Genomic DNA, 120,030 nt, shown 5'->3' with positions numbered 1-120,030 from the left:
TGTAGACCCTAAATTGCTCAGATGACCGTCTCTCACGAGAAAGCGAATTGTTGTACGACTCTATATGTGGCCCTGTGGTCGACGAGCGACCAGTCCAGGGTGAGCCGCGCCTCTCATTCAGTGACAGCTGCGATAGGTTTCGGCAAACCCGACTGCAGGATGAGAATGATGAATGAGTAGATAAAGAATGAATGGATCGGAGCTGTCATCCACCACACAGCCGGGATACCGTACATCATCAAAAAATTTATCTACATGAATGCATTGTCAGCTTTTTGATACATACCAAATGCAAAGCCACATTCAGAGAAAACCTAACGACTGCTTCGCCGACACCCGGCTAAGGACGGGTGCTTTAGGAAAATCTAGACGGCGATTGCAAAGTTTTCAATCGCGCACCCGATTATGGAACGCCTGTTTGGCAGGCGAGGGTTCCAGCCGGGTCCTCGTGTGAAGGGACATTTTCGTCATCAGAAGTTCTGTTCTTCCTGGAATGGACTGAGCTCTGGAGAACCTGATGTATGGATTTTAGGGGGGCTTTGGGGTTCGACTTTGGCCGCAGTTGACTTGAGCAGTGCGAAGAATTGAAAACCATTTCCATGTCTGTGTGTCTCACATCGGACTGTTGATTTTTATTGCTGTGTCTGGCTTTTTCTGGTATTCTGAGAGGTTAAGGAAACGTTGCAGATGCATCTCGTATATCTCATATATCAAATCGGAAACAGAGACGAGCATGTTATAGCTGCTCTCTGTACCATGACTATCTGATAAAGATATAGGATACATGATAAAAATTATGGGGTGTCCTACCCCAGTGTTTTTCTTTTGCCATTCAGCCTATTTACAAGACTCTCATTGAGTTTATTTGTTCATTTTAAACACAGTTCACCGAGCTTTTTGCAGGCACAGACTCTGTTGCATTTTAACTCTTAAAGAGAAATAAACCAATAGATAAATAAATCAGTCCAAATTTGCTTGCTTATCAGAGAAAAGTAAAGCCAGGCTAAGGGACAGCTCTTTTTCCAACAACGGGAAAAAATTTAGGGAAAAATTATTAAAATTTCAGTATCAAAATCCAAAACAGATTTAGGGGGGCGGGGCACTGTACAGGTACAGGAAAACCCCAAAGAGAAAGGTGGAGAGAGAAGTGAGGGATCTTTCTTTTCTTTTTTCAGGCCATCATGGAAGTCCTGATCCAAAAGTAAAGAGCTTTAAAAAAAGAAAAACTGCCCAAACAGACGGAAACTCCTGTGCCCAGTAATTCATTTAACCGATCATCAGTAGCCGTCTTCTCTGTTCAGCGGGGGTGGAAATAATTTGATTGGAAATGGCTTGTATATTTTATTACAAAAAATCAAATCGACACCGATTACAACAACTATTTACAGAATTTGACCTCAAATATAAGGAAGGAGAGGATTTCATTTAGTCAGTGAATGAATCATGTTAGAGCAGGGTGTAAATTTGATAGAATATGTCATGTGATTTCCCCCTGCAGATATTTCTGAAATTACTTGTTTATATAAAAGTGCTCGGACTGAACGAAAATAGCTGGTTTCAAATTATGATCGCCGGTTTAAATGGATGAAACCGGGGCCCTTTTCCGTGATTTGCGCAACATCTGGAAAGCATCCTACTTCTAACATAGACCTACAACTTGGCAGGTTGACGTATCCATCTAAAATTGTCACTGAAAGTTGATATCAGCTCATATGAATCATCCTCTGTGCTCTTTTAATGTTGGATAATGAGTGCAAAAAAAAAAAAAAAAAATAGCACGAGTGTGCAATATGACTTACTGGTTTTATTGGGGTTATATCACCAGAGCGTTAAATGTTTCTACTCAGCGTGAGTCCAGATGTGCTGCAGCGGCTCAAACACGTCAAAGTTCGGTTTCCTATCTTCATGCCTAAAGAGGAGCCAAGTCTGTTGAGTGTCATCAGGCCAGAGAGAAGAAACGGACATGACATCTTCGGTGAGGTCATGCCTCAACTCTTGGATCATCAACGTACCTCCACTCTGACAGGCTTTTTTGCTCTCACCGTGACCGAAAGCCATGTTCTCCGCCGAGCTGATATTATTTTGGTTTGATTTTCGTCTCTTCCTATTTGCATGCCATAGTGTCCCTTGGCACTGTTGCTCCCAATGGTCCGCTGCACGCCCTGCACCGCAGCTCTGCCGTCATTGGCTTGTGTTGTGTTTGTAGGGGTGAATGGGAAATCCGTTGTAAGGCAGTATGTAATTGGAGATCATTTGCTAATTTTCTTTGACAAAATAAGATAAAATTGTCATCTTACCAGTTTAGTTTTCAGCTAAAAATAAAAAAAAGTACTCAAAAAGTCTCCATTTTCAATTTAAATTCTTCTTGGAGACTTGATGTTCATCATCAAGCTTAAAACCAATCGGGGCCAGATTATTTTGGCTGGCTGGCCACGTTTGTATTTAATGTTTATGCACAGGCTAATGTAAATTGAACAAAAACAAAAATTGCAATTCAAATATTTGAAATTTTTGGCATTTTATTTCAACTTTAAAATCAATTAATAATCGTATAAATGTACCAACATTATTTTGAATGTAATCATCCATACATAATCAAACAAAAGGAAAAAAAAAAGGAGTTTCTAAATTCAATATTGATTGAAAATACTTGTTAAATTACACAAAGAAAATTGTTCAGCGGGCCAAACAGTTCAAAATGCCATGTCTGATCTAAGATCACATCCTCTGTCTGATAAACTCATGCAAAGTTTGACATATTTAAATGGATTAGTCGGGTGATTGAATCAAGGGTTACAATATTTATTTAGTGATAAAGGCCATCAGTGTTGTGTTTTACGTCCTGGAACTCTGGACCTTCCCTTTGGTCTTGGCAACAATAACCTGGATTGTGCATCATTTAAATACCAATCCAGAAATTGATTAAATGTTTGTTTTGCAGATATATGTATAAATAAATGAAAACACATGAAAAAATAATAAACGTCAGAAAGTGTTGGGTCAATGTTTTTTTTTTCAGGGATTTCATCCAGGAGAAGAGAAAATCTGTCCCATGTGTAATATTTAATTTCCCTTATTTCTTTAACCAGTCATCATTTGAAATGTCTTTGTTTATTTTGAGGGAGAAACTCTGCCATTAGGTTCAGTCGACACAAATAGTATATATTTAGTATAGGAAGAGGGCTTTTTGGTTAAAAGGGCACAACAATTACTCGGATTTAGAATAATGTTACATTTGGATTAATCATGTATTGCTAAGGTCTTCTTGCTGCTTCAATATCCTAAAAGCAACTCGACTCTTTGTTTATTACACTTTTTGCATTTAAACCTGCTAGTGTATCTGTAACCCCACTTTTTGAACTAAAAAAAAGGTGTTTATTTGTCTTTCATGATGGTACTTTTTTTCCTTTTTTTTTATAATGGTAACCAACCAAGATATTATTAAGGCACTCAAGAATTTGAAAATAGATGAAATATAAAGTACCAAGAAGAGACGCTATCCTCTTTTCTGATGCTACAGGGCCCAGTGTTGGCAGTTTGATGAGCGCTCCAAACAAGTCTAGGAATTACAAGGAAAGTCACATAACCAAACCAAACCAAACAAAAAAAAAACAAAAAAAAACGAAACAAAGCAAAACAAAAGATGGATCAATAAGAAGATAACGGGTTCAATTACTCTGTCCCCTTTAGATAAGATTTTTCCTCAAGCCCACAGTTCATGGTCCTGTTTACTCAGCAAACGGTAGATAATGCTCAGATGATTCCCAGACTTCCGTGTTTATATGGCTGACTGTGTGTGTGTGAGGGTGTGTGTGTGTGTGTGTTTGTGTGTGGCAGAAGTAACACAGTCTGTGCGAGCTCTCTAAATTCCATATCGCAGGCAAGAACAGCGTAACGGAATGTATGAGTGCCACAAAAATTAAAATATATATTTCTATATGTGGTGGGTGTCAGTGTGTGGCGCTCGGCGACACAGATGAGGGTCCCTGTTCTCCCACTCGAACTCTACAAGAGCTCTTTGTGCCAGCCAGAGATCACATGTCACAATATTTGAACAGCTGCAGATGATACTTGTATGTTTGCTCTTTTACCAGCAGAGAAGACAAAGATCTGGCTTGATACAATGAGAATGTGAGAATCCGGAGCAGCCAGGAGAGGTGAGCTCATGAGCGAGAGAGAGATCTCGATTTTGGGTTGGAAGTTTCTCGAGACGTTATTTCATAGTTGCAAACGCTTTGCACTGTGCCTTTATAAATGCGTGTACTCACGTGCGACTGTTACACTCTGTCTCTTCAATGACGGTCAACATGTTGCTATTAGACACTGTGGAAGGATTGTTATAGGAACCTTGTTAGGAGATGCATTGGCAGACCCATATATTTTGTCATATATTTGCCTAAACCTGTCAATATGAGAGCTGCTAATGAAAAGCAGCATTAGCATTTCATCATCTTATTTTGTTCAATGCAACTTGTACCCAAATTTTGTATAATCTTTGCATGTGATCATGCTAGAAGTCCAGTAAAATGTCATGATGTATTGTAGCGGTCATTGGGTGAAAGGCGGGGGTCACTCTGGACTGGTCACCAGCCCGCCGTATCGTCACATATACAGGACTGTCTCAGAAAATTAGAATATTGTAATAAAGTTCTTTATCTTCTGTAATGCGATTACAAAGACAAACATGTCATACATTCTGGATTCATTACAAATCAACTGAAATATTGCACGCCTTTGATTATTTTAACATTGCTGATTATGGCTTACATCTTAAGACAACTCAAAAATCCTATCTCAAAATATAAGAATATCATGAAAAAGTAATTTTTGTTTTTTTAATTGCATTACAAGAAGATAAAGAACTTTATCACAATATCTAATTTTCTGAGACAGTCCTGTACGGACTGACAACTATTCACTCACTGCATGTTTTTTGCCTGTGCATAGAAACCGGTTCAGGAGGCACCAACCACCGCACCACCATGCCGCCTGCTAATTCACATATTCGGAAAAAAAAAAATGGATTTTTTTTTAACCCCAAGGCAATTCAGATTGAGCTTCTGCGCCTCCACTTAGCAGACGTGCCTCACCAATAACTCACTAAAATCACCAATAACTAGCAAGCTGCTGACATCGGACATCATCAAGCGACGCGGATGCTGAGCTATTAATTGAATATGAAGATGTTTGTGTGTGTTTTGATAAGCTGCTTTCCATGGTACATTCCATTATTAATAATCACTTTGAAACCAGGGCCTTGGGTCTTATAAGGTTACAAAACAAATTTGGATCTGTTTTTCACAGTCGGGTTCGTGGTAAGAGTGATGACATAGCGCCACAGTTCAGAAACCACGTGATCTTGCCCAAATTTTATGGGGACGCTCACTGAAGGCCTCTTGCTGTACATGTGGAGATTTAGCTGGTAGATTGGTAGTTAGCTGTGCACTTGAGCTGTGACCCCACTCTGTTTACTTACCGCTTATTACAGCTAGCGCCCGCTTGCAGGGACAGGATAGCCGGCGGCTGGCAACGCGTGAGGATCAGGCGCTTCCACTCGACGAGAAAACAACGACGAGGAAAAAAAGGGGGGAAACGGAGGGAGATAGAGAGGGCACCTTGGCAGGGCGGAATAGAAAACAATTAAAATTCTCGTCTGGTCACAGTTCGCAGGCACACGGTTTTGGTCAGATCGGAGGGAAATAACTCACCCCTCTCTTTCTGCCGGTGTTTGCACAGATGGCAGTTGGCGTCTTCAAATATTCTTCATTCACAGCGATGGCTCATCGGCTGACCGCGGCATGGATTTGCGGCTTTGGTTTTCATCAAGCTGTCATGTGATTTTAAAACTCTGGCGCCGCACGCAGCGACGCGGCGACGGTTCCCGGGAGAGCCGAAGCAGAACAGCGCTGTTTATTCAATGCGTCAAATTGTCGGAGAGTAAAACGCAAACCTCCGACTGCCAGAGGTGTGAAACCAATAAATCAAAGTAAATGTTTTGCCTTCAGCAGCAGCAGTATGGCACCAATGGCTAAGCTCAAACTTCACACAGTTTTTTAGTGATTCAGAAAACCAAAATGTTTCTCTCATGATGTTCCATGAGCAACTTTCAATTATAATGCCTTTTTTTTTTTTTGTCTTTTATTCATCATCAATTCAATAATTGACTTCATTTGGGTAGAGCTGCTGGGTAATCCTAGTAAGATTAGTTCATATTACGGTAACTTCATTTCAAGGGGAAGCTGAAAAATAAAGCTGTTACACAGACAGAAAATGTTATTAAGTTTTAGCTTTGGCTTCATCCAATGACTGCTTTTTACCTGATATATTTTGTTGAATGCAATTTTTCCACCCCATTGAACAAGAAAATGGCCAAATGGCTCTTGGGCCTGGAATATATACATTAAAAAAAATGACCCTGATACTGAAGATGTTCCCATTTTAGTCGGTCAGACTTTTGTTATAACATAATAGATCCTTAACTCAAAGAGAGTTGTCCTTTCAGCGGCGGACATTATTTACTTTGTATTATTGGATAGTCAGTAGAGCTCTGGGACCTCACATTGTCAAGTCAAGTTAACACCGATTTTATTTATACAGCGTTGAATCACAACAGAAATGTCTCATGACACGACATGTAGAGCGAGTCTGGGCAACATTTTAAGCCATGGCTGGCAGCCTTTACCGCTCAAAGAGCCATTTGGACCTGTTTCCCCACAGTAGAGAAAACCACACAACCCATTTGAATTTTAAAATGAATTAACATGGCATATAATGTTATTTTTTTTGCCTGTATGCCATGTATAAACAAAATAGGTGTTGCATTTTTTTGAATCCATGAACAACTGCAGAGAAAATAAAATTACATTTCCGCGCGCTACAAAACGTTTTTAACTCCGAAAAAAAGACGCTTTATTGAAGGTTACTTTTAAGCAAAATAATCAACGTCTACTTGAGTCCTTCATGTTTTTAGGACAAAAAAAAAAAAGCCAAACTTAAATTATCCAGTGGCAGCAAACCAACAATGCCGTCCTCTCTCTGTGTGCTGTCATCCTTTTACTGCCGCGTGCAGACGCTTATTGAGAGCGACAAAAATATTTCAATACGTTTTCTTGAGATGGTCCAAGATTGCCACTATCTTCAAATTGAAAATTACAATTAAAAAATGATTGCGCTAAAATGAAATACATTTTAATGAAATACTAGTTATTTTCAAAAGCAACAGGGAGCTGTATCAGAGTATTCAGAGCCGTGGGTTGCCGAACCACCCTTTAACCCGATTTATAGAAACCCTACATTTCCCCATAACTGCCTTTTAAAAAGAAGAAACCTTGGACGAATCCGACCTCGACGCGGACGGCCTTCTGCCTCAATCAGTTGGAGTAAGAGGAAGCCGACGGCAGCATAACTTTGAGCCAGGCTAGCGCTATTTATAAGCTTTCACAAAGAGACAAGATTTATTGTTGCTTAAAAAGTTGTGTTGAAGTAGCGGTTTATGCTGACAGATACACCTGTAGTCACCGTTTAAACGTGTGACTGCCGTCAGTCCACCATAGAAATGGACAGCGGTCTAAATTTAACCCATCAACGCCCACAGTCAAGTATACAATTGTATGCCAGGAGCGTATGGGTTGGACCGGCTCGAGCCTCTTAACTTCCAGGAAAGGTTGGATTCACAACCCGGCCCTGCAAACAAGTTCAAGGAAACCAGAAGGAGTGCGACAAGATGGTCCAGCGCGGCCGCACCCTGACCACTGCCTCTGTTTCCGTCCTAATATAGCCGCGGTCCAAATCCTTCTAAAACACACAAAGATAATCTTAGCCCGGCTCAGTCTGCCCGCAGACACTGCCGAGACCTCCAGAGGTCTCGCCACATGGCCCGGTCTGTCTCGGTGCGTCCTCGGCACACCGGATGTGTTTTCATTCGCCTACCATTTTGGATGATTCACTGTGATGCAAAAAAAAAAAAAACACGCTTTTTTTATTCCAGTATTCCTACCTCCACCGAAAGGCTCTGAGGCCGGTAATCTGAGCTGATTTTTACAGTGTTTGCACGGGTTTAGTGCTCAGCGTTCTGGAGGAAATTAAATGTTCAAGTTGCAGCGTTCGCTGGTGTCGTGTTACCCAAAATACTCCTCTGACTTGGAGAAGCACCTTTTTCAATATCACTTGTTTGGACTGAGAGGTTATCGTATGACGTTCCTCTGTGGGTTATAGTTGTTCACTTCCTGTTTGCCCTCATACGCCTGGACGCCTGATCAATGTGATTTTATTTTGCATGAAAGTCACTAATCTTCCTAGAACTTGATCATATTGTACTCTCACAATTTATTTTGTTATTTTGATGTATTTTTATTTTGCAAAAATTTTATTCGTGCACATGTTTCCGTGTAAACCTATACATATTATTTTCTAATTTTCAATTTTTACAATTTCAACACATGCTTTCACTATTTTTGCTTTTTTTGACATTTATGACAGCAGTAATAATTGTATAAAACCACAAGCAAGAAAGTATGCATTTCCCATTTTGAAATGGAAGTTATCATCATTAGATTTTATTGAACATATGTTTATGTATGTTTTGTATGTTTTATTGAACATACAAATGAATGCTGGATTGCTTTTTTTTTACCATTTTTAAAGTTTTTAAGTTCTCCTGAAGGCGGCATGGTGGTGCAGTGGTTAGCGCTTCAGCCTCACAGCACAAAGGACTGTGGTTTGATTCCGCCAAGGGGACCTTTCGGTGTCGAGTTTGCATGCTCTGCCCGTGTTTGCGTGGGTTTTTCTTCTGATTTCCTCCCACAATTGGAAGGTTAATTGGGAAAATTTGACCGAGTGAATGGTTGTCTGTGCGTATACGTGGCCCAGCGATTACTGGTGACCATTCCGGGGTGTATCCTGCCTCTTGCCCAATGACAACCAGGATAAGCAGCAGAAGATGGTTGGATGGAAGTTATTCGGTATACTGTCCATCGTCTCGTGGCTGTCCCTTCTCAATCATAACTTTTTGGACCGCTCTTTGATAACCTTATTAATGCATTGTATGTATTTATTTATCTATTTCCTCAATCCCTTCTGTAAACTGCCACCTTACCATTTTTGAGGGGTTTGCCTGTCCCAGTGATCCTGGGAACTGTACTGTCGGGGGCTTTAAGCCCCTGGAAGGGTCACCCAAGACAAACAAGTCCCAGGTGAGGGACCAGACAAAGTGTGGCTCAGAAGACCCGCATGAAAAAGACAGACATTTGACCTTGTTTTCCCTTGCCCCAAGCCCGGGATCGGGGCTCGATGGCGAGCACCTAGTGGACGGGTCTGCACCCATGGGGCTTGGCCGGGACAGCCCAAAGGATCGACACAGGTCCCTCTTCCCCTGGGCTCACGACCCACAGGAAGCGCCAAAGGGGTCGGTTGGATGTAGTGTGAGCCAGGCGGTGGCCAGAACGCGGGACCTTGGTGGTCCGATCCTCGGTTGCAGAAGCTGGCTCTTGAGACATGGAATGTCACTTCTCTGGAAGGAAAGGAGCCCAAGCTGGTGTATGAGACTGCGAGATGGGGGGGGGGGGGACCAAGGGGGCCTGGAACCAGGTCTCTTAAGAGGAGCTGGACTCTGTTATTCTGGAGTTTCCCCCTGGTGCACTGGGCAGGTGTGGACATATTGATTGCCTCTCGTCTCTGCGCCTGCACGTTGAGTTTCAACCCGGTGGACTGGGTAGCCTCCTTCCACCTTCAGGTGGGGGGATGGGTTCCGACCGTTGTTTGTGGCTACGCACCCGGCAACAATTCAGTTTACCCATCCTTTTCGGGGTCCTTAGAGGGGTGGCTAGAGTGCGCTCCTACTGACTCCCTCGTTCTACTGGGACTCTCCCTTAGAGATAGGGAGGAGCTCGGAGTAGAGCCGCCGCTCATCAGCATAGAGAGGCGTCAGATGAGGTGGCTCGGGAATCTGGTCTGGATGCTTCCTGGACGCCTGGGGGAGGTATTACAGGCATGTCCATCTGGAAGGAGACCACAGGGAAGATCCACTGGAGAGACTATGTCTCCAGGCTGGCTTGGGAACGCCTTGGGATCCCCCCAGAGGAGCTGGACCATGTGTAGTGTAGAGGAAGGCCTGGTCCTCACTGCTCCGGCTGCTGGCCCCTCTACCCGACTCCGGATAAAAGGGGGGAGATGGATGGATATTTACTCAATGTTTTACGTGAGAGTCCGGCGAGCTTAAAATCCTTTATCATAGGACTGGGCCTGATAGAACATGAAGTGATGTCTGGTAAAATACACATTCCTGTTCTTATCGCAAGTGCTTTTGACACATGTTGGCTAAAAAAATAAATCTTGGGTTTTATTTTGTAGAATATATAACCTTGAGAACTCGCAAGCGCCGTACGCTTTGCCAGAGTCCTCTCACCCTCTGTCTCTGTAATTGGGCACCCATTGGTGCGTGCAGCCTATTGATGGTGGTCCATGAACATGATGGCATGGCCTTTAAGTACCATTTCTCTCATAATCTCCCGGAGCTGTTCATGCACGTAGATGAATATGAGTACACCCGAAAGGCCGATTCACTGACATTACACACTCTGCGCGTGTTTCACATGATTCTGGTTGCGTTTTGCAGTCAAGCCACAAACACATTGGTAACAAGACTATAACACTGAAGAAAGTATGACAGAAAAAGTACAGCATCCAGGTAAACAGTATGTAAACCTTGACAATTATATACCAACGATTTCCATTTTTATAAGTACCAACTTCGTGTTAGTAATGCCCGTAGGTGTAAGAGACCAGATGTTTATGGAGACAGCATTACATGTTTTATTTATAAAACTGCCAGCTGTTTGCATCCTTGTTGTGGCACGGTACCTTCCTGACTGAGTCAGAGCGCCTCTTAATCTGGCAAAGACAAGGAAATACCATTGAGGGGCTACTTAGTGAAATAGTTTCTTTTTATAAGCTCAAAATGTAGCCATGAGTAGCTGATGCTGATGATATCTGGCATTATTTAAACATTTGAGTCACAAGAATCTGTTTTTTTTTTTGTTTTACCTATATTTGCGTGATTTAGCCGTATTGTAAATTTTGTGGGCCAAAAAAGGCAGGAGTCCATGCGCACCTGGGTGAGCGGAAACATGAAATCTACGTTGTGTTTTACTGTGAAAAATAAAAACCCGGGTCATGTCCACCTGGATGGTAGCCAACTTTACTCAAGTAGTTTTAATAATTACATGTGCAAACAAGATTTTTTGACCAGGGTGTTAGTGATGTTGACATGACATGAGCTCAAAAATGAAAACAAGCAAAAAATACCTCACCGAATTAATGTTATTTCAAGGAGAGCCAAACCAATAATCCCAAAGTGTTGCGCAACAGTCAGGAAAACTAGTTTGGACCATAATGACTCACATCATTGCCTGGAGCTGACAGATTGCTTCTTTATATCCAACCTAATGTACAAAACCAAAGCTCTCCCTCTGAAATGTTGTACTTGCCAACCTCAAAAGCCACTTTCACCAGGTTTCCTGTTGACTGGCAACTTTCTCCCTCACCTTTCAAGTCTGGGAAACACTTGCCAGTTGTATGACAACAGTTTCATCATGCAATCACGGCGTCTCACTTCGCTGTGTTTACACTGTTGAAACTGCACATGAAGATAAGTGTGCAGTATTAATTTAATCTCATGAGTCAAGCAATAACTTCGATGGCAGTTTTTTTATCAGCGGAAGCATGAACAGTGTGCTTCCGTACTGTATGATCTAATGTTCACTTGATTTACTGTTTTGAATGTTTACATGTTGAAGGATTCTTTGGAATGGAACTGTATCTAGGGGCTAAATGACAGATTCTGTTTGGTTTATGCACAACAAAAAATAGGCCCCTTCTGCGGGGTTGAAATGTGGCAGGTCATCTTGTCATCTTGTGCTAGCATATATTTTGTAACAATATGTTTAAGCGCGAGGAAGTATATTTTTGGCTGCTAACGCCAGCGTAGCGGACGACAGGGAAAAGAACAACTCATCTCAGATCAGCCATAAATTCTTTTTGCAGTCAGTCAGCAATCAGCCAGTCATCTAGATGAACTCCACCTTAAAAAGTGTCCATTGTGTCTGTGTGTGCTTTCAGGGTGAATGAGGATCCCTCCCATTTGTAAACCGGTGGGTGTGTGACATCACCCTACACCCCCCCCATATCCCTCCCTCCCTACTTTAATGTGCCTGGCCAATCGGCACACGCAGAGATCCAGTCACGTGGTGATTCCCCCCTTGGTAACCATGACGACGAGCTCTAGTTCAGGCAGCATCTTGCTGTGGTGAGAGGAGGAAGGCGGAAGGAGGGAGGAGAGACAGAGAGTCGAGAGGAAAGGGAGTGAGGAAAAGAGAAAGAGGACAAATCCGGGCTGGCGCAGTTTCCTGGATCCTCAGCGCCTGTCTGTCTTCCCTCAGCACAGTGAGTACCTATTTTTACCCTTTCATCAGATGTAATTGCAAGGGAGATGAATGAAATCGGGCTGCATTCCATCGCCATCTCTACTGGATAATGTGATCTGAAAGATGCCGGTTATTTAAGATTTCCGGGATGACATCATGTGAAATCCCTTTGTTATGTCAGGACAATCCTTTGTCAGCATACTTCATCTCACAAAAGATGCCGTGTTAAAAGCGATTGACAAATATGGAGCAAAGAATAATGGGCATAATAGAAAGCGAGGTGCTTAATGCAGGAACGGAAGGTGATTCTCTTGTTGTTCTCTTGCCGACGAGCAGATTCCGGTCCCGATTCCTAATCCACTGTCAATCATGTTGTTTCTGTAGCTCCAGCTCCACGTCCCTCAGTCACATTTTCACACAGTCTAACTGACACCGAAATCCTGCTTCCCCTTGTGGTTTGTTTAATTAGCGGATGCGTCCGACTCCAACTGGGTCAGCATTCGGAGACCTCAAAATGTTCTTGCAGCGATTCCTTTCCCGAATGTACCGGTAAATCCTCCGGCGCTCAAAATGTTTTGAATTAGTGCTGGTGTCAACCTCACATAGCATGACAACAACATTAGATATGATGTAATACTTTTACTTACATAAGAAAAGACCCATTTTTCAAGGCCACACATGCTTTTGGGTGCAGAAATATTATGTTCCCCTGTGTAATTATGCGCCTACTGAGGTATGCAGCCACAGTTTAGATGATTTTATTTTGTTGTAGACAATGTTCCTTCTAAGTATGTCAAAGAGAATCCTTTGGTTTAATGAGGCACTCACTAATGAGGATTCGATTGTCTACCAAAGACGGCTGACAAGCAGCCATGTATTTAGATGCAGAAAAGCACTGCAATATCAATGCATATTCAATCAATGACAATTTGCTCCTTGACATTATATTTTGTCCTATTCATAAATGTTCCTCTCTCTCCTCCGCAGAACAAAACAGAGGAAAAAAAAACGTTCTTACTGATGTCTCCTTACAGAGCTTGTGAAAGAACATCAGGCAGGGTTGAATGACAACTTAAGTGAGGTGGAGAGGGTGTTTTCTGTAATATTACAACAAGCTGTATGTGCTTGTAAGTCATGGAAATCAGCCGTAGGCAAGTGTCCAACTTGCTTGACGCTTCAGAGTTAGATGGTGGCTTTGTAACCTGCACAGAGTTGACAATGACAGATTGGTAGTTCCTTCTTACTCACAAGGGCTCAGCTCACCAGTGTGCTCATGAAGTATACAGGACTGTCTCAGAAAATTAGAATATTGTGATAAAGTTCTTTATCTTCTGTAATGCAATTACAGAAACAAAAATGTCATACATTTTGGATTCATTACAAATCAACTGAAATATTGCGAGCCTTTTATTATTTTAATATTGCTGGTTATGGCTTACATCTTAAGACAACTCAAAAATCCTATCTCAAAATATTAGAATATCATGAAAAGGTAATTTTTTGTTTTTTTAATTGCATTCCAGAAGATTAAGAAATTTATCACAATATTCTAATTTTCTTAGACATGCCTGTATTCATGAAGGTTGTTATTCTGGAGAAGTCTGATGAAGTAGCTGCATTGCTTTTGGTAGCTGGCATTGTTTCCCCTGGCGTTGATATTGTGGTGGATGAGCATGTAATTGACCTTTTCCTCCCAGCAGCCATCACATTTAAGATAATCATTACAGTTATTGCTTTTTGGATTGCCGCTTCATTGATGCATACGATATGTTTTTGTCATAATAGGTCCAATGATTGCTCAGTGATCAAAACAGAAGAAAGCAGTGTATCACTGACACATATTTCTGTTTGTGGGAAGCATATGCTTCCCCTGTGAGGATTTGGATTGCATTTGAAATGTAGAAACTTTTTTCCCCCCAATTTGTCATCTCATTGTTTCACATAAAGGGATATTTCAATACTGCAAATTTACCTTATAATACAGGCACATGGGTGTTGGATTGTGGAATTGTTTGTCTTTAAAAATCCATATGTTAGGAGACTGACCCCGGGGATTGTGTAATTTACATCATCCTTTATTTCATGCAGCCAATGAAAAGAATGATGCATGGGTTTTTTCGGTCTTCCCATGGTCTTCCTACTGAAACCGGCCAAACACTGTCCTCATTGTATTATTCTCATAACTCAACTAAACAAATCAGCAACTCTGCAGAATCAGGAGCACCATTCAGCGCTCGCACTAGTTTGTGACTCTCCTGTTGTCCCCGTTTTATTGTAAAACATAAAAGTTGAACAATTATAAAGCTTCCTTTTTTCACTCTCAAAAGTAAATTGACCAAATCAAATAAAAAGATAGATAAATAAAAATAGGTCAGGCTGAATATAATCCTTTTTACACCCTTCATTCATGTGTGAAGTAAATACAAAATAAACAGGAAAGAAAGATCAAATGTATCCATCCATTCCGTGCAATTTATCATAATGTTTTCCTTTCATTTTTACATTTAACTCAGGAAGCGTATAGGCTGCACATTTTATGAGACAATTAAAAAGAAAACAAAAAGAGCGTTGCTTTCTCATTTTCACGTCCTGCCATGCAAAAAAAGGTCAAGCGCCGCAGGAGAGTGACGTCAACGGCCGACCTCTGTGAATCGGACGGCCGTGACAGAGCTGAGCAGATTATAGAGAGCTTGGTCGAATACTCTTTCATCGATGCTTGGAAGGGGACGCCTGACCGTCAGCATCCCTTTCGATATGATGGAAATGTACCGTGATAACGGTGTCTGGTAGGGCAGAGTATTCAACCCAGCTCTCCACAATCAGCTCAAGTCTGTCATGGCCATCTGATTCACAAATTGTCTGCAATACTATCTTATCCGTAACTGTGAGATTTGCGTGGCCATGTTAGGGAGTGCCATGCTAACAAGTATCAGTGATCAGCAGCTGAGTGTGTGTTGCATTCTAGTAGCCAAACAAGCCGCGAAGAAGGTTGCCCACTGACATCACTCTCCTGCGCCGCTTGGCATTGCAAATCCAAATTGAGTTTTGCAAGCTGGGACAGGAAATTAAAAATCAGTTTTGAATACTAATAACTCATTTTAATCACAAGTCAGATTATGCTGCCACATTCTGAAACTGAAAAGGCACTTTAATTTGAATTATGATACCGATATACTTCTATTGTTGATTGTTAAAATAAAATGAAACAGTTAAGGTAAATTACAACAAATGGACAGATACATTTAATCTCTATGACATGAATTTTCAGAGATGCTCCCAGATGATTTTGCTCATGTGTTTTCTTAAAGCAGCACTAAATAAATACCTTACTTCATCATACACAAGGTGCCTATAAGCGATTGGTGGTAAAAATAAAAATAAAATTAATAATTAAAAAGGTGGTATTTGTCGGGAAACGTTTTGAATTGATTGCGAGTGTGTCTTGTAATATGAAAATACAGTCCAAAGAAGGACACTTATTTGTGCAGCTTCAAGTATGATTACCTAGTGATTGATTCATCGTTTGCTTTACAATGAACAGTGGAGAAATAGCCACTAAAAATATTGGAAATTCGTTTACCCGGTTTAGCGTTAAGGAAATTAAGTCATTTAATCAGAAATATCTTGGCTCATTTCTTCTGAGTGGATTATTGCTAAAAAGATCATGCTTATCTCGGACTGTCCTTATAATGCAAGAGAACTTCCAGGGACGGAAGGTTGTTGTCAGTCCGCCACCTTGTGAAAGCGCTACTGCGGCTGCGTCACTTTGCAACAGACCAATCGGATTAAAGCGGGTTAAAACAAGCAGGTTCGACGCAAAGAATAACTGGAGGGGTGTTCGGCTGTACCATATAAAAAAGCTATCTTAATTATTATCAAAGTTACGGATCTTAGGGTGGGTAAATATCACAAAAAATGTACCGATTTAGTGTTGACGCAAACACCAGCGAAGTGGCTCAGCATACAGCAGGTTGGTAACGTGTTGCCATTTTTTTGGTCGCGATCTTCTCCCCTCCCTGTGTGCTGCTAATGGTTTCAACCGATCCCCGAGTCCGTTTCAAGTTGCTCCGGCCCTCCCCGCCTGTCTCTCGCGGCCCCGGCGGGCTTGTCCGAGCTCGGTAGCAGAAAGCTCCCCTCGCCTCTTGGAAACCTGGATACACAACCGGACACGGATCCGTTCCTGTCATAAATGAGTGGATTAAAAAAACTCGGGAGCTCCCGAGGTAAGTGGGTTATCCCGTTTCGGATCGTATGACAAAAAGAGGAGCGTTTTTTTTTGTCTTTTTTCCCCCAACCATTCCCTCTTAGTGCGTTGTGCACCTCTGCACGTTTGGGAACGGTCCCGCTCCGTGACAGTGAGATCGACCGTGTCGTACCGGTGCATCGGCGGTGATCGGCCCGGAATGTGCCCGATGCCGTTCATCTCCCGGTTTCACTCTGCCTGGGAACCGGACGATCTCAGGGAAAAGGGAACCAGCCGGTTGCGATGTTACCTGGCTTATGTGAATGGAGTTACAGGTCTGAAGACTTTTTAGGTCTATATTCCTAAATGATCAATTGCACTATGTTGGCGTGTTTACTAGTTAATAGTTGAAATAATGCATTAATAACCTGTAGAAAGTCTGAAGGTACGTCAGGAGTGTGTGTGTGCGGGGCGCTTTGCCCGCCAGTTGTCTGTTCCTGCGTAACACGTAAGTGTTACTTAAGCAGTGTGTAACAGGAGTGAATGGAGACCCTTCAGTTTAATGTGCCTCTGCCAAAAAATCAGTTTTAATATTTATATAGTATAAAAATTCAAGGCGAGCAGGATGACACTTTGATTCCCCTCATGGGTTTAACTAACAAACTTCAGTTATTTATTTACAACCAACCGAAGACCGGTAATGGTTTCAGATGACTAGTCTGGTTGTAGAACAAGGCAACAACAGGTCAACTCTAGTAAAATTGGGACGGAGGGTCCTGAGGTGAAGTATTTCCAGAGGGGCGATGGAGTTTTTCTTCATCGATCAGTGACATTGACCTTTTCATGTTCCTTTTGTGGTCGTTATTGATCTGGCTCTCCTTTGTGTGTCAGATTCTGGAGATTCTATGATGTCACAGGGTGTTGCTGGGATCACAGATGGTTGGTTACTGGGATGCGCCGCTCCTGTTAGTCCTTGTTGGAAATCAGGATGCAGGGCGGTGAAGGAGGATGTTTGCTCGGTGTCCGACAGGACCTAGAACCCGACACACATACGCACTTTATTTCAGGCAAGAATTCACGTACGAGTCATCTTCGAAGTCTCGTAAAAGAAGGCCCGTGCTTGTCGATATCGATGCAGCTGCACTGGTACTAAATTTGGGATTCACTTCTGTCTTATCGAATTTCCTCCTTCCCATTCCTAAGTACTTCATGACTTTATGGTGCATTCTTTCATTGTTTTAAGATCATGACATACTGTGCCGAGCTTCATTTTTAAGTAGCGTGGTTACAATTCAAATGTTTTTCATCTATTTTTTTTGTGCGGCAGATGGTGTTCTTACCAAAAGATGTTAAAACTAGTGATTAAACCCTCTCATAGTAATAGGCATTCGATAATACTCACCTTACATACATCTTTGTAGGGAGTTGCACTACTTTTTTTTTCCAGGACAGAGACTTCCACTGTTTGCTTTTTAAAATATATTATTTTACGAATAATGACTAATAGTCAGAGGACCGGTGCCAACTTTTGCATCTGCTCATCAAAATAACAGATACAGCAAAGGGAAAAAGGTGAGGCTGAGTTGCTTTGACCTCTCACGAGCTCTCAGGGGGTGAAAGTGACGTCCAACCAAGCTTCACATCCCCCCCTCCTCCTGCGATCATACAAAGTTCAGTGGATTTGGCAGCGTCAATTTTAATGGTGGCGTGGAGTCGGAGGAAGTCCTCCGCAGGCGGCGCCTCGTGTGTCATGACAGCCAGAATGTATCCCAAAACATCAGGCCTGGCCTTGAAGTCTGTTGCCGTGGCTGACTCATCAGAAGTCAAGCTGATGTCACTGCAATTCCAGCGCTCCTGGTAGAGCCAGCAAGTCCACCGCAGCACCTTAAAAGGACTGATGTCTGTAACTCGAGGCTGGCGACACATAAAGTGTTATGAGATGTTCTGCAGCAGTCTTTTTTTACATTTTTTTTTTTTATTAAGTTAACTGTTACCACTCCTACCTTTTCAACTTTGCCCTAAATGCAGTAATGATTCTAATCATATTCCTGGGAGTTGACTTCGACTTACAAAGCATGACCATAAAATCTGATAGAAACCATGGCGCTTTTTGATTATCATTAGCATTGAGTTGATAATGTATCGCCTTGTATTTTGCATTATTTTTCTCTATCTTAAAAATTGATAGACAACAAAATGATCAGTTTCTTTGATTTTGCTATTAATAGGTATATGCTTAAGTAAAACAATAACATTTGTTATATTCGATAAAGTAATGACAAAATTACACACAAATTCCAAATACTCAGTTACCTAAAAAAATACAAGGTCAGAGTGCAGTGGTCTCATAAATTTTTGCCAGAGCTGTATATAAATCACCTTGCAAATGACATTTTACTCACTGGTCAGGTGCAAATTTTATGACAGGTTTATATAAGAATAAGAATAAAAGAATAAGAACAATTTTATTTATCCCAAAGGAAATTTAAAAAAAAAGAAAAAAAAAAGATGAGATGATATGAAGTGATTGTCAGGCTGTTTGCTTTCTCAGTTGCATCTCGCAGCAGTAAAAGCAAACAAGCAAACAAAGCTGAGAATTTTATCATTGTTGAGACAAAGATGTTGACAGAAGCTGAAATAGGTAAAAAAAATTGCAACATATAGCAATAATGTACTATTACTTTATCATTGAGGACTTGAGGAAATACCTCTCCCTTGGTTCATTTTAAGAATTAAATGTAAAATGAAAGCTACTAATCTACATGATTAAGATGCTGGTCAAGGTATAATCCGCAACATTTCTTTCTTTGTGTTTTTTTAAACGGATCATGCTACAAATATTACCGTGGCTAAAGATTTCAAACATAGCTTGCAGACCAGATATGGAGACCTAATCGCAGCGCGGCCCCTTTGACGTGTTTGGACTTAAAAGCATGTGTTGGGTCTGATGAAAGACTTTTCTCCTTTACTTTTTGTTACCTTGCAAGTAGGTCAGTGTGACAAATACATTCTTGAGTTCAGGCCAATGGGATTGTTTACGATTTTGCCAGCCGACTTCTGACCCTTGACTATCGCTGGACAATCTTGCTTTTCCTTCTGTGCATTTGACGAAAGACATGGTTTATTCAGAGCCAAATATGCACAATCAACAACACACATGTACTCAGCACTCCTCACATTTATTGTTTTGTGTTCTGCCATATTAGAATGGCATTCAGACAGAAGCACTTTTGGAACAAGGGATATAGGAAAACATCGTAGTTGCCGCACAGTGACTCATGCATCGGACTCTTTGTCGGGAATTAACACTTAAGATGCAGTATGAACATTACTGTTGGCAAGAGGTCTTTGTAATGGAACTGTACGTTCACATTTTAATCATTCCATTACATGCTTTCCTCTAGAACGTGAATAATTGTAAATGGCCCGAAAGGAAAGTGAAAACACGTACCGAGGCAGTCAGTGGCTGAAAAACAATTTAGTCCTTTCAACAAAAAGCAATTTCCCCCATTGGAATCAATAAAGAATTCTGATTCTGATTGTCACTGTTAGCAGCCTCAAAAAACTAATCGGCACCAAAGTTGATATGTTTGGGCAGTATAGATAAAAGTGTATGAGGAAATATAACTATTTCTCTTTTGCTTTGGAGCTGCCCAGCAACCTGGGTAGAAAATGAAAAGCAGATTATGTCCCTTAAGAAGTCTGTGATAGGAGACACTAACCATTTAACTTGAATATAACACGTTTACTTTTCTTTGTCTTCTTTGTCTAAGCTTGTGCTCACCACTCTGTGCCTTGTGCGATTGTGAAAAGTGACATCATCTCCCACCAGCTGAAGTGAAAACTATGGAAACTAAGTAGATTTGCATCAATAGAATAAACACGCTATATTTCCTTGCTGAAAGAAAAAACGGGCACAGTACAAGTACTTGTAGGTGTTAACCTCCCACGGAAGTTGGAATAGTCTGGGAGGTTCAGTTAGTGCTGTAAATCACAGCGGTATACACTGAAACCTACTGTTAGGTTGCTTTGTGTCCATTTAGGTTGCCCCGGCCAGGCTTCAAGGAACGTCCAACAGCCGCTTTGCATATATCTGGTAAAGCGCCCCTAAAGTCAGACCCTATGACCCCTGCAAAGCACCATTCCCTCACACATCATATTGCACAATCCCTCCCCGGTTATGTCTATAGACACCTCGGGCAGTGTTACCCGCTAACCATGGAAAGACATGAATTCCTGTCTTGTGTCTCGGATGGAAGAGGAAAAAAAATGTTATCTTGAATGGAAACATTGGCAAGACTTGAACTGCTTTGTATTTTTTTCCTCGGGGCACGGTTTCCAGCTTGAGAGGGGGTTGCCCTTCCTGCTTGTCCAAAGCAAGTGGACATGCTCTAACGTCCAAAAATGTCTAACCACCGATGCTGTGACAGGTGGACAGTCCTGTAATTTGACTACTAGATATGATGTTGTTGTGCTGTGAAACTTGAAATTTTGACAAAAGAGAGACAAGAGAGATAGAGATGTGGTCATTCTCCATGTGTAAAACATTGTCTCAATCATGTTTGTATCATTTGCACAGCGAGATGTGGCTCGCTAAATGTTTTATTAAGGTCCTCCGCTGCTGTGCAACATCGATTTAATCGCAATGGTGGAAAAACTGGCGATGTAACAATGTAATTATCATCAGAGTACCGTGTCGCTGTTTGAAAGAACCTCGTGGAAGCACTTGATTCACGAATGGACTGAACTTATTGCACATTCGTTACATGGTCATGCACATTTAATACTGTATATGAAAGAATCTGAACTGAGTCTTACAAGCTGGACCTTGTATTATTTTCTATTTCAACATTTAAAAAGATCTATTCCCAAGCACATTTATTGGGCAAAGATTCATGACTTGCTATTGGAAATAATTTAATGCATTTTATGATCTGCCTAGAGCCCCCCCACCCTCTCCTACCTTTTCCCCCGCGTTCCTCGATGTTCACCCGACCAAACACTCAACTTAAAAACAAGTATTTCCTTCGGATTGATATTGCATTCTTTCTCTTGTAAGTCCATGTGTGTATCATCCTCTTTATGTGTTTGTATGTGTCCGCTTCACTTCTGGCCACATCAGCAGGCTGCTCAATGTGGTTCATGCTGGAGAGACAGTCATCCCCTGGTCTTGCACCTAAACATGAAGTGTCTGAGCAGAGATAAGATGATTTAGCAATGTGAGGCCCTGTCTTACACTGCTGTCTCTCCGTTGTGAAAATCTGTGCACGCTATATTTCCTCGTTTTGACCATTTCACCGTGGACCATGTTTGCATCAAATCTTCCAAAACCGATCTGAAAACACAGTTTTGGCGGGAGCTATCTGCTCACAGGAAAATCTTTTATTCCCAAAGAGTGGCTATAAATTATCAGCACGATGACTAAAGTGTCGCTGTCATATTCATGCCATATTTATGTAGAGTATCTGCCCCCCAAAGGCATCACATAAGGTATCTGAATTTGCTCTCTATTTTCATTTTTTTCCCTTGTGAGTGGCTTAAAGGTTTTGGAGCTCCGCTGCGGGGCTCAAAGCTCCGATGTCCCCGGGACTGGATAGAAAAGTTAGTTGGTGATGGCTGCTGCAGAGCCAAGTACCAGCAGCTCTATCTGTCGATCCTGTCATGGCATCAGTCCTTGCACAGTCCCACCACTTGTTTACCATTTGATCTGCGGGCAGCCGCGCCTACGCACACAGATTAGAGAATGCAAGTGTGGATGTGACAGGATTATGTCTGGTGCTGTGCTGTGCTGTGCTGTGGCACGGTCTTCTATTTCCCATCCAGGCTTTTCAGCAGGGCAAATTCTTTTGTCTCCTCTCTTTTTCTTTTTTTTTAAATTATCTCGACTTTTAAATAAAATTTTGCTCTGCCAGACACGGGTCGTTGATAAATCTGGGAGGATTTAAACTCAGCAAGTTACAGATCTGCATGGTAGATGTCTCTCAGCATGTTGGAGTTTTGACTCTTTTGAACACTGGGAAAAACTCTCACAACTGTGATTTACTTTGTTTATCTATTTATTTTTCATCATCCATTGGTCCAAATAGCATTTTTCCTAATTCAGGTATTCATGGAGTCATTTTAAACACCATCTCGCAATCCACCGTAACATTCTCACGACCCACCCATTGCTGTGCTGTCAAACTATTTTCATCCCCCGAAGTATCGTGAATATGTAGGTCAGGATAGTAATGGAATTTGATAATGGCCGTTTCAGGCCCCGGGAGGATTTTAAAGAGAGGTTTTGAAAAGTCTGAAATTTCATGCAAAGTTCTTACCACGTGACCATATCACAGATTTTTTTCTTTTTACTGTGTATTGTATTCAGAATGTTTATATTCTGTATCATCATTTTACACAGCTGCCATTCTACTTCTTTCTGCTTAGTTTTGTGGTTTGGCTAGGTTTTAAAATTTAAGGTCTCATGAGAAACAATGGCAAAGAAGTTTTATTTTTTTTTCCTCATGGTCTATCTTGATTGCAGGATTTGAATTTTATTTTTCACTATATATAATGTCCCTGGTTCTTATTTTGCGGTCCATCAGTCACATCCAAGACCCGAAATGACTTGGTTATTGACCTTGACTGGTGCATCCACTCATTCGAATAGGTACCTGAATCCCATCAATGGATATATGCTCAATAATGTAATGTATTTTATGTAAATCTAGCTGAAGAGGGACAACCTCTCCAACTTTCTGGCTTTCACCTTTTCCCTAGCGTGCCTCCATTCCTCATTGGTCGCGATTAAGCCTCGAGGTCTTCGTTGTCTGTTTGCACACAGTCTCACATTACATTTCCCAGTTTGCTGGGAGGGATGGCGTGTCGAGGTAACCAAATACACGCCGCTATCCTGCTGGACTTTGTAGTGCGAACTTTGCAAATGAATCACGACTGTCTAAATCCACGACTTTTGTTTTGGATTATTGCTGCTGATAGCATGAAATCGAGAAGCAATGGCGCTTCACAGGGTTTTCCCTCTTCCACCTGTGGTTTAGCTGCCGCGTCAGCTGCGCAGTTGCGGCGTCTGAGCTACTTTGTTATGAAAGGTATGAGGATTGTAGACATAGGCTTCAAGTTGGAATTTGAGTGGGTTCTGAAATCAAATAGCTGTGTTAAGTGCTGGCAGGGAGTCCAAATTGAGTGTCTTTTACACTCCGTAAGCAGTCCAGGCACAGGCTCAGAGTCAGACTCCCTGAAGCTGCTACCAACAGTATTTTATAAGAAATCCCCTTTGTTGTCAGTAAATATATCCTCAAATCCACTCAGAGCACCTTGAAAAAACTCTGTTTGAAACCAGTTCACATGGTTGATTTGCTCTAATATGGGCCAGCATTTTCAGGTATTTTCCATCTGTTTCAGCCAAAGACGCTTTATTTTTAGACATTGACTTTGTTGGGCAAAATACCCCTGTGAGTGCTCTGGTTGTTAGAACATTGAAAATCCAAGTATTTATTGAGGGGGAAAAGAGCGTCATATTCCCAAGTGGTGGAATATGCTTTATTTCCATTGTGATTTGCTGGGTTGTGAGACAGGAGTTTCGAGCTGCGCATATTTATTTATGTATCTGTTTATTTATTGCAATGTCAAGGACCTGCTGTAGTAATATCGTGAATGAACTATTTAAAGTGGGCTGTTAAGAGGGCTGGAGGTGTGAGAGGCTGGCATTTTATCAGACAACTGGTGGCCTGCTTGTTTGTATGTTAAGAGTTCTAGAGGTGTGCGTGTGCGTGTGCGTGTGCGTGTGCGTGTGCGTGCGCGTGTGTGTGTGTTTTGCTGGGTCATAAACTGACTAACCTGCAGCATCCGCACATCACCTAACCCAGATTATGCAGGTACGGGGAAAAACTGTGGACTAGTCAGTATGATGGTGACAGAACGAATATCTATTATATAGTCAATGTTTATTTCCCCTACGTTGGTGCTTGTGTTTTTCTTTTTTGTGGAGGCATAAATTAAACCTTTCCTATTATATATTTTGATAGAATCGATGAATCTTAGTTCCACTGGATTTACATCAAGGATTTGCAAACCTATATTTTGCGCACTCGACTGGAACATTATCACTATCAGGGGATTCTATATTAAAGTTTAAAAACATAATGATTGGAAATTGTTTGATAACGACATGTTTAAAACAAAAGAGGAGACTTTTGAGACACCCAGTGCCATTTATAGGTAACAGTCATAGGGATTATTACTTGCGTATGTTTTATTCAATTTCCCGAGGTCACTGACCACCACGGACATGATGAAACTGGCCAAGGACCGGATCTTGTTTTACTACGTGCAGAAGAGGCAGTCTTGTTTGGGACTCCTTAGTGTTTATGCAACTGAAAGATCAAAAATCCTGCAATGACTGCTTCAGAAGCACAAATGTGCCTGCTGCAGTGATGTGTCGAGCAGCAGAAGGGGTTCGAGAGGCAGATGGTTTGATTTCCCCCTCTGGCTGCCGGAAGCAAATTGTTTAAATTAACAACTCGTTGTTTGCCTATTTAGCGAAGGAAGTGTTTGTTGACAAGCTGTGATTATGCCTTGACTTATTATCTGTTATTACACTCACTTTCAATAAGTAGATTTATTTGGGGCTTTGATCTGTCATCTAAGGTAAATGCTCCTTTTAAATCTTCACAGCATGATATTCGTGTTAACGTTATGTGTGATCCAAAGTTCTGCATTGGTATTTGATAAATCCTATTAATGCAGCAATTTTCTTTTGTTACACAAAACACATAAAACCACACACATGTGTTTGCATATACAGCATATGTGTGTACACATATATGATAAATGTATTCATTTTTACAAATGTATACATACGTTTTATACTGTTTGTTTACATAACCCGAAACAGAATATAAAATGAAAACCATTCATGATTTTACTTGTAACTATCGCATCTTAATTATATACATTTGTTTGGATAATTGGCTGATGGTCAAACAGATTTTAATAACACCTTTATTTTGATTTTTGAAACAGATCAATGTGGAAACGTTTGATTACAGACCCCCACTCTATTTTGCACTTGACTTGAACCATGCAGAACCGTCATAGAAGACGAGATTCAATATTAGACAACATCTTAGCACCTGTTGCGCCCTGGCCCTCTCCTTGTCCCTCAGAATAATCCACAGATTGAAGGGCTTCCACTTGAAGGACAGAAGCTTTAACATCAGACTGTATGCAGCGACCTTGCCCTAAAGTTTTGAGTGCTTAAGGCCACAACTTATATTCCGACAGTCCAACCAGTCCAACAGCATCAGACGTCACTTTGTCTCCACAGAGACGCTGCAACAGCTGCGGCCTCTGTCTCATGATGATCTTTTTGGCATTTATCTAATTGCTGTTCTTTTCTTAAAAAAGCGTTGCTGTCAAATGGTGGAGTTGTTTATTAGTGTGATCTATTTAAAGCAGATGAGAAGATTCTGAGTAAACTGCACACCTGCTGCCGCCCCCCCCTTGTAATAAACAAAATATCTTCAGGGATGAGACCAAGTGGGCTGTTGATTCAGTTATTAAAGTCAGATGACAAAGACAAAATGGCCTTTTCCTCTGTCCCAACAGAAGAAGTCAGCTAGAAAATACAAGACTGTCAAACCCAATTGCAATAATGGGAACCAATGAGATATTGTGTTTTTCAGGGAATGTATTCAGGTGCTCGCACATAAGTGTAAGATATGCAGCCCATAAGGAGAATGATGTTCCTGCATCCTGGCTCCTCTTCTAATTTGATATGAAGAGGAGGAGGAGGAGATGAGTCAGGATATTAATCATCTGTACTCCAGGGCGTCTTGTGAAGCTGGCGACCAAACCAGGACTTATCGCTATTTGAGTCGCCACATACACACATGCACACACACAAAACAAACACAGTAATATTCATTTCCTGTGCTGATATAATACATGTTGTAGGAGGGACACTTATCGCGTAGTGTAAAAGTTCTTCCTATTTGAAATCGGGGTGGAATTGTGTGTGGGTGTGTGTGTGTGTGTGTGTGTGTGTGTGGGTGCGCATATGTGCATGTGTTCACAGTTCATTTATTTCTGCTCCTACTAACAATCTTTGCATTAAAGTGTGGTCATTAGTGTGCAGCCTAGTGGTGCAGTCCATGTGTTTATTTTTAGATCATGTAATACAACCAGTAAAAAGCAAAGGCTCAAGTGAGTGTGTGCGCGCTTGTGTGTGCATACATACATGCGTGTGTAGTGCTACAGAAGAAGCTGTCTGGAGGGCCCTCTGAATTCTGTCAATGTGTGAAATGCTTCTACTCTCCCAGATGTCAAGAGATTTTGCAGACTGAGCCACAGCTGCACTTGTTAATTCTTCTTACCAATCCACTTCTATTCTATTCTATTCTATATATATATATATATATATATATATATATATATATATGTGTGTGTGTGTGTGTGTGTGTGTACTGTAATAAAATTAGTTTTTTCAGAGGGATTTTTGTATTGAAGAAGTAAAATAGAAATCTGGGCGAATGCGTTTCATTCACCATTGTGTGAAAACCGTGTCATTTGACATGACACGGTGTGTCATTTCATATATGGTGTTTCACATCTGGCGGAAAGTTCGCCGTGTAAACAGAAGGCTGCCCATGACGAAAGATTTTCTAAGTTACCTGGTAGTTAGCAGTGCCATCAATGATTCAGATGGTTATTGATTTGAAAAAAAAGTTTTTAATGGAAGGATTGATATCTTGGAGTAGAAGGCTTTCTAAGTGGCTAATAGCAGACTGTGTAAACACGAATGAGTATTTATCGTAGCTAAGAATGATCCTCATCTCTTTGACCATCATTTCAAATGAAAAACCTCACCCCAGTCTCTCGGTCCAACAATGTGGAAATTGACATTAGGGTTAGGGTTTGAGCTTTTTTATTTCTAAAAGTGCAGCCCCCTAAATATTCTCGACCGCTTCTCTTTCACCTGTTAAATCAATAGCTTGTTAAATCAATGGATGCATTTTGGAGAATTTCAACAGACAACATTCTGTCTAAAGTCTTATTCATCAAACAAGTGTCTCCTTAGTGAATGTCCTTGTTTATTATTTATTTTTTATTATATTTATATTTAAATATGCCATCTAGTCGCTTGAAACTCCTTCAGTTATGGCAGCTTTCTTGAATGGCTGATGTTGCCTCAGGTCTTCCTACAGGCCTTTTTCGTTTTCAAGTCGCTATTTGTGAGTTTTAAACCCGCCTCAAATCTGCTGATTGACATCAAACTAAAAGCTGTAGTGCCTTCTCGGGCGCCAAGTGTGGAGAACAGCAAGCCTTATATGCTGGAATTTCCTTAAAGACTGTCGGTGACGTGATGTGCGTTGGCAGAGACAATCTGACAGTTTTTGTTCTACGCATAGTTGCCACGCTGCATTTTCTTACGGTCAGACAGCGCTGGCTACGAGCAGCCAGTTGTCTGAACAGTCGTGCTGAAGGACCTTTCGGATGTGTTTGCACTCGTCCCTCAACCCCTGATCCTGACTGAGGCAGAGCCAAACCCCGAGCCCGGTGGTAAAGAGTTGGCAGGGTGTGAACTGCGGTCGCAGCTAACCCCTGTGCTCTGGTGGAGCCATGGTATGTATTCTCACACTCAGATAGCGGATAGCAAAGCTGTGGCAGGGTGGCTACAGAACCTACTTGCATTCTTTGTGTTTTGGAATTCATAAAACCAAAAAATTTGAACATAATTGTTCAGAAATGTCCTGCTGTATCTGTCACTGCCAGAAAACCAATTTCTAACTACTGTCCTTTTGGATATCCTAGCTGTGCCCTTGAGACTCCGTTAATTTCCACTAATTTTGCCAATAAAAGGATTGAATATCCTGAACAAATACATTTTTCCAAACAGTTGTTGATGTTGATTACTCCAGACTTTTATGGAGGGAAGCCTCAGTAACACAATTCTGTTAGTTGAACATTGTTACTTCATAGCGTGTTGCACTCACACGGATACATATCAGAAATGGAATTTTTACTTCTTTTTTTGGTTTGTTTTGCTTTGCAAGCAGATTTTAGTCTTCTACATGTGTTCACGTATGTGTACTAGCGGTGGAAGCTGACGGTTGTCTCTGATGACAGTGAAACACCGAGTCAGACAAAGGGGCTTTAAAAAATATTCCTGTCCAGTTGTGACAGCTGAGCTGCAGATGTCAGAGAGCATGAATAACGGTTGTCTCCCGGGGTGAAAGAGCAGAACACGGATACAGTGCCTCGTGTTTTTGTGGATGAGCAAGAAGCTAACATTGACCCTCTGGAAACTTTGACAACTCTGTGAACAGTCTTTGTGTGATATCCAGCTCCTTTGACATCCATTGTTGAATCATTTTCTTGAACAGCTTGGATGGTGTTTTGGAATGGACTGATTCCTGTTTCTTGTGTGAGGAGCACCGGGTCCTCCTGGAGTACCAAAGTGCCTCATTAACACACACACACAGACACACAGACACACACACTTCATAACAGTATCACTTTCAACTTGGGTTTTACTTATTTTATTGCCTGTTTATATGTTGTATAATTATTTTATTGCCTATTTGTATATTGTATATATATTTTATATGTATTTAATTTCCTATTTGTATATTTTATATATATTTTCTATTTGTACAGTTTTATATTTGTATTGTCTTCCCAGGACTACAGATGGAAATTAGCTATGAGCTACAATCTGGTACAAACATCTCTGCCTCTGTGCTTAATGTAATTGTACACTGTCCTAATAAACTTTTCAAACTAAACTACACACACACACACACACAAGCAGGAGAGGCAAAGTTTTAGGTGTGTTTGCATGCATTCCTTGTCACACATGAGGTTGTTTGCGGCCACAGGTGGTTGTTTGAGGTCACGTGGGGATAAAAGATTAAATGAGATATCTGTAGTGACCCTAACCTTTACTTTTAGTGTGTGTCTGCCAGCTGTTGTCATTTTGCTCAGGCGTTTTAGGTAGATGCCAAAACAAGCAACCACACAGGGCAGTGTCCCTTTTAGCTCTTTGCCTGCATTGTGTATGTTTTTACATGTGTTTTTACTATATCAAATGCATGGAATTCTCTTTTGAGTTGCAGAACTTCAAACTAAATTTAAGGGACCCATCCTTCTACAGCTTTACTATGTTGATTGATCCTTCCTTGTTTTCACAGGGTTTTTGGTCAGCTGTGTTTGAGCAAAACTCTTTTTACTGTTGCCAGTCTCGTGCCCAAAATGATGCTAAAAGATGGCTACAATCCACCTTGATACCTGATGTTAATTTCAACCTAAAAATATGTTTGACTTGGTCTTGGGAAGCCATTAAGATTTAGTTCCAAAGAAGATAAGAATGCGGTTTAAAATCTAAAAAAGGTGTCAGATTGTGAGATGTGAACAGTATCATCCCCCGCTGTATTTTCCATTATTCTGCCATATTATATCTATTGGTTTTCTTTCTCAATAAATTACCTTTGACTATTTTCCAACAAATATTGATAGTGGACCATTTAATCAAGCATTAAAACATTTAAAATTGTATTTGTGACCTTTTCCCATGTATATCAGCCAACATGCAACCCCATAAGAATATATAAAAACAAAAAAGATGTCTGCCCAGTATTTTGCATTTTGGCCCTATTGAACAATATATAGGTTAGATATTGCCTCCATAGAGGAAAAGAGGGTGAACATTTGAGGAGACAGTCTTGTTTCTGCTGCCCTCGTGTGGCTAATTGATCAATATGTTGGCTCCTCCCTACATCCAATACGATGGCATTTCTAATCATATGACAATTGGAGCTGTACAGTCTGATAAGTTTGCTCTTGTGCTCAAATGCAGCATATGCTTATGTTTTATTCAGTGTGTGGGATATTGATCCTTTGCATTGTTTTTTTTCTCACTTATAGAATGAGGATGCCTGAGGTTGGGACTTAGAGGCCACCGCCACTCAGAGAGGGAACCAGGACCGTGAGCCAGTGCTGGGGCCGGACCCAGAGACCCCGTTCTGGGGGCTGGGGGGCCCTTGGCTCACAACAAGTCTTGGACCATGGGGGACGGAGGGGTCGGTGCAACCGGGGGTAATCGGGTGAACCAATCCCACGTCCTGTTCGACAACTTTGTCCAGGGGAGCACGTGCAAAGGCACGCTCAAGGCCTTCCAGGAGCTATGTGATCACCTGGATGTCAAGCCAAATGACTACAGAGTTTTCTACCAAAAACTCAAGTCCAAACTCAACTACTGGAAGGCTAAAGCACTTTGGGCCAAGTTAGACAAGAGGGCCAGCCATAAAGAGTATAAGAAGGGCCGTGCCTGTGCCAACTCAAAGGTAAGCTTGCTCAGTGGAATGGGCTGAAGGTGCCCTCTGCTTCAGTATCATCAAAGCTAATTCTTAGGCAGGGTTGTGCTGGATATGCGTGAATATGCATATATCCTGCGTGAATATGTGCTGAATATGAGGTGAATATGTGCCGAATTGAGGTATTTTAAAAGATCTGGCTCCTTTAACGAAGTCAAACACCAAGAAAAGTAAACCGTCTGAATTGGATATTGTGTTTCTTACAAATTACATGGCCTGGTTACTATTGGGATAAAAAAAAAAAAAAAAAAAAAAAAACGATGAAAAAACGATGATGTCTTATCATAGCAAAAGTTTGTTCATCTATTCTGTTAGATTATTATAAAGTTACCTTCTGGCAAGTTTACAATTGTTTGCTCATTAGATTATGATTGGATGATGACGTTTCTCTGAAATTTAGATTTCTCTCACTTTACACATATTTATGTAAACTGAGTATATGCTCTCCTTATCAAGTAGTGCAAATCTTCTTTGTTCCACGTAAGTTAGGTAATGTTGTCTAATGTAGTGTATCTTTTGGTGGCTTAATTCATAAAATAGTTTGGGAATTCTTCCTCAAAGTCCTCTTAGTTTAACTTTAGTTATCCTTGCTTGAATTAATTTGTTTGATATATTATGTTGCCATATAGAAATTTGCCTCGTAGCTTTCCTTACTGCTTTTTGATTTCTATAGCTTTGTGTCAGGATAAGCATGCTGGGCCCATGTTTTAGGTTAGCTGAGGTAAGAGGAGAAGTGGGCGTTGCCCAGGAGAACAGGGCGAGCATCGCAGGCATGGCTTGGGTAAATAGGCAAGAGTCAAATTGTGGTTTTCCTGTATAAGGAATCATGAGGCCCTGAACACTCGGAAGCAGGGAGTTTTGCATACACCAGATTTGTGATGAGAGAGACGGGAAATGTGTGTGCAACAGCACACCTCTGAGAATGATCCATAACCTGCAGGCGCGGGAAAGCAGGAAAGTGAGAAACAAGACCAAGAACGAAGTCTTTGCCTTTTTAAATTTCACAATGCGACTGGAAGAATTTGTTATGTTAACATTGAGGGATATTGCAACGGCAGTGTGATGATGTAATCTATGACACTTCAAATTTACTGAGAAAACCGTCACGGTTGTTGAGAACTGTGAAGAAATATGCTTCGAGATATCCGTAAATCTTGTTCCGTGAGCATCTCTGTGTACCCCTCTGTGGCCAGTGTCTGATCATCGGCGCGGGTCCGTGTGGCTTGCGTACGGCCATTGAACTTGCCTTCTTGGGGGCCAAAGTCGTGCTGTTGGAGAAGAGGGATGCCTTTTCCAGGAACAATGTGCTGCACCTCTGGCCATTCACCATCCAGGACCTCAGGGGCCTCGGGGCCAAGAAGTTCTATGGAAAATTCTGTGCTGGTGCTATTGATCATATCAGTGGGTGGACATAATAACTCTTCAATTATGTAAGAATTGATGTCTTGTATAACATTCATAATGTAGTTTGCTAACTTTTTTTTACTGGCCTCCACTACATAGGTATTCGTCAACTTCAGCTCATGCTGCTCAAAGTGGCTCTCCTGCTGGGCATTGAAATCCACGTCAACGTGGAGTTCAAGGGTCTCATTGAGCCTCCAGAAGACCAGGAGACTGAAAGTGAGTGGAACTGCGGCAGAGGCCGACACCGTCTCTGGGTCTGAGCTGCCTCTGTTGACACAGTTCTGTCTGGTTACTCAATCTGTGTTTTGTAGGGATCGGCTGGAGAGCTGAGGTCCACCCAAAGACACACCCTGCCAACGAGCTGGAGTTTGATGTCATCATTGGAGCAGATGGAAGGAGGAACACGCTGCCAGGCAAGGCTGGGGATATAAACATTAGTAATGCAGTTCCTCCTTGGCTAACAATGCATGCAGGATTGGTGCAGTTTGTTGTCCGTGGATCCGGGCATTCGGTCGGAACAGTTATGACTTCACTTGTTTGCTGCGGTGGTCGGGTGCATGACCTCACTCCGTTCTTGGAGAATGGAGTGCTTGTACACAGCTAAGTGTGTTTGTGTCTGGTACCTAAATTCAAAGATTATCTCCAAGGCAGTACAGGCAGAGCACGACAGAATTATTTGAATTGATTGCCTGTTTTCTCGAGACGCAGCCAGACCGGCTGTGGAGACCCCAGCAGAGTACGCTGACCCCTCTTTGTACCTCTGACTGCTGAATATCATGAAGGAGTCAGCAGGCTCCATCTGGGATGCAGAGGGAATGCAGTTTGAAAAGCTCTTTATGTTTTGAGGAGCTGTCAGCTGTTGTAAAAAAAAATATCTAGAGGGTGGCTACAAAAAAGTGTATTAAGGAACATGAAAACAGGTGAAAATATCATGGATTAACAGTGTCATGCTATCTATCTGAATCTTGACCCCGTTTTCCCTTGCTTGCCCTCCTCATCCTCTCCAGGGTTCCGACGAAAGGAGTTTCGTGGCAAGCTAGCAATCGCCATCACGGCGAACTTCATCAACAGGAACACAACGGCAGAGGCAAAAGTCGAAGAAATCAGCGGGGTGGCCTTTATCTTCAACCAGAAGTTCTTTCAAGACCTCAGAGAAGCAACAGGTCTGTTAAATGTTAAAAGAAAAAGTATCATCTTTTCTCGAGCTCGCTGTAGAGTGGAACACTCAGGGACAAAACCGGTGCAGGTCATCGCAAGAAGTCAAACTTGCGCCTTTACCCTGGTTCTCTTAATTTGTTGTCCAATTACAATGCACAACATTTAGTTTGACGCTAACCTCATCTAAGTTGCTGAAAACGTGACGCCCGATGACGTGGAGTCTCACAACTGTCGCTCTTGTCCTCTAATGACGACATAAACCCAACTGCGTCAGCGAGGAAGTATGGATTGTAACAATACATGTCTGTTTTGGTCTTCCTAGGTATTGACCTGGAAAACATTGTCTACTACAAGGACGACACGCACTACTTTGTGATGACTGCCAAAAAGCAGAGCCTGCTGGAGAAAGGAGTCATTCTGCATGTGAGCGATCAAAGCCGTGAACGCCCGTTACGAGCCAGAATTTTTGAATCTCTTTCGGCCTCACAGAAATAAAGGCGACATGCATGAACAGACTGACAACACTGAAACTCTTTGTATCACTGATTCTTTCTTTTGATTTCTTTATTCCCTTTCTTTGTACACACTATCAGACTAATGGTCTAACCAAGCCAACACACTGTCTGCTTAGTTTTCTGATTTTGCGTCGCAGCTATTATGCATTCATTTCCCTATCTTGTTTTTGGCAAAAAGTTGGGGGTGGCGGCTTTGGAACTGAAAATTCCTGGTTCGATTCCCGTCTCCTCAACGTGTTGTTGAGCAAGGCACTAAATCTCTTACTGCTCCCTTGGTGCTGGTGGATGGCACCCTTCTGCTCATGGTTCTTCTATGAAGGGTCCATTGCAGAGAACGAATTCCCCATGGGCATTAATAAATGATTTATTCTTTTTATTTTGCTGGAGGCGTGTCATTGTTTTTTAACTGGGTTTTTGACTACAAACTGCTTTAAAGCATCTCCAATAAGTCTTGGATGAATTTAGCCGTTTGGCATCACTGCAAAGGCGTATCCCTGGTTTTGTGATCCACAGCAGTTTCGGTAGATCCTTTCAAAACAGGGAGCACGTTTTTCAATACAACCAACCCTAATGCATGCTCACACTCAAAACCCACATAGTGCTGTGTGTGACGGAGAGAGAACCCTGGAACCATTCCTACATATGCATGCATTGTGTCAGCAAATACTTCAGTAACATAGACTTTGAATCCTACAATTTACCTTGGTTAAAAATAACTTCTGTATAACCATCAGCCCAACAAACCCAAGGCATGATTCAAAATTTAAGTAAAGAATGTCTGAATGAGTGAAAAGCATTGTTTTCTTCTGTGACCATAATTGCACACCTCTTAATCTCCCTACTTATTGCTTTCTTCATGTTAATCCATGCCGCTATCAGATATAGACTGCCTGCCACATCGGAGTCATCGCCAGGATTTTTTAACCAGCCTCTTTCTCCGTGCTCCGGCTGTGTTTGTCGTTTTAAAGATTTTAGTCTGTGAAACCCCGGTATTGTTTGTTCATGCAACTCTGCTCTGAAGAAATGGGTGGCAGGAGGCTTGGGCCAAAACAGAAAACAAGATATCCTACACGACTCTTGTTCCTTTCCCTTCTCAGACACTACGAGACCGGCATTAGGCAACCCTAGGAGTCGAGAGTTGGAGGAATGCGCTTCCCACCACCCTTTATGAAAACATGTCACTTTGAAAGCATGCAGTGATTTGATGCTACACGTCGGAAAGTCTTGCGGACAGCACGCTTTATTATACTGCAAGCACTTTGGGCCCCTGTTGTCCAAGGAGCAGTTTTAAATGGCTCGTCAAATCGAGTCACTGCCTCCAAATACAATTGGTATGATCAAATCTGATAAGCCCCTTTATTGCATTTGCTTAGTTGCTACTCTACTAAAGTAATATGATCAGTGAGTACATTTCTTGAAAAATGATATCTTACTCCAATATTTCCCATCCAGTGTTTCATTCTTCTCTTTCATGTGCCGTTGAGTCACACGATATGGGTCATTTCATCTCGTGCCAAGGTGAAAGACAATTTTAATTGCGATGGCATGGAAAAACAGGTTTAACATTTAACTACGCTGGCACGGTGGCACAGTGGTTAGTGCTTCCGCCTCACAGGGAGATGGTCCCTGGTTTGATCGGCCTTTCTATGTGGAGTTTGTATATTTCGCCCATGTTTGGGTGGGTTTCCTGGTTTCCTTCTAAAAAAAACATGCGGTCAGGTTCATTGGAGACCCTTATTTGCCCAGACATGTGAATAAGAGTGAAGTGTTGAATGTGGCCCTGTGATTGAGAGGTGACCAGTCAGGGTGAACCCACCTCTTGCCTAATGACAGATGGGATAGGCTGGAATTTTCCCGTGATCCTGACCGCCGGATGCATAGCATAATAAATTAAATTTAACTGTTAAATTCCTGCATGTAATTGAGGGCTCTCTGTAGTTAGGATTTTGGGATTTTAAAACCTATAGAAAGTTGTGGTAAATCTCAAATTACGTCAGATAATCTATTTGAATTTTTCTTTAAATGTCGTCTGTTATATTTGTGCAATTTGAGATAGGAAGGTCTATGCTGTCATTCATAGCATGGAAAGATTAGTGTAGCTGCCGTAGCAATAATGCTATAACATAGTTCGTATAGTAAATGCCTGCTATCTCACAGTAAAGCCTTATAAGATTGCTATTAGTATGTATTAATACATGGCAATAGAAACAAAAAGTTATGGTTCAGTTATAACATTTTCATATGCCATTAAAAGAAACATGCTTAAAATTGATAGGCTGGTGAAAATCCTTCTCGTAATTTTCCTAACTGCATTACACACTTGCTTATTGAGTTTTACTAATTCACTCGACATGCTTTCATTTGTTGCTTTCTCCAGATCAATGCTTTATTAATAATTAACTAACTAATGTACTTAGCTATGTTTTACACCCACAAGAATTTGAGAAACCGATGCTTTCTAGGGTCAAAAAAAGCTTTTCTGACGTAGTTGCTGTGTTAGTTGGTGACACTGATTTTTTTACAAAGTTTTATTGGGAACATATTGCCCATTAATTTGCATTTATTACACTGACTTCAATAGAAAAGCTTATCCCAGCTCTTTGGGAGATTGAATAGAGCTGACTGAAACGCAGATGAATATCATTTTGATACAATGCATCTTAGCAGCATCTCCACCCTCAACTATGTGGCACCTTCCAAAAAGCACTTACGCTCCCGGCACTATGTGGGATAATGGATTTTTAAAGTTTGATGAATGTCACGCTAAAACTTGTCAAAGTCGTAAGCTCTACGTTTGATGGGCTGTTACTGTTTGTCATACTTCTAATCCTCCATGTCCTTTGTAGGACTATGCCGACACAGAGCTGCTGTTGTCCAGGGCTAACGTGGACCAGGTGGCCCTCTTGTCTTACGCCCGCGAGGCCGCGGATTTCTCCACCAACCATCAGCTTCCCACGCTCGACTTTGCCATCAACCACTACGGGCAGCCCGACGTTGCCATGTTTGACTTCACCTGCATGTATGCATCAGAGAACGCCGCAATGGTGCGTCAGCGCAACGGCCACAAGCTGCTGGTGGCGCTGGTGGGGGACAGCTTGTTGGAGGTGAGAGAAACAACCCAAAGATCATACATGTGCGGGTGACTCAAAATGTCAAAAATACGAGGGTCCCCTTCAAATTTTTGTTTTTCCCCTTGGTTCTGCCCCCTTCCGTATTTGGTTGTCCAATACGTTGCTATCTCCAGCCTTTCTGGCCCATGGGCACGGGAATCGCCCGAGGTTTCTTGGCAGCCATGGACTCCGGCTGGATGGTGAAGAGCTGGTCTCAAGGAAAAACATCCCTCGAGGTGCTGGCTGAGAGGTGAGCAAGTGGAAACAGTGACAAACGCAAACCCGGTGCCGTCTTCCTCCGTTATTCCACACACTTTCCAACACATTGCGTATGTCCTCATAACACATGCTCTACTGTATGCTAAGACTTTTATTCTGAATTGCATAGGGAGAGTATATATCGCCTATTGCCGCAAACAACCCCTGAGAATGTAAGCAAGAATTTCACTCAGTACAGTGTGGACCCCACCACACGCTACCCCAACATTAGCCTTAACTTCCTCAAACCCAGTCAGGTGAGTCTTTTTTTGTCAGCTGTAATTTGAATGGAATCGCTTTTTCAAAATCTATTTTTTTTCCGTTTACATATCCATTTGTCAACGATTATTGTACAGTAATAACATCAATATTACAGGTGCGGCACCTCGTTGACACGGGTGAGACCAGGGAAATGCGAATGGAAATTGAGAATGTGATCAACTCATCTACACCCAAGCTGGCCAGGAACGGTATGCATTTTTCACAGGCTTCTGTGACCGTAAACACCTTCGAGCCACCAGGGCTGGGTAAACCAACACTGCCATATTCATTGGCACCTCGCTCAATGTTGCTATGTCACATTTTCAACATACTTGTGCAGAATGGCGTGTGAAGTATTCCACACAAATGCATAAACAATTCACCAGAATGCGGTTAAGTTCTGCATTTGGTTAAAGGTTTCTGAAAGGCATTTGTCTTTCTTTTACAAATTTTTATTTACAAATTGCGCAAAGTAATGTAAAAAACTGAAAGTAGGAAACATCACTGTTTTAACAGACAGTGATTTGTATTTGAATATAGACACTGTGTTTCACAATTTTTGATAATAAAACATCCAAGTTACAAATATGTATATATGAAAATGTACATCATTTAAGAGCATATTTCTAAACCCTTATTTTGAATTGGTGTCAGGATTTATCTGCAGTCTCTATTACTGAACTATAACAATCTACTATTTACACTTTAGACATGCATACTTGACAAGCGGTTACAAGGTAAAACCAAGTCCTTATGTGTGATTCGGCCTGTCAGGGAGCTCTTAAGCATTTGATGAGGGATATTATTTTTCAGTTCACTAACAGAAGTATTTTTTTAAAACCTGACCTGTGGGGGTTTGACTGTTTTCTTGTGAATTCTGCATCTTCTCCTCACTTCTGTTTTGCATCCCTTGCTTCCGTGCGTAGGTTAAACTTTTAAACCATGTGGTTTAAAAAGTTTTTGCTGGGTTAAAGTGGGATTAACACAGATCACACGGATTATAATTCGGCCTTTTCTTAGCAGTCCATGACATTTCCCAGAGAGAACGTTATCTTCCGTGTTAAACGGTGACTGTATTCACACCACCCTGCATCGTTCAGCCTTTAATTCTCTCCTCCCTCCATTCCAGAATCAATAGCCCGATCCAGCAAACTTCTCAACTGGTGCCAGAGGCAGACAGAAGGATACAGGAATGTTAACGTGAGAGATCTCACAATGTCTTGGAAGAGCGGCCTGGCCCTTTGTGCTCTTATTCATAGATACAGGCCGGATCTCATGTGAGTAACCGGCACATCCATGACACACAAAGCAGTAAGAGCAAATGAAAACTGTGAGTTCAAGGCAGTTTCTGCTCAATTTGAATTTTTGTCACACCCTGTTTAGCTGCGGTCTTAAGCCCAGCACCTGTTTATAATAAGTACAATTCTTGCCAGAGGGAGAATATATTTTTTTTGCCAAGTGTGATTAAGAACCACAAAGAGAAAACTTCAACAGCTATTTGATTAAAAAACACTCGAACATATTTTTCAGCCTACTTTTAAATGCGTATATCTTCTCATCCTTTAGCCACACTATCGGGTTCCATCAGTGGTCTATTAGTTACAGTGATAGCACCTGAGCTACCTCCGCTGATTTATCTTGCTCCGAACGAAATAACACTCTATTAAAAAAATGCCACTGCCAAGGGATTTTTTTTTAACCATGACAACACTGGAATTTAAATGCTGATGGAGTTTTGCCTTTTAGTTTTTTTTTTTTTTAATTAGTGTCAAACTAGTGTCACTTGTGATAAGCTTTTGTTATGCCGTTGCTGGTGTAAGTCCATTTTGGCTTTCCAGCTGCACTGATTGGCACAAAATTGTATGATCAAGCAACAAATGACATATTTAATTGGAATGACACCATTTTAAGCATAAGTTTTACTCATTTCTTTCCCTGAGAAGAGAATGTACCACATATGGATTTTTTTCATTTTAAGATAAGACAAACTTTATTGATCCACATAAAGGAAATTCCTTTGTCACATCAGCGTAGCAGTTATAATGTCAAAAGAAGTAAATAAATATGAATATAAATATGAGTATAAATAGAAAGGCAGAAGACAGGCGATAACAAGACAAAAAAACAAAATAAAACAACAAAAAAATACACAAATAAATAGACAACAAATCAGTAGACAACAACAACATCAGGGATGACAATAATGACCGATAAAGATTAAACTCTTTACGCACATCATTTGTCTTCTAGTGTCCCTTATGTTTAATGCCCACTCACACACCTACACAGCTACACACTGCCACCCACATGCCAAATCCCACACTCTCCACCTGAATTGGCTAATGGACTGTTCAATCTCTTGAGGGATCGTGGCGATTGTAATTGCAGCTTATTGGTGTCTTGGCCGTGACCTTTACCAAGGGGTGTAACAGTTGTTTTTGTTGCTTGAGTGTTGGGGGTGGGTACGCGGCGAAAGCATGGGAAAACACTGTCCTCTTGTTCACATGCACTAAATGGATTGTTTAAAAGGATGCAATAGAGGGTCTGTTCTGCGCCTGATGTGATGTTCTCATGCTAATGCTTTTAAAAGGACTGACAAGAAACCCTAATGGTATTTTCAGCTTATAGTTTAATGACATTTACTGTAAAGCCTTCAACCATCGGAAGGTGAAACAAATGGCTGTTATTTTGATATCAGTGAGGTCTTAACCTTACTTCTTTGACACAAAAACCTGTGATGATAACATGTGCCTGAAAATATAGTTGCCATAGTTGTCTCTGTGTTTCTTCTAAATTATTTTAGTATTAAGATACAAAACGTAAGCTTTAAAAATCATACATAGTTACCTAGATATAGATGAATAAATATATATACTTATAGAATTCAAATAAATGATGGTGTGTGTGTGTTTGTTGTTTGAACTGGAATGTGTATATGTATTGTATGTATTATATTATATTTATATTCCTCATGATCAGTACAGCTCATGTATTTATTCGTATGTTGCTTGGGGGTGTCTTTATGTGTAGTGTAGTTATTTGAATATTGAATATTGACCTTATTACACTGTGTGTGTGTACTACCATTATAGACTATCTTTGGTAGCAGAAACCGCTGTTGCTTCTGAGTACTTTCTTGAGAACGTTTATCTAATTATAATGTCCATGTTGATTACCTAGAATCTGCATCAACCACAAAAAATATACTTGTTTGGGACCCCTGGGTAATCAAAATATTTTGCTTTGCAAGTTATATTTGACTTCAGGGATGCTCACTATTCTGGCGGGGAAGCTTTTATATCCTTAAATGTACTCTTAAAAATACTTCTCAGCATATTTTCAAGGCATCCAAACAAACATGGTCATGAACATCAGCAGGAGCAGACGATAACTTTTTCCCCTCCCGCCCCCCGCCGCCCTCAGTGACTTTGACTCTTTGGACGAGAGAGACCAGGAGAAGAACAACCAGCTAGGCTTCGACGTGGCAGAGAGGGAATTTGGCATTTCACCCTGCATGACTGGCAAGGAGATGTCCTCTGTGGTGGAGCCAGACAAGCTTTCTATGGTCATGTACCTCAGCCAGTTCTATGAGATGTTTAAAGACACAGTGCCACCTGGAGGTGAGAAATGGACACGTTGTTCATTTCATAATAAACTGAGATGTGCGATTTTAACCAGATGTTTCATCAATAACATTGTTGTAATCAATTATGAGCACACACTAATTCGCAGGTTTTCATTTTATGAATTTTTGTGCAGATAATCACAACTTAAGCCCCGAAGAGAAGGCGGTGCTTATAGCCAGCACCAAATCTCCCATCTCTTTCCTCAGCAAGCTCGGTCAAAGCATTGCGATCTCTAGGAAACGTAATCCCAAGGTCAGATTCTCAGTGAAAGTTCAAATACAGCACATGTCATTCTTGTCGGTAACTCATGACATTTCATCAGCAGGACAAAAAGGAGAAGGATGTGGATGGTTTGGGGAAGAGACGGAAAACAAGCCAGTCTGAAGAGGTGAGTACTCGTGACCGCGTGACGTTCAGGCAGAACCACCAATTGATACCAAGTGATCTCTCGAGCTGCAAGTGATTGATTTTATTTGTTTTTAATTACTTCAGGAGGAGTTGTCCAAGGCTAGCCGTGATGACCGGCCCTCTGTCGCAGCTATCTTGTCAGAGAGAAAGATGGATTCTGCCGCAGCGGGGAACAACAACAAAGTCAAGGTCATGGCCACCCAGCTGCTCGCTAAGTTTGAGGAGAATGCTCCGGCACAACCCACGGGACTCAAAAGACAGGTATGAAGGACGAAGAGGCTTAGAATTTTGGGGCATGATGTTGTTTCATTGAGAAACAATATAAAGAATTATTAGCTGAACTCTTAGCCTCGGGTTCTGTTGTCTCATGATGAGATACAGCCATTGCAGTCAAGAGGCGAGTATGATTCTGATAACACTACATCATTCACAAAGGCGACTTCAGCCCCCAGATGTCAGTTGGGCTGAGCGTTGTTTTTTTGTTGATGACAAAGCAGCAGGATGGCAGTGGTCTAAAAAAGCGGACCGTATCATTAATGGAGAGAAAGGAAACGCGAATACGTCTCGACTCCTCTCTTTCTCAAGCTGCCTCTTAAGTGTTTTTTTTTTCCTCAAAATCCCATCCAAAAGCCCAGCTAAACAGTACCCAACGTTCTTGCTCGGCTAGCCACAAACACACAAACACAGCATTTCAGTGCGGCCCTGCAGCACAAAATGGTAAGCTAGCGGCTTCAGCCATCCCCTTGGGGAAACTACGTCTATTGCTCACATTTGCACCGTGGAGACAAAGCCCAGTTTTTCTCTCTGTTGCTTTCACTAAGCAACAAGGATGCGCGTGGCAGCAAATGCTCGTCTGCTCGCTGCAAAGAGAACTCGTGAGTTGTCCCCATTATCTAGTGATTTATCTGAAAATGGATTCACGGTCCAGTTTAAGCTGCTAAACTCTCCCCAACCTCCGGTGTAGGTATGTTTTAAGCAGAGAAAAATCATTTCAAACTATCTCTTGCAGTGACTATCCACAAGTAGACAGACTGTTGTGAAAATACGCAAATGGCTCGGTAACGTAATTTATGGAAATTTATGATGATTCCATTCATACTTGAACATACAAAGAAGGATGCATACAGTGCAACAGCCCTTCCTTCCCTGGCAAATGGGCCTTTTTTACCTCACATGTTTTGAAAACAGGATGCTGAAACGATAGAATTTTTTCTCCTTTTCCAACTTAACTTGATTTCAAGCAATTGGTTTAACAACAGGTCTCGTAGATATTCTTTTGTAAGGGGCGGCATGGCGCTGGAGCGATTGTACATGGAACCCAAAATTTCTGGTTCGGTTCCCTGCTTGTGTGTTGAGCAAGACGCTGAACCCCTCACCAATCCCCTGGCGCCGCTAGATGGCAGCCAACTGCTCACGGTTCATCCATGATGAGTGAAATCTGGAGGAGGAATTTCCAGCAAGGGATTAGTAAAGTATAATAAAAAGAAATCCTCCAACAAACTGCCTATTTTGCTCTGCTAGCCGCTAATTACAAATTCACCGTATCGCACAATCCAGATAAACCCAAGTTAGCCTGAAAATAAACATTTGTAAATACAGCAACTTGGTAAGAATGATCCTAAATTGTTGGCAGAATATGCAGAATGTGATTTTTTTTTTTTTTTCTCATCTTATGGAGTGTGAACCGTAAACATATCAAGTGTCGAAAAAACAAAAAAACAAACATCTGTTTTCCTTTACAATATGCTCACACTGCATATGAAGAGATAATTTGCCGTTGTAGAAGAGGAGCACTTGTAGCATCTTTTTGTAGCATTAGATGTTACACTTTTAGGGGTTGGAATCTAATGTAAATTATAAGGTCCCATATTGGTGTTTAATGAATAGTTAATTTTGTCTCTTGTAATTACGATCAGGAAGTAATTCATTATGATGATTATAATGAGTATTACAATTATGAGAATAATACAGTCCTTTTACACTTTCCATAAAAAGAGTTGCATAGCAGACTTGCTGTTTGCACTGGAAAACGTTTTTTCTTTTGTTGCTTCTTTACTGATTTCCATTCCACACGACATTTGTTTCGGAACATTAAAGCGCTATCTAGAAATGTGCTTGATCCTCTAAAGAAGGTAATTTTGCCAGTAGTAGCAGAAATTCTTATCAACTGCTGTCAACTCCAGCCCATTCACACATTTCATTTTTTTTCTGCTTTTCTCTCTATATATCTTTCTCTCTCTGAACATCTCCACCTCTACTCATGGACGGTTTCATGACGCATTGCATGGTTGTTTGCATTGTCACTGGCTGGTGTCTGTCGACTTTGCCCGACTGCAAAAAGGGGGACTCTCTTCCCAATCTGGACTGTCTCTTGCACCCTACTTCTCCCCAAATCCTTGTGAAGGATCCAGTGTGTCTGGCACCTGTCCCCGCTTGGAGGAAGGTAAAGTGTGGACCCGCGTCCACCTGAAGCTCCCGTAGAGACTCACCCCTAGACTGACCTACTAACCGTGTCTCTGGTGTATCTGATTGGGGAAAAACTGCATAGTGTTAACTTGGTGCTTGTGTGAGCCATGTCTTCTGAATGCAGATTGCTGCGTTATTTAAGTGTGTGAGTGTGTGTGTGTTTGTGTGTGTGAGACAAGAGAGGGCGGTGCCGTCATGGTCGTCTCCTTGCTTTTCCTGTCCCTGTCCAGAGGCGCACTCAGCAGCAGGAGCAGCTGAGCATTCGCTATAAAGAAAAGCTCAAGTGTCAGACGCTGCCCAGTCGGGGGGAGCAGGTACGACTAGCTGAGATTCACCTGCTAGTTTAGCTCTTCTCCTCCCCTAAACATTGGAAGAAAATAGCCTTGCCAAACCAGACAACCTGCATTATAGTCAATAGATCCTTGGTAGTGTTGCTAATGGATCGTGTTCATCGTTGTGAAATTGCCCTTTACTTACTCATCTGACAAAAAAAGTCACCCAAATCCAAAAGGACCATTGAAAAAGCTGACCATTTATTTTGACAGAGTCGTCACAAAAAGCTAAAGCAGATGCCCTAATTGCAAAGTAGTTTTTATATTTAAAAAATGTGACACATGCAATTTTTTTTTATTTGTGTGTCATGATTTTATCTGAAATGCGCTTGCTTTGTTTTTAGTTTTTTTGTCTTTTTTTTTGAGCTCTCTTAAGCTCGGACAAAGCATTTTTGTATGAAACTTAAAGCCCTTTTTATTTTCTTGAAAATTTATCCCATGTCCAGATATTGATGGAGTTGAATATTGTGTCTGCTTTTTTGCCACAAAGGCAATCTGGCAAAGTGTTTCACAAAAGACAGGGAAGAAAAGTATAGTTAACTTCCGGAAACAGTTTTTCGTCCTTTGGAAGTTCAGAAACTTGTTCTTTTTTTGTCTTTTGACCTGATTGGGTTTCACACTGAGTCACTGATTTAAGGTGACTCAGCCTCGCTGTGACCTTGTGTGCAGGATAAGCGGTTTAGACAATGAACTTAATGAAGACTTAGTGGGTGGTTTGTGTGTCTGTAAGTGTTCACTAGTGCGATCTGCCGCCTCCTCTCCGTGCTTGCAGTGAAAGTGAACCTAATGAAGCAGCGCAACAACACACTAATCCAATTAATCGGCTAAATGATGTTTGTTAGGATCCCGCTTTTTAGTGTGCTACCGAAGCATCGAGTAGTCGAATCTCATTCACCCCTAGCAACGGGGCAACATTTTCATCATCATTACCGTCCACTCCTGCTGAATTTGCTCTCCGTATCCCTCATTCCTAAGGCCAGAAGTGGCGCCGACCAACTGTCCAACTCAGGCTCTCGGAGCTGCCCAAAGAAAACCATTCTGCTCCTTTCCTCCTCCTCCTCTACTTCTTCGCTCTCCCTTCACACAGAGGTGACGCCAAAATCTGCCGTATTTGTCTGTGTGTGTCTGTCCACCTCTGCCTCTGTTAGTAAACCCATCAAGTGTCTAGCCAACCCCCGCTTTTACATCAAATCTGATTATATACGCTGCCACTCAGATAACCCCTTGAGTGTGTTCATCCATAAACTTCCCGGACTGGTTTACGAACGTGTTTACTTCCCTGCGACGGTGACACATTCTCACAGGGGCTGCATGATTTCATCCAGGGTGCGACGGCGGGGGATGTGGAAGTTTCAAAATAAACTTGCACTCAGGGGGATTTGGTGTTATTATCTAGTGTCATGAGGTAATGCAGACCACATCCTGCTACTCCTTTTCTTCTTATTACAGATGCGCAACATGTAAGCCTGTTTTTTTTTTTTCCTTACAATCAGTCGCAAGAGGAAACAGTCCTAACGGTCTCTCAAATACGGGTCAGGAGGTGCATCTGCATGGATTCGCGTTTAGTTTGTTGCCGCTTCTTCACATTTTTTCGAATGAGATACCGGTTAGAAGTCGACAAGTGTGAGCTCTATGCGGAATAAACAGCTTAACATAAAACAGCTCAAAACACGTGTAACCCCTCAGCTGAGTTGTGATAGTCTCACTTGGAGCTTTTTTGGCAGGAGCGGGAGCCGTCACACCTTAAGGACCCGGGCCCCGTTCACATACCCGGTATACAGGAGAGGGCTGCCCGCCTTGTCTCCGAGTTTCAGTGCAAACCTGATAAAGCACTAAAGGTGAAAACTTTGCATGGTGTGGTTTTGAAAAAACAAACAAACAAAAAACAACAAAAAAAACATTGAATAAGCATACTCAGGTTCAAAAGATTTTTTTTTTCTTTTCCCCTGTATATGTTAGACATGCACTTTTTCACAAGTCTAATTTCCTTGTCCAACTGTTTCTCTTATCCCCATGGAGCCAAAGAAAAAGCCATCCCATTTCTTTTTAGAGCAGTGGTATTTATCCCGAGGCATCGCTCGGAGTCCCGGCTCACCACACTCCTCTCCTGAGTCATGCCCAAAGGTCAGGTTTGGGTGCTAAGACGATTCACTATCTTTTGAATCCAAAGCTGACAATCACTGGAACTTAAACTTTACTTTCTTTTTATAGGATACACCAAACATAGACTATCTGACACTCGAGTTCACTCGGTTCCTGTTCATCTCAAGCGTAGCCTGTTGTTAGCGTTGCTATTTCTGTTCGATAAAGCTTTCTCGCTGTAGGGCATCGCTTTCTTTGTTTATTCAGTCAGACTTATATTACTACAAAAATTAGAGGCTGTCAGATGAAACGATGACAACCATCCGTGGCCTTTCACCGCTGTATCGCGCTTTTAGCAGAGGAGTTTGTAATCCACAGAAAAGGCAGAGAAAAATCTCCTTTCGACACCCCTTTGGTGAGCGAATCATCTGTTTCTCTGCAGACGCCAGCAAAGCCTTTGCTTTTGGAGGACGACATGCCCCTTTATGTGCTTAGTATTCAGGAAAGGGCTGAGCGACTTGCCTCTCAATTTGAGGGCAAGCCAGTTGGACCACAGGTGAAATATTTGTTAGCCGACTACTGATGCATGCCCAATGCCAAAGGCAGTTTGGGGTGATTTGCCTGTTGTTCTGTGTTACTTTTTGGAAAGCCAGAGCCTCAAGTCATTCGTGTTTCCCTAAAAGTCCAGTTTTCGTTAGACAGGTTGCTGTAATTACAACTGTACTGTATACATAAATGCACAAGTGCTCTGTCTATAGCAGATTTGCTTTGTGATTTTAAAGGCCGGATATCATATTGGTTACCATTCATGTTTTGGCATCTTAATAGGAAAGCAGTGATAGCTTGCCCACATAATTAGCAGCACTTAGATATACAGGTTCACATTACAAATTTGAGATTGGCGTTTAATAGCTGCTTAACACAGCTTTGCTAAGGGGCAGATAGACGGGAGGATCCCAGTAATTTTGAGCATCACTAGATTATATTGCTGCTTTAATTCACGGTTAAAGCGAAACAAGTGTCTGTATAAACTACACCTGTTTTAGATGTTAAAATGCTGCTGATGCTCCTCGTGTTGCATGAAAGCTGTTCGGCAAAATAGCAAGATTTTTGTGCCTGATCGGAGTAATTTCACTAGTAAGGGAAAAAATATTCAATAATGTTGCATTTATAGTTAGTAATATTCTATCTTCAAACTATGAATACAGGTGTACTTGTTGACTAATGAATAATGTCGTTTATATTATCTGCTAATGCAGGCTAATTTAATGGCCAATTCGAGGAAAGGTTGCATTCTGTCACTTGTAAAAAAACAAACAAGAGACAAACAAAGAAAGATGGCTACTTTGTTTTTTTAAAGGACAAACTATTTAGAATTTTGAATATCCATGTAGTTCGCGTTTGTGCAAAACATATTAACACGCTGCTGAAGCACACTCCGGAGTAACTGACCAACAGGCTTTTCTCCCAAACAATTTTTTTTAATTTCAATTTATTTCATTTCAGAGAACATTCTGAATTTCCCATTGTCACCCCTTTTTGTGAACATTTAACTCTGTGCTCTCTTCCCCACTTTCTGGAGACTAAGAAGACTAAGACTAAGGAAAAACCTTCACAGTTTTTCATGCATCAGTGGGACCTGGCCCACTCCCAGTCCCCCCCTGCCTCTCCCCTTTCCTCCTCTTCCACCTTGAGACAGGTAGCGTTTGTCATGCCTTGAGACAATGGATTGCGGAGATGCTAACACACAATACCAGCATTATTCTTCAGTGTGACGCATTGTCTTACTCCGTTGCCGATGTTGTTTAACATGACTTATGATCACAAGAGCGCAGCTCCAAAAAGCCGGCCCGCTTGTTGTGAAATATGGCAAAACTAATTTGAAATGTCATTCTGGTTTACCGTGTTAGTTCTGATAAATCGAGTACATCGGTGTATAATTAATCATAGTACAGTTGGACATAATGTGTGTAATTAATCAACAGACCTGTGGTAAAATAATCCCGAATTCACAGAGGAAAGCTTTTGTGTTTGATGCCTGCCACGCCGAGCTGCCAGATCAACCTCACTGTGTTTCAGCAATGAAATCCGCCGAGAGATAAATCTGGAAAACTCCTATGTTCCCTTTTTCACGTTTTGGTGTTAAAGGTTGAGTTGACCGTTGGCCAACTGGGTTGCGATCCTGTGGTTAAAAGCCCCAAAACACCTCTCCCAACCTTTCTTTTAAATCCAAACCATTTTGGCACCTCTTAACATACCTAAAAAGGTGTACTGTGAGGTTGTTTTTCTGCGATTCCATCGCTGCACATGTGAATAACATACTGTATATATACATGATTATTTTCTCTCATGCGTCAACTCCCTTCAGCTTTCTATTCTTTCCACGTCAAGAGTTATTTTTAAAAGTGAGATTGGCCAGCCAAGCCATTGTTCCATCCATTTTCATCCATTCGGGGAACTGACTGTCTTAATTGGTTTCTGGTACCATTTAGTATGTAATTTTCTTTTTGTGGAGTTCGAATAGCGGGAAATCCAATTTTCAGAAGTTGTATTTGTACTTAATGATTTTCTCTGACCTTTTTAGTTCCTTTTCTATGCCACTAGTTTGCTGAGTCCTGTGTATGCAAGCGTCATCATTTCTGAACTTCCCCTGTTTTAAGCACTTGTTTGTAATGCCCAAACTGATCTCTTTCCACGCCCCCCCCCTTCTTCATTTTCATGGTATTTTTCTTTGCCTTAAATCATTTTTCATGCCGTTCCATCTTCCTTCCTTTTCTCTCTGATGCTCTTGATAGCACTATGTAAGGATGTACACAGGGGGTGTAAGCTCATTGGCTGAACAGATAGCCAATCAGCTTCACCCGCAGGAAGAGCCCAAGCCTCAACCTGAAAAAAAGGATTTGGTAAGCACGTCGCTCAGGAGGTTGAAGGCACGTAGTTCTGCAAGCCAGTATTTCAGAGTGATGTGTTAGTAGAGCTGTGTGTTATTGTAGTTTGAGTCTGCCACATTGCAACTTTGGTCTATTAACCTTGTAGACATAGAGTGTATCTCTGATGAACTTTGGACAAACATAAACACTGTTCATCTGTGTTACAAGGGATAACACGGAACCCTGCTACCTCTGGTAACAACTGTGATGGCTTTAGGCCAAAAGTGACTTTATCTCTTCTTGTGAATTAGATGTTCACTAAAACCTTCACTAAAAAAATGTTTAATCCCCTCCATGTGTTTTCATCTGTGCTGTAAAGGTTTATTTGAACTTTTTTTTTTTTTTTTGTTTTGTTTTTTTTTGTTTTTGCAGGGCTCTCTCAGAAAAGAGTTCCCCGCCAATATCGGTGGCAGCGACGTCTGCTTCTTCTGTCGAAAGCGTGTGTACGTGATGGAGAGGCTGAGTGCGGAGGGCAAGTTCTTCCATCGCAGCTGTTTTAAGTGTGATTACTGCGGCACCACTCTCCGCCTCTCCTCCTATGCCTTTGACGTAGAGGATGGTAAGATCAAAATTAATGTCATGCTTTGCATCTACAATTTTTTTTATTCAGATTAAAGTAAATATTAAGCTTGCTGTTATAAAGTGATTTATGTGTCCAAATTGTAATTTTTTATTTATTTCTTATTTTGCAACATTTTACTGATTACTTTTTATCTATTGTTCTGCTTCACTTAAGCTTTTTTTTCTTAATCGCAGTTTAATGCTTATATCCTCTGTTGTTTATCTTTTATGGTTTTCAAAACACACACATTTTATTGTTGCTTTTCAGTTAAGGCCTCTAACTTCACCATCGGCATCTAGGGCTTTATCAATGACTTGTAAAACACTCCAAGTTACTTTTAATGTGTTTTATAGTCTCCTTAAAAGTGAAGCTGTGGTTGAAATCAGGCCAATATTCAAGAAATCTTGTTGCGGAAAGTAACTGTGCTCCTCAAACTTGCACCCTATGATCCGCAAATAATGACTCACACAGTACACTGGATTACAAACAGGAAACATACAAAAAAAAAATCCTACAAATCATCAAAAGTCAACTTGATTGTGACAAAATGCTGCAGTTTACTGAAACATTTACAGTTCAGTGCCAGTCTGGGGAAACGTTAATGTAAACTTTAACCGAATTGACAGGTTGACCTATAGAACTACAAGGTAGAACTACAATAATTCCAGGTGATTTCAGTTTATAATTCAGCTTGAAAGATGTGTTATGGTGAAGGTTTTGTGGGCGTTAACAACAGAATGTGTGTTACGTGTGTCTCTTCAAGGAGGCTCCGTTATGCTCAAGGATTGATTAAGTGGAAAGTACCCTTAAAAAGAGCTTATTCTATTATTAGTATGATTATCGTTTATAAAACATCTTCTTGTCATCAACTGTGGTACTTGAACCCCGCTGAGAGTCCTGACCGAGTGACAAAAAAAAAAAAGGAGGACAAACGCAGGGTCTGCTTCTGCAGAATGCAGATAATACCTTTGGAGATGAGATTCCCGAAAGCGTGCTGGAAAAGGTTGTCATGTCATTTCTTTATCTTGCAGGGAAATTCTACTGCAAGCCACACTACTGCTATCGTCTGTCTGGCTACGCTCAGCGGAAGAGGCCCGCGCCTGCACCCTCCACGGCTCCGATCACAGCTAAGGTACCTATTTGTGATACCCTGCTAGAAATGCACTTACTGGCATCTTCTGAAGAATTGAATTGTTTGCCGGTAAAAGAGGCAGCATGTGCTTAATGAAACCGCATATTAAGCAGAAGCCCTTTGATCGTGCAGTTTTTCCTTTGGTACACAGCTCCCATACGGCAATTTGGCGATGTTGACATCGGCTCTTTTTCATTTGTCGCAGGAGAACCTGGCACCACAAACTCCAGTGGTAACAGTGGATGCCCCTGGAAAGGCTACAGCAGTGGCATCCCCCTCGGCCGACCACCCTCTCTCAGGTACCCTGCTTTCCTCTATTGCTAGAGTGGCTATGCCCCGCCGTCTGGCCATGGGTTTGGGAGGCTCGCTGCGCACCCTCCAACGCTCGCTCTCCTGGACCTGCCACCAGGTGGCACACAACCCTCTAGACTCTCCCTTCCTGTGCACCTACTGCATCTACCTCCTCTGCTGTTTAACCATCAATATCCTGCTCAACTACCTCTAGCATGACTCCCCCGTCCCTCTTTTCCTTCCTTTCTTTTCCTTTTACCAACTGATATCAGTAGGTTTGTATAGACACTCCTATAAATCTTGTGATTCTGAGTGAACAATTTCTTCAGAATACATCATTTTTTCCACCTGATTTTTTTTTTGGACTTTTGATTGGCAAATCGAGCTAAGCAGCACCCCGGTGGTGTCATTTTAGAATCGAGAGAAGCATTTTGAATCTTCCTTTCTTTCTGGCTTGGAATTTAAATAGAGTGAAGCTGTATCACTTCCGCTCACCTCTCCAGGCAGCAGTTAGCAGTACAAACCATTTTGCATAAGTCAATAACCGCTTCCATTTGTGGTTACATTTTTGAAATTCTGCCGTGTCTTTTTTTTTTTTTTTTTTTTTTTTTCCATTTTGAGCAAGTCAAAGTTCACATTTGGCACTATGTTCTGCATCAAAGTAGTAACTGGAAGTTAATTTTGGTCTGCCTGTGTTTGAATGAAAAGCCAAGCTGAATTCTCCTGTGATTGTAACCCCTCGTGGCCTGTGAATGTTCTCCTTCAGCTCTACTTCCTGCCGTGTGGTGTTTCTTTTAGCGCCTGCTTTGTGATGCGATTCTCACCACCTGTAAGATGTTTTGCACCTACGCTGTCACTTTTTACTGAGACTGCGATGACACGCCTGTACCAGCACTTCTGTGAGCTTTACCTTTCCCCCCTCCTACCAGAGCAGCTTAAAACTAGCTCCCCTATTCAGATAGATAGCTCCTTGTATTCAGTTGTCTTGGCCGACCCGGTCTCCCAAATCATCCCAGTCAAACTTTTTTGACGCAAGTCATTATTTGCTCGATATACTGTATGTTGTGACAGATAGTTGATCGAAATAATCTAGTAACGTTCAGAGAAACATGGTCAGTGACCTTAAGGTAAAATAGGCCTGCTACTTTTGTGGCATGTATGGTAGCATCAGAATGTTTCAATACAAATACTGTAGAATAACATCAAATATAATTTGCTGTAGGTCTATAATTGTATCCAAAATCTCCAAGTAATTTCAACAGAATAATGCAATCAAATTGTAGATGCCGGACAGTATAAGACATGCCTTTTCTGTTCCATTGTGAGCATGATAATTACTTTGTGCTCCTTAAACGAAATGTTGTTATTGATTGTTATTTATTGAAATGTTGTCATGATTTAATGAGTTAAGAAATTATTTGATTGAATTTGCATTAGATTGTTAGCCACTTTTAAAATAGAGATCGTATCTTCTGAAAGGACAAACCAGTTATTTATATTTAAACACGGTTGATTGGTTCATATCGATCAGCCAAAAAAATAAGTATCACGTATCATATTTGACATATTGATTGTAACACATAGAGATAGATCATTTTTCCCCTTAAATTAAACCCCTTTTAGTGTTGCTTTAGTAGTTTGTAAGATAGCATATGTCCTTCATATAGGTTAAAAAAAATAAAAAAAATAATAGTTTTAAGATTTGCTACTCAGGATGGGAAAAAGGCAAGGCGCTAACCTTGTTCTTAGAATTGGATTAGTAGCAACGCCTATTTTAAAGTGTTGAACCTTTTTGTCTTTGTTGATATCATGTGTTGTAGAACATCTATCATCGATGATCTAATGCAATAAATTCAGTTACAGATCTGAAATCAGTGTGTTCTTGTCACTTTGTCCTAATGGGAATAATTTAAGTTTTAGATCATAAGTTAAAAAGTTATACTACAACACACAGGTGTTAGGGACTCACGAAATAACTTATCATCTGTATTGATAATCACTTCTGAGCATAATAGATATGTTTCTGTACACAGAGAAATAAACCTGTTAGTAAGGGGTCTTTTTCTCAGCTCTGAGTTATGGTTTTGGCGCAGTAGTGGGTCGTAATCTCTCTTCCATTGCACAGTAGTGTCGTTGTTGTTCTTTCTCCCACTCTCAATAGTCTGCTCCCCCTCTCTGTCTTCGTCTGTCCAAGACACCCGCATACTCTGGATTCATTCGGGGTCTCCGACCTTATGCTCTGTGTCAACCGCAGTTCCAGAGGTCAACGGGCTGCAGGAGCCGAGCATTGCGAAGAGACTACGTGGAACTCCGGAGCGAATCGAGCTGGAGAACTACCGGTTGTCCCTGCAGAGGGAAGAGGAGCTGGAGGAGGTGCCGGAGGAGACGCTGGCAGAGCATAACCTCAGCAGCGTACTGGATAAAGCCACAGACGCTGACCTCGGCTCCAGGTAATGGCAGAGCCCTCATACGAATACTATTACATGATAACAAAATTGCTCTTTTTCACTTATCGTGACTTCCTGGGTGACTGGGAACATGGGTCGTATAATCGAAATGTGTCTTTATTAATTTTCAAGGCCATTATTTCATTCATTGGGTCCTCTTTGAAAACATAGAATGGCAAAAGATGAAATGAATATTTCCTCCAAAAAATTCAATGTTTCACCAAAGAATTAATGTCTCTCCAACACATTCATATCATTCTTTAACGCTGAAAAATAAAATGTGATTAAATTGGCACGTTTTTAGTTTTTCACAAATAATGCATGGAATCGTGTATTATTAAATGACACAGAAAGTCATTTGCAATTAAGTGATGGATATTGAATACGCATTCTGTTATTTTTATAAAGCCGAGGTTCAAATGTAATTATTTGGCAATTATTCTCAAATATTCCAGTTCTAGATAAGAATTGGCTAAGGTTGTGAGTCAGAGTGTGGTGGGGGCATAATGATGTGCAAGCCACACATAACGGTTGTCTCGTGCATGATAGTTAATTTCTGGAGAATATGGACAAAAAGCAAGCTGTGCAGAATTTCATACCTGGGGAAGGGCCAAAGTGTGTCAGTCGCCACTGCCATTGATTACATGCGTTACTACATGCACATAAATCGTCAGGGTCCCATTTTGCAGATTCTCCGCAGTGAAGAAGGCGAGCATAAACAGTATTAAATTACTTTTCCTTGGCAGGATATCAAGCAGTGAAGTCATACTCTCAGAAAATAAACCAAAATACATCAGGGTTCTCTCTCCATTTAAATGAACTCTGTGTGTGTGTTCGGATTAATGATAAAAAGTGCGAGGTCTGGAAATATTATGCTCTGCATGCACAGAGCGTCCTCTGTGTGCTTTTCAGTAAAATTAGTTTTCACTTTTAAACTCACACAATTTATTGTATTTTTTTTTCATTCGACTGATGTTGCTAAAGATGAGTTTGTTAAATGGTTTAATGTTACTGAGCCGCTGATCCCGCTGCTCTGGGACTCCCTCTGTCCAACAGTAGCTCAGAATCAGACATGGAAGAGGAGGATGAGCAGGAAGATCAGGATCAGGAGGAAGTGGAGCTGCAGCCTCCCAGCCCGTGTGACCTCGGCGGCGTTCCCTGGAAGGAGGCCGTGGAGCTCCACGCCGGGCTACGGGGCAAGCAGAGCGACGATGGAGACGACGACGCTCCGGATGATGTGGACAGCAGGGACGGGAACTTGGAAGAAGAGGACGAGGAAGAGGAGGAGGATGAAGAAGATGAGGAGTCGAGCGACGGTAGAATTGTTTTTTTTTCCTCACAGTTTGTTCCAACGCTGGTATTTTATGTCGCAGACTATTGAAACGGTCTAGAAGTCCACTTCGATTTGGTTACATTGTGGTCCCAAGTGTAATGTCTCTGTCCCAGAATTGTTTGTCCTTGTCATCTATGTCTTTCCTCCTTTGTCGCCATTCCCATTCACCACCTCATCTTGGCAATGTGTATGTACCTGTGTGGATTTTTTGTTTGTGGTTGGGCCCCTATCTCCCCCTGCTGGCAGAGGGGGATTACTGCCCCTGGGACAGGGAGCTCCAGTCAGGCCTTTGGCTGGAGAAGTACCTTACAGATGAAGAGGATGTGGGTACATTTAAAGGTAGCAGCTGGCGTGCCTGTGGATATGCTTGCTGTGACTTTGACCATGAAGTGTTATCCTGGATGGTTTGGGCTGCTGTTTCAAAGATTTTCGTCAATGAGAGTGTGGCTTTTCCCCTCTTATGTGGCCTTGTTATTGTTTTGCATTTTTCTATCTTGTAAAAGTTCCTCTAAGAGTCTGCCTGAATTTCAGTTTAACCCGCTGATGTGTTTTGAAAGTGGCTTCGGAATACTAATCTAACTGACGGCGGGGATTTTCTACTATATCATTTTTAATCTCGTCACGATAATGATTAAAATGTTTCTTGTTTTTTTTTTTTGTAGATTTAAATATTGCATGTAGCCCCTCACCCGTCCTCTTTGCCATCTCTGTTGTTTCCTCGGTTTTCTAACTTTCTCTCTGCCTTCTCTCCACCTCTGTCATCTTACGTCCCCTCTTATCCTTCATGTTTTTTTTTTTCCCCCCCTGTGTTCCATGAACACTTTGCCCCACATCTTCTGTTTTGGTTTCAAATCACACTGCGACATATGCCGAATCCCTCATGTAGCGAGGAACCTAAAGATTCAACAAGCCCTGCAACCGCAGGACCCTCTGGCGAGTCCAGGTCCGGCGAGAATGCGGAAGGACTCTGACACCGCTAAAGGTGGTATGCTGTGTTTGGCCTCTCAAGTGTCCCAACCCTTTGAGCTCTCACAGCCCCCCTCCACAGGTAACTCAACCGAAGGAGACGAAACCAAGAAAGGCCTCGGAGTGTTACGTTTTTAGCGTGGCTGCCGATTTTCTGTTGGTGTGAGTTTGTGTCTGCGCTGGGAGGAGCCCCATCCCCTCACTAATCCACTCGCTCCCGCACATCTCTGGTTTGATCGTTTTTCTTGCGGCACTTTATTTTCTTTAATGTCTCATTTTTTTGGATGTTCAATGTTTTAATTTGTCATTGATTTGCAGCCGCCGTTGTCCTCTGGAGTTTACAAAAAGTTCTTTAACCACATCCCAGTGCAGAGATAACCCTTGTCAATTCTTTTTGATTTGGTTTTGCTTTGTTCTTTTGTGTTCTGCTGTATTCTTTCCCATGTGTCTAATTACCTTACTGTTATTTCCTTACCATCCATCCCTCATTGTTTTGTATCTCCTGGGTTTGAATGTAGCCCCCGCCCACACATCCGCCCGACACGAAGCCGTGCGAGTCTGGTTGGAGTCAATGTCTGGAGGTAGCACAGACTTAAAAGGGATCGCCGCATCCCGTCTTAGACCCGTACACCTGTCTTTTGGGTATTTTCCTATCTTTACTCAGGAGCGCTATGTTTCAATTTAAGGGCTTAACTTATTTATTTTGCTTTCAAATGGTGTGATGGCACACTTCAATCCCCCCTAGACCTCACACACCAACAGCCTCCGCTTGAACTGGGATAATTATTGCTCGCTTTTGTAAAGTAATGCCAGATATAATACCATAGCTTATGACTGACATCGAGGACGATGTTCTCAGCATAGCAAAATAAAACGGCTTTCAGGACACACGGATTGGCCTCCTGTTGATGTCCTCCATGATTTATTTCAGTTAAAAATCCCACTGCTGTTTGACAAGAATGTGCTTCTTTCCGAAAGCCGGGAAGAAAACAATGAAGTATATACGAGACGTTTTTATTGTCAGTGCACGTAATTACGGCATGATCTAAATTGTAAAGCAATTCCACACCGGTGAGACACCGATCATTCTGTTAGTCGATGCAATGGCTGGAATTCTGCTGACGGGTAATTTTTGACAGGGTTTTTATGTGGCCTGAAACTCTTTAAGTGCAACAACAAACCGGAGTGGGAACAGAAATAGAAAAGCGGAATTCTAAGCTTAAGCGGGAGGTATTTGAGTGTCAGGGCGGTTTTTCAAGAGCGAAGATCACACTGCATGAAAGTAAAATGAGTAAATCGAGCTGTCGGATTGATGGTCACACTCTTGAGTAAATATAGTTGAAAAGAAAAAGCCCTACATCTGCTTATCTATCGATATGTCTGTGTATCGGCTTGCCTTTCCCAGAGCATGCGCACTCACAAGCATGCAAGCACGCCATAAGGCCGCGACCACAATCTCCGCTCTCACGGTTCTTTGCAGCGAGTTGTATTTTCACCTTTCACGTTCCAATCCCTCGCACGTATCCTTTAGGCTTCCACAAGGGTATTGCAAACGGGGCATCAAAGATTATTAGTCATGTTTTTTTAGTATTATAAAATGCATTTTCATCTTTGCGGATTGAAAGGAGAATGAGCCACTCCAGTTCGAAAACACCAACAACGTCATTGTCTCTCATCCTGATTGGTAATGTGGCACAGCAGCTGCTGTAGCTAAGGATTGCCGGCCCATTAAGTGAATTCAGACACAGTTCCAGCTGGTGATTTGAAATTAACTTTAATTGCACGAGTTATCTGCAACATACAAGTGTTATATTTACTCGGAAAATTTGTCTCCGCCATAACACTTTTTATACATGAGGAATTGTTCTTAGGCTTCTTACTCATCCAGTTAATGTGGGTGTGCTCTTGCTTCGTGATATGTATATAATTTATATATGTGTGTATGTGTGTGGTGTACACACACACACACACACACACATATATATAAATATATATCTATGTAAATATATATATATATCTACGTATGTGTATATTTATAAATATATATGTGTGTGTTTGTGTGCGCGTGCGTGTGTGTGTGCGTGTGTGTATGTGTGTGTGTGTGCGTGTGTGGGCATGTGTCTATTCCGTCACGCCCCTATGTTCCATCCTCTGTTCACACTGATAGCCTCACTGTATAGGATTTATTTGAATGCTTCAACTAACTTTTTGTCTTGCTGGAGGAAAACTTTTACTCGTTACGAGTTGAAAGAAAGGGAGAGGATTTTGCTTTCGGAGGCTTTTTCCTGCCTTTTCTCAACCTCGACTCGGATTCCGCCTTTAAATTGGTGTTTAAATCCAGCAGCTATTACTGCTGTTCAGTTATTCTCAAGGTCTGTTTTCACATTGTCTTATTTAATGTCGTACGCTTGTCATACCAGAGCCCTGCGAGGAAGATGACCTGGAGGCCGAAGCAGACAGTCCAGATATGGAGCCTGGTACAGAGATGGATCAGGGTAACATGCATCATGAACAACGCTTTCACACACCCATAATATATTATTGTTACTTTATGAATAGTCATAGTATCATTTCTAAAAATTGTAGATGACATCCCCTCGGATGCAGAAGCCGAGGCCCGTTTGCATCCGTCGGTCCACAGCGAGCCACTTCCCGAAGACAAGAAAATACCTGAAAGTCAGGGAATTCCTTCAAGCACTGGTATATGTCATGCGAGCACTCGTTCAAATCTGCTTTGAATATACATATGTATCTGCCTGTACCCACATGCATAATACAATACACTCATTCAGAAATCTCGAGCTTTGGCCTTGTGTGGAAAGAGGAAGATGTCATCCTTTCTCCTCTCATCCCACCTCAAGAAGCAGATACACAGGTGAGATAAGGCTTTGCCGATTATGCCAGAGGTTTGAAATGCTTTATATCGGATAAATCCTGATCTTTCCCGTTAACACCAGCCTCCTCAGATGCTGCCCGCCGATCCCATGGAGTCTCCAGCGACTCACTTTGTCCCAGAACCTCCTGCTCCTGCAGAAACTCCTTTGGAGCGGTCACCTCTATCCCCAATTGCCGACCTTCCTCTTTGCCCTTCACCCCCACCCGTGCACGAGCCTTCTCCCGTTCCTTCTCCAACTCCTGAGGCCAGTCCTCTGTCAGTGCCCGCCTCACCGCCGTCCCTGACACCTGCCAAATCGCCCACCAGCCTTCCGGCCAATTCACCCGTCACATCTCCCGCAAAGTTACCGGCGGGTTCACCGATCCGCTCTCAGCCCACTCCGCTACCGGAGACCACCATACCCAAATCTCCACTCCACCCCCAGCGCTCCATTTGCCCTCTGACAGGCAACCCCCTCTCTCCGATATGTGCCCAGCCATTGCCCTGCCACGAACCCTCATCTCCCCTCAGCTCGGACTCCCCCGTAAGGACTCAACCCGTTCCAGCTGTCACTTCCACACCCATGGCCAAATCGGACAGCGACACACCTGAGGCCTCAAAAACGGACGACTCCTCAACGGAAGAAACTCCGTCGAAGAAGACCGATATTATCGAGGAATTCTGGTTGAAAAGCGCAGAGATCAGAAAGAGCCTCGGACTTTCTCCTTTGGATCGCAGTAGTAAAATCTTAGAGAAAAGCGTCATCAAAGAACCGACGCAAGACTCCAGCCCTCCCGCGACACAGACGCAGAGTTGGTCACAGGAACAAAAGCCTGCCTTTACCGGCCGCGCTGTGATTCGCAGGCTCAACATCACTCTGGAGGGTCAAGTCATCACGCCCGTCGTTCCCTCTGAGCCCAAGAGCAACGGTTCTGACAAGAAAGACCTCAGCAGCAGCTCAGGCTTGGGTTTGAACGGGAGTCTGGTCACAAGTCAAACAGCAAACAGCGACGGCTATAACACATCTGAGTCCGCCATGCTCACTCCGCCCTCCAGTCCTCCACCGCCTGTGCCTGCGAATCAATCTCCAGCAGTTCTCAGGCAGCAGAGACACCAGGCGCCGTGGAGCAACGGGTCGGAAAACCCCCCGCGTGAGCGTGCCAAAGAACGAGGGACAGCCGTGGCTCCGGTTCCTGCGCCGAGAACCCAGCTCAGCCCCGCGTCCGGGCCCAAGCCCGCACCCAGGAAAGTCTCGCCGGATCCGGAAACGCCTCCCGCGGTCGTCATGAGGGAAAAGAAGAAGCCGCGAGCAGAGGAGACGAGGAAGTCGTTCGTGGAAACGGTGGAGGAGATTCCGTTTGCCGACGACGTGGAGGAGTCGTACGATGAGCGGACACCAGAAACGAGTATGAACAAGTTCTACACTCCGCCGACCAGTAAGCCCAGAAGAGAGAGACCTCCCTTTCATCTGGCGTTGGCAATGGAAAACGGCAAACCCAACATCCCGATCAACCCAGGTGCTAAGACCCAGAGGGCAACGCGTTTTTCTCCGGAAGCCAAAGAAATCGCAGAGGAGCGAATGAGAGCCAGGGAAAAGTCTGTTAAGAGCCAGGTTCTGAAGGAAGCCATGGCCAAGCAGTTGAATAAAATGAAAGAATCGGAGCCTGAAAAAGGTGCCTCTCCCAAAGTGGCGTGGAGTGCAACGCCGGTTGCCGACGAAAAGGCAAAAAAACCTGCGCCGTCTCCCAAAACATCAGCCGTAAAGGCCCTGGAGTCCAAAAAAGCAGAGACCCTACCTGAGCGCTTCTTCAGCAGCAACAAGAGCCTCGACAGCTCGGTCGCATCGTCCGACAGCTCCTCCACGGGCAAGAGCAAGAAGAGAAGTTCGCTCTTCTCGCCTCGCAAAAACAAAAAAGAGAAAAAGGCCAAGAACGACAGCGGCAGGCTCTCCGGCACGGAAGAGACACTGCCCAAACACAAGTCCTTGTGGAAAGCTGTCTTCTCGGGCTACAAGAAGGACAAAAAGAAGAAAGACGACAAATCTTGTCCCAGCACGCCATCGTCCAGCTCCACTACTCAGGACTCCGGGAAAAAGAGGACGTCGCCTCTCGGAAAAGCGTCAGGTGGGAGATGTCGGTCTCTGGACTCCAGTGTCTTTTGAATGCCACGTCGCGTTTCATCGTATTTTAATATGACTTTTTTCTCATTTGAAGTTTCAGACTTTAAGACGCGCCGGAACTTGAGCTTCTCCGAGGATTCAGACCTGTCGTGTGATGACGTTTTGGAGAGATCGTCCCAGAAGTCAAAAGCAGACGTGAGTAACGATAGAGCCGAGAAGAGATGACACACGGTTAAGCAAAAAAAAAAAAAAATCATTTATATTGTGATTTGATTTCCCTTTTTTTAAAGGACTCCTCTCAGAATAGAGCATTTGAAATCAAAATCAGAATTTTAATGAGGAATGAATCACAGTTGACAAACCTCACTTTCTATATTTTTGGAAAGGGTTTGTCTCTGACCACGGAATCAAAATGAGTTTTGCTTATGGTTCAGGTTTTAAGTTTGGCATTGGAAAGGTTTGCATCGATGTCATAATGAAACAAGATACATTTCCATCTTTATTCCATAAAATAGTCAAAAGCAAGGGCTTTAGCTCTTGATGCTACTCGGACGTGTTTGCAGATGACACACACCCCCTAAAACGTTTTTCTTCTAAATAATTCCTTCCACCACTAGCAGCACACGGACATATTTGACCTAGTGTCGGGCATGCAGAAGGAGGCAATAAAGGAGGAGAAATTGGAAAAGGAGAGGAGGAGGGTGAAAGGGAGGCAGAAAGAAAGCGAACGTGAAAAAGAGGTTGAACGAGAGAAGGAGAAAGCCAATGAGGAGGTATTTTGCTGTGAGGGGGCGAATAATATTGAATTTCAAATAAACATAATTTTGATATTTCATTCACAATCATTAAAAACCTACATCTGACTCAGGCTTATGGGGATTTCCCCTGTATTGCTTTTTTTAAAGCAAAACGCACACATCTTGCAGCCACTACAGATGACCCATCTGATGTAATTCGACATATAAACGACTGAATGTGTGAATCCACATATCCAAAAATATGGAAACATTAATGTTGTGTGCTAAAAGCTTCGCTTATATTAGGACTCCAGATATTCCACACACAAACCCATATTTCATTAACATGAGTTCTCCTACTGAATCCATTTGCAATCATTATGTTTACGGAGAGAAATTCAAGCTTATTTCCTCCCCCTGCCTACTTTGTGTGTTTCCCGTGATTCAGATAGATATCAGTCTCGGGCCGGAGGCATGTCTTCGTTTAATCACGGCACACTCATTACCGAAAAGCTCTTGACACTACCCAATTTTATTCTGTGATTTGAAAGAAAATACTGTAAAATACCCAAGAAAATTGGGTAATATGTGGGTGAAAATAAGTAAGTGACATTTAATGAAATGTATCAATAAATCACCTGAAAGTTAGTTGAATATGACAAAGATCTGGGCATATGTTGGATATTAGCAAAAAGAAACCCCAAATTGTATGATTTTATTATTATTTTCGTTTGCAAACCTGCAGGGAAAGGCTGACTTACTTCAAACATCCAAAGATCCTTTTTGAGAAAAGTAGCTGTTGATAATAATAATAATAATTTTGCCAAAAACTTTCACTGTAAAACAATGGGTGCCCTGATTTCTTAGAATTATTCCGCTACCGTCATGGTGTGTCATGCCTCCCGGGCCTGTAGTTTGTTTAAATTTTATTTCATTTATTAATATTGTATAAGAGACCGTCTTAGCAGGATAGACTCGTGATGTCGCAGTTTTTAGATACGTGAGTGTGTCAGATGCAGTCCTGGTGGTTGTACAGTAGATACTAGTAAGTTCTGAAGAAACCTCAACCTGAACCTTTATGGTAAGTCAGGAATCTTATATCTTTTTTTTTACAGATTGCCCGATTGGATTTAGTCCAATATTTGACTCATGGGCCCTGATTAATAAAGATTTAATAATGCTGTCGCATTTTGTTTTTTTGGGTTATTAACATTGCCTGTTGTGGTGGTACTTAAAAAGTATGTTTTTTTTTTTTTTTTGGATGTTTTAGATGATTATGTTGTCCATTTTAACATAGCCATTAACCCATTTTGTCATAACATCTGTATCATGTTTGTTTCTTCATTATTTTTTTTTGTCTTCCCCCAAGTCTGTTTATGTCCCTCACGCACTGGCGTTCAAGAGATCGTACGCCACAAAGGTAGTATTTCATACATTCCCATCCGCAACACCATTATTCCTCCTATCCCTGCGCGCATGTGTCAGTTGACCCATAACACCGTCTGAGCACGCTAATGCATGAGCCAGTTGGGACGCAGCCGAGCTGCTCGCTGCTGGATTTCCACTCTGCACCAAAAAAAAGAGAAAGAAAAACCAAATGCTCTCACTTTTCAAGTCACACCGTTCCTGTCGCTGCATCATCCTGATGTCTGCAGCTGCTGCTGTCTGACCAGTGCTGATATTAACCTGCTTAACTTGGACTGTCATGCTGTTTCTGTCAGTTTTCCTTCCTGCGTCCTCACTAGTCGGACTTTGCAAACAAAAGATGCTGTTTTTTTTCCCCCACACGATATCTGACTTTTCGTCACCGTAAATGACATTGTGAAGCCGAGAGGAACGATAGCTGAGTGAGAATCCCAGCGTGTAGAACAGGAAGAGTATATAGTTGTTTATATGTCCTCCCTCAGTACTCAGAAGACCAGTTTAGTCTCATTTTTATATCCTTTTGTTTCATTTTTGAAGGGCCTTAGTTCAATGAAGCACATTAGAATTTTCAGGAAGTGAAATTCAAATTTTGTTCCTCTCTTTTTGTGCTATTCCAGAAAACCTACACGGAAGAAGAGCTGAATGCTAAGTTGACGCGAAAGGTCCAGAAAGCAGCGCGGCGGCAGGCTAAACAGGAGGAGCTCAAGAGACTGCACAGAGCCCAGGTAAGTCAACAGCGGCGACCACTTCTTGCCACCGATACGCGCCTCTCGAACTCGGTCGTGAATCTGCTGTACATCATTTGGATTCTGTGGATGAGATCGGTGCTGATCGCAAGGGAAAGAATGGGAACAAGACTCTCTGCAACCCCAAGGGGGTTACAATCCGTACAAATCCACGAGAAGCATATCCCGGCACAGCAGGAGCCTCGGCGAAACCAAAGACGCAATAATTGCGCTGGAATGTTTGGCGTTTCCTTCTCACTGATGTTGGCCCAAGATTCTCGTTCTCTGCACGAGCGCTATTCATGGCACGCGGCAAAGAGCCCGCCGGTGTATGATGAGAGGGGCCCGCGGCGGCGAGGGAGAACCGGCTGACTCGAAGGTCGTGTTTTCCCCATGGAGGCTGGATCAGCCCAGTTACCGTCTGTGAATCCGATATCGAACCGATTTGAACAGGTGGGCGGGGGAGCGGGTGAAACAAATAACACGCAACTCTGCGTGACCTTGCTTCTGAAAATGTAGACAAAAGCAAGCTCCGATTTGGAAATTAGAACATTGATAAAGGGCTGAGATGAGACGCGCAGTAAGAAAAGCAGCTCAAGTTGCGGCTTGCTTCATCCCTACAGGTGCTACTCGTGACGAGACACCCCTTTCCTTCATGTGAGCCCTTTATAGCAAATTAAAGTTAACTATTACTAATATTTATGACACGGATGGAAGGTCCACGCTGTGATTTCACAGCATCCATTAGTGAGTATATTTTTTTAGCTTCCTCTTGCTAATTGCCTCATTTTAATGTGGAAAAAACACTATTTGTTCATGACCACAATAAGATAATGTGGAAAAAATGTCATATTAGTATTCCTTATAAGGAACTTGGTATGTTCAGAAGATTCAGCAGTATACAAACTTACATTAACACCTATGATGGGACGTCTGAAACATTGGCTGTTTGTTAACATGACCGACATAAATTGGTGAAATTGAGATTACTCATCTGCGCCTTGCAGATTTATTTGCGCTACGTTTTCATCTCTGGGTTTTCAACTTCGGCTTGTGATTGACAGTGTTGCCATAAAACCTTTTAAACACTCAGAAAGGGGCGTTAACATGTGAATAGCGTGTATCAATATGTGCTTGAAATATACAAACAAGCCTTTCTTCGTTGCTTGATTGATTGATTGATTTTTGTATTCATTAGTTCTTTTACTCTGATACTCAACGTAAGAGCGTGCTCACGTCGAAAACTCGATGTCTGATCCTGTCTTTTGTTGATCCAGCGAGATTTATGGTTGAACTGGCCCTCAGTTGGGCCTCCAGTCAGTTGAATCAGAACTGAGCAGGAGATGAAACCCACGCCTTCCAGAGCGACGGCTACCTGAAATATTATCCTGCCTTCCTGCATCCATTTCCAAAAAAAAAAAACAACCAAAAAAAACCAACCAAATATGTCTGCATATGCTTCTTTCTAACTCTGCACTGTATCTCTTCATTTGTTTTATTTATCCGTGGGTTGCTTTTAAAGACACTCCTCCATGAAACTTTCTTGGTTTATTTATTATTTATATTATTCTATTATATTATTTATTTTATTATTATTTATTCTTATTTTGGTTTATTTTTAAACGTTTTCTCACTACAGTAAATATTTTGCTGATTTTTTTTTTTTCTACACACACACACACACACACACACACACACAGACTTGCTTTTCCCATCCATCACCAGCAATAATCAGTGACAATACGGTGTTGACAGCGGAACTTTATTTAGTTGAAGCCGTGAAATTATTTTTAATATCCTTCAGATCGCAGTCGTCAATACGGTTGTAATAAGCAACACCTCGTATGGTGCTTTTATTTTTAGCCAGGATACGTCTCTCGCGTGAATGAAGGATGACGAGTAACCCCTGCACCTTCTCCCCCCCAAGACATTCTCAGACAAATCATTTGTAATTAGCAGGAGATTAATTTTTTTTTTTTTTCTTGTGGCCATCTGAGATAATCCACGCTAATTCATCTGCACGTGTGTGCATTTCAACAATTATGTGACACTTAAGCCCCTTCCCTTGTCCTTTCAGATTATCCAGAGACAGCTGGAGCAGGTGGAGGAGAAACAGAGGCAGCTGGAAGAGAGAGGCGTGGCGGTGGAGAAAGCGCTACGGGGAGAAGCAGGTACACAATTTCTTCTTACCGATCAGGCTCTCCTGTGCGGCCCAAAGAGTTTCAATATTACCAATTCACAGTTAATGAATTTCAAACTGTAATTTCCCGACACCAACGCGGCTCTTATTATTTTAGAGGCCATTTATTCCACGGGCATGCATCTAACATCTGACAAATTCCTCACATCACACACATTCAGGCTGTTCCGGGTCTTTAAATAATGTTATTGACAATTAGGATTCTATAATGTCTTAATTGCTTTACAATTGCTTTAGATAACTTTGAAATTACTGCCTGCATTTACTGCTCTTGCTGTACCGCTGGAGCATAAATCAGCGCGCGTAGACGTCTTTGTTTCCCCAAGTAATAAACCTAAATTATTCTAGACAAGGGACTGTCACAGAGACTGTTCCTCCCAGATTAAGAATACATTATTTGCTAGCGAGTGGCACACTTTTTGCTATTTGTCACTGTCTTATAAGTGGGTGAAGCCCGAACCATGTTGAGTGGCACAAAATGTTCTTTCAGTGCCGCATGTTTTTCTTATTTATATATTTGTTTGTAAGAGGACTCATATTTGTCACTCTGGTCTTCCTTAAAATCCTCGACATACATGTTACACCCCGAGTAATTGTGCCCGTTAGCTACCAAAACTGTTTTCTACATACATACGTTCATTAGGGGCGAGCACATCTTTTTGTGATTTTCTTAACTTTGCAATTTTCCCACCGATCAAAGCACTTATAATTTCAGTTGCGAATCCAATGTCTGAGTATGTCTTAACATGTTTACTACTCTACTCTCTTAAAGGATTGTATAAAGGTACATATACATTACCCAAACAGCACAAAAGAAGATCAGGTATTAGATTTGCTGTAGTTTTTTTTTTTTTTTAATCTGACATGTGACAGTTTTATGTCAAATTCATCTGTGGTGACACACTGTACCAGTTCTCCACCTCTAAACATGTTGTCCGTCCATAACGTCCGCCCTCGTCGGTACGCTGCATGCAATCAGGAGAATGTGTGTCCTGACATAGATTTGTGTGTGTGTGCTCATTCTGGAGTGTGTGCCCACCGCCTCTTGGCGACGCAAGTTTCTGTACTCGAGACTCAAATCGAGTTAGATTATAGAAGCGTAATCCCTATGTAACAACACAAATTGGCGATTGGTTTGCAGGCCGACAGATCATTTTATTACAATAAAAGTGTTTACAGCCCATATTTGCTGTGGCTGAGTGCCTTGATACAGACGTTTGCTCATTATTGCAATGTTGGAAACTAGTAACAGCAAATCCAGAGCTGCATCGACACTATCTGTTGTGCTCAAAGACTTGCTCAAGACCCAGCTGCTCTTTCATTCAGAAATAACCAAGAATGACAAGGCTATCTTCTGGAAATTACACTTTTATTCCGGTCGGGACAGAATATTCAAATTCTTCTCAATTTCGTCATACCGCGCAGCGTGCAAAAATGGCTTTATTTATCATTTTTTGAGAGACAGATTAAGCAGACTGAGCCAGTTAATGGCAATGCAGCAAATCTATGTAGCCGCCTGTCAAACTTTTGGGAAATGCGACCACACAGTCTGTGTTTGTATCATGCACTATCCTAAACCACTGATCGACATTGTCTAGAATGTCGCTGCGGTGTGTATGTCCGTGCAAGAACGAGCATGATATGTTGGGTGTGTGTGTGTGTGTGCGCGTGCGCACGCGCCCACTTTGGGGCTGTGTGAATTAACTCCTATCTCTAATATATCCCTGTCATTGTAGACTATTGGGGAGATTCTAATTACAGTGAAATCCTGGACTTGCATCTGGGCGGTATGTATTTCAAATCTGTCGCTTTTAAACTAACCTCAAGGCTAACCATCCCCCCCCACCCTCACCCACCCCCTCCTTTTTATTTAGCCATTTTTGAGCTTTCTACCCCTCATCTAGACCTTGACTGGCTGGCTGTCTGATGAGTTGTCTGATACTTTTTCGATTCTCCCGCCCTGCTCCCCCACCCTCCCCGCCCTCCTCGCTGGGTTCTGAGTTCAGACACTCCACATCAAACGCACATCAGATTCTTGGCCACATGCTGTCCTGTTAAGACTGCCTCAGATCTCTGTAAAGTCATTAATATTGAATGAACGAATTCATGATTGAGATTTATTTGTCATTCCTCAGCACGCCATTTAGACTGCGTCAGAGACAGACCAACATACGGCAATGATAGAACCCAAAAATAAGATAGAAACGATCGCACTGACGTCTAACCAGCATGATTGACAGGACATACTTGAGCATTTTAATAACATTGCCAGCAAGGGTCCCCTCCTTGCGCAAGAGTTAAAGAGATACTACGCCTTTATCAACAGTGCCGGCATGATGACCAAGATAGACATTTTTTTTTGAAAAGCACATAGAATCATGATTTTTTTTTTTTCTCACCACTTCCATTAAAAAAAGCGTAAACTAAAAATACACTGATGTACTTAAAGCTTGAAAAAAAAAATCTTAAATAATACATGGCAGTATGATGTAACTTGGAGTTTTAAACACAGGCTGAATATAAAAACTCCTCTATAAGGCTGTTAACAGAAGGCGGAACAAAAGAAAGTTGAAGTATTTCGTTTGCTGCGGTTTGAAAAATAAAATACAGCACAGTGTTGTACAAATGTGAAACCACAACAGGAAACAATGTGGCCAATTGCCAGCATTGTCCTTTGACGCAAGACGCTACAGAAACAGAAGCGTTCCAGCTGAGCGACTGTCATGCTGGCACGTTTTCAGCGCGGCTAATGCAGCGCCACATGCAAATGTCACAGCCGTCTCGATATTACTGACAGCACCCCGGCTTTTTAGTAGTAGACTCTTAGCTGCCCCTCACAGCTTTTCTGCTGCCACATTGCTGTCCTATCAACCCTTCCAGCTTCCCTGACTTTCTCATACCCGCTCAGTTGCGTAACTCCCTCGTCAAAGTGTGGATTCCAGAGTGAACTAATTCAGTGTTGCAACCGTCGACCTTTAGCTGCTTTGTCTTAAGATGTGGCTGATCAATGGTTAACAGTGTCTCACCGGGTGTTTCCGTGGTGTATGTCTCCTACACACAAAGTCCAAGGCTCTTGCTTGAATATGAGGAAAATGCAAATGTTTGCGGTTTGTCACTCATGTCAGGACTTTCTCCATTAGAGATCTTTGTGCATTTTGACATATTAAAGCAGCAGCCTTGCTTCCCTGTGGTTTTGTCCTCGTGGTTGTTACTCATCAGACAGATGACACCTTGAGATTTGTTGTGACCATTTGAATGTACAAAAAGACATTTTTCGCAGTGTAATTTGTATCACTGCATGGGAAACTGGTCATCAACCGACAGCCGCTTCAGATAATGAAATTCGAGGTCAAGAGTGTATTGTGAAAACGGTTAATTAATTTTACCTCTTGAATCTTGGATGCAAGTGTGTCTGCTGTGCTCGGGTTGTGTCGTGGAAAATGTATGCTTGAGGATTTGCAACTATTTAACCTTCTTTGTTAACTCACCATTCATGTTTGTGCTAATTATGTGATGCGTTGTGCGTATTGGGAGGATAGATAGGGAACCGGAAAGCTAATGTATTTCTTTATACACTACCGGGGTTCCATTTTTAGACGTATTGTTTCCATCATTGCAGTTATTTCAGCTGTTTTTTTCAGTGTTAAATTTGTCAAATGAAGATTTATTTGACTTAAGTCAGCGGTCCCAAACTTTTTTGTGCCACGGACTGGTGTCATCGAAGACAATATTTTCACGGACCGGCCTTCATTTGCTCCAACCCACTTTTGCGCAATTATCGTTTATGTCGTCTAATAATAAATCACCCGCAGTGGTCTTATGTCAAATGCAAGCCTCAACTGACTATAAACATATAAATAAACCTTTTGTTCATAAATTAATAATCAATGACATCTCCATAAACAAAATTATTTATTTTAGAACAAGAATCCTTATCCTTTCTAATAAGAAATAATTAGAATAAAAAACCCGATTCAAGTGACTGTGCAGATGAAGTTTATTTTGAAATGTAATGTCTCACAATCACTGCATTCAACATAGGAGAAATACTGATCATTTCTACATAAAACGGTGAACAAGTCAATTTAACAATAATAATGAGAATTAGCGGGAGCCCTTAGTTTTTTTCTCTGCAATGAGCCGGTCCCATCTAGGGAGTAATGGGAGACAATGACACCCGAAGTGTGTTCCGTACCTCCAGTCTACTCCGTGGTTTTGTTTTGCTTGCGGTCACTGCAGAAAATCCCGCTTCACAAAGATGGGAGGTTGGAAATGGAAGCAGGGTTTTCGGTGGTTTTTTTGGCCATCTTAGGATATTCTGCCTTGATTTTAATCTAGAACACTGGCACGGTCTGAAACATACTTTTAAGGCCATAAATATTTGCAACGTCCAGCGGTTGATCTTCTACTAGCACGGACAAGCTCGATTCACGGCTGGTAGCCTATCACGTGACCGAGACCTGTCAAGAGGCACAGGCGCATGCATTCGTCAGTGCATCATTCCGCACAGAAGTCACTTTTCAAAATAAAACATCTCTAGACTGATAATCAATTAAAAAATAAAAAAAAATAATAAAAATTCAAACGTTCTGTGGCCTAATGGCCCGCGGCCCAGCACATGGATGGGGACCGCTGACTTAAGTGACTTGTTTCAAATGTGAATTGACTGTTAAATCAAAATTAATGACCTCGTGTTGAGTGCAACCCCTGAATAAAGGGAAAGCCACATCATGTCAGGGTAAACGTCATCCCCTTTCGGACTTTCAGGGCAAAGCCCAAGTCACCTCAGCTTTGGCCAGATGGGCTGACCGTAGGAAGCCGGACCCGACGTCAAATGGTCTTTGAGAGATGTTCGCTCTGATGGGGCCTGTGTTTGAAACCGTCGTAAAATATCATTCATATCACCCAGCGATGTTTAAACAAAGACATGAAAAGTATTGATTACAGTTGATACCCTTTTGTTCATTTATTGTTTCAGATCTTAATATGCTATATTGTATAGATCTGCCCTTCATAATCAGATCGATTGAACTCATTAAATTCCATAAACAAACCGTGACTCTGCAAACAGACATTCCCTTCAGATTTATCCAATTAATTCACATTATTAATTCAGGGAATAAACCATGGCGACAATGAGATATGTGGCATCAGCTGGTAACAATTAGCTCCAGAGTAAATTTCGAGAGAAAAAACACCAAGGGGAAGACCTGTAAAGGAAATGTAGCTTCGTACCTTTTTTTGTTCTGGAGTGTTTACTAACGTGCAGTTCGTTCGATATGAATGTTGATACGATTCTTTATAACTACTGATCCTTGTCTCATCATCACTAGCTGGTCATTGTGTCTTTTTGGTCTTTCTTTGACGAAATTGTTTATGTTGCAATTGGCTCTGCAGATGAAAAAAATCCTAGGCTGCAATCAGAGTTTTTTTTTTTTTTTTTGTGCTCGCTGACCCTACAAACACTTCGGCAAGCAATGCTGCCCATTGGGATTCAGCCTAATTCGTCATCCTCATCCCCACAGTTGCTTACGCAGGAGCACAAGCTCGTCTGAAAACAAGCCAAGAAAGTCATCAGATTCTAAAACAAAGCCCTTCTCAACTGAAAAAGTTATTTTCACATTTCAGTTAAAGCTCAACACCTAAATATTTAATCAGTATCATCATGAAGCAGCACTGCCTGTTTAACAAGTGGTATCAGCAGAGGCTGCTCCAACTCTGCTGCTCTATACAACGTTGCTTTAATAATTATGGTAAAGCGAAGGAAGTGCGATGACAGTTTCATATTCAACATTTAATTAGGACCGGGAAGCCAGTCAGAACAGATATTCTCTATTTTCCCTCTGTGATACCCCCTTGAAGGAGTTTACTGATGTCTCTCTCAATCACTTTCTCCCTGGAGCCCGAAGCCTCTTCGTTCGGCGATACTTGAAGTCATCGCACACAATGAATATAAAAATTATATTGATAGCGGTCTATATCTGGGTTGTATTCCAACGCCTCAAAACGCATGCAGGAATATTTAGGAGCGCTTCCTCCCCAAAAGTATAGTGAAATGCCTAAAAAGCACTTAATATTACATTTATGCCTTCCACCTTGTGTGAGAAAAACAGATGGAAGAATATGCAAATCTCACGTGTCCTAACATATGTGAGACTCGTGCTTTTCCTATTGTACTTAAAGACCCACTGCAACACTTAAATAGTGCTATTCCTCATATCATAGATATATTCTGTTTCTGCATTCACAATGTGAATTTGCGCTGGGTGAGTTCAAATTGAGGGATTTAAGACAAGATAAGATAGTACTTTATTGATCCCCATAGACAAATTCATTCGTCTCAGCAGCGCAACACTAACAATATCAATAAATATTAATATAAATATAAAACAAGTGACAACAACAACAGCAAGGATAAAAATACATAAGAGGATGAAGAAAAAAAAAAGCAACATGGGATAAATGAGAATGGAGTGACAACACCAAGGATAAAAAAAATAAAATACAAAAGAAAACGGAAGTACGACGTGTGTGTGAATGAGTGAGCCCAGATGCACCTCCGGCCGGTCAGAGTCGTATGTCCAGACTGCTGTTAACAGTCCGATGGCCGTGGGCTCAGAGGAGCATCTGAAGCGTTCAGTTTTGTTCTGCATCGGGTTCGATGAGCCGTTGGCTGGATGAGCGGCCCATCGGCCACAGCTCGTCGTGCGGGAGGGAGTTAAGGACAGCTTCCAGTTTGTCCTTCCCCCTCCCCACCGCCACCGATTCAAGATTGTCCAAGTTCGGTTGAGTTTATTGACCCCACCGGTCCCTATCTGCACGCTATAGCAAAGAAGAGCGATTAGCACTGAATCTTTGTGTTTGGGGTTTCATTGAATACGGCTCCTCCTCCTTTTAGGAAAATATCTGTCTTGTGTGCGCATGTCAAAATAAAAAACACCTCATTAACACATCACAAGTTGCCACACTTCAAAACTCATCGAGCGGGTCTAAACCTGAGCCACGGGGCTATCGGTATTCCATTCCAGGCTGAAACATATTTTAAAGAAATATCAATTATTGTTTGTACTGGAGACAGATCTCCTGATGATCGACAATAGCTTTAATAGAGGGACTAAACCGTTTTGTTGATTGTAATAAACATCATTCTATCCCATCTCATATTCGACTTAATTAAGGGAGCTGTACTTTAAGCTTCACAGATGCAAGATCAAACAGGATTGTTTTTTCCCCATTCTCTCTGTTTTCTCATTGTTTCCTATTTTACTCATTTTTTTTCATCCCTCACACCTCAGTGCTGATCTTTCCCACCTCCTCTCCCTAGGTGAATAGTCTTCTTCCTCTCACAAAGCTCCTGCCCTCCTTTGATTTTCTCCTCAATGTTCTTTCTTCCTCATCACACTCCCCCCTTCTCCCTCCTTCCCCAATGCCTCCCACACACTGTCTTCTGCTGTCTCCGCTCTTCTTTCTCCTGCGTTATTGCCTCCCATCTGTTCTCTGTTTCCCACCACTGAATTCATCTGCCTTCACTCCCTCGCACTCTTTCCCTCTGTCTTGTGGAAGTTGAGCCCTTTGTGGGGATGCAACGTCGAAGACCTCTCCCCTTCTGCCTCTGCTGTTCCCCTGAAGGTAAAGTAACTTCGCCGCCTCCACTGACGGTTGTGGCGGGCTACCATGGCAACCGCAAGGATCTTCAATACCAGGCTTCCTCGTTGCAGCCGTCCCCGTCTCCCTGTCCTCCTCGTCCTTTACCCATCCTCATCCTGTTTTTTTTTTTCTTTCTTCTTTTTATTTTATTTATTTATATATATATATTTTTTTTTTAGCTGAGTAGATTTCCCAAAATATCCCCCCCAAAAAAATGAACAATTAAAAACACGCAATGTGGAACAGGTTTGCCATTTCTTTACATTAACAATCCTCAAAAAATACGATTTTACATCATTAAAATAAGTAAAATAACTTTGGTTGCCTCAGTCTGCAGTATCGCCTTACATCGATCAAGTTCGAAGTCGAACATCCAGCATCATATTACTAAACCTCCAGTTCCAATGGGACTCTACTTGAAGCCTGTACTTTAAGTTGTACTTCACTGTAACATCCCCCCAAAAATGGAGGTGGATTAGTCACATCTGCACACATTGGAAGGGGAAACTACTCTGCTGCAGCGTGTCTTAAACCGGTGGCATGTGTTCCGTTTTCTGTTGATCTAAAATGCACTGCAAAGGTGCATAGTTAACAATGCAGTACCCTCATTTTTCTGTTGCTTTTAAGAATTATGCCTCCCATACTCGTTGGTAAAACTGCCATGTAATCATAAAACCATAATAAAGCCAAGCAATAAGCTCCCGAGACATGGCTAGCTCGCGGGCGAGTTTGTAGTTCAAGGAGTGAGAATCTTGCATGGTGTGATGATTAGTCATGAATATTGAAGACCCGTACAAAACAAGCCTTAAAAAATGAATGGATCATCTGGTTTGTTCCTGTATCTAACACCTGTCAGTGGAAAATTTTGCCTGTGCCTTGAGCCATCTGAAGAAAAACACTCTTTAGTTCCTGTTTGATTCCTATTTATCGTTCCTTTTTTTTTTTTTTTTTTTTGCTGTGTACTGGTGCCTCTGCTGTCCTTTTTTTTTGCGTTTGGAGCCCTTGGCTGAGGGCTGGTGGTGGTGGAACAGGCTGAAATGCCACAAAAAAAAAAAAGAAACACCCACTGCATGGTGGGCTTGGAAGCTCTCTCGTGCTTTCGCCCCTCCGGCTCTTCTCTGCTGATGCCTCTCTGTCCCCCGTCTTAACTGGCATGGCTGGCCCTCTGAGACCACAGCCGTGGGATTTATATGTCAACAATGTTTTTCCCCGTTTTATATTGCGAGAGCCTGCTCTTCTCCCGCTATGAATGTCACGCTGCATCGAGGTTTGCCTTTAAGTCTTTCATTCAAAGTTTTGGCTCCACCTGCTGTAGTCAGATAAAGAAAAGAATGCATTGCCCCGGCAGACCCTTTTTAAACTTGCCAAATAGACTCTGACAGAGAAAAGTCTCCCCTCTGTCTGCTTGTTCTCGTTCTTTAAGTGGGCCAGCTTTTAAGTGCGTGTCATTACCGCTGAAATACCGCATTCTCCGAAAAGGCAGAATTAATAGAGACTCAGCTGTCGGTCTGAACAACGGTGCTTCCAAATAGCGTTCGACCTTGTAATGTCACACGTGAAAGCAGCAACATCTTTCAGTTTTCCTCCTTGTCTTGAACTCCCATCCGTGCTAAAATGATAAATTCTGGGGGTGGATCCTCGGGGGTTTCGAGCGACTGCATCCTTCTATACGCTTGAAGTTTCTCAAGCGAATAGGAGGATGCAGTCGCTCCAAAGAGCAGCTGTGCCGGTCACAAATGACCAAAGTGGGTGAGGCAAACATTTGTCTTTGTATAAACAGGTGCTGTCGATTTGTAAGTTTTCGTGCGCGCGCAAACTTACAAATTAAGTTGAAACTTCCACCCCATCTTCTGTACACCACAAGAAGTATGGACCGACTGGGTCCATCCTTCCACCTCACCATCCCTCAGCAAGGACATCCTTGCTTGGCTGTCATTGCGTTGCCCGTGTCAGTCATCATCTGTGTGAGACCTTTTTCGGCAGCCTCGCCGTTCGGCCATTCACTCGGCGTGTGCTTCTTCCCCAACTTCCAGGAATGGGGAAAAAAGACGACCCCAAACTCATGCAAGAGTGGTTCAAGCTGGTGCAAGAGAAAAACGCCCTGGTCCGCTACGAGTCAGAGCTCATGATATTGTAAGTGAATCCGTCAATTCAGGCTTAAACGACCATTACATCCAATCCGGCTGTTGCTATGGCGATAATAACAAATATACATATGTTTTAAATGGCTTTGTGTCATTCTTTTTCACTATGTTTTTAGTTTTGATGTCATGGCTATCATAACTCATGTGAAGCATTTAAAGACCAATTGACCGCACAGACATATTGACTGATAGCATTACAATATTTTTATGTCAGTTTTTCCACAATATCAATTGTCAAGAGGAAATAAGAAACCAAACAGGCTCATGAGATTGACCGCTAATTCAGCTGCTTTATGGCCTCGGCCATTAAGAATGTCCAGATGCATTTTTAAAAACATTTAGAATTGTAGATTGCCAGATGATGTAGGATTAGAGCAATGTCGATCAAGTACAGTATTATGCCTTTTTGTACAAAGCAACCTCATAAAAACCCTTCTCATTTTAGCTTCATATAATTCAGCTTTTGAACTTGGGAGAAATCCACATACATTCTCATTGTAAAAAAACTGCTGTCTTCGCTAATAATTGAATAAAGGGAGTGCTGTAAGATGATTGCCATCATAATCAACCATTTAATTTTATATTGTATATACGTTTTGTAACCTTCCAAAGGTGCATCGCCAGTCTTTAAAGCCTCTCATATAGATCACCTAAGTCTTACTTTGCTCGATTTCTAATTTTCCTGGATATAAGCTCGTGAAATGCAATCTTTGAACGTTTTAATCCTTATTTTATCATTGGCTCTGACCGCCTTTGTCTAAACCTATGCCTGCTTTGACTTGAAGCGCCAGGGAGCTTGAGCTGGAGGACCGACAGAGCCGATTGCAACAAGAACTCCGGGAGCGAATGGCTGTGGAAGGTGAACGCATGAATCACAAAAAAAAAAATCCAACTCCCATTTGCCGCAGCTTTAAACAAGCTGTGACTGTGAAGGTTTTTTTTTTTAAGTTTTATCTTATTTTTTTGCTTCCCCCTATTTCAGACCACCTGAAGACTGAGAAGGAGCTTGCGCAGGAGAAGCAGATCCTGAACGAGATGCTGGAGGTGGTGGAGCAGCGCGACGCCCTGGTAGCCCTCCTGGAGGAGCAGAGGCTCAGGGAGAAGGAGGAAGACAAGGACCTTGAGGCTGTCATGCTCTCAAAAGGATTCAACCTCAACTGGGCCTGACAAGAGTGAAATATTTGCTTAAAAAGTCCCGGTTCGAATTATGCTCCAACCTCACACAGCCGACTCTGAGCAGAGTATTGTGCTGAACACTGACGAGTGCAGTCCATTTCAAACTGTCACACCTGCAGCAGTGAATGTGTAAAGAGTACCCCCCATGCACTCACACACACACACACACACACAAGAGCACACACCCACACATGCAGGCACGCACACACACACGCACGCACCATGGCTGCCACTGACAATATCGTCGAGCGTGCGGCGTTTATATATCCTCTGCCCGAAGGCAGTCCGAGTTAATCACTTTGCAGTTTTGCTCGCGCTCTCTCTTCAGGAGAGTTGCCAGCCTTCACGACTTTATCAACACAGCCTTGAAGTGGCTCCTCTCTGGCTCGAGAGGACCTGCGGGAGAATGTCTGAAGACTTGTTGCGTTTTGGATTCTCCAAAGGGAATATGATGCCGTTTGGTCCTGCTGATGTAAAGGCATTGTGAAGAATTGTGTTTCATGTATAGTTGTTAGAACAAGTCATATTTAAGATCCGCTTTAGAGGTGCGAATGTGCTGAAGGGATCCCTCCAGCCTAAGTTTCTCCTCTTCACTCTCACAGAAAGAGAAATATCCTCTTTTCAAGCTGCCTTTCTATTTACTGACAAACACTTTTTTTCATCATCATGAATGGCTAAGATATCATGGCAGATGTTTTTCCACTCCCCTTTTAGTCATCACTAAACAATCCATTAATATGGCTTTGTGTGACTTTTTTTTTAATGTATTTATTATCTTTATTTGTTTTTAACAGCAATATTTTTTTTGTATTCAGGAGGGAGTGCCCGGAATCACTTAACCTTGTTCATGTGCACTACTCATGCGCACCCGTAAGCCATTGCATGTCGGCAATAAACGCTGCAGGCACATAAAACAACAGTGTTATATTGTCCCTGGTCAGAGGAAGATCTAATACACTAGTGCCAGTTTATTCGGTATACAATAAATCAGCCCTCAAAGAATCATGAGGACCAGTACGTTTGAGAGAGATATTTATTTTAATGGTCCTTATGGAGGCTGTAATTTATGCAGCTGTTGAACCAAGAGGTGCTATTTATAGGTGGCCAAAATATTAGGAAGATTTCTCAGTAAAGCCCAGCCCCAGTTTGGCTGTACTATAAAAGATCGGCATCAGAAATATATTCTGCTCAATGTTACGCGAGCATGAGCGTAACAATAGTTTTATCTGTCAGGACATTTGGATTTGAGAGCATGTGAACCTATGACGTTACAACAAAGAGGGGGGGCTCTTCTTGAGATGACATTCGCTGTACAGTTTCACAGACTGCTGTTTACAAACTCATGCCGATGTTCAGTATTGGATTTTTCATATTTCTTATAAAAAAAAAATGCAGTGTTGTAATCCTGCAGGTAAGAGGATTAATGTCAGAAGGAGCTCAGGTTCAGATAATTTTCCCACCCCAGTATCTGATCTCACCGCTAATAAGACATCTGTTTAGTTCCCATCATTTCTGTGCCGCAGATCTGTCAGTTGGTGGATAACGCTTTAGTATCTATTTGACAATTTCTACATAATTTATGAACACTTCAGTTTATGGCAGAGTGACTACTTTTACACTTAAACACGGGGCCTTCTTTTCATTTTTATTCTCCCTCAAACAGGAACGCTAGTTTATATAATGTGGTAACTGTAAAAATCAAAGCGGTCAGTTTTACAGCACAGAAACGGTAGAGGCTATATTTATGACTTGCTACGAGCTGTGAATTAAGTTACACAATTCTAATGGTTGTTGTTTTAGATGGTGTGTGGGTGTGTGTGTGTGTGTGTGTGTGTGTGTGTGTGTGTGTGTGTGCGTGATGAAATTTGACATGATTGTATTGATATTTATTAATGTGTGAAAACTGTATTATATGTAAAAAAGTTGAATCCTAATTTTTAAACTGTTGTGTTGACACATGACTGGTTCTATAAAAGCTTCATGTAGCTAAAAATGCATAGGGGTGTTGGCTGTGCTGGAAAAAAGCAATAAAACATCGCAGTTGGTCTTTAAAAGGTCTACGACATCTATGTTATGCTGTATGGGGTATATATCTGCATTTTATTGTTCATTTCATTCTTTCTTTTTCCGTTAAAGATTGCAAAATCTAACTGGGATTGAAGGGATCATTTCGATAGGTAGAACATTTGCACGCTTATATTTCGATTTTTGTTTTTCATTTACTGGGCCAGGGTTGTTATGAGTGAAATTATTAGAAGACCAGGGACACGTGGATGCTGGAAAAGTCCTCCAAGAAAATGCAGAGTAAATTTAGAAAAGAGCGTGATGTACAATCCAGAAAGATGCAGTGGTGACTATCATATCTGCCAATAACATACTATCCCATATTTTTGCAAGATGTTCACATGCCATAAATAGCCCCCAAAATGTATGATGATTCCATCATTGTGACAACCGGTGGTTCTCACTCCACAGGTACGGTCGCGCTGAGCCATTTTCAGCCAGGAGCTGCTTGTTACGATGATGAATGTGAGCGGTTTGTCATCACAGTGAGAATTGACTGGCTGCTTTCCTGACAGCTTGAGCATTTCTCATTTTAGGAGACATTGTGATAGACTGATTAGAGCTCCACATTTACAATTTCAATCAGAGAAATTGAAGCATGGTTGCAAGAAGCAGATTCAAGCGTATCTCCTGACAGTGCCATCATTGTTTTTGAGGATATTCAGGGTTAATTGGTGTTCTGGGTTAGAAGTTCAAGAGAGATCCTGAAGGTCAACACTGGTCTTCACGTTCCGGTCATTTTTTAATTGGCAAATCGTTGAAGAAAGGTTTGTGGACCTGCAGCCCAGGGCAAAGCCTGAAACTGAACATTTAATTAAAAAAGAAGTTTGTTGCAGTTTTTTGTTTACATTTAGCACTTCATCTATTGGACTTCTTATTTTGGTGGTGGCTTTTAGTGAGAATGGTTACTGGTGGTTCAGAAAGCCGGCCTCATTAATCTTGTATAAATTCTCAGGTGTTAAACCCCATTTACTCTGAATAGACATGTTTTTAATATGCACTTCATCCAATTTATTACATTAGTCTGTGTGCAGCAATTGCCCGCTCCAAATTTTAGTCCTCTGCAAATTTTTAACATTTTCTATCTAGGGATACATCAAAAATGCATAATCTTCCACGAATTAGAAGCAGTGGCAACTGGAATGTCTTGTGGTTTTAGAATCAGCAGCTACGTAATTTACTTAAGATTGTTTATTCCGAGGTTGTGAGCTGGAGGGATACCTCCATCACATTTTTCTCAGCCCCGACAGCTGGTCGGGAGGAAAGAGGTCGTGGCCGATGCAACCCGCTCTTTTGTCTATCACCTTCGAAAAACAACTGAACCATCAGAATGTAACATAGGAAATAGGTCAGCTGTTTGTGCACAAACCGCTTTTTTTAACCATTAACCAGTAAGGTGAGATTCCTCAGGTAATTCGAAACAGGAGAACCACTTTGCACTTTTTAGACCTGCAGGCTACAAGGACTTTTTTCAGTGAAATTGACATGCTCTTCCAAAACCACAGCCCACCAAACCCACACTTTAGAAACTGTCTTTCCTGATACAAAACTTGACTAATTGTTGCAGGGCGGGGTTGCAGACAAAATCACGGATTTTAGCTCGCAGTTCTTGTTTGCGATTGTTCTGATGAAATACATCGACAAAGACGATGTGATGCTCCGTTTCTTTCCTCCATGCACTTATTTTGAAGGAAGTCGATAAAAATATGACTTCCTCTATTTAAAAAAATAAAAGCTGGACGGGTTTACTGCAGGGTCAAGCTGAAGGGGCGGAAACTTTACGACGGACCATGAACGCTGCAAGTTTCAGGGACTGTCAGGTAAGTTTAGAGAGAAAAAAAACAAAACAAAACAGCAAAATGTTTACGAAAAAAAAATCATTTATTCGACAGACGTTCGCCTCGACCAAAAAGTCGCTTGGGATAGTGCCAATGGTATTTACATAACAGACACAGCGTGGTCTAGACAGAGATTGAGAAAAAAAAAGTAGTAGTGAAATATTTTCTTGTCATTTTTAAGGTAGGTTTCTTTATCTCCTCCTCCCCCTCGCTATATTAAGATTTTTAGTATTGGTGGTCACATTTTAGCGTTTGAGCAGCTAGCTGTCCAAAGTTAGCATCCTGCGGTCCTTGACTTCCATGGCGCGCGACCGTGTTAATTGAAAAACGTCCAAGAAAACATGAATTTTCCGCAGCTCATGTTTCTGTCCCTTGCAGGCATGGAGGGCAGAGGGTCTTCCTATGTACACCAGCAGCAACGAGGCTTGCAAACTGTTTGACGCCATTCTGACTCAGGTAGAACACCGAACGCCGTTACGCCGCTTTTTATCGCGACTCTGGTTGACTGGAACCGGGTCTCAGGCGAAGCAGAACTTTGGAGCTGCATTCTCCGGAGCGGCCAGCAGGGGGCGTCCCGAGCGCCGCACACCGGCTTGTTTGTTCCTCGGTCTCTTTCCTTGGGACGTGGTGTTTATTTTGTTCCAAGAGAAAATTGCACAATTGATTTCAGATATGGAGAACACACATCGATTGTTTTCTTTACCACTTAGTGTTGCAATGGCAGTTATGCAAATGTGATCGCTGTTGTTTGTATATAATCAGTAACATTTGTATTTGGAAAGCATTGAGAATTATCAGGCGAGCGACTCTTGTTATTTTGAGATAACGATATAAATCATAAGTAACTCAAACAAGGCAAATGAAATTACGCGCTCAGTTTGGACAAACAAGCAATAAAAATGTTTCAACGTTTGACTTCCTTTGGGCTTCAGTATCAAATGGATAATGGTGAATGGTGTGCTGAAGAACATGTTTTCTTTTCGTGCAGCTGTTTGTCACCACAGTAATGTGTTTTATTAAGACAGAAGTGTTGAAATGCATATGCAGAGCATTCAGACTCCACTATCTACCTCATTTTAGTTTGCTTAATTCTCTACCAAATGTCAAAATGGCAATTACCCAAATGCCAGACTGTACAAGTAGGTTTGCCTATGCGATTATCTCTTTTTTCTTGGTTGCAAAGAATTTGGATTAGTTAAAAAAATGGTATTAAAAATGCACATTGTACAAAGTCATCAAGATATGCCATGATCAAGGTCTCGTCAAGTTTAAGGAATAGTCGTGGCCGTTTGAATGGTGCTGAACTTTGCTAGGGATATGCCTCTCCTGTTCAAAGTAGGTGCCAAACTATATTTAAATGATAAACCATTGCTCCAAAGCTTTATTTCCTAATATATGAGCCAAAAATAAGACCTTTTTTGAATTATTTATATTTATATCACATGACCTGTGCTTTGTTACTTGTGTGTATTGAAGCACCCTGCGGCTTACCAATACACAGGCTATTTCATTATGAATCCCGTTTTATTTCTAGGAGTGCTTAGATTTTATTGTTGCATGCCTATGAAAAAATGAGAGTATCATAGGACTTATCACAGACACCAATTTTTTTATTTTTTATTTTGCATATTCACTTGCACAGTAATAGTCTGTAACTTTTTCACATCTAATTTCATTTTGTTGAACAAACAAGGCTTGAAGTGTTGTTTGCAATGAATTTCATAATAACCCACACTGTGCTGCTGCTACTGTCTCACCTACATTAATGCTATCTCCAGACAACCAGACGAGCTGTCACATCTGTCAATGTTCTACACACAGCCCTATGCTTTCTATCTACAAAAGACTTTTAGACTTGTAAATTACATTTTAGTTTTAATGCATCTTTTAAAATAAGGTTGCATCAAAAAAAAAAAAGAGGTCACTTGGGCTTGGTTGAAGTTAACTCTAGCCTGATGGGCCACCAGGAATGCAATGGCAAGGACTCCTTGGATCATAATTCTTCAACACTATGAAAAATTTCTGTCATGTCAAATTCCATGGGTGCTGTCAGGCGTATATATCCATTTTTTTGCCCTCATAGTTTTCCATTCCCTGATGGAAACTGTATTAGGATGAGCAAAGATGGGAGGGAAAAAAACTCCCTCTTGGGAAATGGTAGTGCAAAGTGCATAGTGCAAAGACAATCTGTCGGCATTTATACCAGGCTATCTAATGTGGTAAAGGTCAGTTATAGGTGTGGCCTACCTAAAAGAGCAGTGTTCTCAGACTAAACTGTGAGCAGTACCTCTCAAACATGTCTTTTGTGGATGAACTGATAAGACTGAAATCAGTCCAGAATCAAACATGGTAGGAAAAAATAGATAAAGTATTCATTACAGTAATACCACACAATTTCGTCTGAATTATTTCTATTTCTATATTCTTATTAGTATTTCTAATGAACAGACAGAATTAGATGAATGTGGTAATGGAATTGGATATGGAAGGCTTTCCAGGTGAAGTGGTCTTTTGACACTAATACTTGCAAATCACAGTTCAAATCCATTACAAAAAAGGCTCCTAATATTTTTTATGGCACCCACTGTGATCACTATGAATATGTGGATGAATATTCAATCAAAGTGTTCTTATTTTAAAAGCGCATGAGATTGACTCACTATGTGCAGCTGTATAGAACTGTGCACTATTATTAGGGGTGGTCACGCTTGCTCTTTACTTTTGTTATAGATTTTCTTGCTGCTTATTTGTTCATCTTTTTATTTTTATTTTGCAGCTATCTTGAAACCCAGTGACATATATCAATTGTCATCATTTATCTCAGTAGGGAAAAGCAGCATGCGTGTCCTGACCTCTCTTTCCCGCTTCTCTCAGTCACTCAGCCACTTGAAAGTGATTGTTTTGTCTTAACTGTTGGCGCTGTTAGCATGGTTTGCTTGCAAAGCTGGTCGGAGCTCAGGAATAACATGCCTTGATGTTTGAGGCAGTGAGGCAAGCAAAGTAAAAACAGGATGCCTGTCTGCATTTGATGGCAGTCAGGATAATCATAAATGATATAGGGTCTTCTTAATATTGACACCCTCTCCAGTTTAGGAAGCGACTGGAATCTGTAGTGAGTGACACAGTTAAGAACTATTTTTTATTTCTCTAAGTGCTGTCAGAAGAGCTGGAGCTTATTAGAAGACAAGTTAATTAATAGAATATTTGATGTGACAGGTAGTATTATGCTGTCACCCATATATTACGATGTGCCTGTGGCAAGTGCTGAATGCGAATGGCTTGTGTGATGCATCAGACTTCCATGGAAACCTTTTAAAATCATGTGTGTGTATTTATGTATATACACATGTGTGTATATACTGTATGTTGTATGTATGTATGTATATGTGTGTGCTCTAAAAAATAAAGGTAACACTTAAACAACAAAATGTTACTCCAAGTCAATCTCAGATCTGTAACATCAAACTGTCCACTTAGGAAACAACACTGATTAATTTTGACTCGTTTTAAGGACATTACATCAAAGTTGGATCTGCCTGTAGTGTATTTTTCCACTTTCATTTTGAATGCGAATCCAAATCCAGGCCTTCATTGGTTCATAAATTTAATTTCCATTGATCCCTTTTGTGTGATTTTGTTGTTAGCACATTCAACTATGTAAAGAACAAAGTATTTAATACAAATATTTCATTCCTTCTGATCTAGGATCTGTTATTGTAGTGTTCCCTTTATTTTTTTGGGCAGTGTATATATATATATATTTACACACACACACACTCATATATGTATATATACAAATATATGTGTGTATGTATATATATATATATGAGAATGTTCTGGACAAATAAATCAGCGATCAATGATATTGATGCTGAAAGGCGGTAAATCAAATCCGAATGTAGTTGTGCCCATGTTTCGTGGAAGGGTTGAAGCTGATGGTAGATGACCAGTCGCACATATGAAGAGATCAATGGATAGTAAGTGCAGACTGATCATGAAAATTAAAAAAAAAAAAACATCTGTCATTAAAGTGTGAGTCAGTGGGGTCTATTTGAAATGAACTGCTGTGCTATATATCATCTATGATACTAGATATGGTGCTGAATCGCATTTCTTGGATCATCTCAGCAATATGTCAAACGAGGCCTCGATCAATATTTCAGTCAGCTGATTTCATAGGCTGAAAACACTCCTGTCAGTGATACCTCCATGTCTTTGTACAGACTGCAGATTAATATAATGGTATGTTATACAGTCTTTCTAAACTACAGCATTGTATTTAGATTCACATGTTAAAAAATATGTTGCAATGTCTGTTAGGGTTCTTATTCTGTGTTATTCAAATTCTAAAACATCAGGTACTTTTGATACAGTCTTTCATTCTTAACTTGTCTATTTACTAAAATTCAATTTCTTTCAGCAATCCACAGCTATTTATATTTTAAAGTATTATTACACAAACACACTCACACACACACACAAACATAGTACATTCCTATATTTTCCACATTCAGTTATATATTGTCCTCTACATTTAACCAGCTTCCAGGCCAGGAGGAGCCTAGGAATCGTACCTGGGACTTTTGGTTTTAAGATGACCACCGTTTTTTTTTGTCACATTTTAATCCATTTGGATTTTTTTTTTACGACGACCCCACAATGTGACATCTGCAGTCTTATTGCAAGATGCATCTTGTTTTTTGATTAGCCCTTGAGTGGAAACATTTAAATGCAGCTTAAATATTAACCTTTAGATTGATATCAGAAGATGTATTTAATGGTGAAGTTTTGTATTGATTAGGCTTCAGGACAAACTGATAAACATTGTACTTTTTCGATTTCAAAAATAAAAACTAATTCTTGAATCAGTGTCAATATTATCCTTTACCCTCTGTATAAATGCATATAGACCCACTTAACTATCAGTGCTCAGTCACCAACGGAAAATAAAAGAATCCAGGAACATGTGAGGGGGAAGGAGGGCACAGTCAACATCTATGGAACTTCCTTCGAATTGTAATAGGAGTTTCCAAGACAGCTCATTAGTCTGTTCGAAGTTATTTCACATCTTTCGACCATGATCTTAATGTGCTTCAGCCAGTCAGCTCTTGAAGTATTTGTGTTACTGAACCGAAAGGTAATTCAAAAACCTGACAAGCCTTGTCCTCAGAACACATGCCCACAAAGATGCAAACACAACAACAAATACAAATACTTCCTTTTTATTTCATCAGTTAATTGTGTGTCTTTTAAGTTTTTTTCCTCTATTAAGAAGGAAATAAAATTATTTATTTCCCGACTCAAAATGACTTTCTTAACATACTGATAATGAGTTAATTAGCTTTGCTTAATTATTTTCATGTGCAATCATTTCATTTTGACAATATGGCAAATTAAGAAGTTTCGCAATTGCACTGCATTCTACTGTAGCTTTGATTGACTGTGTTGAATGGAAAACATTTTGTGTATCGCATCCACGCTTTATTTGCTTTACTCCAGTTTTCATTTATTCAGAGTTTATTCCCCATCTCTCTAACAATCTTTCACATTCACACTGGACCTCTCTAAATGTCATCTTATTTGTCGATAGGTCAACAGCGGTCAACAAGGTGAACGTCTGCTGAAATCAATATGCCTGTACCACTTGGCTTACATATTGTTTAATCCATAAAAGCTGGTTCACAATTGATAGTTTCCTTTGAGTTTGTTGAGGGAAGCAAGATTTTTTTTTTTTTCTCTAAACCAAGGCTTCTTCTTTTTTACTCCCCCTTGCCTACAGTCACATGTCTGTAGTCACCTGTTCATTTCACTGATTACCTCTCCTCTGGACTTGTCTCTTTTTTTTGTCATCCTAGTATGTGATGTGGCGCAATGATGAAACCCTTGGAGGTATAGAAGGATGCTTTTCTGCCATCAAGAGTGCTGACCCTAACTTTGGTAAATACGAAGTGCTATTTTTATATTTATATTTTACTTTTCTTTCCAAAATAAGGCTTCAACAAATTGCTGCGAAGAATAAAGTACAAAAGGAGACAAGAAATTTACCTTTAAAAGTCAGCCGTAAAATTTTGTCTGGGATGAAGGGAAGAGAGCTAAAATTACACGCATCAAAAATAGCGTGTTTGAAAATGACTAATTCCATCTGTACAAAATAAACAACCAATAGGTCAGTTCTTTCAAGGCCTTTCATGCAGCGCTGGAAGCAGAGGGACCTTTAAAGCATCACTGTCGCTTCTCATATTTGGGTCATTAAACATTTTGAAATAAGGGTCACAGAATCTGTGTAATGTCTTCACATAAATACAGGACGCACAAGCCATAAAAAGCAACAAACCTGCTCAGCCAAACAATATTAGGAAACTTCCAAACAGACAATATTGCTGTGGCCTCTGCATTTTTCAAATACATGATTAGACAATGGAAATGTTGCAGACACTTTGGTTATTTAGAAAAGAATAAATCGATATTTGGATTCAACATCACATAATTTGTGAGCGCCTGGCACAATTTATTCTCTGGTTAGAACAGAGCAACGTTTAATTTGCTGCCGGAGAGACTTTCTCAGACTTCGTTTCAAGACGAGAAAATATTGACTTGTTGGAGGGGTTGACTACATAAGAGAATTCTTAGAGGAGTCTGTTTCAACAAGTCATCCATTTTTGGGAGTCTCACTTGTTATCAAGTCAAGGCGTTCTAGTTTCCTCGCATAGCTTTTAAAAAATGCCAATATTCAGTGTTTAACTTTTGTTCTGGTCGGACGGGGCATCCCAGATATGTATAGTTTATTATATATGAACATTGAATTCAAAATGATTATTTGTATTCAACACCACAGCTGATACCAAACCCCTCAAAATTCAAACAATGATATATTTCCATCTATGTTATTTAGTTTTACCCAAATGAAATTAACTTCTTTCTGCAGGTCTTTACAACAACTTAGTTACTTTGTGAGAATCGGTTAGTCACGAGTTCAAACAAAACTTATAAAATAGAAAAAAGTTGTCTCATGAACGCTGTTGAACAAGATTAAATTGACCTTGTCTTGGAACTCACACTACTCTAAATATGGATTCAACATTAATTTACTATCAAAGCATCCCAGGTTTTCCCTTTACAGGGAGTTCACACAAAAGTAAGATATTTATTTGCGTCTGAAATATTTTATGTTCGGGACTCGAATTTATAATGGCACTTTGGTTCGCTTGCATGCATAAATACCTTGCAAATGCATCTGGGTTCGATTTCCCACTATGTCATGATCACGTTTGAGCAACAGCATTGACCATCGTTGGCTCTGTCCACATGTATGGCCTGAAAAGCTTGAAGTCAAGAAGAAAAAGAAAAAAGAAAAGACAATTGTTTTTTGTTTTTTTTCCCCCCTTTGCAGTTATGGGCCATGTGATCAGTACTGGGCTGGAGCTTGTGGGAACAGGGAGCTCCACCCGTCTGGATGAACGTCTGGCCAGCGCTGTCAAGAAAACAGTGGAGCTGGCCAACGGCCAAGACATCAGCCCCCGAGAGAAGCTCCATGTCCAGGCCATGGAGCTCTTTGCTTGTGGGTAAGATTCAGAGGGAAAAATGGAAAGATTCTGGATGGGTGACAGAAATGGATGCCGCAGAGGATTTTTGATAGAATAAATTGGCTCCCTTCTGGCTCAAAATACGGTTACAATGTTCTACCTCATTGATGTTCTGCCTCTGTTTATGTGGTCACAGAGAGGCAGTGATGAACATCGAGATTACCCTGCTCTGCTCCCCAGTATAACTGTCCCCTGGAAAAATGATTGTTCTATTCCCTGATACAGTTTCACATGACATTTCTTCAATGTCATTTTTGAATATTCTTTGTTCATTATTTATCTATTAACTGAAACGTAGGGACTCAAACAAAGCCTCAAAGAGGTGAAATTCTGTTTTAATTGCAAAATACATAATCAGACTGATAATGAAATGCCGTCCTTTTCAGACGGCACAGCAATGCAGAAAAAACGAATCGCAAAATTATTAACCTAAAATAATAATTTACAGTATCACAAAAAAAAAGTGTCTGCGCAAAGCACATTTAATTTAAGATATCAATGATTGTTATTTGTTAAGTATATTTGCTCTTTTGATTCATATTAAGTGGTTTTTGAGCACATTATAGCCTCTAGTAGTAATCTGTTTGATTGTTATCATAAATTTTGATATGAGGCCTACAGCGCTGTCAACATTAGATCCCACTGAAAAATAGATGTTTTGTTTTTCACCCTGCAAGCAGAAAGAGCCTGCTTGTGACTTCAAGAATGCATGTCCTCCTGAAGTCCTCTTTGTCTGCCATCATAAGCTCTGTTGTTTCTTTTTTTTTTTTTGTCTGTTCTTCTATCCTCCTGGCATTTCAGAGTAGACTTTTTTTTTGAGGTCACGTAGTTGTCTTATTCCCACACAAAGTGTACTATGAATTCTGGCTGCGCACTTGTACCAGTCTGCTGCTGTCCTGACTCATGTTTCTTCCAGTAATTTCCCCAAAGCTTGTGATGTCTGGGAGCAAATTATGGTCCACCATCCCACCGACTTGCTCGCCCTCAAGTTTGCTCACGATGCCTACTTCTACCTGGGTGCCCAAGTACAAATGAGAGATTCAGTGGCTCGTGTGCTGCCTTACTGGAAACCACATATGCCTTTGTCCAGGTGGGGAGGATTGTGTGCATTCATGTAGTTTAATAGTCAACGAGTCCAGATATTGTGGGTTTTGAATAGGAGAATGGATTTCACTAAGAAAGTAAACAGAAATGTTCCAGAAATAGTTAAGTTGCAGACTGTGATTGAAGCACACTGTTCCTCAGAGGGTAGCCTTTCCTTTCACCCCGCAATCAATGCAAGTCTTTTCATGATGCCAAGCAGTGAGAGTTAGTGTTCTGTGCCATATCTTTCCTTTTCCCGCACACAGATGAATCAGGCAAAACAGAATCCATTGTTTTATACCTTCAAGCTACTTTTGTATTAGACACAGATCCATACATTATACTCAAATCAGTACTGGTGTGGAAATTGAAGCTCATGTACCAACACAGGAAAAATGCAATATCAGTCATGATCAGATGCTAACTTTAATTGATTAAGGTAACTTAGAATCAGTTTTTACTCCTTTAGACATGCTAACATACTTGGATTTGCTTTTCATGATCCAACTAAATGTATAACTGTACTCGCTTTATTCAGTAGTGAGGGTTTTATTTATATATATGTGTGTGTGTGTGTGTGTGTGCGCGTGTGTGTGTGTGTGTGCGTGCGTGCGTGCATGTGTGTGCGTGCCATCAGCTATCTGAAAGGACTCTACTCCTTTGGTCTGATGGAGACACGATTCTACGACCAGGCTGAGAAAGTTGCCATGGAGGTGAGGCTCTCCTCTCTGATAAACTTTTTATAGAGTGCTACTAATTATTGCAGCTTTGGAGAACTCTGTCACTGCCCAGCAGTTTCGGTCATTTTAATTTGATAAGGGATTTTATTGTTAAAGACCCATTAAGCAGCTCATCCACGCTCATGCCGCCTGAGCCTTCTCGCTGAACATGTATTGAGTAAAGAGTCTTTGAGACAGGAATCTCTTTAAAACAGTGGTGGAGCAGTGGAGAGAACAATAAACGACTATGGCGGTCTTGCCAGAAGCAATTTGAGACCTGTAGAGCAAGAACCCTCAGGGCTACTGCAATTCATCTGTTTTCTAATGGTGGTACCCAGGGGTGAAACAATGCACTGTAGCCACACCATATTGCTATTTAACCAGCCATTGAGACCCCAGAACCCAAGCGGCGGCAGTGGGCCTCCTTGTTTTCTTGACTGTCCTGTCATGAACCCTGAGGGAAATTGTTCTATTTGAGGGGTAAAATTTACATAAATGGCACAGTGGTTAGCGCTCTGGCCTGATACCTCGTCCAGCATCCGCCGGCGACCCTGTTAGCTGGACACGATGGATGGATGGATATTGTTGACTCTTGCCGATTGATGTGCTCATATTATTATCACATAATCTGATGTAATGTTTTCAGAATTCAGGGGAAGAAAAAGAAAATGAAAAAAATGAATTCTAGTATTTACATTCATAAGGGGGAATTATTAAAAACATTCATACTTAATTATATATATTTACAAAGTGTATAAGCTAGAAGGCTCTTTGAGTTTTTGAGTGCATCTTGTAACTTTCCTAATGGTGTGTTTAATGGTAGTTAATTGTGACTTTGCTGCTGCTAATGTCAGTGTTCACTTTTAGTGTGCCATTGTGTGGGTAGCTCCTTCATCATTTTTATTTTATTTTATTTTGCTGCTAGTTGTCTTCTTTTTCCCGCACATCTTTTGTTTGGTTCCTCCTGGGATGTATTGTTTCACAAATCTAAAGAAATAAGTATGTTTAGTATATTTGCTTTGTAATATATAAAGAAAGCTTGTTTCATTTTCTGACAAACAAAAAAAAAGGTACCGGTCGGTTTTATTGCCTTTTCTTTGACTGTTAATCTTAAAGATGGAAGACAATAGCTGCAATTTGATGAAGTTGCTGAAGAGTTATTTTTCATGCAGGTGCAATACTGTATTTTCGAAATAATATTGCTTGTTCCCGGAAACCTCCCCATGCTGTGCAGGGCCTTGCTCTGACTCCAGATGATGCGTGGTCTGTCCACTCCATTGCCCATGTTTACGAGATGAAAGCAGAAATGGACAAAGGCCTGAAGTTCATGCAGGCCAAAGAGAAGGACTGGAAGGTATAATCACTGTTATTCCAATGAACCCGAATAAACTTTCCCAGTTCGCTATCTTTGACAAAGTTCCCCTGAATGATAACAAAACTTCAACAGCAGTAGAAGAAATATTTCAAATAGATCTCATTTCAGATATCTGACATGCTGGCCAGTCATAACTATTGGCACTGGGCACTATACTTCATTGAGAAGGTAAAGATCCTAATGACTTTTCCCAGTCATGCATAGAGGTGGCAGCTGAAATATCTGTAGAAATTATATTTATGACATCTTTCCCCGAGGCTAATTCAACGACGAGATTTGATGATATTGCACAATTAATTTTTTTTTTGTTTGCGTGTGTAAAACGCAGTCTATTGACCCATCTTATCATTCACATTTCCGCACATGTTCCCTCCTCCTACTCCTCCCATTCATTCACAGGGGCAATACGAAGCTGCTCTGGATATATACGACTCCGAGGTTAGTCGGTTGTTTACGTTTGGTCACAGAATGTGTCTGTAAGCTGAGTGCATGTCCAAATACTCAGGGTGATGCCGACTAAAAGGCATGTGTTGAGCATGTTGTGTGTCAAGAGGGCAAATGTAAGCAAATGGATGTCAGAATCAATAAGAGGCGCATGCAAGCCCCAGAAAGCTACCAAAGCTGATGATTCTTTCATTCAGATGCTCTAAAAATAGAGGAGATGAAAATAAAAAATCCATAATGCCCTGTGCAGTACAACAGCCTTTCATAATGTTACTTAACCTTTAAGAAATACCAAAATTCTTACATCACTTTGGATGAAATTCATCAATGTTTAATGATCTGCGTCAGGGGATTCCAGCAGGACATTATGTGCCTGGTGTTCTCTTCCTCTGCAGTATGTCAATTTGCGAGGGCAGTAACATTCATGAATAGAATATCAAAGGCGCATCCTGTCTCTCAAAGGTATTCAGACGCTGTAAAGCCTCGGGATCCATGTTGGACACAGTGGATTCCAGTTCAATGCTCTTCCGATTGGAAATGGAGGGTAAGACACAGGCTGATGTGCAAATCAAAATGAAAGCTTTGTTATAGTACGTCAATGTTTCCATTAAGATTTTTCCTTTCAGGTGTCTGATCAATTCGTTACATGTACATTTCAACACACCAGTGTTGTCAGCCATTGACATTTGGCTGAATCTAGGTCAAGACACTGAGATCAAAATGTTTGATGACAAGCATTGAGAATTACTGAGAACAACCAACATTTGTATTGTTTTGTGTGGCTACCGAAATTCAAGGTCTCCCAAGTCCACAAACAATGGCCTATTCAATTTCAACATTCACATTTTGTGGGTTTCAGTTTTAACACTGGACTTAAACTTCTTTATATTTGTTATGATGTTAAGGCAAATGTCTTCTTTATCATGGTCTATATATAGGTTATGGTTATATAGGTTTTATATATATAAATATGTATATATTACATTGTTTTCCACTGGCAAACAATTAATAAAAAAAACAACATTTTTATGGTGAAAACGTCTGATTTTGAAGTATTTTGCACTTATGTATGTTAAAAAGCATGCTGATACTCAAGAACGACCAGGAGACACTTGTACCAACACGTAGGTGTCCTCTGTTATTAAATCATATTTGAATATTTGCCAAGTATTTTGGTTTTAGAGAACGAGAATGATAATGATGTGTTCTCATCCTTTTTGTCCGATGATCTTTGATGTCACTCATCAGTTTGATTAGAGTTCAAGAGCTGACCTGTATCATTTCATTTTTCAGAACATAAAAATAGGACTTTGCGGAAGACGATGCGGAAGTCCAGTTTAATATCATTTAATCAGACTGTAAATGAGGAGACCTAATCTCAGCTATTATACCTTATTAATCTCAGACAGATGGTCAACTTTAAAATGATCTCGCTACACAAAATGCGTTGGTCATGAGCTGTGCGTTTGTTTGCATGCATGTAGGCGTGTCAGTAAAGGACCGCTGGCGGGAGTTGCTCCAAGTGACACAGCCGCACACCGACGATCACGTGACCCTGTTTAATGATCTCCACTTCCTCATGGTTTCACTCGGAGCCAAAGAGACCAACACCTCTCGTCGTCTGCTGGAGGGCCTAAAGGAATTGGCTAAGTAATTTACGCACCATTTCTCCTCGTCACTGGGTACCTCAGCAGCATCAGCCTTACATAAGAGCCACTCAGGCCTTACATAAAGTGAGACAGAAACAAGGCTGAGTGTGGGATTGAGATGAGTAGCTGATGCAGTCAAGGAAGTCTAAGCTGCAGTCCATCTGAGAGCAGGGTCCTCCCTCGTCAGCAGATGTTGGACCAGCAGATGCAGCCTCCGCTGAGCTTTGTGGTTATAAATGTGTTCTGGCATCCTGACCACAGGCTGTCTGTATTTCCCAATTTTCCTGCACAAAAGCTGCAGCCATTTAAATCCGCATCTTTAAATTGTCATGTTTTTCGTTATTATGCAAGTCACATGAACTTGGGAACGATGCCCCTTTTGGGGGCTGGAGGGGACAGCACCCCCTCAAAAGACTGAAGAGGAAATTATGAGATACCCCGACGTGTCTGCTCTGCTCTCAGCTTTGCATGTATTTTGTGCTTTCATTTACACATGTCATCTTGCTCTATGAATTGGTAGGATCACAGATTTGCATAATCCATACTGCAGTAATGTCAAATACTGTGACTCTAAATATTAACCAGTTCAAGATATGCTTAGGAACCTTTGGTTTCAAACTGAGGTAAAATCTGCTCAGAGAAGCCCCTCACCCTCGACTCAGCTAAAGGGCTGTCTGAGAAGTTACCCGGCAACATCAGGGTTTATTAATCTAATTCACCTGGTCCTTAAAGGGTATTTGTGTAACATTTTCTTGCATATTTCAGTCACAGTGGTGCAGTGGTAGGTGCCAAATCAAGAAGGTCCCTGGTTTGATTCTGGGTGCTTTCCTGTGTGGAGTATTTTCCATGTGTTTCTGTGGGTTTCCTCTGGGTTGACAGCTTTCCTCCCACAGTCCTAAAACATGTAGTGGGTCAATTTGAGATCCGAGGTTGCCAAGACGTGTGAATGAAAGAGTGAATGCTTGTTTGTCTATATATGGCCCTGTGATTGACTTACGGCCCAGGGCAGTCCCTGCCACTCGCCCAGTTATAGCCAGGATAGGCTCCAGCCCCCAGCCCCTCTATTAGTGGTATAGATAATGAATGAATGAAGGAAAAATGATAATAAATCTTTGTTTGGATACTCAATGCCTTTTTTTGTCAGTGAAAACATTCGCAGCAATTCTGTTTGCACAAACTCCATAAAATAGAAATAGTATATGTTCATATGATTTTAAACAAGAACTCTTTGTTTTTCTGGAAATGGTATACATCAAATTGTTTTTTTAAAATGCCCTTAGAAGGAGCAGTGGGTAAGTGTTTCAGGAAGGGGTCTCTTTTCTAGATCATAAATTTTAACAGTGAATTATAAACTTTTGTGACTGTCACAGGTAACCTTGTCATGTGACCCTCTTTGTTGCTGCCTCATGACTCCGCGCACTGGATCTTTCCTATTTGTTACAATAGTATAAACTCGGGAATTTCAATTCCTCTTTCATTACTGTGTTCAAACAACAGCAAGCCGACTGTGCTAGGATCATTTAAGTCTTTCCTGTTCTCAATAGTAGCTGCTCCTAGCTAATGATTCTTTCTGTGTCAATAAACAGGAGTTTTTGTTTTTGTTTTTCTGAAGAAGTGGCTCGTTTGCAAATAAAACCTCTGTTTATCGGTTATATCTGGTTAATTATTCACTGAGATTTTGAAGTAATGCCTCATGATTTTTTTTAGGGATTTTTTTTATTGGATGTTTTGATTATTTTCTTGTTCCAAAATATTTTGTTGCTCACAAGTGAATCGTGAATATCAAAACAATCAGAAGAATTAGCTGACAAAAATTAGGAATATGATTTTTTCATTCAAAAAATGCCTCTTCCTTTTTAATATTATTTTGCCACTAAATATGTTTTCAATATAAGAGATCCTTCTCTTGATCCGTGATTTAAATTTATTTAGTGCGAAATCACATCACTGGTCATTGCACAGCACTTTTTATATGAGGAAGGTCTCTGTTAGCAGTGATACAAGTAGGGACTGTGCATTCAGTCATGACGAAGGCCTTTCAAAGGAGAAATTACCTCATAATGGGACGAATCTTCAAGCTGAAACCGGTCCGGGGGTAGCCAGTCTCTCATAATGCAAAGTTGAAAAATACCCACATACATCCATTGGCGGATAGTAGCATGATCTTTTAAAGGTGTTTGTCCTCCCTAGAGTACCAGAAGACAATCAGCAGCATCAGCTGGCCAGGACGGTGGGTGTGCCCATGTGTCAAGCCCTGATGGATTTTGATGCCGGAAACTACCATCAAACAGTGGATTTACTTTACCCTTTGCGTTACCGCTTGATGAACATAGGAGGCAGCGACGCACAGGTAATTGCCAAAGAAATATCTGGTTCGTATCCGTATTGAAACTACATGAGACTTAAGGCGTATTCAACCTTAAGGCAACACTGTCCTATAATATTGTTCTGGGTGTTCTTCAAAATGACAGATTTTCCCCGTTGTCATGAAAATAGGCCAGGGGTGAGGAATGTCCTACATCATAGCTGCAGTCTTTCAGTGTATGAACATATTGTAAGAGTATGAAACTCTGGCTTCCATCAAATGAATAATGAATCTAGCTGATGGATGATGTTGGACATACAGTATGTATTTTCTTTGCACTTAAGATCCTCTCTAAGGAGCATCAAGCATAGATATGATACAACACTTAAGGGTAGACAGTCTTTGTACGGTACTATGTTGAAATCTTCTTGTGTTTACTAATGTCTTTGTCCACTGTTCATTCGCAGAGGGACGTTTTCAATCAACTCCTAATTCATGCGGCTTTGAAATCCGAGAAGAAATACCACCAGAAACTAGGAAGGTAAAGCGCAATACGTACTTTAGGCCAAATGTAGGGGGCTTTTGTCTTTTTCTGCCTCAGCGTTGTGTGTCTGTGCCGTCCAAGTTTTTCTGTGAGAGGCTTCTGAGAGAATATAAAAGAAAAAGCGGATGTTTGAACCACTCGATTACATCACGAGCCTGTGTAGACGCCGCTGATGTTGCCACTCATTGGAGTTTACTTTTACTGCTGTCTTTCCGCGTGCGTACATAGCGCAGGCTGTGTGCTGCCATTATGTAACTCACATTGCCTGTGTGTACAGCATGTTGCACTTTCATTATTGATCAGGTGAGCCTCTAAGCTTGTAGTCCCACTGAATCTGTGTTGGTCTCTTTGTACTGAATTCTCCCAGATGTCTTCTTGTGGAGCGCGAAGCTGCAAGGCCAAACTCCCTGCTGACTGATCGTCTGATGCAGAGGGCCATGGCTCTCCATGTCTAGAGCTACTGCAAGGTGTGCAAAGTATTCCTCCCCACACAACAGCATCAAAAAGCTGCGGTGACCTGACATGTCATAGCCTGGTTTCAGGGGGACCCCTTAAACCAAGCAGTGCAGGAGCTCAGTAGCTCTCAAAAGCTGAGACTTTCTGACAGCGTTCCTTTCAAAGTCGAGCTCGATGCCTTTTAAGATTGCTTTTCAATTGGAGATATTTGCAGTTAAGTGTAGTCGTTCAAAGATTCTTTTTTTTTTTTTCATTTTTACACAACTTTAACATCAATATTTTCAAATGTGATCTCATAATTATCCTGTAAGCAGTGAATAGGTCTTCAAATGACAGAATGTCAATGTATTAAGTTTTATGTTTTGTGCTAATTTCCAGCTCTACATTAATAATCAGGGATTCCCTTTCTGTACGGTTGCTATGACAGGGTAATAGCAGCACATTATCGGGGCTAAAAAGGCAAATTATGACACTAAACTCATTGTCATGACTCATGTTATATCTGTCCAAGAATAAAGTCCCAATATTACCAGAAAAAAGTCCCAGTCATCTTTTTTGACAAAAAATAAACTACAAAATTTGCAGTTATACAAAGGTACATTTGTTATTATCCCATTGTTTGTGCACAACAAGAAAAACGATATTTCTCAAGTTAAGCTTTCATTTCACCTCTTGCTACATCAATTATCCTGTAAAATCATATTTCACTATTTTTTTTTCTTGAAGTATTTTAATTAGATTTCTCAAGAAGTTGAGGACTTCCATTTGGAACATTGGTTATTTATTTATTTGTTCATGTGTTTGTTTGTTTAAAACTAATCTGGGCTTCATGTTCCAGAAGAAAATATCAACATTTATCCATTAGCAGACCTGAAATAATCTTGTTTCTGAAACTGACATTTTATAGCTTGCGGAATTGCCCCCTCAGTTACATCCCTCCATCTCTACAGCCCAAAAAGCCATTTGCTGGATCAGCCAACTTTGAAAAGCCTGATTCATAGGCGCACTGTGGCACGAATAGATGATTGGATAAAGACATCCATCGCTAGCTGGCTTCAGTTTGGCATAACGGTGAAAAAGAAAAAAAAAAACAGAAAAGAAAAACAGTTACTGTTCTGAAGTTGCAGCTGTTCATTCACAACATCAGTCACCAGTCAATATGTTATATATCATACATCATTTAAAACTTTATCTACATTCATTATGAAAATCTCACATTGTCAGTTCACATATGAATTAGCAGTAAAGCGCACTAAGTCCCCAGTAAAGGAAATTAGCAAATGTCTACGTCACGTCGACGTTTTAATACTTTAAAAAGGTGAATCCTTTGGTCAGTGTCACTACAAAACCCTGTTCCAATGCAGTACAAGTACTCTCTGAATTTGATGAGTTATACAAATTATTTACAGAATCAAGCTTGTACATAAGTGTCATCACATTAAGACAACAATATTAATAGTGCTGTAATACAACAGAATGAATCACTCTGTGCATGAGTCTTGAGGAGTTAATTCGAGGCCTGTGAGTGAGCTCCTTCCGCGCTTCTTCTCAGCATCTGTGCTCACAGAACCGAAGCAATCTCGTCCTGGATCTGAGAAATTAGGATCTGGGACAGCACAATGCCTGCGATCTGGGGGACAGCGGCAGCCACTTTAGATTACAGAACAGACCCCGAGTAAATGAACAGACTGCCGAACATCCCAAGGTCCCCTTGGAAGGCTGTCGCAATGCTCACTTGGCACACGGATGAAATGTGTCAAAATTAAACAAGACTGTTTAGATGGCGGGTTAATTATAGTTGCCCGACTTTACAGTATTATCACTACGTTTATTTTCATTACATCCCAAGACCTGATTTCTCACCTCACACGTTGTGTAGCCGCATTCGAAGAAAAAAATAAACGTCTCAAGAGTCTCGATTGAAAAAACTGATATAAATCCAATAAAATATTTTTGGCAGAATAGATGAGACAAAAAAGAAAAAAAAATAACATCAAAGCGCTAAGAATGCTAATGCAATTATTTTTGACAGGACTCCTGGGTGCTTCACATGCTTCCCTCTCAACCGGCGGGGACCCAATCAGCCAGATGTGCGCGCGTTTGTGCGTGCGTGCCCACGTGCCTTTAAAAGACAGACTGGAACGGCATGCTGTTTTAGTGACAATGCAATGTGACAAAATTTTGTTAAATAAGTGTACTAATTATATTGTGACCGCTCCTGATTAGTGATAATTTGATTTCATGGCCAGTCTTAAACATTGACTTTACCCATTAATGATCCATTATGTGTCAGGGTTGCAGTGCTTTGTGAAGCCGCCTTCGGTCCACAGGAAATAGTCAGTATCCTGTGTTCGTAAGGGATACGTGATCCTTCGCAATCAAATGTAGACTTTCAACTGGATGGCACATAACCCTGCATTTTCAATTTATCACTGTGTCATAAATATGTAATGCCGCTGTTAATTTTTTATTATCCCCGTGTGCCTAGTTATTGCTGTCCAGGTATAATCGTACAATATAAATACGTTCTATTCAGTGACCTCACATTAACCTCACTCCCTCTTGGCTAAGTTTATCTAAATAAGATTTTGATGAAATTGTTTTTTTTTTTTCTTGTCCACAAAGATTGGGTCATTCTATAGGAAACAGAGCATGGTTGTGCAGGGTTGCTCGGTGATGCTCTCCTATTGATGTGTGTGTGTGTGTGTGTGTGTGTGTGTGTGTGTGTGTGTGTGTGTGTGAACTATAAATGGGAGAGAGCCCTGATTGATGAAGTGTTTCTCTGACTATTTCTCAGTCCAATGCACTACATGAACCCTCCTCTCAGGGAGCAGGGCCTATCAATATGTTGATTGCCACACACTCCAGTTGGTGGGGTTCTAGTTGATACCTCAGTTGAACTGTGTGTGTTTGTTTATTTAACAAAGTCCTTGTGGGCACCAGTTGTGGTCAAGGATTGTGCTGGTGTTACTGTGTGTGCTGTTACCTGAGGCAAGGCCAGGCCCAGGGCAAGAGCTCCTACTAGCAACAGATGAGACTCAATCCACATCACTGCTCGATCTGCACAGCCCACTGGGTAGATTGACTTATCCGCCTCCTGGTAGTTGAGGGTTTGAACCCCAAAACCACACATAGTGTTGATGACAGCCTGTGTGGCCGGGGTAACAAAAAAAAACAAAAAAAACAACCATAACTCTTTTTAGGATTTCCTAGTTTTATAAGTCTTCGTCTTTTTCTAACCCCATCGACCTCAAGTCGTGAAAATGCCACCAAGATGATGCCGTTGGATTCCTGCACCAACGAAGTTATTAACCACAGTGACAGCTGAGTGAGGGATTCCTAAAAGGCAGCCGACTAAAAGGGCTTTGGAAAGGAAAGAGGACAGGAAATGACAGGAGGACAACATTTAAATCCCGTGCAGGTAAATCCATTAGACATGACATGGAAGTCCATGAGATTGCCGGCGTGCCCACGCGCTGGCAGACTATCAACAGCAGGTTGCAGTACTGCATCAACTCCTATAATGTTTATTTAATTGATTTTTTTTTTTTCAACCATGTAAAATGAGGTTGTCATGATCCCTTTTCCATGCGGGGTGGCATAAAATCAATAATCTTGCGACGGTTTTACGGCCACGCTTTCTCGTTCTCCAGACAAAATAGAACTCTCAGCTATCACACCGGTGAAGCGGTGTGACTGTGTGCGTTTGAAAGATAGTCCGACAAAAACGGTGTTTTTTGTGAAGGCAAAGGTTAATTCTTAGAATATGCAAGATCAGAGTGTCCTTATCCACACGCCGTCACACTGGCGTGGCAGTTTGTCATATCGCCGCCAGCTGCAGATGATATCCGACAACCATACGTCGGAAACATTGACAGGCGTATTCTGTTTCAACTTCCATGTTATGTATCTGTTGATCTGCTGATAATTAGAACATCAATCAGTCTGATATCGTAGCGTGTTCAGAAAATTACTCAGATACCGAAAAATTCCCTTGTTACAATTAAATGTCCTAATTGCAATTGGCTCCCTTGATAAATCAAGTAAATTAGATCTTCAAAATTGAATTCCCAGATTGTTCATACACAACTGACATAACTTTGTTTTTAATGTGTCCCCTGCTGCTGTTTCCTTTCCATCTCGAAGGAAATTTGGACCGAATTTTGTTACATCATCACAAAAAAGTGGGACTGGAATCAGTAATACGTAGGCTCTTTCGGTTTATCTATCTGGACGGGACAAAATAGGAGGAAAACATTGTTCAAAAGCTGACTTGGCATTCCGTGAATTCCTGGTCAAACTTTTCACTTAAGATCGCAGCAAAACAGACACGAAATGTTTTTTAGTCCTGGTATAATAGCTAACTAAAATAGAAATACAATGGACCATAAATTCTGTCAATTTTGTGTTGAAACAGGTCACTCCCACTTGGCAATTATCCATTTCCATTTTTTTGTGTTATATCTCTACTAATGCAATACTGCAATTAATATAGATTAATATCTCGCTTGGACATCTTTTTTGTTAGGTAGACGAAACCCCGACCTCTGTATCGGTTGAAACATTTTGATGTTTTATGTTATAGACGTCGGTTTAACATGCCCCTCTGCCCTTTCTACGCCTGAATAGTGAAAACCTACAGTTGACCTTTTCGCCAATTTTTGCTGCTACTGCATTTAACAAGGGTTCGAGTTTGTGTAGGCGGAGCACGAGCTGCAGTGAGGATCTGTCATCACAAGCTGAACACGGAGGGAAAAAAAACAAAAGTTATCATTTGGCAGCTGTCAGAATGAGAGCTTTTAGACGTGAATGTGTGTGGAAAAACGGGCCTGAATGTAGACCTGCATTTTTCCTTCAGTCATGAAAACTCCTGGCTGCTGATTTTGTAGGTCAGATGTTTAGGTGGCTGTGGGAAGAGCAGCAGGAGAAAAGGATTTAAGAAATGTTAAGCCAATTACTGTCTATTAAAGATAATGGTTGACTCTACTTATTTCCTTTGTGGCAAATTAATCCTAAACCTTTTTCAGACACCTTTGTTTCTGCAGACGTGACTGAGAGGGATGGAGACCAGAAATAAAACTTTGGATTTATAGTGTTCCGAACAAAACATGGTTATTCTAGTTACTGATTTCGTTAGTGGAATTAAAGTGTAACATGACCCTGTCGATATTTTAGAATTTGTTTTTCGGAATCTAATGGTCTTTGTTTTTCGGGGTATATGCTGAAGATGCCGTCTTTGCCCTGTCTTGATATTTCATGCACAAATGCTATTTTTTTTTTTTATTTCTCTGCAGTTTCCACAATAAACTCATCACGGCACACACAACTTTTTGTCCTTTCGGTGGCGAGAACCCTGCTTTGAGCCAATCCGCTCTGAGGAACATATAACGTTAGGAAGACTGCTAGGCAAACACTGCCCGCTGTCCAGTCTGACTTACACCGGAGTTTGCTGTCGACATATGGCCCATTATGGTAAAGCCTGGATAATTTCATGTTTACAGAGCATGTGTGTTTGTGTGTGTGTGTGTGTGTGTGTGTGTGTGTGTGTATGGGGGGGGGGGGTTAGTGTTGCATTTTTTGCCAAATGCTGTCATATTCATACAAAGACGATCCGATGCAAATTTGCATGCTGAGAAGTGGATTGGCACCAAATGTGTGTTGCACTTTAATGGTGCGTGAAGCCCAAATAGCTGATTCTTTCCATTCATCCATACCAAGTTGACAAATAACAACTCCATTTGTTTCACACACTTCTTACTATCATTTACAGTAGTTGAGATTACCACCGCTAAAGCGTTACGTCTTTTTTTTGTTGCCGGAGAAACATCGATAAGGATTGTCTCGGATCACGGGCCTGCAAAATTCCCCCTCCTGTTCCAGCTGCCGTAACGTAATTGGACGAACTACATCGAGCATCAGTGGCCTCCGCTTTATCGCAGCTTTTCAGATTTTCTGCACACCCGTTGCAGCTTATGCTCACAGCAAGACTTCTGATGTATGAAAAGACCACCCCTCCTTGCAGATTCACTATCCTGCACTCATGGGGTCGTATGGAGTCTTGGGTCGGGCGGCAGAAAGCTGGGTACAAAGTTGGACATGGGTAGAACATGCAAAATGGTCTTGAATCAAGAACCCTATAGCTTTGAGGTGAGAAGAACAACCAATGCGCCCTCCCATGGCCTTCCTAGATACTGTGTATCTTATGGTCATTCTTAGGTATTCATTTCTGTAACTTCTTGGCTAGTCTAATCATATTGTTATGTAAAATATTATGTGGCTAAGACACACATGTCATTGAAATGATCACAATTTTTGATTTTGGGACACAGTTGACTATTCACTGAAGCGATACATTATGTTGGAAGTTAAAAGTTAAAGCTTGCCACCTATTGGAAAATAGGTGCCTCGATCAGTCATAAAATGACTGGGAAGTGCCTGTTAAAAGGTACCACCACGGACCCCCAGGGAATAATGGGCGATTCTGACATCTGCATCTGAATTGTCCCCAACATCTCATGACTTTTTCCACTGGATGGCACTTGTCAGCTGTCTTGACAATCCACAAAGTGGTTTGGGGTGTCATGTTTCAATGTGACTTTCTGCACTCGCCGAGAACGACAAATAAATGCTTTTGAACAGAGCACGTTGGAGATGAACTAATTACTTCATACTGGATTACTACGGAAACCCTCTGGGGCTAAATAATGTTGCTAACTGACAGTAAGCCTATTGCGATCCCTCTTCGAAGCGGAATATTTTTTTTGCCTTTTTGTCTGTGAGGTGCATGCAATTATTTGCTTGTTCACTGTGTGATAGGAATTCTTAAAAAAAAAAAAAAAAAAAAAAAGGAAAAATTACAACTCACCTCCCCAGGAACCGGAGTGCAACAGGAGTAAGGCACGGCACATCTCTCTGAGCTGGGGTTGTCATCCGTACAATTAAAATACAGATTCCAAGACCAGTCTGTGTAGTTGTTCCATCCGCAGCACTTGAACTGTTTGAGAGAGAGGTTTATATTTAGCAACACGGTCTTGCTCTGTACACAATATCCTGCCAGTCTTGGCCGTCTCGTGGGAAAACCCATGTTTTCCGAGTGTGCCAATGTGTGCAGATGGAGGGCAAATTTCACACGAGGAGATCCCCGGGAAAAGAGGAAGTAGGTAGAACCTATCCTGTCATGTGGAATTAACTCTAAAAAGATAACATGAGACTTACAGCTCTGTGGTCACTCATTGCGGTTTCCTGGTTAGGAAGTCAGACGTCAACAAAGCTCTTGTGATGAATCTTAAGCTTCGCGTGACGGTGATAAAAACCACACAAAATTACAGCCACTTATACTTATGGGGACGGGCCGGGTCACCTCTTTCTGGATGTAATCCATTAGATTCTGCAGATCCAGGTCATCCCTGTAGTGCACGATGGCTTTCTTCACAAATTTTCCCACCGCATCGCGTGTCTTAACGGGAGAAAGACGCAAGAGTTTAAAACTCTAAAGTGATGAATTCATGAGTTAATTAAAAATAAACCTACCCACCACACTCACAAGACCCTTATCAAATTTTGCATGCGTTCACTCCGGCTCAAGAATGAATTGATTTGATTATGGCAGTGGAAGGTCATGGCCATATGACAGGATGTCTGAGGAAAAATTCTTCACAATCCAGGAGAATTTCTTAACACTTAGATGCTTCTCTTTTTAATTTGAAAAGATGTTGTTCTTATAAATCCCATTATTTTGGCCTAATATTTTGTTTTTTGCATTCCTTTTAGCTCACATCTGGATGACATCGCAAGTTGAATTTTAGAAAAGAGAAAATCTGCAGTGTGAAAAATTGTTATTTGAGAACAACAGGCAGTACCACTTTGCAAAGTTAATTATAAACAGTTTTTAAGAAGTCTACACAGTGGATATGGACTTGGAATAGCGCGATGTCTGCAACATGCAGATACAGTCATCCTGACACTTTAAGATTATTGCTGAAATATTATAGCGTGTTAAATTCTCTGTTGAGTATTGTCATTTCTTTCAAACAATATCATTTTCTGCTTAAAATCATTCCCAGGAACAAAAAGCCATAAAGCATTGTGTTTCATCGAAATTGATGATGACTGATTTTTTTGTTATTTTCTGAAAAAAAAAATCACATTTAGAGTTATTTGGTCTCACTATGAGTTGTGAGTCAATACTTGCAATTAGACTCCTAACATAAGGAAAGATTCGCCCTGAAGCCTCATGCTGCAGCTAAATCAACAACAGCGGCCTCCTGGCATTGCCACTGAGTAATTTTGTTCAAACCAGTATAAATAAAAAATTCCGACCATGGTTTATAATTGTTTAACTAAAGCATTCCTGCCAGTATGGGCTACTTGGGGATTAAAGTTTTAGCTTTCGGAAGCACACATGAACACCTGGCATTCAATTATAACATAAGAGGGCGTTATATTGGAGCAGCATGCCAATTCAGCCATCAGATTTTTAAAACAGAAACTCCCACCCGGACTCCGGTTTTATTTGATTGACCGTAAAACACTAGTGCTGCATTAAATAGCCGCCGTAAAGCACCTCGGACACAAGGGCACCGCTGAATTCCTGCAAACAGGCTCAGCAAAGCGTAATTCAACTTGGTGTACACAGGTTGTCAAAACCTGGCAAGGTAATCCTCAATATTTGGAAATGTAATTTTATGCGAATATAAGTCACTTTTCAGATCAATGCACCTGATTCAGGTTGCTTTCACATCAGTAAGCTGCCGCTGACACTTGCTTGAATGCCATCATTTCATATTTTTTATACAATAAAATCACTGTACTACTCCACTTGACTTTATTGGGCATGATATATTATTTTCCAGGGGACTTACATTGTAAATATTAAGCTCACGAGTATTAAAACAGTATTTAATGAACATCTCCCATCTTTTTTTTTGCCACTCGAGATACGGCGTAATATATGCTAATAGGAAAACCGTATGCTAATAATCCGCTGAACTTTTGAAATTTCATTTAACATGAAATTAACTTCTGTGTGCAGCTTGCTGAAGGCTCTCAGGATGTTTGTATTACAGCGTGCGTCAGAGCAGGTTGTTTTGATAAGTACTGTAAAGCCTATCAAGTATTCTCATCCTGTAGTACTTATTAAATTGTCTTCTGATTTTAGCAACAATCCCATCCTCCTGTTTTTTATCTTTCCACACATGCTCGTGGGCCACAGAGCCCGCCAACATGACTCCCCATGTCATTAGTGGCAAAGTTTCCTTCAAGGGAGCCGTTGAAATGGAACATTTGGTTCCACTTTGAAGTGCCGGAGCATTTGAATCATTTAGCGGGGAAGGATGCTGGGAGGGTTGTTAAACTGCTCTGTTTAGCAGCAGGCAGTCCGAACGCTGACAGACAACACGAGGGAGAAGCGAGGTATCGCCGGGCCTCGCTGCCCCGTACTCGCGATCGTCGGCAGCCGTCGGCCGTTATTTATTTAAGACGTTTATTTTTTTTCTCTGTGATTGTACATCTCTCGAGCGGTATTTCACAAATATTTTAATGAAAGGCTGCGCGAACCCATCGGGGTTTTCGGTCTTGCAGGGCGTGGTCGCTCGTTGGCGGAACCCAACTGGTCTCTCATCCGGGAGGTGTCTTCAGTTCTTAAAAGATCGCAGCAAGTTTCTGGTGCACAACTACTTGGGGTTGGGTGTTGGTTAACATTACAATCTCTTTCAACCTCATAGCTGCAAAACAACTCATTTATCAACGCGTCCTTCTTAACGTGGCCCAATGCCTCTTCCCTCCCAAACCCCGGCGGTTATGTACAGGAAACTTCCCACGGTCTGTTAGAACCGAGGAAAGCTCTCAGAGATGTGGGACGTCTCCAAGAAAAAGAATGTATATTTGCCACACCAGGTTTTGACAATGATTGAGAGAGCCTTATTAACTTTTGCGGTAGGTGAAAATTACATAGCAGATAACGTGCTAGTTATTTAACTTGGGTTCGCCTCCAGTTCTGTGTGAAACCCTCTGGTGATACAGATATACCCAAAATGCAGTTTGTGCAAATCCACTTAGGAATTTCCGAAGTGATGAAAGGTATTTTGTTTATAATCGAAAACCTTCAAACTGTGTCGTGCCAATTTTCAACTGTCTCATTATGGGCTGGCTCGCTAATTATCTCTATTGGTGTGCGGGGTTTCATCCGGGGAGGAACAGGAAAAACGGACCCATTAAAACAATCGCGGACACGGTGAAGCTACTGTGGCAAGATGAATTTGATGCTTATTCTGGGTGGTTACAGTCTTGTTCTATAAATCTTGGAAACCTAGCAAGTGTAGCAGGTGCGCGAGCTGCCGGTTTCTCCGAAGGCAATTTGTACTCTGCAGCGACATCCGGCATCTCGAGTTCCGCCGAACGTGAAGCTGATGCTGCACTTAAAGCAAACCACACGTCCTCCACTTCCCTTAACAAAAAGCTCCCTTCTGGAGCCTCCCTTTGAACGCTCTTTGACACACGCAGGAACAAGCGGTACCACCGCTTCCCCCCCCCGGAGAACACGGACCCAGATTAGCCGAGTAAAACTTTGCCGCACAGCGGTGGATTATCTATTATTTAAAATGATTTGCTGGGAGAAAAGTCCACTCAATTCTTTTTTCCTGCGCTTTTGTCGGGGCGATGGTTTTAATTATGTCTCCTAATTTTTCTTCACTTTCTTCTGCCAGGTGGTGCCTTTCAGACCGCTCGGGAGGAGACAGGTATATTAAATAGACTAATTTTCTCAAGCTGGATTACTGCTGTTGCGAGAAAAAGGACGCTGTGATGTATGTTGTGCATAGCCTGGTTAAAGCACGTTGTAACCACACACACACACACACACACACACACACACCCATATACCACCTATTATCTCATTATGTCAACCCGCATCCTTGCGACTCTGCAGAAAACGATTTTTATTTACTCCAGATGGACATTGGAATCAAGAGACAGTTATTAAAGACGACATCGACAATAATTAATAATATCCTGCCGCAGAATCAGAGGCACAAGATGGCTTAGCAGCTGATTAACTGTCGGGATCATGTGATCCATCAGGATTTACGACGGCGGGAGATTTGTTGATGTGGTGTGTAACTCACAAAAAGGTCAATATTAGCTTTCCGAGTGGGATCTGAGCATTATTGCTCGCTCTTTAATACCCTCGGTGAATGTTGAAAAAAATAAATGAGTGAATTGTATAACTACATTCACAAAGCACCCTTAATGCGATAGGCCTGTGTGTGTGTCCGGGGAAAATAATGAAGGATGGATTTCTCATGTTGAATTGAAGAAAAGGAATCAAACTGTGTTTTCTTCAGGGTGTGTGCAGAGGAGGGAAGCATAGGATAGAATAGTTTGTGGCTTTCTGTGCTGTTTACATTATTCCCTCTTCACTCAAAACAGAAAGGAAATAGTTGATCGGCTCTTTGAGGAAAAAAAACCCTTCTCTGTTTCAGGTCAAAGGCCGTGGGTCAGCGACTCACCCGCCTCAGGTGCATGAGACTCCTTTTATTAGCGTTTTTGCCCCAAACCCCTCTATGATTCATGAGTTAGCAAATACCCTGCTATGCGCCTTGGAACATCAGTACACCAACCACGGTGATCCTGGAAGATCTTTCCAGTATTTAGCATCCGGACTTTGTCAGATAGCGTCCGGATTCCCAACAAACAATGAAAATAGGCAGCATTAATATCCTATTATCACCACAAACAATGCCTACATATCTGCAAGAGCATCTCTCTGCTGCAAACCTGCTACATCAGTCTACATCAGCCACTACGGGACTATTTTGTCTTGGTTGGAACAGTGCATTTTTCAAAGGCTGACAGACGACAGGAAATGTGTGAAAGTGAAAGAGAAAATGTGAATGTCTTTTTAAATATGAACAATGGCTTGTTGGGTTTGGGAATCTATCCTAGTGGAACCTTTCTCAGCACTTCATAGATCTTAGCGTGCACGGTGTTTGATGTCTTTCAGGGCCGAACATCTCATCATCATTGCAAAAGCCTGGATAGCAGGCTCTGTTAAGTACAGCGGGGAACAGCTCGCTCCAGCCCACCATAGTTAATGGCAATTAGGAGAAACCATAGCAACGGGAAGAAGTTACTATTGCGGCAGAGGGCTAACACCATTCATTCTGAAAGTACCGCATCCCTTGTCATTAGTCACTTTTCCAGTGTTTAGTGAAACAGTCAACTTTCATTTGTCTCACACTTGGTTTTGAAGTTAGCTGTTTTCATGGATTATAAAATAATCATATTCATTGTTCCCAGAAATGAGAACTCTGGAACCATGTCTGCGGGATAAACACAAACATTTGGAAACACGTTGCGACGTTCTCGGGAATTTGAGACGTTACATCACTCTAGTGAAACCGGGCTTGGTTGGTTTCCATTTGTTGCTTTTATTTTAATTTCCCCTGCACAGCATAGCAGAACTAATACGCAATAAATGTTCATTAAAGGCTTAAAGCCCACCAGATCCAGAATAGGTGAGCAGAATCCGGCTCGAAATGTTTAAGTTTCAAAAAGAAACCACGCAGACGAATTGTCACGAGTGAGCGTCTTTACTTTTTATTCTATGCTAAAAAAAAGTTTTGCTTTTCGTCGCCGAGATATGAAAGATGCATTTGAGTAACCCAGATACCGAAGTTGCCGTTAAGGGCCTTTTAATCGCGCTTGGATTCGATCATATTGAGAGTATTGTTTTTAAAGCTTTCTGACGGCGGCCGTGATTCACTCACTCATCCCGCTGCCGTCTTTGGACGTTTCAAAGTTGTAAAAGAGCTACCTTTAACTCCGGGAAACGAACAAATATGGTCAGGAGCCCCTCCCCCCATCCCGAGGCAGTGCTGATTATAATGCCATGAGATTACAATATGAAGGGACGGGGCAGAGACTGGGAAACGCGTTGCTCGAGTCAAGGACGTCTCAAGGTTGCAGCCCACACACGCTGCCTCCGGTCATCCCGTAATATGACGCCTGCAGTGGAATCTTGATATACGAGGAGCGGCTCTCAGGGTCACGTGGTGGAGCTCGACTGCAGGACAAATTACAGCCTTGCAGTTATGGAATAAATGAATTACAACAACTCTCAATTACAACGTAGGAACACTTGAAATAAGAGGTATTAAAGCAGCTGTACTACTACACTGTAACAGGTCGAGTATTTTTAGATGTGAGAATTTTTTGGGGCGTCTAAGAATTAGAAAAAGGAGTGGGAAGAAAGACTTAAAGAGCCGAAAGACAAGCAACTCTGAGCATGTGTGCAAGTTATTGTTGTTATTATTTCATCTCTGCAGTTGTAGATGAGCCTTCAGGCTGGACGGACGGGTGCAGGTGGTGCTGACACCCTGGGAATTTTTGATCCGCTGCCAGACTCCGTGTGCACTTCGCTCGACTGATGGGATCGACATTTTAAACACCCCATCGACGTGAGACCCCCGTTCTTGCTCCCCTAGCTCATCGTTATTGTCGGTTTTCTTATAAGATGGCGAGAATATTCCCGTCACGTTGGATTTTGAAGGCAGGGGTTACCGGTCCCTGCCGGCCTTGGCGGGGTCGGGGGTGGGTTGGGGGTTTCTTCCCAACGGTCAGCTGTCTTTCCAGGGTTGTCAGCTAATCTGTTCTTAGCAGTTACTGGATGCATCCAGTAGCTGGACGGCGTCTCATTGTCCCGAACGGCAGTAACGACCTGCTGAGTTGAGGTAATCCCCCATTGTTAGCAGACCGTCGGCGGAAGTTGTATACAAAAAAAATAATAATTGGAAAATCAAAAGATCATGCAGGTTTAAAAGCTAAATTTTTTCGCGATCAAAACTAATATTTTGGGCTACTACTGTTGCCTAATTGGTCAGCTGGGCTGTGTTCAATACATGATGGGATAATTCCCGTGTGAGTTTGCTGACTCATCAAAATAAGTCCCAAAATGGATTCCTTATTTAACCGCGTCCTCGTCAGGTCTGGTTTCATCGCCGACGGTCACTCGTCTTTTTAACGTTTCCTATTTTAAAGATCTGTTGCATAAAACTGTGGGTACCCAATGCAGTGCGCGGTCGTGGCAGAATAGAAGCAGATACCTGGTCAGAGTAGAAGAAGCCCAGAATTGCTATGGCCAGCTGGGTGAGGAAGACCAATGTAAGGCTGAAGGAAAACTATAGACAGAAAATAGAAATCGTGAAAAATAGTGCACCTCGACACCAGAATTGGCGGTCATTAGAGCTTCACAGGACCAATGCGCCGGGAAATATTTGACTTGGCTGTTACTGTTTTGAGGAGGCGTATGTTCTCTCTGAGGGCTCCGATGCAACCACAGAAAGTGATGAAGAACATGACCACCCCCACAACAATTAGGATGACAGCTGGGTCGATCAGGAACGTGTCTCGCACTGTGTCTGGCACAAAGACAAACAGGACAGCCCTTGTTCAGAGAGCGGCCGGCGTTATTTGTACCTGTACCTCCTTGTTTTGACAGATTTCTTCCACTTTCTTATTCTCTCTTTAACTTTAAATTCTCTCCCACAAGCACTTTTTCATAGTCCTCCCCTCCTACAGCGTCTGCATCCATTCCCTTAAATAATCCCTTATCTGTTGGGGGTTATAAAGGACTTAGTAGTGTAATCAGTGGGATGAGCCCAGGTTAATCCTTTCGCTGCCCATCCACCGAATATTGGGAATTTAATGTGAAAATAATGACACTAGATAAAAGACGGATTACCCCCCCCCACACTCAAAAAAAATGGAATGACCCAAATAATTTGTAACACGTGAGTTAATGTATCTCAACAGGTGTGCGGCACAAAAAAAAAAGGTTGTAATTTTCCCCCAATGGATATGAAGCAGTTCTATTATAATCATCTCCACAGCATGCACAATGTAGGTTTCTTATCCTTGAAAATTTGCTAATATGGAATTTCTTGCGTTGAAATGTTGAGCGGTGTGATTTTGCATGTACCTGTAGCTTTCTGGACTTTGGCGTACACCCCAATTGCAACGATCAACAGGGAGAAGACCTGCGGAAAAGGGATTAGATGAGAGATTTCAAATGCTGGTTTCAAATTTTGATGTCTGTTGTTTTGCTTGAAGAGGACATTTAGACAACATGGTTATTGAAAAAGAAATATGACGCTTGGGTCCATGCCAGGAGGAAAATAAATGGATTGATCAACCTCTTTGTGAGAAATGAGACAGTGACCTTTTATTTAATCAATGCAATGAATGCAGAAATAGCGGAACAATTAAAGATATTTCTCTTTTCTACTGCTCATGACAGTACTGTCATGACTGTACCCTTCCCTCTTGGAACAGCTCCCGATACTCTGGAACTTTCCCCCTCCCCTCCAACGTCAGGTGCGGGCATCGACGCCATCGATGGCACCTGATAGGAGGAAGGCAGCCTTTGGAAAGAACTAGCAGGGGGGCTGAAGACTCAAGGCAGGGGTTTGGGAACTCTGTGGTCGTCTGGTCCGACAGTTTGATTATGGTACCGGTTCTTGAATTTGGGCCCCAAGTAGGCCATCATGGGCGGAAATGACGCCCCAAGGGCAACATCTGATTGTTTCCCGGACCAGGCGCACCTCGACTCCATTGACTGACTTGGCAAAGATTAGACCCCAAATGCGCGTCTCAGCCCCAGCCGTGGCTAAATGCGCTTTAATAAAAGGTACAACAAAAAATAACAAACAATTATAAAAGTAAAATTCCAATAAACTAACAAACCTGACCAGGACAAGAACCTAAGAACAAGGGAGTGAGAAAACACCAGGGAACAAACAATAAATCAGCACGAACCACCCGTATCTTCTTCTTCTTCTTCTTCTTCTTTCAGCTTTTCCCTTCAGGGGTCGCCAAAGTGAATCAACCTTCTCCGTCTAACCCTATTCTCTGTATCCTCCTCTCTCACACCAACTACCTTCATATCCTCTCTCACAACGTCCATAAATCTTCTCTTTGGTCTTCCTCGAGACCTCTTGCCTGGCAGCTCCAATTCCAGCATCCGTCTACCAATATATTCACTATCTCTTCTCTGTACATGACCGAACCATCTCAGTCTGGCTTCTCCGACCTTCTCTCCAAAACATCTAACATGTGCTGTTCCTCTGATAGACTCATTCCTGATCCTCTCCATCCTGGTCACTCCCAAAGAGAACCTCAACATCTTCATCTCTGCAACCTCTAGTGCTGCCTCCTGTCTTTTTGTCATTGTAACTGAAGTCAAACATGTATGATTTGTCTAAATGGGCAATAGGTGAACACAATCAACTTGACCAACTTTCGTGACTAAAGATATGCGATGGATGTATGACTGTATCTATTTTGCCGGCTACCATTCCAGGGTGAATCCCGCCTCATGCACAATGTCGCTGGGATAAACTCCGGCCCCTGCCACAATCCTGGCTGCAGGATGAGTGGTATAGATAATGAATGAATGAAGGAATATGTCCTTTATCTTCTTGGCTCTGCCTGTGTTGACACAAAAATGCCGGTTCCCGCACGAAGAAGTATGGATGACGCCAAACACGATTCCTTGAAAGCCTTTCCCTTAGCCCAAAAAATATGTCCCACTCAGAAAATATGCTTTTGTTGGAGTACTCCTTCCAACCAGTGGATTCAAACAGGGAATCCTCACCCTTTCATGTTTTCACAGAAACCTGGACGTCAACGCGACGAGGCAGACACAAAATTTCAACGCCAAAAACTGTGTCAGACAAGATTGCGATATTTAACATTGCACGAATCCAGGAGAACTCGCAACCCGCTCTGTCACCGCTCCACGCGAGACCTTCGTCTAGACCTCCCCTGCAGACCTTGATCTCGGGCTGGAAAATATTAATTTCATACGCCGAGTTCACGCCACGTTTTCCGTGCCGTGACAGTTTCTCGTCGGCTGTCATGAGATACGGTGGCGGAGAGGGAGGTGGTTTACATGAGGAGCATGGCACAGTTAATCTGTAACTCTGGGACCTGCTCGGTGCACATTGAGGAAAAAAAGAAAAAGCGCAAAAACATTAAAGTGGTAACGAAAGGTGGGCGCCGCAGGAAATGTTAAGCGTAAAAAATCGAGACGCGGGGCTCGCCGCGGAGGGTTTGAAGGGGAGAACACCTGTTTTAATGAGATCTCAAAATCATCGACGGCATCAAGGCAGAGGGAGCGATTGAAATGTCTCAGGACATCGTAACGGAAAACGGCGAGGTGAAGACGAGGGCGGAAGAGGGAGGAAGAGAGCTTTCTGTTGACTGCACTGCCAAGACTTATTCGCCGCCTGTCCTTGATTGTTTTTCTCACCTCGGATAACAATCTGCAGATTGTTCGCATGCAGCCCTCGAATTCACAGCCGTTATCTTGATTACTTATTATGTATCCTTGTATGTGTGTGTGTGTGTGTGTGTGAGCGATATGCCCTTTGTTGATCAGCCTCTGATTCTATAGCCTCTATCAAATCTCCTGGGATCAACACGATCCGTGTTGCTCTGCGTCAATTTACAACAGCAACGTTGTCATTTTTGTGTCCGTTACTGAGCTCTGAAAAGTAAATTGTTGTTTTTGCAGTCAATAATTTCTTTAGATAAGTGGCGGCGGCAGCAACAGCGGCTAAAGGAACATCGATGATTCATGTTTTTGGAAGTGTATTTTTTTTTTTTTTTCTTTTCAAAAGGCTTTCCGAATGATCTATTTTCCCTTTAACGCAGCTGTGAGGCACGCTACGTTTGTCGCTCAGCCACACTGTGTGCTTATGTAAATACCGGCAGCACTGTAAGCGTGTGTCCACCAAAGTAGACACACACACACACACGCATATACAGACACACACGTGCAATGTATTCTGGGCTCTGCTTTTAGGATATTCAAAGAGGATCAATCCAGCTCCTCCCGATGGATTGTGCGCGGAGGTGAGAGCCGGCCCAACTGAGCCGGGGCGGGGGGGGGGATGCGGGGACAATGGCCCGATGGATTAGGTCTGCAGTGTTCACTTCTGAGCCCGAGTCTGATAAACAAAGTCAACACAGGCCAGGCTGTGTGGCTGGCAGGGCCACAGTTACTGCTGATTGGCTCTAAACACAGTGTGTGTGTGTGCAGTGCAGTGTTTGCCTCTCTAATGTATGTGTGTGTTAGTTGGATTAGAAGAACGGGGGATGGGATGGAGATGTAGACAAAGCTTCGGATGCGGTCCATGTACTGAGAGTTATGTGGAAGGAGTCTGTCTTAACTGTGTTTGTGAGAGTGTGTGTGTGTGTGTGTGTGTGTGTGTGTGTGTGTGTGTGTGTGTGTGTGTTTGTACGAAAGCACCCGACTCCAAGGGACAAATGCTGACTCCGTCAAAGCCTCTCGCCCACCTCTTTATATCTCCTTGACGGTCCCGCTTGTCTCCTGACCACCCACTCTTTCTAACAACCGGCTTACGTGATTGATCCTGTCTCCAAATTTGGCCAACTATAATGTGACGTATGACTACTCAGGGGTTTCTGAAAACAATGCCGTTAGGTATGGAATACATTAAAAACAAAAAGCAAACAATTAGCTCTGAGAACAGAAGGGCGTTGGGGGAAGTGCGGGGGGTTCAGAGTCAGTTCCTAAATGATTTGATGAAAGCAGTTTCTGCAGTCGTGAACGGACCGACCGAGATCAGTAGTCGCGGTCCTGCTGCTCGTAGCTGTAGACACAGACTGACTTCATCTATTATTTATAAACGCGGCTTCCTTTTAGTTTCGCTATATCGGCCACTCGAGTCGGTAGGATTTTGGGGGTTTTGAGTCCCGTGTTGTTTCGTCGGCCTCCTCCCGCCGCCCCTCCCCGGTTCAGCGCGTGCAAAAACTCACCCAAAATAAGAAGCTGAAGAAGAAGAGGAAATATCGGATCCAGGGGTTGACGAAGGAGAACGTCTCGGCTCGATTCAGGTTAAGTTTCCTGTCCATCGTTTGGGGTTTTTAAGCGGGCGACACATGGAGCTCCCGGGCAGCATCCAGACCCGGCCCCACCCCGCCATGCGGATCCGAGAGGAGGCGGGAGGGGGGTTCTCACCAGTGGGCTGCCAAAGCTGTCTAAAAAAAGGGTGACGGGGTGGGGGGTTGTGTTGCCACTCCCGTCGTACTGGTGTGACCCAGAACTTTCCGCGTTGGCCTCGCGGGTTAGATTACAAACCCGCTATCTCGGGCTGACCGAACGTGTTAACGTGTCTCTCGGCCAGGCTTTGGACTGAAAGATCTTCTGACAGCTTTTGCCACGTGCGCTGCTTCTGGTGGGTTCTTGACGTCGTGACAAAAGTTAAATTTTTCCCACAAACCGGGCTCTGTTCGAGAATAAGCAGAACAACGTCGAGCCCTTTCCAGGTCACCACCTTTTTCTGCCATGGCTTGACCTTAATGTTGATTTTTTCCAGCCACAAGGATGAATCAGAATGAAATATAGATATGATTTGACAATCCCTTCTCCGCTCCTGGGGTTGCACGTTTACACATTGTCATGACAAATCGGCAATCGTATCATAATGATTGTTCTGTAAAACCGTAGTTTGGTCTACAGATTCATGTTGAAATGTTGAAAGGAGTATGTGGAACACCTCATGGAAAATATATGACGGGGCTTTTCTGTCTTCTCCCCATGTCTGTGTGGTTTCCTACCACAGTGCAAAAACATGCAGTAAGGTAATTGGACACTATCTATCTATCTATCTATCTATCTATCTATCTATCTATCTATCTATCTATCTATCTATCTCTCTATCTCTCTCTCTCTCTCTCTCTCTCTCTCTCTCTCTCTCTCTCTCTCTCTCTCTCTCTCTCTCTATCATCTACGGGTCCAAGGTAAATCCTGCCTCTCATCCAATGACAGCTTGAACAGGCTACAGCACCCCTGCCAACCTGACTGTAGTAAAAGTGGTGTGTATAATAAATAGATATGAATGAATAAATGGATGATGAATTTGTCATTTACAGATAATTTAGCTTGTGCAAAAAAAAAAGCAACAAACATAGCATACATATGTACATAATGCATTAACAAACAAAAAGTAATAAATCCAGGGAAGCAATAATAAGGAAACACTAAGGAAAAATGTTCAACTATGACCTATTTGGACATGGGTGGATTTTACTATCAGTCATGGAGAAGAATAACACACTGAAATTAGTGTAAATGTGTAATAGGCCGTCTGTGAATAGTTGATCACACGTAAGTTATTTTTATTTATTTTTTTTCAGTTCATCACATCAAATGTTTCCATTGGCATGGTAACAGGAGGCCCCACAGGTTTCTTGTTTTCTTTGGCAGAGGTACATAAAGACATAATGAGATTGGTCTCTCTTGTTTTAATGGGATAGTCACACTGAGTCCCATGGGGTTGGCGGGGGATATTTTCTGTATCAACTCTTCATATTTTCTTTTTTTTTAACTTCAGATGGGAAATCATTGTTAGACTTCTAAGTGTGAGGCTAATGGCTGGTCGGGGAGGAAATGGGATGGTCTTATTTTACAGATGGGTGGTTTTCTTCTCTTTTATGCTGAGAAAAAAAATCACTTAAAATAAGATGAGTTAATAATTTAGTGGCGCAGGTGCTGGCTCCATGATGTTGCTGCTTAAGAAAAAGAGGCAGCACTTATTGCTCAGTTTTCTCTTCTTATGTGCTGTTAAGCAAAAAACCACCTGCTGCTTTTCATCCCCCATACCTTCTGCGCATTTAACAGCCTTTCCCCGGTGAAACCTGTCTGCAAAATGTGAACATTTGGATCCAGAAGCCAAATTGAATTTGAATTCCTCCCTTATTTATGAAAAAAAAAAAAAAAAAAAAAAAAAAAGAAAACTTTGTGCAGCCTTTGCCTTCAAACAGAACATTTAAATAGACGTTTATTTAAATACTTAAAGGCGCAAAGGAATCATCGGCAGCCAAGCCAGAGCCCTGTTAGTCATTCTGTTTTTGTGTGTGAAATCATGATGTCAAAACAGCATGACCAAAAGGCTGTGGCGATGCAATTAAACTGATAAGAGTTTTTTTTTTTTAATCTTATTTTTTTTTAGAAACGCAGCAGATGCTTCGCCTGTACCACGGGTTAACAAGTTCAGCGATGCAGTTTGGGGACAGATGAAAACTAACTTATCAAAGTAAAAGCATTTCAGAATGCAGGTTAATGATATCAGCTCAATAGCATCAAATCATAATGAGCCGGATGAAAAACCTCCAAAAAAAAAGTTGATTCTGTTCACTTTATTTCAGTACATGTTACTCATACAAAATAATCTGTACAAAGGCTAAAAGTCATAATTTTTGCATAGAAGGAACAGTGTGATGTCAAACAAAAATAAAAAAGTCAGGATGGAATGGCACAAAAAAAAAAAACTCCACTCACTAACACACACGGGCTGGATAACAGTTTATAAAAGGGATAATGCACCGTACAAAAAAAAATACTACGCTGCCAACTCCGCACTTTGGAAACAAATCGGATCATCATATCCTTTTTTTTTCACGTTCTTCCCCCTCTGGCCAAGTGGCTGCCTACCATTATCTCATCTCGTCATCTATACCAGAGAGCTCCCCCCGGTTTTGTTATTCTTTTACGAGGCTGGAACGACGCTCGTTTCATCGAGGTCACCGAGGGATCTGCTGTGACACTGCTTCCTGTTTTTGCACTTCAAGCCAAGTCCTGCCCAAAACTACCCCTTTCAAAAAAAAAAAAAAAAATCAGCATCAAGCGTTTCTTTTATTTAAAACACTGCCGATATAATTGACAGTGACAGAAACGGAGAGCATCAAGTCATTAAACATGAAAAGCAATGAGCGTACGGTACCGTGGGGTTTTGTGACACTCTTTCCTTTATTTAAAAAATAGAGAATTTAGAGAATAAAGAGAGGCTAAGTGCACCACCTACTATAGATATTCAGAGTGCTTTCACATGTAGCAGAGAACTCCACAGAACAAGGTTGGCAGGTATCAGAATGTGCCATCCAACAGAACACAACATCAAACACACACCACTTCCAGAGCGTACATTTCCACTGCTTAGGATACTCAGTTTAAGATAAGGTGATGGGGGGGGGGGGGCGCGGGATTTAGGAGATTACAGAAATAGTACGTCGAAGGTGGCAAAAAAAAAAGTGTTTTCTGATGTGCTGGAGAGCAAGGCAGTCGGATCACTGCGCTTGCACGCTTTCACCGTTTACTGAAGGGGGGGGGGGGTGGCAATACACTCCTTTCAAAGATCTTCATAAAGTATGAGGACGGTAAAATAAAGACACAGATTTGTATAAAAAAAAAATATATATAAATATAATGGCACTGTTCCTGTCCTGGAAAGGTACAGGGGACAGATTTACTAATGAGTAAAGGCTCATTTGTGCTCATTTGTAAATAACCATAGGCTTGTCAAATGCTGCAGCACTACCAGGAGTAAAGAGGGGCAGTGTTGCACAGTGCGCTTATGTGCGACTTGCGAAATGAACTCCACACCTCACAAACTCACACCAGCGGATGCATCGCTAAACAGCCGTTGCAAATATATGACTGTTGACTTTAAGCAAAAGTTCCAAACGTGTCCACACACTTGTTTAGGTACGTAGCGTGAGCATAAAGGAGCCTTAAGACAAGCGCGCGTTCGCACGAAATTATGAAGTCGATCGACGTGAAAAGGAAACGGGTCGCCGAGCATTTTACA

General features: G+C 41.7%; 3 protein-coding genes across 6 annotated transcripts; 2 read left to right on the top strand and 1 right to left on the bottom strand.

Moving 5' to 3' along the window:
• The first annotated feature begins 16,516 nt into the window (after positions 1–16,516).
• Positions 16,517–79,357, top strand: mical3a (microtubule associated monooxygenase, calponin and LIM domain containing 3a). Of its 4 annotated transcripts, XM_086163551.1 has the most exons (46): positions 16,517–16,642; positions 30,526–30,944; positions 32,168–32,375; positions 32,478–32,594; positions 32,690–32,791; positions 33,386–33,541; positions 33,859–33,959; positions 36,898–37,155; positions 37,296–37,411; positions 37,550–37,676; positions 37,796–37,889; positions 38,810–38,957; positions 41,104–41,300; positions 41,440–41,558; positions 41,632–41,694; positions 41,799–41,975; positions 44,056–44,157; positions 44,411–44,494; positions 45,488–45,601; positions 46,237–46,350; positions 46,532–46,636; positions 47,037–47,150; positions 48,177–48,293; positions 49,390–49,497; positions 49,897–50,083; positions 51,118–51,218; positions 51,424–51,517; positions 53,764–53,959; positions 55,013–55,272; positions 55,536–55,628; positions 56,176–56,337; positions 56,774–56,836; positions 58,676–58,750; positions 58,842–58,955; positions 59,048–59,130; positions 59,213–61,253; positions 61,344–61,444; positions 63,356–63,406; positions 64,029–64,136; positions 66,214–66,307; positions 67,109–67,159; positions 68,073–68,123; positions 73,900–73,965; positions 76,017–76,116; positions 76,913–76,986; positions 77,110–79,357. In XM_086163551.1, exons 2-46 carry the CDS (start codon positions 30,666–30,668, stop codon positions 77,292–77,294), a joined length of 7,470 nt encoding a protein of 2,489 aa, XP_086019677.1. In that variant the 5' UTR covers positions 16,517–16,642; positions 30,526–30,665; the 3' UTR covers positions 77,295–79,357. The 4 variants fall into 4 exon arrangements, with proteins under 4 accessions (XP_086019677.1, XP_086019678.1, XP_086019680.1 ...); XM_086163552.1 differs by lacking the exon at positions 44,411–44,494; XM_086163553.1 differs by lacking the exons at positions 16,517–16,642; positions 32,168–32,375 and having other exon boundaries at positions 30,834–30,944.
• Positions 79,358–81,114: 1,757 nt separating this feature from the next.
• Positions 81,115–97,902, top strand: ttc38 (tetratricopeptide repeat domain 38). The gene is made up of 14 exons (XM_086163548.1): positions 81,115–81,187; positions 81,584–81,661; positions 87,061–87,142; positions 88,596–88,767; positions 89,705–89,878; positions 90,509–90,584; positions 91,825–91,944; positions 92,074–92,133; positions 92,365–92,403; positions 92,872–92,953; positions 93,894–94,059; positions 96,249–96,408; positions 96,831–96,904; positions 97,275–97,902. The coding sequence occupies exons 1-14, from the start codon at positions 81,158–81,160 to the stop codon at positions 97,360–97,362; spliced, it is 1,401 nt and encodes a 466-aa protein (XP_086019674.1). The 5' UTR covers positions 81,115–81,157; the 3' UTR covers positions 97,363–97,902.
• A 6-nt stretch (positions 97,903–97,908) lies between these two features.
• tspan33b (tetraspanin 33b) lies at positions 97,909–116,587 on the bottom strand. Its single transcript, XM_086163549.1, has 8 exons — positions 116,201–116,587; positions 112,338–112,395; positions 111,650–111,777; positions 111,463–111,537; positions 104,724–104,819; positions 104,229–104,357; positions 100,350–100,511; positions 97,909–98,993 (listed from the first exon to the last, which is right to left on the bottom strand). Exons 1-8 carry the CDS (start codon positions 116,294–116,296, stop codon positions 98,925–98,927), a joined length of 813 nt encoding a protein of 270 aa, XP_086019675.1. The 5' UTR covers positions 116,297–116,587; the 3' UTR covers positions 97,909–98,924.
• Between the last annotated feature and the right edge of the window lie 3,443 nt (positions 116,588–120,030).

This window comes from Fistularia commersonii, chromosome 17, assembly GCF_037954325.1.
Source record: "Fistularia commersonii isolate RoL2024-O1a breed Wild chromosome 17, RoL_Fcom_v1.0, whole genome shotgun sequence".
In the NCBI taxonomy this organism is placed as follows: Eukaryota; Metazoa; Chordata; class Actinopteri; order Syngnathiformes; family Fistulariidae; genus Fistularia; species Fistularia commersonii.
Note: the sequence above shows the minus strand (reverse complement) of the source record. Positions and strands in the feature narration are given on the sequence as shown.

What these genes read in the sequence shown, in the direction of transcription:
- mical3a (XM_086163551.1), top strand. Translation starts at nt 30,666, where the DNA reads ATGGGGGACGGAGGGGTCGGTGCAACCGGGGGTAATCGGGTGAACCAA. An exon ending in TGGTGCTATTGATCATATCA is followed by an intron (nt 32,376 to 32,477) that starts GTGGGTGGACAT and finishes TCCACTACATAG; the next exon opens with GTATTCGTCAACTTCAGCTC. An exon ending in CCACGGGACTCAAAAGACAG is followed by an intron (nt 41,976 to 44,055) that starts GTATGAAGGACG and finishes GACTGCAAAAAG; the next exon opens with GGGGACTCTCTTCCCAATCT.
- ttc38 (XM_086163548.1), top strand. Translation starts at nt 81,158, where the DNA reads ATGAACGCTGCAAGTTTCAGGGACTGTCAG. An exon ending in TTGACGCCATTCTGACTCAG is followed by an intron (nt 81,662 to 87,060) that starts GTAGAACACCGA and finishes TTGTCATCCTAG; the next exon opens with TATGTGATGTGGCGCAATGA. An exon ending in CACTATACTTCATTGAGAAG is followed by an intron (nt 92,134 to 92,364) that starts GTAAAGATCCTA and finishes ATTCATTCACAG; the next exon opens with GGGCAATACGAAGCTGCTCT.
- tspan33b (XM_086163549.1), bottom strand. Translation starts at nt 116,296, where the DNA reads ATGGACAGGAAACTTAACCTGAATCGAGCCGAGACGTTCTCCTTCGTC. An exon ending in CAAAGTCCAGAAAGCTACAG is followed by an intron (nt 111,778 to 112,337) that starts GTACATGCAAAA and finishes TCTTTGTGCCAG; the next exon opens with ACACAGTGCGAGACACGTTC. An exon ending in TGGGCCTGGCCTTGCCTCAG is followed by an intron (nt 98,994 to 100,349) that starts GTAACAGCACAC and finishes GCTGTCCCCCAG; the next exon opens with ATCGCAGGCATTGTGCTGTC.